At 52.8% G+C, this 112,222-nt stretch overlaps 4 protein-coding genes and 2 non-coding genes across 8 annotated transcripts in view; 2 read left to right on the forward strand and 4 right to left on the reverse strand.

Annotated features, from left to right (window-relative positions):
- The window catches only part of AGRP (agouti related neuropeptide), a 1,307-nt gene extending 1,232 nt beyond the window's left edge, over nt 1–75 (reverse strand). Inside the window, exon 1 of the mRNA XM_054389819.1 lies at nt 1–75. This exon is cut by the window's left edge and continues 106 nt beyond it. Within this exon, the coding sequence (XP_054245794.1) occupies nt 1–72 (72 nt within the window). The 5' untranslated portion in view covers nt 73–75.
- A 6,833-nt stretch (nt 76–6,908) lies between these two features.
- LOC128973372 (SNF-related serine/threonine-protein kinase-like) lies at nt 6,909–10,740 on the forward strand. The gene is made up of 5 exons (XM_054389668.1): nt 6,909–7,497; nt 8,724–8,865; nt 9,318–9,530; nt 9,617–9,754; nt 9,877–10,740. Exons 1-5 carry the CDS (start codon nt 6,909–6,911, stop codon nt 10,718–10,720), a joined length of 1,926 nt encoding a protein of 641 aa, XP_054245643.1. The 3' UTR covers nt 10,721–10,740.
- A 1,420-nt stretch (nt 10,741–12,160) lies between these two features.
- TRNAK-UUU (transfer RNA lysine (anticodon UUU)) lies at nt 12,161–12,233 on the reverse strand. Its single transcript has one exon. It is a non-coding gene; the product is annotated as a tRNA-Lys (tRNA).
- A 1,601-nt stretch (nt 12,234–13,834) lies between these two features.
- SETD6 (SET domain containing 6, protein lysine methyltransferase) lies at nt 13,835–18,460 on the forward strand. Its single transcript, XM_054389795.1, has 9 exons — nt 13,835–13,861; nt 14,038–14,136; nt 14,217–14,361; nt 15,120–15,261; nt 15,569–15,763; nt 15,899–16,022; nt 16,261–16,441; nt 17,020–17,162; nt 18,149–18,460. The coding sequence occupies exons 1-9, from the start codon at nt 13,835–13,837 to the stop codon at nt 18,458–18,460; spliced, it is 1,368 nt and encodes a 455-aa protein (XP_054245770.1).
- A 3,967-nt stretch (nt 18,461–22,427) lies between these two features.
- Nucleotides 22,428–105,596, reverse strand: CNOT1 (CCR4-NOT transcription complex subunit 1). Of its 3 annotated transcripts, none has more exons than XM_054389865.1 (48): nt 105,479–105,596; nt 100,409–100,516; nt 99,610–99,708; nt 97,043–97,111; nt 96,855–96,909; nt 96,255–96,458; nt 93,631–93,799; nt 92,215–92,341; nt 90,604–90,714; nt 88,273–88,443; nt 87,141–87,268; nt 83,989–84,229; nt 81,294–81,413; nt 80,251–80,373; nt 79,819–79,970; nt 76,358–76,508; nt 75,673–75,874; nt 73,910–74,041; nt 72,224–72,348; nt 69,255–69,541; nt 66,906–66,984; nt 65,542–65,772; nt 63,591–63,731; nt 62,266–62,445; nt 59,962–60,078; nt 58,859–58,969; nt 57,407–57,484; nt 56,090–56,267; nt 54,673–54,803; nt 51,307–51,603; nt 44,980–45,120; nt 44,775–44,879; nt 43,256–43,375; nt 42,507–42,698; nt 38,825–38,967; nt 38,224–38,332; nt 37,946–38,115; nt 35,650–35,881; nt 31,645–31,893; nt 30,557–30,720; nt 30,157–30,274; nt 29,105–29,206; nt 28,699–28,872; nt 27,806–27,955; nt 25,583–25,763; nt 24,433–24,565; nt 23,505–23,639; nt 22,428–22,681 (listed from the first exon to the last, which is right to left on the reverse strand). In XM_054389865.1, exons 1-48 carry the CDS (start codon nt 105,578–105,580, stop codon nt 22,603–22,605), a joined length of 7,116 nt encoding a protein of 2,371 aa, XP_054245840.1. In that variant the 5' UTR covers nt 105,581–105,596; the 3' UTR covers nt 22,428–22,602. The 3 variants fall into 3 exon arrangements, with proteins under 3 accessions (XP_054245840.1, XP_054245839.1, XP_054245838.1); XM_054389864.1 differs by having other exon boundaries at nt 73,895–74,041; XM_054389863.1 differs by having other exon boundaries at nt 35,629–35,881; nt 42,507–42,701; nt 73,895–74,041.
- Nucleotides 40,836–40,941, reverse strand: LOC128973564 (U6 spliceosomal RNA). The gene has a single exon (XR_008489288.1). It is a non-coding gene; the product is annotated as a U6 spliceosomal RNA (small nuclear RNA).
- Nucleotides 105,597–112,222: the final 6,626 nt, after the last annotated feature.

Genomic DNA, 112,222 nt, shown 5'->3' on the forward strand with positions numbered 1-112,222 from the left:
GCTGAGGTCGGCACTGAGGACAGCCTGGATCCCCTGCAGCAGCCCACAGCACAGCAGCAGCACATTCAGCATGGTCCTGGGGGACAACCTGCACAGAGTGGGGATGGCCAGTTGCAGCGGCAGCCTGGCTCTGCCTCTGCCATCATCACCTCCTGAGCAGTGCCACAGCAGATGGCTGCCAGGCTGGGCTGTGTGCTCTTGGACTTGAGAGCCTTTTTTGGGCCACCATACAGCCTGGGAGCTTCACCTGGCCCCTCCAGAGCTAACACAGGTGCTGTGGTGCCATGGGGCACCCCAAGTGTGGGCACGTTCATGATCTCACCGTAGGAGAGGGGTGAGCAGCAGAGGGTGGATTGAGAGAATCACAGAATTGTTTTGGCTGGAAGAGAACCTGAAGATCAAGTCCAACCATTAGCCCAGCACTGCCAGGGCACCACTAAACCATGATCCTCAGCACCACATCTACACAGCTTTGAAACCCTTCCAGGAATGGGGACTCCACCACTGCGCAGCCTGGGGCAGGCCTTGACAACCCCTTTTGGGAAGAAATTGTTCCTCATGCCCAACCTAAACCTCCTCTGGTACAACTTGAGGATATTTCCTCTCATCCTATCATTTGTTTCTTAGGAGAAGAGACCAACCTCCACCTGGCTCCAACCTCCTTTCAGGGTGTTGTAGAGTGAGAAGGTCTCCCTTGAGCCTTCTTTTCCCCAGGCTGAACACCCCCAAGTCCCGCAGCTGCTCCTCCCTAGCCCTGTTCTCCAGACCCTTCTCTGGACATGCTCCAGCACCCCAAAGTCCTTCTTGGGAGTGAGTGGCCCAGCACCTCCCAACCCTGATGTGATGCCTTCCTCTCCAGCTCTGCTTTCTCCACATCCCTCAGCCCCTGAGCCATGTTTCCTGTCCCAGCCTCATGGGCAGGTTTGCACCACAGCTAGCAGGAGCTCAGGGAAGGGGCAGGAGTGACATTAGGTGGCTGAACCACAAGAGATCTTCTGCATGTCTCAGGTGGAACAGAAAAATCTGCCTGGAAGTCTCTGAGAAATGACAAACTGCTTTTCTACCACTGCTCCTGCAAGCAAACCTCAGGGTTTGGGCTCAGCAAACAGAGGGGCTTTGAGAAGATCGAGTGTGGGTGCAGAGACTGGTGGAGAGAGCAGGCACAGATGTGATTAAAGACCACAGCAAGGAGCTGAATGTCACAGCCAAGGCCCTTCCAGGGGGCTCCAGCCCCTCTGTGCCACCCAGTTCCCTGAAACCCCCTGCTGACACTCAGCTGCATGGCTTCTGTGCCACAAGCACTGGGATGCAAAACCTTCTCTGCCTGGGGCATGGACAGTGCTACCAGAAGATTCCCCCCTGAGCTGGGCCAGCCTGGGGATTTCACCTGCTACCAGTTTGCTTCCTCCTCCCTGCTCGTGGGAGGACCAAGGAGAAGGAGGAAGGCAAAGATGAAGCATGGTGAGGAGAAGACGATGAGGCTGGGCTTGGGTGGGCTCTGTGGGGAGGAGGACCACACCAGGGGAAGGGCTGGGCGAGCTGGTGCTGCAGAGCTGGGCTCTGGGGATCTGAAAGCTGTAAGAAATCCAGGGGGCCTCTTAGGGAGCAAAATTAAAAAGGCCAGGAAGGAGAGGAGGACCACACCAGGGGAAGGGCTGGACAAGCCAGTACTGCAGAGTTAGGCTCTGGGGGACCTGAAAGCTGTGAAAAATCCAGGGGGGCTCTTAGGGAGCAAAAGAAAGGGGGCGAGGACCACACCAGGGGAAAGGCTGGGCAAGCTGGTGTTGCAGAGTTGGGCTCTGGGGTCCAGAAACCTGTAAGAAATCCAAGGGGGCTCTTAGGAAGCAAAAGAAAAGGGGCCAGGAAGGGGACCCCCAATCGCTGCTGGCAGCTGAGTCCCAGAAAACCCCAGCACCTGCTGGCTTGGGGCTCCAGCAGCCCAGAGCCGTGCTGGCTCCTCCACACCTTCCCAGCCCCACAAACCCACCCAGCCCGGGAGAGACCCGTTCCACAGCCTGGGGAGCCCCAGGACCGTGGGTATCAACCCTCGGGCACCCCCGCCCGTTCCCGTTGAGCAGCACTGACCTCTCCCGAGTGGAGAGGGCGCCTGCCGCTCGCCGCTCCGCCGAGCCCGCCGGGAGCACCGCTGCCGCGCTCTGCCCCAGTGGCCTCCTCCCCACAGCCTCCCTGGGCTTTATAGCAGCTCTTTATTAATTAAGTGCTCCAGCCACATGACTCTGCTAACGAGCAGGTAGGTGGGCTGCTCTGGAACCGGCCTTTGTCTGCGCGGAGCGGCAGAGCGGGGAGGGAGGACTCCTGCCCTGCACCCCACACATCCGCGGGGAGGAACAAATCCCCACCGGCTCCAACCGATGTCCTGGGAGCCATCCCCACCACCCTCGCAGGCCTTGCACCTTTCCTCAGCAGCACCCAGGCTGCAGCCTGAGGGCATTTCATAAGGAACTTCTCCTGAGGGTGTCTAGGGACAGGACAAGGGGGGAACGGTTTGAAGCTGAGGGAGAGCAGGGTTAGACTGGAGTTGAGGAAGAAGTTCTTCAGTGTGAGGGTGGTGAGACTCTGGAATGAGTTGCCCAAGGGTGTTCAAGGCAAGGTTGGATGAGGCCTTGAGCAGCCAAAACTAGTAGAGAGGTGTCCCTGCCCATGGTGGGGAGCTTGGAGTAGAAGATCTCTGAGGTCCCTTCCAACCTGAGCCAAGCTGTGATTCTGTGACATCCAGTTCCTGACTAGAGAAGTCTCAGGGCTGCAGGCTGCTCACCAAACGCAGGCCAAGCTCTCCACTGGTTTTCAAAGGGAATGTTGCCCACCCATAGCTCTTGGTAGGCACCTAGCCAGAGCCTCCAGAAGTCCTCCAAATCCCGACCACTTGCCATCTCTGGATTCTTCAAGCTCCCACCTCTGCTAACTCCATCCTCTCATTCCTGTATCCATTAGAATCACAGGTTTGGGTGGGAAAGGTCATTCTGTCCAAACCCCACCTGCAACTAGAGCAGGTTGCTCACAGCCTCAAACAACCTCACCTGGAATGGTTCCAGCCATGGGGCATCTCCCACCTCTCTGGGCAGCCTGGGCCAGGCTCTCCCCACCCTCAGTGTCAAACATTTCTCCCTTCTCTCCACTCTCAATCTCCCTCTTTCACTTCAAACCATCACCCCTTGGCCTGGCACAACAGGCCCTGCTCCAAACTCTGTCCCCAGCTTTCTCAGAGTCTCTTTCACCACTGACAGCCCACCAGAAGGTGTCCCTGGAGCCTTTTCCAGACTGCCCAAGCCCAACTCTCTCAGCCTGGCCTCACAGCAGAGTGCTTGCAGCCCTGCCAGCATTGCTGTGACCTCCTCTGGCCCTGCTCCAACAGGTCCCTGTCTGTGCTGAGGACTCCAGAGCTGCCCCAGCACTGCAGGGGTGGGTCTCAGCAGCGTTGCCTGGGTGAAGACTCAAAAGGTGTCAGGGGCAGGTTTGGCAGCCCCTCTCTTTCTTTCCATTCTCAACCCCGAAGTCTGTGTGGGTGCTGAGTGCTCCATCCAGCTCCATTTCTCTGGCAGGAGCTTGCTCCTCCAGCCCCAGCCCAGGGGGGTCTCAGGTCCCCAAACCCAAGCTGCCCCCGGCTGATGGCAGCCCCAGCCCAGCTCATTAGGGGCTGTTTGCGTCCTGCCGGGAAGGCATTAGCGGGGCCGGGGGCGGCAGCGCTGAGAGCTTTTCAATCTGCGGCAGCTCCGCAGCTCCTAACGAGCTTAAATGAGGCGGCCGGGCGCCTCCCGGGCCGCTTCCAGGAAAAGATGGCTCACGGCGAGCGGGGCCGGGGCTCTGCCCGCAGCCCGGTGCTGCTGCAGGGCCGGGAGTGGGCGAAGGAGCGGTCGCTGGCACGGCAGGGACGGCCGGGAGCCGGGACAGCAGGCTGGCGGCTCGGCCCAGAACGGGACCCTCGGAAGACAAGCCAGGGCAGGGGGCTCGTCCTCCCTTCCTGGAAGCGTGCGGGCTGCTCATTTAGCTGGTTACCAGCACCGTTACCGCCAGCGCAGTCCCCGCCGCCCCGAGCGGCCACTCACGGGCAGCGCTGAGAGCCCACAGTGGGGCTGCCGGGGGCCATGCTGCCGAGAGGTGTGATGAGCGTCGTCCCGGCCTCAGCCCTTGGGGAGGACGATGAGTATCACCGGGCCTCAGCCCGAGAACAGGGGATGTGTCTGACGAGCATCCCCCAGTTCTCAGCTCCGGAGGCGGTGGGGGTAAGGGGGGGGCATGGGGGCAATGTGATGAGGCTCGACCTGGCCTCAGACCCAGGGAGGGAGCAATGACCATCACCCTGATCCCAGCTCCATGGGGATATAATGAGCATCACCCAGGCCTCACCTCTGGGGGTGTGTGATGAGCATCCCCGTGCTCAGCTCTGGGGTGTGTGATGAGCATCCCCCGTGCTCAGCTCTGGGGTGTGTGATGAGCATCCCCCGTGCTCAGCTCTGGGGTGTGTGATGAGCATCCCCCGTGCTCAGTTCTAGGGGTGTGTGATGAGCATCCCCCGTGCTCAGCTCTGGGGTGTGTGATGAGCATCCCCCGTGCTCAGTTCTGGGGTGTGTGATGAACATCCCTTGTGCTTAGCTCTGGGGGGTTGTGATGAGCATCCCCTGTGCTCAGTTCTGGGGTGTGTGATGAGCATCCCCCGTGCTCAGCTCTGGGGTGTGTGATGAACATCCCTTGTGCTTAGCTCTGGGGTGTGTGATGAGCATCCCCTGTTCTCAGCTCTGGGGTGTGTGATGAGCATCCCCCGTGCTCAGTTCTAGGGGTGTGTGATGAGCATCCCCCGTGCTCAGCTCTGGGGTGTGTGATGAGCATCCCCCGTGCTCAGTTCTGGGGTGTGTGATGAGCATCCCCTGTGCTCAGTTCTGGGGTGTGTGACGAGCATCCCCCGTGCTCAGTTCTGGGGTGTGTGATGAACATCCCTTGTGCTTAGCTCTGGGGGTTGTGATGAGCATCCCTTGTGCTCAGCTCTGGGGTGTGTGATGAGCATCCCCCGTGCTCAGCTCTGGGGTGTGTGATGAGCATCCCTTGTGCTCAGCTCTGGGGTGTGTGATGAGCATCCCTTGTGCTCAGCTCTGGGGTGTGTGACGAGCATCCCCCGTGCTCAGTTCTGGGGTGTGTGATGAACATCCCTTGTGCTTAGCTCTGGGGGTTGTGATGAGCATCCCTTGTGCTCAGCTCTGGGGTGTGTGATGAGCATCCCCTGTTCTCAGCTCTGGGGTGTGTGACGAGCATCCCCCGTGCTCAGCTCTGGGGTGTGTGATGAACATCCCTTGTGCTTAGCTCTGGGGGGTTGTGATGAGCATCCCCTGTTCTCAGCTCTGGGGGGTTGTGATGAGCATCCCCCGTGCTCAGCTCTGGGGTGTGTGATGAGCATCCCTTGTGCTTAGCTCTGGGGGGTTGTGATGAGCATCCCCCGTGCTCAGCTCTGGGGTGTGTGATGAACATCCCTTGTGCTCAGCTCTGGGGTGTGTGATGAGCATCCCCCGTGCTCAGCTCTGGGGTGTGTGATGAGCATCCCCCGTGCTCAGCTCTGGGGGTGTGTGATGAACATCCCCCCCCGAACTCAGCGCCGTGGGAGGTGGACCAGGGCCCCTTTAAGGAGCGCTACCGGAGCCGCCCTGACGTCACGGGGCGGGCACACCCGGGCACCCGCAGCCCCGGCGGCCCAGCTGCGCTGCCCCGGTGAGCGCAGCTCCAGCCCCGGGGGTACCGGGCCTGGGCTGCTGCGAGGGCTCGGGGAACGAGGGTGTGGGGGTGCCTCGGGGCCTGGGGTATCGGGGTGCCTCGGGGGCTTGGGTATTGGGGGCTGGAGGTGGAGGTGCCCAGGGTGCTGGAGACCTGGGGATGGGTTTATGGGGGTGACAGGGGCGCTGGCAGTAGAGATGAGGGTATTGGGGTCCTCAGGGTGCAGTGGAGCTGCGGGTTGGTGATATGGAGGTACCAAGGGTACTGGAGGGGGGTATGGGGATGGTCAGCATGCTGGAGACCTGGGGGTTGCTGGTATGGGGGTGCTCAGGTTGCTGGGGGTTGGAGGTTGGAGTATGGGGGTGACAAAGGTCCTGGAGAGCAGGAGGTAGGGGCATCGGGGTGCCCAAGATGCTGGGGAGTGGAGGTAGGAGTATTGGGGTGCCCAGGGTGCTGGGAATCTGGAGGTAGTGGTATCAGGATGCCCTTGGTGTGCTGGAAAAGTGGAGGTGGGGGTATGGGAGTATTTGGGGTGCTGGGGACTGAAGATGAGGATATTGGGATGCACAGGATGCTGGTGACCTGGATGTGTGGGTACTGGTGTATCCTAGGGTGCTGAGGCATGGAGGTGGGAATATTGGGATATCCAGGGTTCTGGGGACTGTAGGTAGGGGTACAGATGAGTGTCCAGGTCCTGGGATGCTGGAGAGTGGGAGGTGGGGTGTGAGGAGTGCCCAGGGGGTTTTGGTGTCAAGGGGCTGGGGACTCTGATGCCCTGGGGGTCCTGATGTCAAGGGGCTGGGGAGTTTGATGCCCTGGGGGTTATGGTGTCAGGGGGCTGGGGAGTTTGATGCCCTGGGGGTCCTGATGTCAAGGGGCTGGGGAGTTTGATGCCCTGGGGGTTATGGTGTCAGGGGGCTGGGGAGTTTGATGTCCTGGGGGTTATGGTGTCAGGGGGCTGGGGAGTTTGATGTCCTGGGGGTTATGGTGTCAAGGGGCTGGGGAGTTTGATGCCCTGGGGGTTATGGTGTCAAGGGGCTGGGGAGTTTGATGTCCTGAGGATCCTGGTGTCAGGGAGCTGGGGAATTTGATGCCCTGGGGGTCCTGGTGTCCGTGGTGCTGGGGGTGACCTGTGCTGACATGTGCCCCATGGCCCAGCAGCTCGCCCATCGCCCCCTGGCGGCGGCAGCATGGCAGGGCCCGCGGGCGGCGGTGAGGGGCAGATCGCGGGGCTGTACGACCTGGAGCGGACGCTGGGCAAGGGGCACTTCGCGGTGGTGAAGCTGGCACGCCACGTCTTCACCGGGCAGCAGGTGGCCGTCAAGGTGATCGACAAGAGCAAGCTGGCCGGGGAGGCGGCGGGGCAGCTGCTGCAGGAGGTGCGCTGCATGAAGCTGGTCCAGCACCCCAACGTGGTGCGGCTCTACGAGGTCATCGACACCCACACCAAGCTCTACCTCATCCTGGAGCTGGGTGACGGGGGGGACATGTTCGACCACATCATGCGGCACGAGGGGGGCCTGGCGGAGCCACGGGCCAAGGACTACTTCGCCCAGATTGTCCACGCCATCTCCTACTGCCACAAGCTGCACGTGGTGCACCGGGACCTCAAGCCCGAGAACGTGGTCTTCTTCCGGGAGCAGGGGGTGGTCAAGCTCACCGACTTCGGCTTCAGCAACCGCTTCCAGCCTGGCAAGATGCTCACCACCAGCTGCGGCTCACTGGCCTACTCGGCCCCCGAGATCCTGCTGGGGGAGGAGTACGATGCCCCTGCCGTCGGTAAGGCTGCTGGGGATGCCCCCCGCGGGCCTGCCTCCCTCCTGGCCTTTGCTGCTGCCTGGGCACTGCTTTGCTTTATCACCCACACCCTGGTGGCGCTGGGAGCAATACTATCCCTTGGGTGTTTGGCTTCCCCTGGTGGTCCTGCCTGCAGGGGTGGGCCCTGCACGCACCCCAGAGCAGTGGTTCTTGCCGAGGAGGAGGAAAGGCCCTAGCCTGCTGTGGGCCTGGTGTGACATCCGCTGGGGAGGGGCAGTGCCGGAAGGAAACCTGCTCGGGATGCTGCTCTTTGGGTGGAGGAGCTCCGAAAGCTTCCTCTGCTCCATCCCCACCCTGAATGCTGCTTCCTCTCGGTGGCTGCCAGCACCTTTCCTCCTCTGGGCCCAGGAGGAGCACCCCCGGGCTGCAGGGCACTGGGGAGACCATCCCTGGATGTAGGGAGACACTGAGAGGCTGTGCTGGGGCAGAGGGGATGTGGGAGGGAAGTGGGACCTGAGCCAGCTCTGCTGGGATTTGGGGCAGGAAGATTTGAGCAAAACAAATCAGGAGCCTTGAACAGAAAAAGCTGAGGGAACGGCGGCTGCAGGGCCTGGGAGGTGGTGGGAGGTGATCTGGTGGCTCTGCAAGGGGAAGTGAGGAGAGGAAGGAGCTGAAGGTATTAACAGAGAGCCCTGGGGCATGTTCAGCATCCTCAGCCAGCCCTTCTGCTGTGCTCTGGTCAGGAGGAGCAGGTGGAGGTCTGTCCCTGTCCCTCTGGCTGGTGCCCACTCCTTCGGTAGGGGCAGGAGGCTCTAGGCAGTAGGACTCCACCTGTGAGCATCTGGAGAGCCTGGATCACTGATGTGTCCCTGTTCCACCACTGTGGTGCCCTCCTCTGGCACAGCCCAGTGGCAGGATGGTTGTGGTGGGGTCTGTTTGGGAACTGGGAAGCTGGGCAGTGACAGGAAACAGTGCCATGGGTGGGTGGTCAAGCGGACAGAGCTTGTGGCTGGGCCTCCCTGCCCCTGCCTGGGAAAGGAGCTAAGACCTCAACTGATCTGCTCAAGTTGCTTGAGATGTGGGGATGGGGCCCCAGGGGTGGGGCTGTGGGAGTCATTCCCTCCAAGGAGCAATCCCAGTGAGCACTGGTCTGTGCTGGATCAGCAGTGGGAGCTGCTGGCATGGCCACCCCTGGGGAGCTGGGGCTCTCTCCTGGGTGCAGCCTGAACTGCTGCTGCTTCTTGCAGACATCTGGAGCCTGGGGGTCATCCTCTACATGCTGGTGTGTGGCTACCCCCCCTTCCAGGAGGCCAACGACAGCGAGACCCTCACCATGATCATGGACTGCCGCTACACTGTGCCCCCCCATGTGTCAGCTCAGTGTGCTAAGTAAGCAGCTCTGCCCCTGCCCCTGGGCACCACAGCTGGGTGCCCCAGCACTGGGTGCCTCAGTCCTGGGGGATGTCTGGGGGCTAGGGTGGGAAACAAGGGTGAGGCAGCTGAGGTTGGGAGCTGGGGAGGGAAAGAGGGATAAAGCTGCTGAGTTTGGGAGCAAGGGTGGGAAATGAGGGTAAAAGTTGAACTTGGGAGCCAGGCAGCTGAGTTTGGGAGCTGGGGTGGGAAACAGTAAAGCTGAGTTGGGAGCTGGGGTGGGAAATGAGGGTAAAGTTGAACTTGGGAGCCAGGGTGGGAAACACAGATAAAGCAGCTGAGTTTGGGAGCTGGGGTGGGAAACAGCACAGCTGAGTTTGGGAGCTGGGGTAGGAGACAAGGGTGAAGCTGCTGAGTTTGGGGTTCAGCCGCTGCTGTGGGACTGCACTGTCACCCCCTTCCCCCTGCAGTCTCATCTCCAGGATGCTGCAGCGGGACCCAAAGCAGCGAGCGTCGCTGGAGCAGATCGAGGGCCACGCCTGGCTGCAGGGGGTGGATCCATCCCCCGCCAGCCGCTGCCTGCTGCCCCTCACCTCCCACAAGCGTGTGTCGGAGGAGGAGCACGAAATCATCCTGCAGGCCATGACCTGCGGGAACATCGCGGACCGGGACACCATCCAGGAGTGAGTGGCAGGGCAGGCGCCGCGGGGGCTCCCTTTCAGCAGGTCCCCTGGGTGCTGACCTGGGTCCTTCGGTCCCCCCTCCGCAGGGCGCTGGAGGCCGATCGCTACAACCACATCACGGCCACCTACTTCCTGCTGGCCGAGAGGATGCTGCGGGAGAAGCAGGAGAAGCAGGGCCACCGCCTCAGCCTCGTCTACAACCTGGCCAAGGAGGTGCAGAGCAGGTGAGTGCCCCTCCTGCCGCCACCCATCCCACACCACCTCGGGTTCCCGGTGCAGGGTCTCGGCGGGGTCCTTGCCACAGCCCCGGCTGGGTACCGACACCTCCATCCCTCCCTGTTCTCAGGACCAACCTATCGGACACGTTCGGCCCCGTGGGCAGTGCCAGCGGCCTCCTGCCCTTCAAAGAGGCTCCAGGTGGCCTCGCGACAGGCTCCCGCCTGCCCCCTCTGCCCGCTGGAGTGGACGATGGCGGCCGGCAGCCCCCCCGGACCCTGCTTAAGGTACCTGCTGTTGACACCACCATCACCAAGAGCACCCCGGCCCTGCAGCAGATCTGCGAGGAGGAAGAGGAGGAGGAGGATGAGGAGGAAGGGCGGCCCAGCGCCATGGAGAGGAAGAGCAGCTCCCTGAACCAGGAGCAGATGAGAGCCTTCCTGTGCTCCCGCCCCCTGCCTGCCCGCGGGGACGGGTGGGGGCCAGGGGCCGAGCTGGGGGCCCAGGATGGGCGCCCAGGGGCTGCCTGGGCTGGCAAGGCAGTGAGTGGGGGCTGGGGTCCCACGGCGCTGCGGAGGAACGGAGCAGAGTCCCCAAGGAAGGAGGAGGAGGACACAGAGCCTGAGGGCTCCTCAGCACAGCCCCCCAGGGAGAGAGGAGCCATCCCAGCACCCCCAAGCACCTCTGCTGGGGTCTCCCAAGTGCTGGGGGCAGAGACGAGCCCCGCAGACAAGTGCCCAGGGCGGGGGGCAGCCACCAGCCCGGGCTGCCGGTCAGGGGGGAGCTTGGGGGGCACCGAGGGGAGCGTGGAGAACGTGATCAAGCTGGACCCTGGCAAGGCCAAGGGGAGCAGCCTGCGGGACAGGCTCCTGCAGTTCCCTCTCTGCGAGAAGGCTTTAGCCTTCCGAATGCGGCCGGGCTCCAAGGAGAGCCTCCTCTCCCTGGGGCAGTTCAACTGCTGCCACGTCATCTAACCCCGGGCAGGGGGCCCTGCAGGGTGCCCCCTCCCCTGCCTTCATTCTGCTTGTGACCTGCAGAGCAGTGCCCGTGGGGCTGGGGGGTGTGCACTGTGCCCCTGCTTTGCCACCTAAGGTGGTGGCCGCCCTGCTAACACCACCACCTCCTCCCTGGCAGCACTAACACCCACCCCAGGCACCCCCTGAGACAGGATGGCGCTGCCCGGGGTGGGGGGCAGGATGAGGTGGGCTTGGGGTCTGTCCCCACAGGCTGCTGTGGCTGCCAGAGCAGCTCTCTTGGCCCTGCCAGGGCTGGATGGGCCACGATGGATTTTTTTTTTTTTTAACTACTAGAACTACTTTTCTAAATAGTCTATTTTAATGTAATTCAACAGAGATTGCTATAAAAACCTCCCCTCCCTAGACCCCTCGCGGGTCTGGTGGCTCCCCCCAGCCCCACAGTGTGCACAGCCCCCAGGGCCTACAGTGGCCATGGGGCACTCACTTGTCTTGCCTGCAGCCCCCCAACCCCCATCCTCGCTGTGTTGTTCCCCCCCCTCCCGCCTCGGCTTGGGCCTGGCACAGCCCTGCCCTGAGGCTCTCCCTGGGGCTCCCCCCTCATTCCCCTTGCAAATCAGTTTCCTATTTATTCTCTCTTTGTTTTCTTGCTGGCAAGAAATGAAATGAGGGCTGCGGCCCCCCAGCTGCGGAGTGTGGAACGGACAGGAGCCACGGGGAAGCAAAGTTCATGGGGCCAATAAAAATCAGCTGTGGGTGATGTGGGGACCACGTCTCCTTGTGAAAGCCCCGGAAAGATCTCGGCACGGGGTGGGCAGGGGGGAGGTCGGCACCGCGGTGGCTGGTTTGGGGGCTGTGCTGCGGGGGTGGGGCACAGCCCTGCCACCAGGGCTGGTTTGGTGCTGCTTTGGGTGCTGCGAGCCACGGCCCCTGTGCCTCGGGGGCGAATGGGGACAGCCTGGGTGAGGGACCCAAAACGAAGCTCTTGGGGTGCACAGAAGGGAATAAGGATGCAGGTGAGGGAGCACCCACGGGTGCCAGGATTGCCCTGGGGTGCTGGGAACCGGGGCATCAGGATGCTTTTAGTGTGCTAGGGGAATGGATGATGGGGAGGATGGGGGAGTGGAGGAGAGGATGTGGGAGTGGAAGGGAGGATGCGGGAGTGACCACGGTGCCGACAGGGAGGGTATGAGGAGTTCGGGCTGCTGGTCATATGCCACCTTTAAGCCTCCCGCAATTTCCACCCAGTTCTGGATTCCTTCCCTCCAAGCTCTGCTGTGTCCCTCCCCTCCCTCTCCTTTCCCCACCCATCCCCTTTCTCTCCTTGCCTTTCTTCTCACCCCTCCTCTCCCCACCAACCCCCTGTCAGCACCCCTGCCTTGGGAGCTGCAGCACAGGAGGAGCTGCTCCTGCCCGTAGGCTCCTAAAGGATAAAGCCTTCGCCTGAACAGGGGCTTGAACCCTGGACCCTCAGATTAAAAGTCTGATGCTCTCCCAACTGAGCTATCCAGGCTCATGCCTGAGGGCCTGTGGGGGACACTCTGGACAGGCCATGAGGACCCCACTTGACTGCAGCACCCATGGGGACAACATGGGGGGAAAGGGAGGGCTTGCTTTGAGCTCTTCCACCCCCACACCACCCCAGCAAGGCCACCACAGCAGAAGGCATCCTCCCAGGGGGAGGAGCACCACCGAGATTCCTACCTGCCCAGGAGCCTCTTCCTTGGGCAAGGATGGCGTCACTGGGATGGGAGATGATGCAGGAGCATCAGGTTCATCTTCCTGGGGACAGCCAAAAGGCGGAATGAGGAGGAGGAGGAGAAGGAGGAAAACCCCAGCAGGCTGCAAAAAGAATAACTCAGTGGCAGCAGTGGGCTTTGAACTGGCACTTCCAGCACCCAGCACTGGCTCCTCAGCCTGCTCAGCCACACTGCTAGCATGCACCAGGCTCAGCTTCAAGGGTCTGGGGAAGATTAAAGAGGGGTCCTGAGATCCTCTGCTCCTTGGGGGCCCAGCCTGCCAGCCTGGCCTGGCTCAGGGGGGCATGGAAAAGATTAAAGCCAGCCCCAAATGCTGATGGAGATCCCAGTCCCTTAGAGAACCTCCTGGGGGGGGCTCTTCAAACACCTCCTGTGCACTAATAAGCTTCATTAAGAACAGAGGAGTGACCACGTGCCTCAGGAAAGCTGTGAAAGGGGAGATCAGAGCTTGGCACTGTAAGGCTGGGAGCTTAATTACCCTGATTAATTAGAGCCCACTGCTTTTAACCTGGATCCAGGGGTGTGACTCTGCTGCTGGTGCACCAAAAGACAGCCCTGTGGCACCCACAGAGCCCACGCCCAAGCTGCAGCAAGACCTGGGTGGGGACACCCAAGTGTCAGGGAAGAGCCCCAGGGTGGGGCCAGACAGAAGCCTTGGGGTGCAGTGAGAGGCCCCCAGGCCCCACAGGCAATCACTGGGTGGTTTCCAGACCCCTCAGGGAGGTGCCTGGAGGCTCCTGGGCCCCACAGAGAGGCGCCGTGAGTCTACCGAAGCCTTTAGGGAGGCCCTAGGCGGTCTCCCGAACTCACAGGCAGGCAGTCGGTGGTCCCTGGATCTCAGCAATAGATGCTGGCAGTGCCCCAGCACCTCAGGCCCCCAGACCCTGCAGAAGCACACAGGGGGGAGCCCCAGACCCCTCAGGAAGGCCCTGTGAGACCCTGAGACCCCCAGAGAAAGGCACACAGAGACCCCCAACCCCCTCAGGAGGCCCCCCCAGACCCCACAGGGAAGCACAAAAAGTCCTCTAACCGCTCAGGGAGGCGCCCCCCAAGGCCTCTGCACTCCGCAGAGGAGCACACAGAGACCCCTCAGGGAGGCCCTAGCAGGCCCCGCAGAGAGCCACACTGCGCTGCCCAAACCCCTTACAGGACCCGCAGGCCTCTCAGAGGCGGCTGCAGGGCGGACGGGTCCGCCCCGGCCCGGCGCGTCTTCACGCTCTTGCCTTCTAATACTTTTTGTCCCTCGGCGGCCGCCGTCAGCCCGGGGCGGGCAGAGGGAGGAGCTCCCGCCAGGTGAGGATCACGTGACGAGACACGCGTGTCTCGATTGGTTCGGGACCACGTGCTCGGTGCCATGGCGTCCGCGCCCAAGAGGCCGAAGGTAGCGGTGGGGGAGGCGGCGGGACAGGGGCCGGGGGGGCTCCAGGTGTTCCGGGGGCTGAGTGCTGAGCTCAGCGCCCAGGGATCCGAAGGGGCTGCCGGCCCTCGGTCAGAGCTCTGGGTGGGGGCCCCCACCGCTGCTCCCCGCTCGACTCCCCTCGTGTTTCACATCCGCAGGTGGCTGCCGGCAGCAGCGTCCGGGGGAAGGGCAGCGCCGATCCCATCCGCAGCTTCCTGGCGTGGTGCGGGCGGGCCGGGGTGGAGCTCAGCCCGAAGGTGAGGCAGAAGGGGTTAGGCTGGGCCGTGCCCCACGCCGCTGCTCACCTCACCGCGGCCCGGCTGTCCTCTCGCCCCAGGTCCGCCTGAGCAGGGAGGGCGCCGTGGCTGGGTACGGCCTGCTGGCCGCCGAGGAGCTGGAGGGTGGAGAGGTTCTGTTCACTGTGCCCCGCACAGCGCTGCTGTCCCAGCACACCAGCTCCATTCGGCACCTCCTGCAGGAAGGTGAGCGCCACCTCGGGCGGCAGCTCTGCTCTGGCAGCCCCAGCTTTCACCATAAACCGGTCTGGGATAAGCACTGGTTGATGCTCCTGCCGGGTGAGGACTGGGGCAGCGCGGTGGGGTCTATGGCAGCAGCTCACAGCATCATGAATAGAATCAGAGAACTGTTTTGGTTGGAAACGACCTTGAAAACCATTGAGACCAAACCTTAACCCAGCAGTGCCAGAGCACCACTGAACCATGGCCCTCAGCACCACATCTCCACAGCTTTGAAATCCCTTCAGAGACTCTGTCAGCTCCCTAGGCAGCCTGGGCAAGGCCTTGACAACCCTCAAGGGGAAAAAAATTGTTCATTATGTCCACCCTAAACCTCCCCTGGTACAATTTGAAGCTGTTTTCTCTTGTCCTATCTTGTTTCCTGGGAGAACAGACCAATCCCACCTCACCACAGCCTCCTCTCAGGGAGCTGTAGAGAGCAATGAGGTCTCCCCTCAGCTGCCCCTCCCCAGCCCTCTTCTCCAGACCCTTCCCCAGCTTTGTTGCCCTTCTCTGGACCTGCTCCAGCTCCTCAGTGTCCTTCTGGGAGTGAGGAACTCAGAACTGAACCCAGGACTTAAGCTGTCACCTCCCCAGTGCCCAGCCCAGGGGGATGATCTCTGCTTTACTGCTGGCCACACCCTTGCTGATCCAGGATTTCAGTCTTGGAGGAAAAGACCAAAATTTCATCTGAGCTTTTTTCTCTGTCATCTCTGGTTCCTCAGCCCAGGAGTCCCTGCAGAGCCAGTCTGGCTGGGTGCCCCTCCTGCTGGCCCTGCTCCACGAGTACACAGCCAGCAGCTCCTGGTGGCAGCCTTATTTCTCCCTCTGGCAGGACTTCAGAAGCTTGGATCACCCAATGTTCTGGTAAAGGGAAGCCAAGTGGGGCTGTGGGGTGGCTGAGTGCAGCTGCAGTCCAGGGGCTGCTGAGCCCTGCAGTGGTGGGGCTGGATGTGGTCCTGCTGGGTGGTCCAGCCCTCTGGTCTTGCCCTGCACTGGCAGTGACCTAAGGGCTCTTCTCAGGCACTGCACTTGGGGCTGGAGCTAGCTTCAGGCATAACCAGAGATGTTGAATCTGGAGAGCAGCAGGAAGCTCAGAGGTGGAAGGAGGAAGGAGTTTCTTGCCCCTTCTCCCTGGGGCAGGTGGAGATAAGGCTGCTCTGCCCTGCAACAGGCCTGAAGAAGAGCGAGCAAGGCTGCTGCAGGGCACAAGCATCCCAGAAGCTGTGGACAAGGACCTGGCCAACATCCAGCTGGAGTACAGCTCCATCATCCTGCCTTTCATGGCGTCCCACCCCGACCTCTTTGACCCCAAGGTGCACACCCTGGAGCTGTACAAGCAGCTGGTGGCCTTCGTCATGGCCTACAGGTGAGCAGGGAAGGCTTTGCTCTGACAAGGAGCAAGGGCAGAGCAGAAGGCTCAGAGGTTGTGTTCCTTAGAGGCTGCAGTGGCACAAGGTGAAGCTGACCCTGTGCTGCAGGTTGCACAACTGCCTTGTCTCAGCTTCCAGGAGCCTTTGGAGGAGGAGGATGAAGATGAAAAGGGCCCCAATCCCCCGATGATGGTACCTGTGGCAGATATTTTGAACCACATGGCCAACCACAATGCCAACCTGGAATATACTCCTGTGAGTGCAAGGCAGCTGTGCCAGGCAGCAGCAGGGTCTGGTTCCTCCCTGCTCAGAGTGGTGGCAGGGCAAGGCTGGCTCTAACCCCTGCCAGGGCAGTGAGTTGGGCCTGGCTCTTGTCACTGCAAAGCTGCTCTGCTGTGCCTGGCTTTAGGCAGGAGGAGCTTAGGGGCACCTCAGCCCACATGTGTCTGGGCGCTGGCATCGCCACAGCTCTAAGCACCTCTCTTGCTCGCAGCAATGCTTGCAGATGGTTAGCACCCAGCCCATCAGCAAAGGCCAAGAGATCTTCAACACCTATGGGCAGATGGCCAACTGGCAGCTCCTGCACATGTATGGCTTTGCAGAGCCCTACCCTGGCAACACCAACGACACAGCTGACATCCAGATGGTGACGCTGCGCAGGGCAGCGCTGCAGCGTGAGTGGCACCCAGGGCAGCCTGGGCATGGCTGGCAGCACAGAGCCACCCTGGGGTGGGGGGAAGGGACCTCCAAAGCTCATCCAGTCCAACCTCCTCACAGTGACAGACAGCTGCAGCTAGAGCAGGTTGCTCACAGCCCCAAACAGCCTCAGCTGCAATGGTTCCAGCCAGGGGGCAGCTCCCACCTCTCTGGGCAGCCTGGGCCAGGCTCTCCCCACCCTCAGGGTCAAACATTTCTCCCTTCTCTCCACTCTCAATCTCCCTCTTTCACTTCAAACCATCACCCCTTGGCCTGGCACAAGTGGCCCTGCTCCCAAGTCTGTCCCCAGCTTTCTTAGAGGCCCTTTCAGCACTGAGAGGCCATCAGGAGGTCTCTCTCCCTGGAGCTTTCTCCAGCTCTCACTTTTGTCCAATGGTGATGTAAGGAAATGGGGATCAAGGGCAAGAGGGGCACCAAGCCTGTTCCACAGCATTACAGGTCCTGGGGCTCCTCCCAGGCCCCTTCTCCATGCATAGCCACCCCCCCTGCACTGCACTTCCAGCAGTGCTTGCAGCTCTGCTTGTCTCCCATCCAGGTGCCAAGAGTGAAGCAGAGCAGCAGCTGGTCAGAGAGCAGTGGGACTTCCTGTGCCAGCTGGAGATGGTGGGGGAGGAAGGGGCCTTTGTGCTTGGCTGGGATGAGGTGTTGACAGAGGAAGAGCTGTCCATGACCCTCAAGGTAAGCACTGCCACGTGGAAGGGCTCTACCATGAAGTGCACTGACCCAGAGCAGCCTGTCAAGAGGTTCAGCCAAGGAAGGCTGAACAAGCTGACAAGCAGAGGAAGGCATTTTGGCACTCCCAGGCCTGGGGCTGCCCATCCCCCAGGCTTCAGGAACTGCTCCTGTCTTCCTCTCCTGAACTAACCACCTACTTGTACTTTTGGGAACTGGCTTTGAATGGCTCTGTGGCTCCTGCTGGTCTAGAGAGCAGCTGCAGCATGGCAGGCAGCAGCCCAAGCTGTCCTTTAAGCCTGTTCCCAACACCCAGCTTTGCTTGTGTTCACCACAGGTCCCCTCTGGTACCTAAGGCAGCTTTACCCTGGCCCTTAGTGCCATTGAGGAGGAATTCCTGAGCTCCACAGTCTCCTGCAGAGCAGAAGGCCTGATATTGTGACCAGCTCTGGGCTCCCCAGCTGCAGAGGGACAGGGATCTGCTGGAGAGAGTCCAAGGGAGGCCTCCAAGGCTGCTGAAGGGACTGCAGCACTGCCTGGGGAGGAGAGGCTGAGAGCCCTGGGGGTGCTGAGTCTGCAGAGGAGAAGGCTGAGAGGGATCTGCTCAATGTCTATCCAGAGCTGAGGGCTGGGGGGCAGGAAGGAAGGGACAGGGACAGCCTCTGCTCACTGTGCCCTGGCATAGCACAAGAGGCAATGGATGGAAACTGCAGCACAGGAGGTTCCACCTCAGCAGGAGGAGGAACTTCTGCACTGGGAGGGGGACAGAGCCCTGGAGCAGGCTGCCCAGAGAGGTTGTGGAGTCTCCTGCTCTGGAGCCTTTCCAGCCCTGGCTGGATGTGTTTCTGTGTGACCTGTGCTGCATTCTCTGTCCTGCTCTGGCAGGGGGTTGGACTGGAAGAGCTTTGGAGGTCCCTTCCAACCCCTAACATCCTGTGAGCTTGTGATGCACTCACTGCCAGGGACTTGTCTCTCTGCCTGGGTCCTTGCAGGTGCTCTGCATGTCAGCAGAAGAATTCCAGGAGTACAAAGAACAGGAGGGTTGGGAGGATGACAGTGAGGAAGAGGAGAACTCCACCCTTTCCAACGAGGCTCTCTCCAGACTGAAAGCCCCTTGCAAGAAGCTGCTCTATGACAGTGTGCTGCTGACTCTGGAGTCCTACAGGTCAGACTTGAAGGCAGAGCAGGAGCTGCTGGATAAGAAGGAGGCCTTTGAGCAGCTGAGTCGGAGGGAGCAGCAGGCTCTGCACGTGCGTTATGGCCAGAAGAGGATCTTGCACCAGCTCCTGGAGCTGCTGGCTTAGAAACTGGCAGGGAACTGCCTGCAGCTGCTCAGGAAGGGAAGGTCACCTTTGGCCATCTCCCCTACAGCAGCAAGGTCAAAGGTGGCTCCCACTTTACCCTCATGGCAGCTGACTTTTTAGCTACCTCCACGTCAACAAAGCTGTGCCACAGCACAGAAGTGGCTTTGGGTGGCCTTACCTTACTGGGAGAGCTCTGAAGCACAACTCCCACACCTCCTTTAGGACTGAAGAGACCCCACAGCTCCCAGCTGGGGGAAGGCAGACATGCAGTGTCAGCACAGCAAGGGGGTTCCCTCATTCAGCATCAGCAACTGAAGGCAAGAGCTGCTCCTTGGCCAGATGAAGAGGGCAGAAACCCAGGGGGTAGCACTCAGAGGTTCAGAGTGGCAGGTGGAGATGCCAGGACTAAACTCTTCACTTCCACTCAGCTGATAGTGGGCATTTGAAGAGTCTAAGCCCATCCCCTCTGGTCTTTCTGGGGGCTCAGCAGAGGGAGGTGTTCCTTTCACCTCCAGAAAGTGTTTCTGCACAGACTTGAGACCCCTCTCAAAGCTCAGCAGCTGCTGGAGTCTCCACAGTGGATCCCCAAATCCAGCTGGCAGAGTTCTCCCCTGAACTAAGGTCTTGCCCTGCATTATGTTTAGCCCTGGTCCTGTTTTTTCCCTCAGCAGTTTCTGCATGCCAGGCAGGAGGGCTGCAGGCCAAGCTCTGCTCAATAAAGCTGAATGTTCCTCACCCAGCCAGTGGAATCTACTTCAGCAAGGAGCAAAGCCTCATGTGGGAGGGGGGATCTCTGCTGCTCCTGCAGTTTGAAGTGTTGCAAACTAGAACAGCTCAGGCTCCCCTGTTGTAGGTGAAGGTCAAGTACAGCCCTGCCTGCACTGTTGGGACCAGGGTGGTTTGACAGGACCTAAGGGTTGATGGTTTTGAACCTCTTTTCACAGCGGTGCCATGCAGTGGCTGTTCAGAGTCCAGCCTGCCATCCTGGTGCTTCTCTCCCTACAGCAGAGCAGATTTCAAAGTGTTATTAGCATCTTGGCCAAGTCTTGTCCACCTGCAAGCCCTTCTGAAAGCCTCAAGGGAAGCAGCCATGGAGAGCAGTGTTAGTACAGACCCAGATTTTGGAGCTCTGAGTCATGAGGAGCTGAGTGTGGTTTGCTGGAGTTAAAACAGCAGAAAGAAGTCCCCATGGCAGCTGGGATAGAATAAAAGCTGCTTGCTGATGATTCCCTGCATCCTAACTCAGTGCAGGAGGAAGATCAAGCTGGAGCTGTCACACCAGAGCCAAGCAATTCCAGCTTCACAAGGCTCAGTTTCAACACATGAAATGCCAGGGAATTGAAGAAGCTGACAGGAGATGACTCCTTGGCACAGAGGTGACTGAAAAACATTGTTTAGGAGAACAGGGGACAGAGAGAGTTCCCTTGGAGCTGCAGCCTGCTAGCAGAGTGGCCTCAGTGGGCCCCTGGAGGTGGTTTTTGCTCCCTGCAGCAAAAGCACAGCCAGGGCCACCATCCTTTAAGCCCCAGCAGGACATCCTGACCTCTCCACCCACACAAGAGCAGTCAATTAGCTTGAAGGTGTAAAGCTACCTAAGAAAGCAAGCAGTGAAGCTGCATTTCCTCCTCTCTGCTCTGCTGCAGGGCTCAAGCTAAAGGATTTTGCAGTATTGCCACCACTGAAGCCACCTGCCCTAATTACAGCCAGCAGCCTCCCACAGATCTCTCTGCCAAAGGGATTGGCACAGCAGGCTGCACTTAAAAGACATTGGAAGTGAAGCTGGTTCTTGCTTGATTCTCCTTCCTAGTGCAGCACAGCACTGGCAGAGCCAAACTCTGCTGCTGAACTCACACACAGAATGTTAGGAGTTGGAAAGGACCTCACCCACTGCCAGGGGATGGGAGTCCAGGACAAGGTCAGCCTGGGAGGAACAAAGGGAAAAACCAAAGCTCAGAGAGAGGAGGAGGAGAAGGCAGGGCCCAGGAGGAGGCAGAGCAGTGCCTGCTGCACTGACAGTGCTGGAAAGCAGCTCAGGACCTTCTTCACAGAGCACAGAACGTTAGGGGTGGGAAGGGACCTCTAGAGCTCACCCAGCCCAACCACCATGCCAGAGCAGCATCACCCAGGGCAGGGCACACAGAACACATCCAGGGAGGGTTGGAAGCTCTCCAGAGCAGGAGACTCCACAACCTCTCTGGGCAGCCTGCTCCAGGCTCTGGCACCCTCACAGGGACAAAGTTTTCCCTTCTGTTCCCCTGGCACCTCCTCTGCTCCAGCTTGCCCCCAGTGCCCCTTGTGCTGTCCTTGGCCATCCCTGAGCAGAGCCTGGCTCCAGCCCTGCACATCTTTATCCCCAGCCATGAGGGCAGCCCTCATGCTCCCAGCTCCAAGCCCCAGCACCCTCAGCCTGGCCTCACAGGAGATGTTCCACTGCCTGCAGCAGCTCTGGGGCTCTGTGCTGGACTCTTTCAAACAGCTTCCTGAGGTCCTTCTTGAACTGAGAGGCCCAGAACTGAATACAGTATTCCAGATGCAGCCTCACCAGGGCAGAGTAGAGGAGGAGGAGAACATCTCTTGACCTCACCATATCCCAGATACTTCCTGTCCTTTCCTCCTGCACCTGAAAGCAAAGCCCTCTCTAACTGCTCCCTTCTGCCAAACCAACTCATTTCCAACAGGCAGTGGCAAAAGGGCAGGTTTGGGATGGGTGGAACTCTTCAGAAGAGAGTTGAGAAGGCAAACTGTGGGCAGGCAGGATGGAGCTGGAGAGAAGAAGCAGAGTGGCAGGTGCTGCATGTCATGACTTTAATGTGTTAACTACAGTATGCATACATACAAGAAGTGGGAGAACTAAAAGGCCAAGAACTAGAAAGGCTACAAAATACAACACATGGACCAATACTTTACCAAAAAAAAAAAAAAAAAAGCAAAACCCCAAAAAACCCCAAAAAACATTCAAAATCTTTACAAAAACGGGGGCTGTATTGGTCCTTTGGGTTTATTTATCTTTCTTGTTGGGTTTGGTTTATTATTTTTTTCCTTCTTTTTTTTTTTTTTCTTTTCCCCCTCTCTTAAATATTTTTTTTTTGTTTTTTTTTTTTTTTTTTTTACAAATTTATACTATGTGGTCATAAGGTGAAGGGGAGGAGTTGGGAAAGGCTCTAAATTTAAACCCCTCACCCCTCTCCCTGTATACCTTCCAAAATTTACAAGTGTCCAAAAAAAACCAAAAACCCCAAAATACCCCTTCCTCCCCCCACAAAAAAATAATCTGAGGCCTGGTCTCTGCTTTCTTCCCTAAAACTGAACTGACCCTCTCCCAAAGGGCCTGAGGTGTATCTGCTCCAACAGCAAGATGGCTTCTCTCTGCCTGCTGCTCAGCATATGATGAGGAGAGGGGAAGGAGAGGGGGAGAACAAAAGAAAAAAAAAAAAAAAGCAGCAATGCTGAACCTCAACCTCTTCCACCTCACCTCTTTCCTGTACTCCACAGTATTCCCCCACCTTGGGTTGGATTTAAAGGTGTCCTCTCCCTCTCTTCCCCCCCTCAAACACCATCTCCACATGAAAGAAAAAAATAAGTTACATCATAGGAAAACTTGGCTTTGCAGTATTTCTTTGGGAGTCTGGGAATGTTGGGACAAGGAGGGTTGCCCCAGACAAGTGCTTGGCATCAGCAGCTGCCCCCTTTTTATTATCCCAAGCTGGACAGAGGCACCACTTCCCCCACCTGCCTTTTTTGTTTCCATTTTTTCTCTTTTTTTTTTTCTTTACACAATTTGCACAAACCCAAAAGTCCAGACAAGAAAAAAAAAATAAAAGAAAGAAAGAAAAAAAAAAGTTTCCTGTTTCCTTGTATTTACAACTTGTTTAAAATGATATTCACAGCATCTTCTGAATTTTGGCCAAAGTCAAAAAGAAAAAAAGAGAAAGAAAAAAACCCAACCAAACCCCCTCCTTCCTCCCCTTCACCCTCCCCCAAAACTGTTTCTCAACCTTTGGAACGTGCCAGCGTTAAGACTTTCACCCAGGGTCTGTTGTGTCTGCTCCATTTGAGGGGGCTGGGAAGATCAGGAGGAGCCTTACAGAGTCTTCTGTCAGTTGGTGGGATGAGGACCTCCTCCAACAGCTTTGCAGCTTCATCTAACTGGCACCAGTCCCTTCCATGACTTGCTGGGCCTGCTTCTGCCCCATGCAGCACTGTGCAACTGACTGGAACAACCTGGGCACAGAAGCAAAAGCAGGGTTAGGGGTGTGGAATGCATCATAGAATCAGAGAATTGTCAGGGTTGGAAGGGAGCTCAAGGCTCAGCCAGCTCCAACCCCCTGCCATGGGCAGGGACACCTCACACCACAGCAGGTTGCTCACAGCCACCTCCAGCCTGGCTGCAAAAACCTCCAGGCAGGAGGCTTCCACCACCTCCCTGGGCAACCTCTGCCAGGCTCTCACCACCCTCCTGGGCAAGAATTTCTTCCTCACATCCAATCTCAGTCTCCCCACTTCTACTTTTGCTCCATCCCCCCCAGTCCTATCACTCCCTCACACCCTCTAAAGTCCCTCCCCAGCTTTCTTGGAGCCCCCTTCAGATCCTGCAAGGCCACCAGAAGGTCTCCTGGGAGCCTTCTCCTCTCCAGCCTGCACAACCCCAACTCTCTCAGGCTCTTCTCAGAGCAGAGCAGCTCCAGCCCTCTGCTCCTCCTCCTGGCCCTTCTCTGGACAGCTTCCAGCCCCTCCAGAGCCTTCCTGGAACAGAGGCTCCAGAACTGGACCGAGAGCTCCAGGTGTGGTCTGAGCAGAGTGGAGCAGAGGGGCAGAATCCCCTCCCTGGCCCTGCTGGCCACACTTCCCTTGATACAGCCCAGGATGTGATTGGGTTTCCAAGCTGCAAGTGCTGACTGCTGGCTGATGTTGAGCTTCTCATCCCCCAGCACCCCAAATCCTTTTCTTTCACAAAAGCACCAAAGCCACTCAGGGTACACCTTGTGCCCTGCTTCAGAGGTGGTGTGGGAGTGATTTTTCTTTCTGGTGTTGAAGCTGTACTCACTTCTCAATCTCTGGAGCACAGTGAACGAATTCATGGTTCCAGAACTTAAAAGCTGGATTTTTGATCAGCTCAATGAAAGTAATGAGGAGACCCCAGGGATGAGGCCTATTTACAATCAATCGTTCCAAGAGAACCCTGAAATCCACAAATAAAAGGAAAGTTAGAGATCAAAAAAGAGCCAAAACCATGCAGAGAGGCAGGAACGGTGGAGGGTTGAAGGCTTAGAGAATCACAGAATGGTCCAGGCTGGAAGGGACCTCCAAAGCTCATCCATACCAACCCCCCCCCCACCTCTGCAGTCAGCAGGGACATCCCCAACTACATCAGGCTGCCCAGGGCCTCATCAAGCCTCACCTGAAATACCTTCAGGGATGGAGCCCCAGCCACCTCCCTGGGAAACCTGTTCCAGTGTCCCACCACCCTCAGACTAAAGAACTTCTTCCTGATATCTAAGCTAAATCTTCCCTTCTCTAGTTTGAAGCCATTGCCCCTGGTCCTGTCACTGCAGGCCTTTGGGAACAGTCTCTCTCCATCCTTCCTGTAGTCCCCCCCAGGTCCTGGCAGGTTGCTATTAGGTCTCCCTGGAGCCTTCTCTTCTCCAGGCTGAACACCCCCAGCTCCCTCAGCCTGTCCTCACAGCAGAGCTGCTCCAACCCCCCAAGCATTTTCATGACCTCCTCTGGCCCCTCTCCATCAGCTCCATGTCCTTCCTGTGCTGAGGGCTCCAGCCCTGCACACAGCACTGCAGGTGAGGTCTCAGCAGAGCAGAGCAAAGAGGCAGAATCACCTCTCTGGCAATGCTGCTTTGGATGCAGCCCAGGCTGTGCTTTGCCTTCTGTGCTGCCAGCTCCCCCTGCCTGCTCCTGTCCAGCTTCTCATCCCTCAGCACCCCCAAGTCCTTTTCCTCAGGGTTAAGGGCTTCCCTCACCTTGTGATCTGCTCCTGGATGGCCTCAGTGTTGGCCTCAGCAAACAGGTAGAGCATGGTGCAGCTGAAGTAGTGAGTGTGGCTGTTGGGGTAGCGCAGCTGGTTGGCGATGGCGTTCAGGAAGAGGTATCGGCCTGCAGGGCACAGCGAGCAGAGGGCTGCCTCAGCACAGCAAGGGGCCAGCAGCCAGCCAGCACTGCTCCAGCTCGGCTTGAGAGCACAACAGACAAACCCTGAAGCTGAAGAGAGGGCACCTCCCACTTCTCTGGGCAGCCTGGGCCAGGATCTCTCCTCCCTCAAACATTTCTCCCTTCTCTCCACTCTCCATCTCCCTCTTTCAGTTCAAACCATCCCCCCCTTGGCCTGGCACAACAGGTCCTGCTCCCAACTCTGTCCCCAGCTTTCTGAGAGATCCCTTGGAGAACTGAAAGGTGTCCCTCTTCTCCAGGCTGCCCAAGCCCAACTCTCTCAGCCTGGCCTCACAGCAGAGCCCTTCCAGCCCTGCCAGCACTGCTGTGGCCTCCTCTGGCACTGCTCCAACAGGTCCTTGTCTGTGCTGAGGGCTCCAGAGCTGCCCCAGCACTGCAGGGGAGGTCTGAGCAGAGCACAGCAGAGGAGCAGAATCCCCTCCCTGCCCCTGCTGCCCACACTGCTGGGGATCAGCACAGGACAGGCTGGGGCTGGGCTGGCAGTGCTTGGCGCCAGCTCATCTCCAGCTTTGCACCCCCAAGTCCTTCTCCTCAGGACTGGTACTGGGGGTTGCCCTAACCCAGGTGCAGGACACTGGACTTGGCCTTACTGAACCTCACAGGGTTAACATGGTCCCACTTCTCCAACTTGTCCAGGTCCCTCCGGATTAGTCCTGCCCCTGAGGTGCCTCAACTGCATCACTCAGTTTGGTGTCACCTGCAAGACTGCTGAGGGTGCACTTGATCCTGCTGGGTCATTGCTGAAGATACTGAACAGTCCCAGCCCAGACCCCTGAGGGCCTTCACTAATCACCTATCTCCACCTGGCAATCAATCTGTTGACAACTAGCATCACCCCCTCTGGTTGCAACCATCCAATCCTGTCTGAGGCGTGAGACACAGAAGGCACAACCCACTCTGAAATGTGACTATCACCTTCCCTAGAAGCATTTCCCAGCTCACCTTCAGTGTCCAGGTCTACTGCCAAATTCTGGAAGATGTCCATGTGGGCTGAGTGGGTGATGGTGCTCATGGAGGGTGTGCTGCCCTTGTTGTGGATGTGTGCAATGGCTTGAGTCCCCACGTAGAGCACCAAGGCGTTGATCAGTTGGATGTTGTAGCGGTTGCCAGGCTCGTTGGAGACCTAACAGCAAAGATCACAGCATGTTAGGGCTTGGAAGGGGACCTTCCAAGATCATCAAGTCCAACCCCCTGCCAGAGCAGGACCTTAGAATCCAGCACAGGTCACACAGGAACACATCCAGCCAGGGCTGGAAAGGCTCCAGAGCAGGAGACTCCACAACCTCTCTGGGCAGCCTGCTCCAGGGCTCTGTCCCCCTCCCAGTGCAGAAGTTCCTCCTCCTGCTGAGGTGGAACCTCCTGTGCTGCAGTTTCCATCCATTGCCTCTTGTGCTATGCCAGGGCACAGTGAGCAGAGGCTGTCCCTGTCCCTTCCTTCCTGCCCCCCAGCCCTCAGCTCTGGATAGACATTGAGCAGATCCCTCTCAGCCTTCTCCTCTGCAGACTCAGCACCCCCAGGGCTCTCAGCCTCTCCTCCCCAGGCAGTGCTGCAGTCCCTTCAGCAGCCTTGGAGCCCTCCCTTGGACTCTCTCCAGCAGATCCCTGTCCCTCTGCAGCTGGGGAGCCCAGAGCTGGATGCAATATTCCAGCTGTGGCCTCCCCAGGGCAGAGCAGAGCAGAGCAGAGGGGGAGGAGAACCTCCCTGGCCCTGCTGGCCACCCTCTGCTGAATGCCCCCCAGGACCCCCTTGGCCTTCTTGGCCCCCAGGGCACATTGCTGTGCCATGCAGAACTTGCTGCCCAGCAGCACTGCCAGCTCCTTCTCCTTGGGGCTGCTCTCCAGCAGATCCCCTCCCAACCTGTCCTGCTGCAGTTTCTTCTTCCTGCCCAGCTGCAGGGCTCTGCACTCATCCTTGTTGAACCTCCTTAGGTTCCTCTCTGCCCAGCTCTCCCTCTGTCCAGGTCTCAATGGCCACACAGCCTTCAGGCATCTCAGTCAAGCCTCCCAGTTTGGTATCTTCAGCAAACTTGCTGAGCAGACACTCAGACAGCCCAGAAGGCAGCAGCATTCACAGTCTGTACTCCTTCAGCCATCAAAGCTGCAACAGACTCATGCAGTGCTAGTGCTTGGAAGAGACCTTTAAAATCATCTGAGTCCAGCTGCCAGGGCACCACTAAACCATGGCCCTCAGCACCACACCTCCAAGGCTTTGAAACCTTTCCAGGGATGGGGACTCCACCACTGCCCTGGGCAGCCTGGTTCAGGGTTAGCCACTTTTTCAGTGAAGAAACTGTTCCTAAGGTCCAAACTAAACCTCCCCTTGCACAACTGGAGACTGTTTCCTCTCATCCTGTCACTTGTTCCTTGGGAGAAGGGATTGACCCCAAGCTGGCTTCAGCCTCCTCTAAGGGAAGGAGTGTGGAGAGCCAGAAGGTCTCCCTTGAGCCTCCTCTTCTCCAACCTCAGCTCCCTCAGCTGCTCCTCACCAGCCCTGTTCTCCAGCCCCTTCTTACCCAGCTTTGTTGCCCTTCTCTGGACCTGCTTTAATTCCACTCCAAAGGCATTTGCATGCAGACCCAGAGATTTCTAGAACAATGGATCCATTTGGTGTCAGAATTTTAATCAGAGTCTGAAAAGCCATAATCAAGCCCCCAAAAAAACCCCAGCCCTTGAATGTCAGACACTGGCTGGGTAAACAGCACTGGAGTCATGTGATGGAAGCCACAAGAGACTGTTCAGCACCCAGTGGGTGAGGACAAAAGAAAGCAAAGCTTGATGCAGTCAGCTCTGAGGACATTTTCTGCACAGGGATCTGCAGGGCTGTGTGCTAGAGACAGGCAAGCAGGAGGGGCAAAGATGTTTAGCATCACATTTGCACCACAAGCATTTGGCAGCTCATGTAGATAAAAGCCTTTAAAATGAGCTCAATTTTAAGGCCATGAAAGCAAATATTGCTCTTTCCTCAAGTTCCACCTGGCCCAAAGTTAGGTGGAAACATCCTGTTCTGGGGGAAAAGGCTCACAGAAACGAGCATTTTCCCAAAGGCTTTTCTACTGCCTGTGACACATGAGGGCTCCACAGGGAATTCCTGCAGGGAAAGGGAGAGTGACTCAGGCAGCAGGAAAGATGTTTTCAACCCACCAGGCTGGGAAAGGAGGCACTCACTTGGAGGTTGCTGCGTAAGTCAGACAGGAAGGTGACTGGAGAACGTGTCTTGAGATAGGAATCCAAGTCCTTCTTGAACTGAGGTGGCATCACTCCAGTGAAGTTTGTGAGGATCCGTGGAGCAATATTGATCTCACTCAACATGTCCACCTGTTGAGAGGAAAAACCCAACAGCTGTGAACCAGCAGCAGCCACAGAGCTGAAAGTGAGGTTCCATCAACTACCACCTTTCTGCCTAGCAGTTATGGAAAGGAAAAACTGAATTTGAAGAGCAGATTTCTTCTAAAAGCTGTGAAATCGCTGCTTCAAAGATTTGAGAGTAGCAGGGAGAGCAGCAGCAGAGGGTGGGAATTCTCCCCTCTGGCCTGCTGAGACCCCTCTTGCAGCACTGCCTCCAGCTCTGGGGCTCTCAGCACAAGAGGGACATGGAACTGTTGGAGAGGGTCCAGAGAAGGCCACCAAAATGATCAGAGGCTGCAGAACCTCCCCTGTGGGGACAGGCTGAGAGTTGGGGCTGTTCAGCATGGAGAAGAGAAGGCTCCAGGGAGACCTCAGAGCAGCCTTCCAGTACCTGAAGGGGCTCCAGGAGAGCTGGGGAGGGACTTGTGACAAGGGCTGGGAGTGCCAGGACGAGGGACAATGGCTTGGAGCTGGGAGAGGGGAGAGTGAGAGTGGAGAGGAGGAAGAAATTGTTGTCAGTGAGGGTGGGGAGGCACTGGCACAGGTTGCCCAGGGAGGCTGTGGCTGCCCCCTGGCTGGAGGTGTTCCAGGCCAGGCTGGATGAGGCCTTGAGCCACCTGGGCTGGTGGGAGGTGTCCCTGCCCATGGCAGGGGGTTAATGCTGGATGAGCTTTGAGGTCCCTTCCAAGCCAAACCATGACAGCAAGTCCTACCTTCAGGTTGGGGGTGAAAGGGTCTGGAAGCCTCATGTTCCGTGGGAAGGCACTCAGGATGAGATTCCTTAGCTGGATACAGTTGGGTGGGATCACATCACAGAACCCATAGTGGTAGTCACAGAGGAATTCTGGGAAGTCATGCAGCAAGACCAGCAACACACGCAGAGTGCCCTGGGAATTCCAAACAGGAGAGGTTCACTGCTGGGACCGCCCCAGAGCGGGCAGAGCAGAGCCAGCCTGACAGTGAAGATACTCATCTGTGCCACACCAGATCTGACTCCAAGCCACACTGCACTCCCAGATACTCATCACAAAAGAGCAGTAAATGCCATTTTGCTACCAGCCACAGCCCTGGGCTCTGGTTGGAAGCAGCAGCAGCTCTTGGTTGCCATTTCTGCCTTACCTTGTAGAGGATTTGCATAGGTTTGGTGAGTTCCACGTTTCGAAGGAAAGGAGCCAGGTACTTGAAGAGGTCAATCAGCAGCTGGGCATACATTGGCCAACCCTGCCAAGACAAAAAACAAGCTGGTGGAAAAAGGTGCAGTGAAGAGAAGTTGTCTTCATTGCAAGACTATGATTAGAATCATAGAATGATCCAGGCTGGACGGGACCTCCAAAGGTCAGCCAGTCCAACCCCCCTGCAGTCAGCAGGGATGTCCCCAACTAGATCAGGGTGCCCAGATCCCTCTGGAACCTCACCTGGAATATCTCCAGGGATGGGGCCTCAACCACCTCCCTGGGAAACCTGTTCCAGTGTTCTACCACCCTCATGGTGAAGAACTTCTTCCTGATACCCAATTTAAATCTGCTCTGCACTGGTTTGAAGCCACTGCCTCTTGTCCTGTCACCACAAGCCTTTGTAAACAGTCTCTCTCCATCCTTCCTGTAGGCCCCCCTTCAGGTACTGGAAAGGCTGCTATCAGGTTGAGCTTTGATTAAGCTTGGATTAAAGTTCTGTCCTGCTGCTTGTTCTAGCAGTGAGTGCAGCACAGCTCATTCCAAGTTCACAGATTGACAGAATGGATTGGGCTGGAAGGGACCTTAAGGATCACCCAGTTCCAACCCCCCTGCCACGAGCAGGGACACCCTCCCACTAGCCCAGGTTGCTCAAGGCCTCATCCACCCTGGCCTTGAACACCTCCAGGGAGGGATCATGTGCAATGGGTGTTTTCAGAACACTCCCTGTGCCACACTGAGTTGGCAGCTTTGGCTCTGGACTGCAGCTGTTCCAGACTTGGACAATATTAAGTTCAATTTGCCCTCTCTTTCCCACAGTTTATTGCCACAAAGACTCTCCTCCATGCAGTTAGGTTACTGTGAATATGGAAGACAACAACAAAACAGACCAGCCATGCTGCTAGTGCATTTGGGAGAGATGTGAAACAGCACCACACCAGATAAGCAATCTGTGTGAGCTTTTAATTAATTGAGAAGAGAGATAAACTGCAGCCACACCTTCTGCTGTGGTGTATGTGCCAGCATTCTTGCAATAAATATCCGATGGGAGATCAGTTCCAGCCAGGCATAAACAAAACCTGGAGCTTTGGTAGGCCTCAGGATGTGAAATGTGTTACTGAAAGAAAAGTTAGAGCAGGTTAGAAGGTGCACAGCAACAGGATTGCTTTTCTTAACATCCAAGGGAAAACATTCACAGCCCTACAAGCGAGGCATTGGAGCATCTTGGGCTTCACCACTCATCCTCCTTCCAACAAGCAAGTGGAAAGCCTCCAGCCCCAGTTATTCTGCAGGTGATTTAAGCCACCACAGAGGAACAGTCAAGACAGCCTGCAGGTGAACCATCTGGATCCTCTCAGAAGGAAAAGGAAGAGCGTTGTGGCCCATCTCAAACACGTACCAGAAAGCTGTGAGGGTCTGGAAGTTGATGGTCTCCAGGACGTGCTCAGGAGCATTTAATTCCAAGAGCAGCATGATGAAGATGCGATGGTAAGGGAGCTGCTGGAACTCGCTCTGCCGCACGTCGTGGTCCTGCAGCAGAACTCCCACCACAATGCCAAGGACCTGCAGAGATGCAGTTGAGTGTGGCAGTGGTGGCAGCAAGACAGCTGTGGTACCATGACAGTGAGGACAGCTGACTTTCATAGAGTGGTCTGGGTTGGAAGGGACCTCCAAAGGGCATCCAGTCCAACCCCCTCTGCAGTCAGCAGGGACATCCTTAACTAGATCAGGCTGCCCAGAGCCTTCTCCAGTCTCACTGTGAATGGCTCCAGGGATGGGGCCTCAACCACCTCCCTGGGAAATCTGTTCCAGCATCTCCCCACTCTCACTGTGCAGAACTTCCTCCTGATGTCCAGCCTAACTCTGCCCTGCTCCACTTTCAAACTGTTGCCCCATGGCCTATCCCCACAGCCCCTTCCAAATGGTCCCTCTCCAGCCTACCTGCAGCTCTCCTGCAGATACTGAACTGCAGCTCTAAGGTCTCCCTGGAGCCTTCTATTCTCCAGGCTCAACAGCCCCAATTCTTCCAGCCTGTCCCCACAGCAGAGGTTCTCCAGCCCTCTGAGCATCTTCATGGCCTTCTTTGGACCCACTCCAGCAGGTCCATGTCTTTGTGCTGGAGGTCCCAGGGCTGGACCCAGCACTGCAAGTGAGGTTTCAGCGGAGAGGCAGAATCCCCTGCTGATTTCCACTGCTGGCCACACTGCTTTGGATACAGCCCAGGCTACCCTTGGCCTTCTGTGTTGACAGTGCCCGCTGCTGGCTCCTGTCCAGCTTCTCCCCCACCAGCACCCCTCTAAGTAATTCTCTGCAGGGCTGCTCTCAGTCTCATTAACCCCCAGCCTAGATTAACATCAAAGGCTGCCCTGACTTAGGTGCGCTTCACCTTACTGAACCACCTGAGATTCTCCTCAGCCCACCCCTTCCATCCTCATCACCCAAGCCACAAACTCCACGGGCAAGGAGTACGCCGCGAGGCTTCCTGACCTTGTTGAGAAGGTTGATCTTGGTAACAGTATTGGTTGCCTCCCCAGAGTGCTTCACCAGCAGTGCAATCAGCCTCACAAAGGCATCCAGGTTGTGGTAGCACTTGGCTCGGATCATGGTGGGGTTGGCAGCAGGGTTGTGCTGCTGCTCGGCCTGGGCACGGTAGCTGATCTCCACGCACATCTCGGTGCACAGGCGGAAGAAGCGAGTGATCAGGTCGTCTGTCTTCAGGATTCCTTGCTGGTGCATCTGCCCAAGCAAAGGCAAAAAAACCTCAGAACTGTCACCACAGGTCAGTTGTCAGCTCATTTCATACAATCAGAGAATAGTCCAGGCTGGAAGGGACCTCCAAAGGTCAGCCAATCCGACCTCCCTGCAGTCAGCAGGGACATCCCCAACTAGATCAGGTTGCCCAAGGTGTCATTGAGCCTCACTTTAAATATCTCCAGGGATGGAGCCCCAACCACCTCCCTGGGAAACCTGTTCCAGTGTTCCACCACCCTCAGACTAAAGAACTTCTTCCTGATATCCAAGCTAAATCTTCCCTTCTCTAGTTTGAAACCATTGCCCCTGGTCCTGTCACTGCAGGCCTTTGGGATCAGTCTCTCTCCATCCTTCCTGTAGCCCCCTTCAGGTACTGGAAGGTTGCTATTAGGTCTCCCCAGAGCCTTCTCTTCTCCAGGCTGCACACCCTCAGCTCCCTCAGCCTGTCCTCAGAGCAGAGCTGCTCCAACCCCCTAAGCATTTTCATGACCTCCTCTGGACCCTCTCCATCAGCTCCATGCCCTTTATAGTGAGGGCTCCAGCCCTGCACACAGCACTGCAGGTGAGGTCCCAGCAGAGCAGAGCAAAGAGGCAGAATCACCTCTCTGGCAATGCTGCTTTGGATGCAGCCCAGGCTGTGCTTTGCCTTCTGTGCTGCCAGCTCCCCCTGCCTGCTCCTGGCCAGCTTCTCATCCCTCAGCACCCCCAAATCCTTTTCCACAGGGCTGCTTTCTATCCCCTCCTTCCCCAGCCTGTATTCATAGTGAGGATTTCTAACAGTACAGGCTTCACAAGCTACCCTGGGCACAACTAACTCTTACCACGCTCTCAAGAGATTGGCAGCAACCTTCCAGCATCTGAAGGGGACTATAAGAAAGCTGGGGAGGGACTTTTTAGGATATCAGGCAGTGACAGGACTAGAGGGAATGGAACAAAGCTGGAAGTGGAGAGATTCAGACTGGATGTGAGGAAGAAGTTCTCCCCCATGAGAGTGGTGAGAGCCTGGAATGGGTTGTCCAGGGAGGTGGTTGAGGCTCCATCCCTGGAGGTGTTTGCAGCCAGGCTGGATGAGGCTCTGGCCAGCCTGATCTGGTGTGAGGTGTCCCTGCCCATGGCAGGGGGGGTGGAACTGGCTGAGCCTTGAGCTCCCTTCCAACCCTGATTCTAATCTCTTGCCACTTTGCCCCAACAGGGGGATTTAAGGCCCCTCAAGGGTGGCAACCCAATTTTAGGAGACACATTTATTCCCAAGTAGTCTTTTTGATCCCACTTCTTTTTAAGCATCATTGGGGAGCGTATCAGTACTGCCACCAGCACTGGGGGACAGCAAGGGGTGGCAGTGGTTCAGCCTGTCTGGCTTTTAGGAGCCCACACAGGTTGGGGTCCAAGCTGTGGCAATGGAAGAGCTCAGCTCCTACCAGGTGTTAGGAAGAAATTCTTCACAGAGAAGGTGATTGGCCTTTGGAATGGGCTGCCCAAAATGGTGGTGGAGTCACTGTCCCTGGAAGTGTTTAGAAAGAGACTGGATGAGGCACTTAGTGCCATGGATTAGTTGATTGGATGGTTTTGGGTGATAGGTTGGACTGGATGATCTCAAAGGTCTTTTTCAACCTGGTTGATTCTGTGATTGAGCTCCTACCAGCACTGCTTTGCAGTAACACTTTTTGTAGAAGCAAACTGCTTTCGGACAGTGAATTTTTCTCACAGGAACACAACATGCAAAGACTTGGGGAGGGGTGTGTGTGTTTGGTGTTTGTTCTGCACTGGGGGGTGATATGTTGGTTTTAATGACATACAGATAAAAAAAAGATGATCCTTTGATTTGTTACACCCCCCTCCAGTATTAAAGGCATCAAAATCAAACAATCTGCAGGAAACTTTTGAGTTTTGAAGAAAGCTTTTGACTTCTGAGCTCCTACTGCACAGACATGAAGCTATGTAAGAAGTAGGATGATAGCCCAATAGTATTTCTAAAGGCACTTTGTGTCTTTCAAAAGGGAATTCATGTAGCTGCCTTCCAAAGTTCTGTGCTCTTTGTCCTGAAGACTGGAGGAAAGGAATCATAGAACTGTTTCAGTTGGAAGAGTCCAACCAGCAACCCAACCCCACCATAGCCATCAAACCATGGTCCCAAGGTTCTTGAACACTTCCAGGCATGGGCACTCTACCACCTCCCTTGGGCAGCCTGTTTCAATCCTTGACCATTCTTGCAGCAAAGAAATTTTTCCTCCTCTCCAACCTAAGCCTCCCCCCTGGCACAACTTCAGGCCAGTTCCTCTCACAGAATCACAGGAGGTGATGTGAGGAAGTGACAGTGAATTTAAGCAGGCAAAATTAGGGTCACCCAAGTTTAGTAATAAAACATTAATGCAGTTATCACTAAATACTCCTTTAAAAGACCATCAGTAAAACCTGGAAAGAAAACAACTCCATGAGAACACTGCATTTTGATGTGGGTTCAATTGCTGTTTCAAATCTGATCAAATAAGCACATCAGGTAAGCAAGGAAGTGTGGCAAGAGTGAAGCAGGCCACAAGTGCACTGAGTAGTGTGGATCCACTACACTGATGCACACTAGCAGCATACTTCAAGGTATACAAAGACTGAGGTGACATTAAACAGTCAGGAGATCCATTACAGCACTGCAAAAAGAGGCCATGCAGGAGGAATGACAGCAAGGAAAAGCTGGCTACAAGCTGTGGCATGAGGACACTGAAGTCACATGAAAAATGGTTGCATCAGTCAAGTTCTTTATGCACACTTCAGAGCTTCAACTGCTTTTTTTCATTGGTTGCTGCAAAACCTGTAGCATTCTGGTGGTGTTAGCACAGGAACTGCAACAGGAGACAATGCAAAGAGGCTGAGGCAGGGGCTTCCTTGGAGCTGCACTCAAGAAGGTGCCAGGAATACAGTCTCAGGGATCCCAGCATGGTGAGGGTTGGAAGGGACCTCTGGAACTCACCCAGTCCAACTCCCTTCTCAAGAAGGGCACCCACAGCACAATGCCCAGGAGTACAATGGCCAGGGAGGGTTGGAAGCTCTCCAGAGAAGGAGACTCCACAACCTCTCCAGGCCTGCTCCAGGCCTCCAGCACCCTCACATCAAATAAATTTCTCCTCCTCTTCACATGGAACCTCCTGGGTTCCAGTTTGTGCCCTCTGCCCCTTTTCCTGTCCCTTGGCACCACTGAGCAGAGCCTGACCCCAGCCTCTTGCCTCCCACAGCTCCTTTAGCTCTTGCTGAGCATTGCTCAGCTCCCCTCTGGGGCTGTTCTTCTGCAGGCTCTCAGCCCCAGGGCTCTCAGCCTTTGCTCCAGGCCCCTCAGCAGCTTTGCAGCCTCCCCTGGACTCTTTCCAGCAGTTCCCTACTTGGCCATAGGCCAGTGTCAAGCCATCTTCCCACTGCCCCTTGTCCTTTTGCTGGGCAACACAGAAAAATAGACTGGGCTCAATGCTCCCAGCAGCCATCTCAGCTGAAGCCCCCTTCCCCCCAGAGGTGTCCCAAACCTCCTGGTTTGAATGGACAGCTTGGTGCTACAGGAAGTGAAGAACATGGTTTAGTGAAGAGCAGAAGTTTCGACAGAGCTTCGCCATAAAAACCAGATGCAACTGGGACAGCCAAGTGCCACACACCTGCAAGTTTCAAAAGGCTGCCTAAGATAGGTTAGAAGTGCTTGAAAATGGGGGGCACGAGCCCTTACTGATGTTGAATAAAAAGCACCTTTCTTTCCAAAAGCTCTACCTGTCCAACAAACGCCGAGAACGCTTTGGTACTGTCGCGGCCAGCTGCAGCTGAATGGTAGAGGTTCACCCACTCCCTCAGCAGGTACTCTGCCTTCTCCCTCAGACCAGGTGGATCATCATACTCAGAGGCTTGGGATATTCCTGAATGCATCATGAAGTTAGGACCTCCATGAGCACGGTCAATCATTGCCTCATAGTTTGAGCGGACCACTTCCATCAGCTGGGGTAACCTAATGGGAGAGAGCAGAGCAAAAGAGCTGGGTTAATGTTTCTCCTCCCTCAAGAAGATGCAGGAACTGAAAGTTCAAGTCCTAGAGAGTTGGAAGAAAGCAAATTGTTTCTTATACTAAATCTCTGTACTTCCAGTCCTCACTGGAAGAGCAGAACTAAGTCCTTAGAGCAGATACATTTATGGGGAAAGAAGGAATACTGAAGGTCAGACCAGCTTGGAAGCTCTCCTCCAATTCACCCAGCAGAGCACCACAGGGATGAGAAACAGCTTCACTCTTCATCAACTCAGAATGGGTTGGGCTGCAAAGGACCTTAAGGATCATCTAGTTTCAACTCCACTGCTGTGGGCAGGGACACCTCCTACTAGACCAGATTGCTCCAGGCCCCATCCAACCTGGCTTTGAGCATTGCCACGGTGGGAGCCTCCACAACTTCTCTGGGCAACCTGTGCCATTGTCTCACCACCCTCAAGGGGAAGAATTTCCTGCTAATGTCTCACCTAAACCTAGCTTCTACCAGTTTGAAGCCATCACCCCACATGCCTTTGTAGTAAGTCCCTCTCCAGCTCTCCTGGAGGTCCCCTTTAAGTACTGAAAAGCTGTAAGAAGGTCTCTCTAAAGCCTTCTCTTCTCCAGGCTGAACAACCTCAACTCTCTCTTTTGCAGATTCTGGAAGCCCAAAAGCCTGTAGCTGAGAGGTGTCCCCACCACATGGCAGGGATGTTGGAAGAGATGATCTCTGAGGTCCCTTCCAACCTAAGCCATTCTATGATTCTGTGACTAAGATGTCCCATGATGGGCTTTGTTTGGGGACCCCGACTAGCAACAGCCAATGCTGCCACCACCACCAGCTGCTGGCTCCTCTCAAAGCAACCCAGAGTTCTCCAAGCTCCACTCAAGTGTCCTTCAGAAACCCATCAGTGACTGCTTCCACCTTAGCAACAGGAGGTCTGCAAGTCCCACAGGGCTTTCCAGAGGCTGTGGCAATGTTTGCTACCCAATGATCAGCACATGAAAGGCCACATGAGGTTGGTGGATGATTGCTTCTTGTGCAGTTTGATGACTTGCTTGTGATGAACAAATTAACACCTAGCTACTTCCGATTTAAACAGGTATGGATACTGCCTGGACTTGAGACAAAGCAGGACTCCAAGCAAGTTTCTCACAGCACCATGGGACCTTGGAGCACAGTGCACAGCAAGGATTTTGGCTTCAAGAATTCACAGAGTTACAGAATTGTCAGGGTGGGAAGGGACCTTAAAGATCATCTAGTTCCAACCCCACTGCCATAGGCAGGGACACCTCACATTGGATCAGGTTGCTCAGAGCCACATCCAGCCTGGCTTTAAAAACCTCCAGGGATGAGGCTTCCACCATCTCCCTGGTGTCTGCCAGTGTCTCACCACCCTCATGGGGAAGAACTTCTTCCTGATGTCTAATCTAAAATCTCCCCTTCTCTAGCTTAGATCCCTTCCCCCTAGTCCTATCACTGCCCAACACCCTAAAAATCCTTCCCCAGCTTTCTTGTAGGCCCCCTTCAGATATTGGAAGGCCACAATAAGACCTCCTCAGAGCCTTCTCCATTTGATGTGATGCTGCAGCTGCCTCTATTTTGACATAAAATCAGCACGTTTACCTAAAAGTGACAACTTAAGCTAAGAGAGGACTGCAGCCCTAGAGAAAGGTTAAAACTGTGGGACTCAATCACAGAATCATAAAGACTGGAGATCTTTAAGATAGAGTTCAGCTGCAACCCAAGTACCATGACCACTAGACCACTAGACCATGGCCCTAACAGCCACAGCTTTCTGGAACACTTCCAGGCATGGGGACTCCACCACCTCCCTGGGCAGCCTCTGCCAATCCCTGACCACTCTTGCAGCAACAAAATTTTTCCTCATCTCCAACCTAAGCCTCCCTTGGCACAACCTAAGCCCAGTTCCTCTCGTCCCTGTCCTGTGAGAAGCGACCACCAGCAACGATGCCGAGGACGAGCTACTGCCCATACAACATCCAGATCACAATGCAGGAGAGAGTTAACAGTGCCCAGAATTTCAGCCTCACCCTTCAGGGGCATTTCCTCTGGAATGAGCATTGATCCTCATGAGTGTCTCAATGGTGTGGAAAAGATCTGCCTCTGTCACGTGGGCAACACTCCTCTCATCCACCAGCAGGATCTTGACCAACTGCATGGCGAAAGCCACGGCCATGTAGTTCAGGCCATTCTCCATTGACTGTCAGTGTGAAGGAAAAAAGGAAAAAGGCAATTCAAGTTCAACCATCACCACCAAAGTGGCCCCACTCATCATCATTCTCCTCCAGAAGTGCCCAGCTGCCTTTACCTGAGCCAAGTGCAGGTCATACTGCTGCATGTTGACGAGGTGGTTGCGGATGAGCAGCTCCACGGCTTCCACGTTGTACTTGTACTCGTCTCTGCACTCAATCAGGCACCTGGAGGATTGCATTATTGCTTTTAAAGCACTCTACTTCAAACACAGCTTCAGGGAAGCAACTCAAATCTCACACTTGAGCAGCTCTGCCATACCCAGACTGAGCCTTCTCTAAGGTAATGTCTGAATTCACATGGCCAGCAGCCTCGAGGACTTGTGTTGCCCTTCATGAGTGGTCACAAGAGGCTTTCAAGAGCTTCAGTTTGTTCAGCAGCCTCTCTTGGGAGGACCAAGTGGCACATCTGCCTAGCTGAAGCACTCTTTTGTGACAGCACACAGAGACATTTGCTGTCAAGGAAGGATAAACACAACCCTTAATTCTCTGGAAGGTTCCCACCACGTTCTAAGCTGAAGCAGCACAATTCCAACCAAGTTATTTTGTCTGTCCAAGTGGCAGCCGTACAAAATACGAACATGCAAGTGGGTCAGAGTGGTAACAGCCAAAAGATGAAGGAAAGATGAAGACCACTGTCCCTGTTGGCTGGGAACTGACCTGGTAATTTGCTTGTTACACCAGGGGGATCCATAGGCACGGCCATCCTGCAGAGCCTTCAGCACCAGCAGGTGACACTCGCGATAGCGCAGCAGCAGGTCGGCGTCCGCCCCGCTGGTGGCATCCAGTAAGCCTTCTACAGCCTAGAACAGATGCAACCTGTTAGCAGAGGAAAAAACAAGTCCTCTTCCAAATCCTCCTCAGTGAAGGTTATCACTCCAAAGACTCAGCAGACATGCAAAAAACCCCCAATGTGGTTGTTGGCTGGAGGCCTTGGTCCGGCTGGGAGATGTTATCAGCTGCTCCAGCCATAGGCTAGTGTCAAGCCATCCTCCATACTCATCCCTGGGCAGCCCATTCTAGAGTCTCACCATCCTCCTACTGAAGGACTTCTTCCTCAGCTCCACTCTAACCCTGCTCTCCCTCAGCTTCAAACTATTCCCCCTTGGCCTGTCTCTAGACACCCTCAGCAAAAGTCCCTCTGCAGCCTTCCCAGAGGATCCCCTTCAGCTGCTGGAAGGCAGCTCTGAGATCCCCCTGGACTCTTCTATTCTCCAGGCTGCACACCCCCAGCTCCCTCAGCTTGTCCTCATAGCAGAGGTCCTCCAGCCCTTGGAGCATCTTTGTGGGCCTCCTCTAAACTCACTCCAACAGTTCCATGTCCTTCTTCTGATGTTGGAGACATCACAACAGGACATCTGGCCAGATGAAGTGAATTTTCTCCATGGCAGCCCATAGGGTGTTGTGCTTACAGTGGTGCTGTGCTGTCAATTCACAGAATCACAGAAGCTTTCAGGTTGTAAAAGACCCTCAGGCTCACCCAGTCCAACCCAGAACTCTACTCTGCAAGGTTCACCCCGAAACCACAGCCCCAAGCACCACATCCAAACCACCTTTAAAAACAGCCAGGATTGGTGACTCTACCACCTCCTTGGGCAGCACATTCACAGAATCAACCAGGTTTCAAAAGACCTCAGAGATCAAGTCCAACCTATTACCTAATACCTAACACCTCCTGACAACCAAACCCTGGCTCCCAGTGCCACAGCCAAGCTTTTTATGAACACCTCAGGGATGGTGCCTCCACCACCTCCCTGGGCAGCACATCCCATGGCCAATCTCTCTTTCTGTGAAGAACTTTCTCCTCACTTCAAGCCTAAACTTTCCCTGGGGCAGCTTGAGACTGTGTCCTCTTGTTCTGGTGCTGCTTGCCTAGGAGCAGAGCCCAACCCCCTCCTGGCTACAACCTCCCTGCAGGGAGTTGTGGAGAGCAATGAGGTCTGCCCTGAGCCTCCTCTTCTCCAGGCTGAACACCCCCAGCTCCCTCAGCCTCTCCTCACAGGGCTGTGCTCCAGCCCCCTCCCCAGCCTTGCGCTCCATCCCCCTCCCCAGCCCTTGTGCCCCAGTCCCCTCCCCAGCCCTGTGCCCCAGTCCCCTCCCCAGCCTTGCGCTCCAGACCCCTCCCCAGCCTTGTGCCCCAGCCCCCTCCCCAGCCTTGTGCCCCAGCCCCCTCCCCAGCCCTGTGCCCCAGACCCCTCCCCAGCCTCGTTGCCCTTCTCTGGACACCTTCCAGCCTCTCAATCTCCTTCTTAACCTGAGGAGCCCAGAGCTGGACACAGCACTCCAGGTGTGGCCTAACCAGTGCTGAGCACAGGGCAGGATGACTTCCCTGCCCCTGCTGGCCACACTCTTCCTGATGCAGGCCAGGATGCCATTGGCCTTCTTGGCCACCTGGGCACACTGCTGGCTCCTGTTCAGCTGCTGCCCACCAGCACCCCCAGGTCCCTCTCTGGCTGCTCTCAGCCACTCTGTCCCCAGCCTGTAGCTCTGCATGGGGTTGGTGTGACCAAAGTGCAGCACCTGGCACTTGGACTTGTTGAATGCCATCCTGTTGGGCTCTGCCCATCTGTCCAGCCTGCCAAGGTCCCTCTGCAGAGCCCTCCTAGGCTCCAACAGATCCACTCCTGCCACCAACTTGGTGTCATCTGCAAACTTGCTAATGGTGGAAAAAACCCATAAGGACTGCTTCAGGAATTAGAGTGTCATCCTGTGCAGGAGCCATGCTAATCTTCTCTGTATCATCCCAATTTTAGTGTATGTGCTGCTCAAGTGAGCACAATTCCAATCCCTGACCACTCTTGCTGGGAAGAATTTTTTTTTCCTATTGTCCAGCCTAAACTTATCCAGTTGTAGCTTGAGGCCATTCCTTCTTGTTCTATCACTAACCACCTGGGAGAAGAGACCAGCACCAACCTCTCTACAACCTCCTTTCAGGTTGTTGGAGAGAGCAATGAGGTCTCCTCTCAGCCTCCTCTTTTCCAAACTCACAGAATCAACCAGGTTGGAAGAGACCTCCAATTGCTGAGCACCAGCTGCCCAGCACCAAGGCTTTCTTTCTCCCACCTTGCCCATCCCACTGGGTGGGTAGGCTGGGGATGGGCAAGAAGCTGGGAAGCAGCAGAGCCAGGACAGCTGAGCCAGACTGACTAAAGGGATACTGCCCACCATAGGACATCATGCTCAGCAACAGCACTCAGGGAAAAGGAAGATGAAGGGAGGCATTCATGGTTCTGATGTTTGCCCTTTCCAAGCAGATGTGACCTGTGCTGAAGCCCTGCTTTCTGAGAAGCAGGCAGACATGGGCCTGCTGAGGTGAGGTGGGGCTTCTTGTTCTCTTTTGGTTTGTTTGTGCACACAGCAAAAAACTTTCCCTAGTGAACTGTCACAATCTGAATAAACAAGCCACCTCCCCTTCCCTTTCTCCCTCTCTTGCATGAGAGCAGAGAGAGCAAGCAGCTGGATGGACAAAAGCCCAGCATGGGGGGAGCTGGAAGGGACCTCTGGAGATCTTCCAGGTCCAACCCCCTGCTCCAGCAGAAGACCCACAGCAGCTTGCCCAGGAGCACAATGCCCAAGGGGGGTTGGAAGCTCTCCACACAAGGACACTCCACAACCTCTCTGGGCAGCCTGCTCCAGGCCTCCAGCACCCTCACACCAAACAACTTTCTCCTCCTGTTCAAGTGGAACCTCCTAGGGTCCAGCCTGTGCCCTCTGCCCCTTGTCCTGTCCCTGGGCACCACTCACAAGAGTCTAGCTCCAGCCTCTTGCCCCCCACAGGTCCTTTATCTCTTGCTGAGCATTGCTCAGCTCCCCTCTGGGGCTGCTCTTCTCCAGGCTCAACAGCCCCAGGGCTCTCAGCCTTTGCTCCTCACAGGCCCCTCAACATCTCCACAGCTTCTGGACCCTCTGCAGCAGTTCCCTGCTCAGCCATAGGCTGGTGTCAAGCCATCCTCCAGACTCAGTTACTGCAGACCAGAGTCCCCAGGTGTGCCTCTAAGTCCAGCACAAGATACCGTGCCTAGAAGGCTGGCTCAGACATTGTCTTCTGCTCCAAACCAACCTGAAATGAAAGGCTATGCTGGAGTGCAACAGCTCCCTCCTTGCCACAGGAACAAAACCTCCCCCAGAACCAAGACCCTGAACCTGGTCCTTCCCACAGAAGCCTGAGCTGTACAAGAAACCAAGGCACCACCACGGCCCCGTTCCAGTCTCATTCAGTGCATTTCCAAAGCACCATCCACCAAGCCAAGTCCCACAGGATGCATCAAGATACAGTCAGCAGCAAGACAACCCAGAAGGCAGGCAGAGGAGCTGCTGGAAGAGAAGAGTTGTCCTGACTCACCTTCTGCAGGAGCCCAAGAGCAGCAATGGCATCGCGAGAGTTCCGAGCCACCACCACCGCCTCCAGGAGACTGCGCAAGGCTTGGGCTTGAGGATTCATGGCCAGGGTGTGTGGAATGGACTGCAGGTGCTGCTCCAGTTCTGTCATACATTTGTCATAGATCTGGGCTACATCATCTGTAGCCCAAGCTTGCTGCTTAGGAGAAAGTGAGAATGAGTGATTTCTGTAAGGGGACTTGACTGTGAAATCCAACATTGATTGGCTTTGCTGCTTTGGAAAAAGACAGCAGCCAGAACTCAGAGCTCCACAGCCAGGGGCTTAGTTGCTAAAACCCACAAACAGGAGCAAATTAAGCTGTGGTAATAACTAGCAAGCAATTCTAGCAGTCCTTAAGACCAAGCTGGATACAAGGATCTGTTCTTTATTTCAAAATCCATGCCTGCCACCTGTGATCTTCCTCCCAAAGCAAAGGAGGACCTGAATGAAGTGTTCCACTGCTACTAAAACGCCAGGAACTACTCAGGACTTGCAGGTCTTGCCCCAATTTGGATTAAGCACCCCTAGGACTGGATCTAAGCTTTAGGCTGCTGTTAGTTTGACATTAAAACAACTGCATCTCCTGACTGCTCCCCAGCATTACAACTCTCTGATCCTCACCAGTCCTCCAGCTGGTGCAGCATTCACAGCTCACCATTCACAGACCAGCTCTGCAGCATTCACCAGAAGCAGATGAATTCCAAGATCCTTACCTTCATAGGCTGAGCCAAAAATCCTGTAGGCTGAGTTAAGTCATTGGTAGGCAGGAAGCCAGGGACATTACGTGCAAACTCTTCATAAACAGCCAGCTGTTTTGGGTCCACACCTCCAACCTTGGCAAGGAGAACAACATTTACCTCACTGCTACTCAGTAAGGAGTTTGTCTCACAGGTAGCTGCTCAGACATTTTTAAACAGAGGGGCCTAGACATCAGAAAGGATTCAGCAGCTCTCTGAAGTCCTACCTCTCCTGCCACACCTCCCAACAGGAGGATTTTGCTCTGCAACAGCAAGAGCAGAGCATTCCCAGAAGCAGGATTAAGTGAGTGCTGGCTTCACATGTCTCTGATGCACAAGAGAAATGCTCTGCCAGCTCATGGTATGGCCTTTAAGGGAAGCAATTATCAAGGAGACAAGACAGCAGAACAGACTAGTTACCAGTGGCTTCAAACTAGAGCAGAGCAGATTTAGACTGGATGTGAAGAACAAGTTCTGCACCACAAGGGTGGTGGAACACCGCAACAGGTTGCCCAGGGAGGTGGTTGAAGCTCCAGCCCTGGAGATATGCAAGGTGAGGCTGGACAGGGCTCTGGGCAACCTGATCTAGTAGAGGGTGTCCCTGCTGACTGCAGAGGGGTTGCACTGGATGAGCTTTGGAGGTCCTTTCCAACTCAGACCCTTCTGTGATTCTATGAATCATTCAGATTTCTATGATTCTATGAATCTTTCAGTTAAAGGCCAGCACAGAACATCCTGGAGGAAGTAAGGAAAATGCCACACTCATTTTGGAACAACATGTGTAGGCATTTCCTTTACTCATCAAGCCAATAGCAGCTGTACTGCTAGACAAGACCAACAATGCACAGCACTGCTCAGCTGAAGCTTTTTATAATGAGGGTGGTGAGACACTGGAACAGGTTGCCCAGAGATGCAGTTGAAGCCCCATCCCTGGAGACATTCAAGCTCAGCCTGGGCAGCCTGCTGTAGCTGGAGGTGGCCCTGATGCCAGCAGGGGATTTGGACAAGCTGCCCTTGGAGGTTCCCCTCCAACCCAATGCCATCTGTGAAGCTGTGGATTTGGGTTCACTGACTGGCCCACAGCTGCATTTCAGTGTCTGAAGGAGACCTACAAGAAGGCGGAAGAGGGACTGTTCAGAAAGGGCTGTGGGGACAGGCCCAGGGGCAATGGTTTGGAAGTGGAGCAGGGCAGAGTTAGGTTGGAGCTCAGGAGGAAGTTGTGCCCAGGGAGGCTGGGCAGACACTGGCACAGGTTGCCCAGGGAGGTGCTGGAGGCTCCATCCCTGGAGCCATTCAAGCTCAGCCTGGCTGTGTCCCTGGGCAGCCTGCTCCAGCTGGAGCTGTCCCTGCTGCCTGCAGGGGGGTTGGACAGGATGATCTTGGAGAGTCCCTTCCAACTCAATGCAATCTGTGAATGTATGAAGCTGCACCATCCACTTATTCTGAGAAGGTGCAAAAGAGCATCACCAGGACATAGCTCAGCTCAAACCCTCACCTTTAACCGGATCTGCTCCGGCATCCGCTCAGCCTGGTAAGTTAACACCACAGGATCACAGTAGCGCCGCCCCTCCTGTCTAGCATGTTTCCTGAGCTCAAATTCCTGGGAAAAAAAAAGGAGAAAAACCACCAGAGTGGAGCTTTGACAGTGAGTCTGGATGGGTAAGAGCAGGTAAGCTTGGAGAAGACAATGCCATACTCACAGTTGCCAGCCTCTTGTCCATCTCGGGGCCTGCCTTTTCCACTGCTGTCTTCTGGATGAAGCAGCAGGCCAGCTCACAGTTGTCCTGTGCCAGCTGGGCAGCTGCCTGCTCCATCATGTCTCTCTGCTGTGGGGAGGCTGCCTATTGGAAATCAGGACAATCAGTCAAGACTGCAAACAATCCCTGTATAGCCCTACCCTTAAAACCTGCCTCTCTGGCTGTACAGAACACCTGCACCAACAAAAATTAATCTCTCTGTGGTGGGTTGAAGTTCCCCTCCCAATTCCTAAAACCAGTTCACTCTTAGGAATGGATTCTGTCTTTGCAAGGAATGCACAAGTAAGCATCTTGGTTTGCATAGTTCTGAAGAAGACATCTCAGCTAGACACAGCTAAAACAGCAGACGGTCCTCCATCTCCTCCACCAACTTCTCTCCAGGGCATAACATCATAAAGCTCTGCTTCAAATGGATGCTAACACAGAAAAAAAAAAACAAAAAAAAAAACCCCACAAAACCCAACCAAAAAAAAAAAACCAAAACCAAAATCAAGCCCATACCACAGCCTGCAAGTTTTGCCACTTCCTAGCTCGTGAGCAAAGAGGTAAAGATGCACCACTAGCAATGTACCAAAACAGTTTCTTCTTCAGTGGGGTCCCTTTCTGATAGAGTTTCTTCATTCCTTCTTGTAAGAGAACCCTGAATGGATGGACTCCAGGGTGCAGAAGAGCAACTCCTGCTGGATGTGGAATACTCCAATCTGCTTGGATTTCCTTGTCCATTAACAACTCCCATATTACATTGACCATCTCTCCTATCAAGAGAGACTGAGAGACCTGGGGCTGTTTAGTCTGGAGAGAAGGCTGAGAGGGGATCAGTGCTGCAAGAGTGGTCAGGGATTGGCACAGGCTGCCCAGAGAGGTGGTGGAGTCCCCATGCCTGGAGGTGTTCAAGAACTGTGTGGCCATGGCGGGGTGGGGTTGCTCGTTGGACTGCATGATCTTGGAGGCCTTTTCCAACCTAAATCACTCTGCGATTCCCTAAGACCTCACAGTGTTGCAGGAGACCAACTACTCCTGTTTTCTGATGTGTTCCATAGCCTGCTTCTCTCCTGCCCTGAGAGCTAGTGAAAGTTAAAATGCTCTTGGAAGAGATCTCAGCATGCATTAACCATAAAGCCAAAACATTTAGAGCTGCTCAGAACCCCCAGAGATAAGGACAAAAGCTGCTTGTTTAAACAAGTAGAATTACAGAATTGTCAGGGTTGGAAGGGACCTCAAGGCTCAGCCAGCTCCAACCCCCCTGCCATGGGCAGGGACACCTCACACCACAGCAGGTTGCTCACAGCCACCTCCAGCCTGGCTGCAAAAACCTCCAGGGATGAGGCTTCCACCACCTCCCTGGGCAACCTCTGCCAGGCTCTCACCACCCTCATGAGGAAGAATTTCTTCCTAACATCCAATCTGAATCTCCCATTTCTATTTTTGTTCCATTCCCCCCCAGTTCTATCACTACCTGACACCCTAAAAAGTCCCTCCCCAGCTTTCTTGTAGCCCCTTCAGATACTGGAAGGCCACAAAGGCGGTCTCCTGAGAGCCTTCTCCTCTCCAGACTGAACAGCTCCAACTCCCTCAGTCTGTTTCCACAGCAGAGGAGCTCCAGCCCTCTGCTCATCCTTGTGATGTAGTTGGAAGCTCCAAGCAAAACTGCTGCCACTGTAATAAACCAAATAATCCTTTGGGCCTGGGAGGAAATGCCAACCTAGGCAGGAGCTTGGTACAAGAAGAAAATTCTGTCATTCTCTGTGGTAGTTTTAGGCTATGCCTTTAAAAATTTTCACAGATCTCAAACAGAAAGTGGCAGAATGTAAATAAATCACTATTGGGTGTAAAAAGGAAAATGATGATAATTCTAAACAATCCCATTGGAGAGGTATCTCCCATAAGATTTAGCTTGCAAAACAATCTCTCTCTCTTTTCCCTTGGGCTCTGGCTGATGCTTCTCCTGCCTTTACTGACCTCAGCTGCACTGCTTTTTTGTGGCTGGTATTAACAACGACTTCTCTGCTATTTTGTCTTCTCCCTTTTGTGGAGGGGGATAGGGAAAGAAGCAAAGCAAGGGGAGAAGCTGTTGCATGACTGCTGCTGCAACTATAAATGGTGATACAATTACAAACGGTGACCCCGAGGTGATTCCAACAGGCAGCCTACGACAACACAACTGCTACAATTACAAACGGTGACCCCGAGGTGATTCCAACAGGCAGCCTACGACAACACAACTGCTACAATTACAAACGGCGACCCCGAGGTGATTCCAACAGGCAGCCTACGACAACACAACTGCTACAATTACAAACGGCGACCCCGAGGTGATTCCAACAGGCAGCCTACGACAACACAACTGCTACAATTACAAACGGCGACCCCGAGGTGATTCCAACAGGCAGCCTACGACAACACAACTGCTACAATTACAAACGGCGACCCCGAGGTGATTCCAACAGGCAGCCTACGACAACACAACTGCTACAATTACAAACGGCGACCCCGAGGTGATTCCAACAGGCAGCCTACGACAACACAACTGCTACAATTACAAACGGCGACCCCGAGGTGATTCCAACAGGCAGCCTACGACAACACAACTGCTACAATTACAAACGGCGACCCCGAGGTGATTCCAACAGGCAGCCTACGACAACACAACTGCTACAATTACAAACGGCGACCCCGAGGTGATTCCAACAGGCAGCCTACGACAACACAACTGCTACAATTACAAACGGCGACCCCGAGGTGATTCCAACAGGCAGCCTACGACAACACAACTGCTACAATTACAAACGGCGACCCCGAGGTGATTCCAACAGGCAGCCTACGACAACACAACTGCTACAATTACAAACGGCGACCCCGAGGTGATTCCAACAGGCAGCCTACGACAACACAACTGCTACAATTACAAACGGCGACCCCGAGGTGATTCCAACAGGCAGCCTACGACAACACAACTGCTACAATTACAAACGGCGACCCCGAGGTGATTCCAACAGGCAGCCTACGACAACACAACTGCTACAATTACAAACGGCGACCCCGAGGTGATTCCAACAGGCAGCCTACGACAACACAACTGCTACAATTACAAACGGCGACCCCGAGGTGATTCCAACAGGCAGCCTACGACAACACAACTGCTACAATTACAAACGGCGACCCCGAGGTGATTCCAACAGGCAGCCTACGACAACACAACTGCTACAATTACAAACGGCGACCCCGAGGTGATTCCAACAGGCAGCCTACGACAACACAACTGCTACAATTACAAACGGCGACCCCGAGGTGATTCCAACAGGCAGCCTACGACAACACAACTGCTACAATTACAAACGGCGACCCCGAGGTGATTCCAACAGGCAGCCTACGACAACACAACTGCTACAATTACAAACGGCGACCCCGAGGTGATTCCAACAGGCAGCCTACGACAACACAACTGCTACAATTACAAACGGCGACCCCGAGGTGATTCCAACAGGCAGCCTACGACAACACAACTGCTACAATTACAAACGGCGACCCCGAGGTGATTCCAACAGGCAGCCTACGACAACACAACTGCTACAATTACAAACGGCGACCCCGAGGTGATTCCAACAGGCAGCCTACGACAACACAACTGCTACAATTACAAACGGCGACCCCGAGGTGATTCCAACAGGCAGCCTACGACAACACAACTGCTACAATTACAAACGGCGACCCCGAGGTGATTCCAACAGGCAGCCTACGACAACACAACTGCTACAATTACAAACGGCGACCCCGAGGTGATTCCAACAGGCAGCCTACGACAACACAACTGCTACAATTACAAACGGCGACCCGAGTGATCCAACAGGCCACACTGCTCACGGACCCGAGGTGATTCCAACAGGCAGCCTACGACAACACAACTGCTACAATTACAAACGGCGACCCCGAGGTGATTCCAACAGGCAGCCTACGACAACACAACTGCTACAATTACAAACGGCGACCCCGAGGTGATTCCAACAGGCAGCCTACGACAACACAACTGCTACAATTACAAACGGCGACCCCGAGGTGATTCCAACAGGCAGCCTACGACAACACAACTGCTACAATTACAAACGGCGACCCCGAGGTGATTCCAACAGGCAGCCTACGACAACACAACTGCTACAATTACAAACGGCGACCCCGAGGTGATTCCAACAGGCAGCCTACGACAACACAACTGCTACAATTACAAACGGCGACCCCGAGGTGATTCCAACAGGCAGCCTACGACAACACAACTGCTACAATTACAAACGGCGACCCCGAGGTGATTCCAACAGGCAGCCTACGACAACACAACTGCTACAATTACAAACGGCGACCCCGAGGTGATTCCAACAGGCAGCCTACGACAACACAACTGCTACAATTACAAACGGCGACCCCGAGGTGATTCCAACAGGCAGCCTACGACAACACAACTGCTACAATTACAAACGGCGACCCCGAGGTGATTCCAACAGGCAGCCTACGACAACACAACTGCTACAATTACAAACGGCGACCCCGAGGTGATTCCAACAGGCAGCCTACGACAACACAACTGCTACAATTACAAACGGCGACCCCGAGGTGATTCCAACAGGCAGCCTACGACAACACAACTGCTACAATTACAAACGGCGACCCCGAGGTGATTCCAACAGGCAGCCTACGACAACACAACTGCTACAATTACAAACGGCGACCCCGAGGTGATTCCAACAGGCAGCCTACGACAACACAACTGCTACAATTACAAACGGCGACCCCGAGGTGATTCCAACAGGCAGCCTACGACAACACAACTGCTACAATTACAAACGGCGACCCCGAGGTGATTCCAACAGGCAGCCTACGACAACACAACTGCTACAATTACAAACGGCGACCCCGAGGTGATTCCAACAGGCAGCCTACGACAACACAACTGCTACAATTACAAACGGCGACCCCGAGGTGATTCCAACAGGCAGCCTACGACAACACAACTGCTACAATTACAAACGGCGACCCCGAGGTGATTCCAACAGGCAGCCTACGACAACACAACTGCTACAATTACAAACGGCGACCCCGAGGTGATTCCAACAGGCAGCCTACGACAACACAACTGCTACAATTACAAACGGCGACCCCGAGGTGATTCCAACAGGCAGCCTACGACAACACAACTGCTACAATTACAAACGGCGACCCCGAGGTGATTCCAACAGGCAGCCTACGACAACACAACTGCTACAATTACAAACGGCGACCCCGAGGTGATTCCAACAGGCAGCCTACGACAACACAACTGCTACAATTACAAACGGCGACCCCGAGGTGATTCCAACAGGCAGCCTACGACAACACAACTGCTACAATTACAAACGGCGACCCCGAGGTGATTCCAACAGGCAGCCTACGACAACACAACTGCTACAATTACAAACGGCGACCCCGAGGTGATTCCAACAGGCAGCCTACGACAACACAACTGCTACAATTACAAACGGCGACCCCGAGGTGATTCCAACAGGCAGCCTACGACAACACAACTGCTACAATTACAAACGGCGACCCCGAGGTGATTCCAACAGGCAGCCTACGACAACACAACTGCTACAATTACAAACGGTGACCCCGAGGTGATTCCAACAGGCAGCCTACGACAACACAACTGCTACAATTACAAACGGTGACCCCGAGGTGATTCCAACAGGCAGCCTACGACAACACAACTGCTACAATTACAAACGGTGACCCCGAGGTGATTCCAACAGGCAGCCTACGACAACACAACTGCTACAATTACAAACGGTGACCCCGAGGTGATTCCAACAGGCAGCCTACGACAACACAACTGCTACAATTACAAACGGTGACCCCGAGGTGATTCCAACAGGCAGCCTACGACAACACAACTGCTACAATTACAAACGGTGACCCCGAGGTGATTCCAACAGGCAGCCTACGACAACACAACTGCTACAATTACAAACGGTGACCCCGAGGTGATTCCAACAGGCAGCCTACGACAACACAACTGCTACAATTACAAACGGCGACCCCGAGGTGATTCCAACACACAGCCTACGACAACACAACTGCTACAATTACAAACGGCGACCCCGAGGTGATTCCAACAGGCAGCCTACGACAACACAACTGCTACAATTATAAACAGCGACCCCGACGTGATTCGAACCCACAGCCTTCTGATTTTCTAGAGCTGGATGTTTAGAGAGCCCCGAGCAGCCAGAAGGACACGACCCTTACCCTCAGCGCGGTGGCGAAGCTGTTCTTCAGGTTGGTGGCGATGCTCATCAGCAAAGGCTCCCTGCAGGTGATCATGGCCATGCCGGCCGTCAGGTTCCTCATCATGTGGTGGGCAGCCACCCGCATCCGAGACTCCTCGGAGTCCAGGGCGAAGTCCTTGCGGACGATCTGCTCGCAGGTAGTCATGGCGATCTTGATGGAGCGATCCACCACGGGGTGCACCAGCTCCTGCACTGCCCGCTCGATGGCCTGCCGCACGCACTGCTTCAGCTGAGGGTGTGCTTGGAACAGGGGGATCTGCACAAAGGGCACGCAAGGTCAGTGAGAACGAATGAAAAGCGGAGTCCCACCTGCTTCAGATGCACCCCAGGAAGTTCAGTAAGGACATGTGCAGGGGGTCCTGCATCTGGGGAGGGATAACAGCGTGTCCTGGTTTCAGGGCTGCTGTCTTCGGATGTGTGCTCATTTTTAGGTGAGACACAATACTTGATAGTTTTCAGTGATGGCAGGGAGACAAAGGAGACAGCAAGCCACATAGCAGCACAGCTGTCCGACATCTGGAGAGCCCTTCCAGTCATTTGTACCTTTGGCATGACCTTACTCTTAGCTTCTTGGTTCTCCCCTATAATGAATTTTGACCTCCAAATCGTTGTATGAGGTTCAGAAAGACTCTGAAGTACTCAAACAACATCAATGGGAAATTTGGATGTTAGGAAGAAGTTTGGATATTAGAAGTTCTTTTCTGTGAGGCTGGTGGAACACTAGAGCAGGTTGTCCAGGGAGGTGGTGGAGGCCCCATCCCTGGAGACATTTGGGGTCAGGCTTGGAAGGGCTCTGAGAAGCCTGATGTAGTTAGCAATGTCTTTGCTTGCTGCGGGGGGATTGGACTAGATGACCTTTGGAGATCCTTTCTAACCCCATGCATTTTATGATCCTATGATCCTAAAGCCGGACAGATCCTCTCTTGCCCCGAGAGGGACAAAAGAATGACACACACAAATGGATTGGAAAGTGATGGGAAGTTTAAATGGAAAAAAGCAGTTAGGGTTTTACAGAAACTACAAAGCATAGTGGCAAGAATATTCCACAGTGTACAGAGTCCCTTACACCACACCAAAAGGCCTCCCAACACTTCCTTTCTCCCCACCTGAGGTTATACCTAAAAACCCTCAAGGCTCCTTCTTCCCCTGACACTGCTAGGCTCAGGCTGGCCAGGTCTGAGACTGCCCACTCCCCCCCCCCCCCCACCTCTTTCTCCTCCTGGCATTATGCCTAGACAGGCCCAAGAGGCCTTTAGATACTCCCCATGACCCAATAGGGAGCATCTCCCATGGGAGCAGAGAAGGAAGAAAGAGAAAGATAATGACTTTGCAGATGAATTTATAGGGTGCAAGATTTATGGGCAGAAACACGCTGTTTCCTGTGTCCACCTCCTGGGCTGGACACTCGGGACACTGGAGCTGTAGCTTATGTGGCAGCAACAGGAGGCACTCAGCCTAAACTGCCACACAGCAGGCACCAGGGCAGGCTAGGGGCTGCCCTGCTGGGAAGCAGCTCCATGGAGAAAGGCCTTGGAGTGTTGGTGGACAGCAAGTTCTGCATGGGACAGCAATGTGCCCTTGGGGCCAAGAGAAACAATGGGATCCTGGAGTGCATCAAGAAAAGTGTGGCCAGCAGGGCTAGGGAAGTTCTTCTACCTCTCTACTCTGCCCTGGGAAGGCCACACATGGAACACTGTGTCCAGTTTTGATCTCCCCAGTTCAAGAGAGAAAATTGCTAGAGAGGATCCAACAGAGAGCCATGAAGATGCTTAGGGGACTTGAGCATCTCCCCTATGAAGGGAGACTGAGAGCCCTGGGGCTGTTTAGTCTTGAGAAGAGAAGACTGAGAGGGGATCTCATCAATGTGTATAAATATCTGAAGGGTGGGTGTCAAGTGCAGGGGACCAAGTTCTTTTTGGTTGTGCACAGTAATAAGCCAAGAAACAATAGTTTCCAACTTGAACACAGAAGATTTCAGCTCAACATGAGGATAAACTTCTTTACAGCGAGGGTGACAAAGCCCTGGAGCAGGCTCCACCACAGGGAGGTTGTGGAGTCTCCTTCTCTGGAGACTTTTAAAACGTGCCTGGATGCATTCCTGTGCAGACTGCCCTAAGTGATCCTGCTCTGGCAGGGGGGTTGGACTTGATGATCTCTGGAGGTCCCTTCCAACCTCCGATACACTGTGAGACTGTATAGCAGGTGTGATTAACCTTGTAAGCACCTGTGAAAGAGCAAACCTGGAAACTTCCTGGGGCCCAGATAAACATGTAGCACATGTGATTAACTTTGTGACACACTGAACTGTGTGTGTGTCCCTGGCCATGTTTGGATATGCTCCATCCTATAGGTCCAGTTATCAGGGTTCTGTGTTACCAAGGGCATTAATTGTCTTTGGACAGTATTTAAACCAGACAAGTTAGACACCTCAGCCTTGTTCTCACCCAGACAGCAAGAGCCAAATGCTGCCAGAGGAGCAGCTGAAGAACCTGTCCTAACAGGCAACAACTACACCCAGGCCTTGCACCTGGACCAAGGCAGAAAGGGGAAAAGCTCCAAGAGAATTGAACCCCAGAAGAGGCTACAGCCCAGCAAGGGAGCACACAGGGAGGCCTCCCAGCCCTCTCTGAGCCAAGGACTGCTCAAATTATAGCCACAACATCTGGGAAGATACAGGACAGAGGAGCAAGTCATGAGTCCCAGGCTAAACTGCCACAGGATCCCATTGGTGGGAAAACCACAGAACCTTTATTTCCAATTCGAATTGCTGTATTGGAAATGTTAGATCTGTGCTTGAATCATTTAACTGCCTTTATATGTGGAATGTAATACCCACAACCAAATAATTGACACTGTAAATACACTTTTCTTCCCCCAAAAAGGGTTGTCAAGGCCTGGCCCAGGCTGGCCAGGGCAGTGGTGGAGTCTCCCTCCCCGGAGGGGTTTTCAAAGCTATGTAGATGGGGTGTTGAAGGACCGATTTTCTTCCAAAGCTGCAGCTGAGTGTAATGCAAAGCCCAACTCAGGAGCCAAGTCACACTTCAAGGAGCACAGCAGCTCTTTAGAAGCTTAAATCCTGACAGCAACTATCCCAGCTGCCAGAAATAAACTGGGTAATGCCACAGCAGCAGATCATTTGAACATGTGAAACTGTTCATGTAAACACTACCTATCCCTGAAGGTCTCCACCTGCAGTGCTTACCCTCCCCATTACTTTTCAGAGGTGACTCCTCTCCCAACCACCTCAACTTGCAAAGTGGGATCTGTGGCAATGCTGGTGGTGGTAAGAACACTGGTAGCAAACCAAAGCAGCTCTAAAACTCACCGTTGGATTTAAGGTGATGTGTGGAGCCAAGCCTCCTAAAGAATAGACATTGATGTCGTGGTAGCTGTACTGGGGCTGGGGAGGAACAGTGGCTGTACAGGTGGTGCTGGTAGCTGGAGTTGTAGAAGTAGCTGTAAAACACAAGGAGGTTTGGATTGAACCATTTCTGAAAAGGAAATGCTTCTGAAGGCAGCATTGAACCTTATCTCAACCAGCACATGACCAACATTAACACATGGATGAGGCTTCATGATCTGCAGAACTTCTGTTTAGGGTATCACTGATAGGACTGGGGGGAATGGAGCAAAACTAGAAGGAGGTAGATTAAGATTGGATGTTAGGAAGAAATTCTTCCTCATGAGGGTGGTGAGACACTGGAACAGGTTGCCCAGGGAAGTGGTGGAAGCCACGTCCAGGCTGGATGTGGCTGTGAGCAACCTGCTCTAGTGTGAGGTGTCCCTGCCGGTGGCAGGGAGGTTGGAACTGGCTGAGCCTTGAGGTCCCTTCCAAGCCTGACAATTCTATGATTCTGTTCTGCAGTTTTATCATGAAGCCTCAAGTTCATCTAGCAATATTGTTCTCCACCTTCCAGACAATTAGCACCAAACTAGCTCCAGCACATTTCAACAAAGCTGTTTGTGTGACACATTTAGCCCTTCATGGCTAGTTAATAGCTGACCCTGCTTCCCTCCCTCCTAAGGAGTAGGTACACAGAGTGCACATACAATTAGTCCTCAGGATGCCTTTCACAGGCTTCCTGTATTCAACTTTGCAAACCTGCTTCTGTGAATACTTCTACTAATGGATCTGGAGTACTGGGCTGGGCTCCTGGAACTACTGGAGAGAGTCCAGTAGAAGATACAAAGCTGTTGAAGGGCTTGGAGCAGCTCTGTGAGGAGCAAAGACTGAGAGCCCCTGGGCCTGAGAGCCTGCAGAAGAGCAGCCCCAGAGGGCATCTTAGCAAGAGATAAAAGCCCTGTGGGGGGCAAGAGGCTGGGGCCAGACTCTGCTCACTGGTGCCCAGGGACAGGACAAGGGGCAAGGGGCACAAACTGGACCCCAAGAGGTTCCATCCGAACAGGAGAAGAAACTTCTTTGGTGGGAGGGTGCTGGAGGCCTGGTGCAGGCTGCTCAGAGAGGTTGTGGAGTCTCCTTGAGTGGAGAGCTTCTAACCCCCCCTGGGTATTGTGCTCCTGGGCAAGCTGCTGTTGCTGGCCTGATTTAGCAGGTGGCTTGGACTGGATGATCTCCAGAAGTCCCTTCCAAGCCCACCATGCTGGGATTCTGGGATGACAGAACCAACCAAGGTATCTACCCACACCCAGCAATCCTCTAACAGCTTGGGGAGCTTCATGTTTGTCTGGGAAATGGCACAACCTGCCTTGAGCTTCTCAAGCACTCTATGAAATGCACTTACTGGTTGTTGTGATGGGTGGTAGCTCTTCGGGCTGCTTCACATCCTTCTTTGGAGCAGACAGCTGCTCATCCAGGTTTTTCAGGCGATCCTTATCTTTCAGCAGATTTCCAGGTTTCAGCTCATTGATGTCTAGTGCAAGATTCTTGCAGAGCACCTCGATCTCAAACTTCAGATTCAACTGCACAACAATTCCAGTTTAGGTTATGTCAGAAGGGAAAAAAAACCCCAGACCCCAAAAACTTTACTGGGCAACTCCCAACCTTCCCATTCTAACCCAAAGCCTTACTGAGGCTTTAATAGCCACTGAGGATTAGACAAATATCTTGCATGCTGCTTTGAGAGGAGAAGAGACTTTCATAGAATCAATCATAGAATCAGTCAAGACTGGAAAGGACCACAAGGATCAGCCAGTTCCAACCCCCCTGCCATGGGCAGGGACACCTCACACTACATCAGGCTGGCCAGAGCCTCATCCAGCCTGGCTGCAAACACCTCCAGGGATGGGGTCTCAACCACCTCCCTGGACAACCCATTCCAGGCTCTCACCACTCTCATGAGGAAGAATTTCTTCCTCACATCCAATCTCAATCTCCCCACTTCCAGCTTTGTTCCATTCCCCCCACTCCTATCACTCCCTCACACCCTCCAAAGTCCCTCCCCAGCTTTCTTGGAGCCCCCTTCAGATTCTGGAAGGCCACAAGAAGATCACCTCAGAGCCTTCTTTTCTCCAGACTGAACAGCCCCAACTCTTTCAGTCTGTCCTCATAGGAGAGCAGCTCCAGCCCTCTGCTCATCCTGGTGGCCCTCCTCTGGACATGTTCCAGCACCTCCAGATCCCTCTTGTAACAGAGGCTCCAGAACTGGACCCAGAGCTCCAGCTGTGGTCTGAGCAGAGTGGAGCAGAGGGGCAGAATCCCTTCCCTGGCCCTGCTGGCCACACTTCTGCTGCAGCCCAGGCTCTGCTTGGCTCTCTGGGCTGCAAGTGCACATTGACAGCTCCTGTTGAGCTTCTTGTCCACCAGCACCCCCCAGTCCCTCTCCTCAGGGCTACTCTCCAGCCAGTCCACTGGTATTGGAGCTTGGGATTGCCTCGACCCAGGACCTTGCCCTTGGTCTTGTTGAACCTCATGAGGCTGGCTTGTGCCCACCTCTCCAGCCTGTCCAGGTCCCTCTGGATGGCATCCCTTCCAAACTCTACTAAATTAAGCAATGCCCAATTCTCCCCATGTTAAAGATGTCAAAACATCTTCTGCTCGACTGCTATGATCAAGCAAACCTCCCACTGAGTAGTTACAGAAAAGCAAAGCAGAAGTTTACCTTTAAATCGTGCTCTTGATGTAGCTCAGCTAAAACATTCATAATTGCCATTGTCCAGGGATTTGGAGGCCTGAAGACCTGCAAGAGAGAGGAGAGAGGAATTACACAGACTTCTTGCATGATTTAATTTACAACTGGTAAGGTTTGAAATGTTGTGTGGATACAGCATCACAGAATGAGTTAGGTTGGAATGGACCTCAGAGATCATCTACCCAAACCCCCTTGCCTGTAGGACAGGGACACCTCTTGACTTAGTTGCTCAGGGCCTCATCCAGCCTGGCCTTCAACACCTCCTGGGAGGGGCAGCCACAGCCTCCCTGGGCAACCTGTGCCAGTCTCTCCTCAGCCTCACTGACAACAATTTCTTCTTCCTCTCCATTCTCACTCTCCCCTCTCTCAGCTCCAAGCCATTGTCCCTTGTCCTGTCACTCCCAGCCCTTGGCCAAAGTCCCTCCCCAGCTCTCCTGGAGCCCCTTCAGGTACTGGAAAGCTGCTCTAAGGTCTCCCAGGACACTTCTCCAGGCTGAACAGCCCCATCTCTCTCAGCCTACCTGCATAGGGGAGGTTCTCCAGCCCTCTGGAAGAGTTTGTACAGCTGCAGTAGGGTTGAATTAAGTAATGTTTGACTGCAACTAGATTATAAAATCTAAGCTGAGCTTTAAACAGGGGTGATGGAACACAATGACCTGGTCCTTCTGAGAAATCCCTTCTGTGTCAAGCAGAACTCATGAGAATTGCTCAGGGTCAAACTAAGGTAGGGGAATTAAAATAACATCAAACAGTAAGTCAATTCTAGAAGCCCTTTAATGGCATCTTTCCAACAGTGCAGCTAAGGGCACTGATCCAGACTGCAAAGAGGATACAAGAGAACCATAGAATGGTTTGGGTTGGAAGGGACCTCCAAAGCTCATCCAGTCCAGCTGCCCTGGGAGTCAGCAGGGACATCCTCCACTAGATCAGGTTGCTCAGAGCCTTCTCAAGCCTGACCATGAATATCTCCAGGGACGGAGCCTCAACTCTCTCCCTTAGCAACCTGTTGCAGTGTTCCAGCAGCCCCATGGTGCAGGACTTGTTCCTCACACCCAAACTCAGTCTGCTCTGCTCTCATTTCAAGCCAATGCCCCTGGGTCCTGCCACTGCAAGCCTTTGGGAACAGTCCCTCTGCAGCCTTCTTGTAGCCCCTTCAGGTCCTGGAAGGCTGCTTGGAGGCCTCCTCAAGTCTTCTCCAGGCTGCACAGCCCCAGCTCCCTCAGCCTGTCCTCATAGCAGAGGTGCTCCAGCAGGTCATTTATTGTCCCTCAAAAGAGAGTTTCCCCACCTGAAGCCCTTTACAGCCCTTTCATTCTCTCCATGAAATTCTATCAGTTTTTTTCACTTTTGGAGCTAAATTACTTCTTGCAGTATTTCTTTTGCCACTCCAGCACTAAAGTCTGGCAGCACAAAGCCACTTACCACGCTCCTGACGCTGGATTCTAAGACTTTGGCAACAAATGGCACTACATAAAGCAGTTCCTGCTGGCCCTTCACGTATGCCTCCAGCAGCAGAGACTTCACATCCAAATCCTGGAAAACACCAGCAAGGAGTGACAAGGGGGAAACAGCAAACACTGCCAAAATTCCACTTTCAAGCTATTTCCATCTGGAACACACTGAGGTGAGGTTGAGCCAAGCTCGGCCTTCCCTTTCAGATCACTAAGCAGTAATTACTTTTTGGACAGACATTTACAGAAATACATTTTCCCCATGGGATTAATTGATTTATTTTGGGGAAGAGCCATAGAATGGTAAGATTGGAAGGGACCTCCAGAGTTTGAGTCCAACCCCCTTGTCAAAGCAGGGTCAGCCAGGGTAGGTCAGACAGGAGCACATCCAGGTAGGTAGGAAAGTCTCCAGACAAGGAGACTCCACAACCTCTCTGGGCAGCCTGCTCCAGGGCTCCAGCACCCTCCCATCAAAGAAGTTTCTCCTCATGTTGAGGTGGAGCCTCCTGGGCTCCAGCTTGTACCTGTTGGTCCTTGTCGGGTCACTGGACACCACCTGAAGAGCCTGGCACCTTCACCCTTATGCCCACCCCTCAGATATTGATAGGCATTGATCAGATCCCCTCTGAGCCTTCTCTTCTCCAGACTAACCACCCCCAGGGCTCTCAGCCTTTCTCCACAGCAGATATTTCAGTCCATCATCCTTGTAAGCCTCCACTGGACTATCTCCAGCAGGCCTCTGTCTCTCAAACTGGGGAGGCCAAAACTGAACACAGTATTCCAGGTGTGGTTTCACCAGGGCAGAGTAGAAGGGGAAGAGAACCTCCCTAGACTTGTTGGCCACAACCTTCTTGATGAAGCTCAGAATATCATTAAGCAGAACTTAACTACTAACTTCCCTGACACACAAAACTAGTTAGAAGTCTTAAAATGACCAACTCCGGAATAATATTTTGTTCTTAGCATGCCAAAGGGAGGCACCAGGAAGGTGAGATCAAATTCCCCACAGCCTGTGCTACTGCCCAGCAGTGTGCCAAGTGCTGCCAAAACAAGTGTGCCAAGGCAGAGGCTGACCGTGTGCAGGATGGGTTTATTTTTAGCCAGTGTGATCATGCCCAGCCAGTGCCCCAGGTTCTTCAGCAAGGAACGGTCTGAGAAGTTGGCTGCAGCTTTATCTGATGTCAGGAGCACCTGAGGGAAAGAAAGAACCAAAACCAAAACTCTTAGCAACCAGTGGAAGGTCACCAGACTCAAAGCCATATCCAGCAGCTGGTGTGACTTCAGTTACATGCTGAGCTTGGGTGACCCAGGAGATACTCCAAGTAGCCTTCACTTGAGGGCAGCAGCTCAGAAATGTGCCCTGGAAAGGATTTCAAAGCTCCTTTCTTTCAAGAGGATCAGGAAGAGATTTCCCCTGACTCTAGAAGGATCCTCTGCCCCCAGGGGGAGGGATCCTCTGCCCCCAGGGGGAGGGATCCTCTGCCCCCAGGGGGAGGGATCCTCTGCCCCCAGGGGGAGGGATCCTCTGCCCCCAGGGGGAGGGATCCTCTGCCCCCAGGGGGAGGGATCCTCTGCCCCCAGGGGGAGGGATCCTCTGCCCCCAGGGGGAGGGATCCTCTGCCCCCAGGGGGAGGGATCCTCTGCCCCCAGGGGGAGGGATCCTCTGCCCAAGTCCCCACCATATACTCTCAAGACTGTTACACCTCTTCACCTGGAAAAGGAGAACTTAAGGAAACATCTCATCTTAACACTTCATCACAGACCTGCAGGCTGCAATTTGCTCTTCTGGGCAAACCACTTAATTCTCATTTCAAGACCTGCATCGTGTCACAGAATGGTAGAGGGTGGAAGGGACCTCTAGAGATCGAGTCCAACCCCTAAGCCAGAGCAGGGTCACCTAGGGCAGGTCACACAGGAAGGCAGTCAGCTAGGTTTTGAAAGTTTCCAGAGCAGGAGACTCCACAACCTCTCTGGGGAGCCACAAGTGTTCTGCTGTTAGTTGTGTTCCTTAGCCTCAGAGGAGCAACAGCTGCACAGGGGTAGCTCAGCCATGCTCTGAAGGAGGCAGGAGATTCTGTTGCACCATAGCGTAACCTGCGGCGGTCAGGAATTCCACCAACAGGTTTAAAAATAGTGCTGCTCTGACAGGCTTGGGGCACCTGCTGCTTCCTCCTCCCCTTCAGGGTACCTCAGCCCTCCACTGAATTTGGGTTGTTACACCCCCGCTTTCTAACACAGCTTCACAGATTGCACTTGGTTGGAAGGGACTCTCCAAGGGCATCCTGTCCAACCCCCTGCAGGCAGCAGGGACACCTCCAGCTGGAGCAGGCTGCCCAGGGACACAGCCAGGCTGAGCTTGAATGGCTCCAGGGATGGAGCCTCCAGCACCTCCCTGGGCAACCTGTGCCAGTGTCTGCCCAGCCTCCCTGGGCACAACTTCCTCCTGAGCTCCAACCTAACTCTGCCCTGCTCCACTTCCAAACCATTGCCCCTGGGCCTATCCCCACAGCCCCTTCTGAACAGTCCCTCCCCAGCCTGCCTGCAGCTCCCCTGCAGAGCTTCAGCTGCAGCTCTCCCTGCAGCCTTCTCTTCTGCAGGCTGCACAGCCCCAACTCTCCCAGCCTGGCCCCACAGCAGAGGTTCTGCAGCCTCTGATCATCTCTGTGGCCTCCTCTGGACCCCTTCCATCAGCTTCAGGTCTTCCTCATGTTGGAGGCCCCAGAGCTGGACCCAGCACTGTAGGTGAGGTCTCACCAGCTCAGAGGGGCAGAATGCCCTCTTTCCACCTGCTGGTCTTTCCCCTTTTCTTCTTCTTTAACCAAAACAGCAGAGTGATTTTCTTATCTGTGTACTCTCCATGCACAAAAGAACTAAACCAGAAATGCTTCTCCCCTGGGTTATGATGTGCAAGCCTCACAGCCAACCCGGATAAATGAATTCCGGCACGGATTTGCCCTCTCAGTCCATCTGAGTTAAGTCTGAGTTCCTGACTGAGACCTCATTCCTGGAGACATTCAAGATCAGACTCCATGTGGCCCTGAGCAGCCTGCTCTAGGTAGATGTCCCCCTGCTGACTGCAGGTGGACAGGATAAGATCATGGAATGGTCTGGGTTGGAAGGGACCTTTGAAGGTCATCCAATCCAACCCCCTCTGCAGTCAAGCAGGGACATCCTCAAATAGGTGACCTTTGAGGGTCACTTCCAACCCAATGCAAGCTGTGAATCTCAGCGTTCAGAGGTTCCCTGCTAGATTCAGTAGTTAGCAGGTGGATATTGGAATGACCTTTGCTATTTGAAGGTCAGTCCCACAGTGAGCAAACAGCCTGAGAACAGCACCCAGCTGCATCTTTCATCCAGCAGAAAGCTTGCACCACTCACCTTGATATTCCTGTAGGTTTCATTCAGAACCATTTTATTGAACTCTGGATTCTTCAGAGTGTCCAGGAAGTTTGAATAGAGGCTGTGAAAATTGGGCTCAATACTGACTCTCTTCATCACAAGGTACTGGGATACCCAAGGCATAAACTCTTCTTTCACTGTTTCCTTCAGTTCTTCAACCTGTCTCCATAGAGAAGGAAAAAACAAGACAAAAAACACATCACAGAAGATATAAGAAGATGATCATCAACTTCTGAGGTCAGCTGTGTCATGGTTAACTGAATTCCTGTTAACATTAAGGTGGTTTTAAGTCAGTGGTGTCTCACTGTTAAAGAATGGTGGGGGCTGGAAGGGGCCTCTGGACATAATGTGATCCAAACCCCTTGCTGAAGATGGTTTGCTTCAAAGATGTGCTCAACTCAGCAGCTAATCAGCAAGTTTGGATTGTTTATCTCTCTCTCCCACCTCTCAGATTTGAGCAGATCATTGCAAAATAATTGCTGACAGCATCTTAGCTTAAAGCCACCAGGCCAGGTGGCAGCAGTACTGCAGAGCACTGCTAGCTCAAAAGATTACCTAAATTTTAGCCCCAAATCCCTCCAGGCCAAAGACCTCCAGCCCCCAAAATCCCTCCAGGCAAGAGCCCTCCAGCCCCCAAAATCCCTCCAGCCCCCCCAAATCCCACAAGAATTTCAGCTTTAAATGCAAGAATCCATCAGCTTAACCTTGCAGTCTTCCATGGTACCCAGCCTCTGTCTGATGAGAATGTTTGTTTGACCTTCATTTTAATTTATTTAATTTTATAGAGTCATCGTTTCATTTATTTTTAATTGAAAAGCTAATATTGGGTTTTATTTTAATTATTTTTAAATCTATTTAATTTTTTAATGTATTTTCAGACCATTTAGGGTGTTTGGTTTTTTTTCATCTCTTTCCAAGGACAGTAACACCACAAAGGACTAATCCTGGGCACCTAGCAGAAGCTCTTTCCTGAAAAGCAAAGCACTGCTGACATCACTGACTTAATACAAAGGGTCTGGCTTTCCAGAAATGAGGAAAATGGGAGGAGAAAGCAAGGATAAGAGCAATTATCTCTTCCACATCCCTCCTTTCCCTGAAACATTCTACCTCCAGCACCTGTTCAAGCAGCAGGGTTAGTTAATATTGGTACTAATAGCTGCTAACTCTAATTTCTTTACAGTGTGCTCCCCCTTAAATTGTTCCAAGCTGGAATTTGGAAGGAACATCATCCCTCCCCCCTCCCTCAAGCACTTCAGAATGGATTTCCAGCAAGGTCTTAACAATGGAGTTGTTTCCACACTTGCCTTCTGTGTCATGTTGGACTGAGACAGATTGTTGAAGATGAAAGCAATCTTTTCCTGGACGTTCTCTGGAGGTTCCACAATTCTCTCAGTTTGATCTGTTGCTACCAGCAGGGTATCAATGTTGGTGGTATTGATGGAAGGCTGCAGGGAGAGCAAGAAATTAGCAAGAGACAATACCCAGAGGTGACAGCAAAAAAAAAAAACAAACCTTTGGCTGTGTTCTTCCAAGTAAAAAATAATGGAATTGAGCCCTGGCAGGTTACATTTACTGCCTGGAATTCACTTGAAGCAGCACTGAAAGGAGCCAAGTGAGGGTCTGAGTTTTTTTTTTTATTCTACAAACAAACATCAACACTCAGCTGGACAAAAAAAAAAAAAAAACCTCCAGAACTGAGATTCCTATAGAACAGTTGGCAATGGCACCCATCAGGCTAACAGAAAAGGCAGTCCCAAGCACAATCCAGTCTGGGAGCAGTTCAGTGCTGGGATGGGAAGGAAAAAACCCAGGAGTGTTTCTGAGAACAGCCAAATGTAAGTCAACAATGTGCCCCCCATGGCCCTGCAGCTGAGGCCAAGGGCAATGCCACTTCTTAAGATTAACAGTGTGCCCCCAATGGCCCTAGAGCTGCAGGACTGAACCCTAGGGCAATGCCACTTCTTAAATGCAACAGTTCCCCCCATGGCCCTACTGCTGAGGCCAAGGGCAATGCCACTTCTTAAGGTCAAGAGTGTGCCCCCCATGGCCCTAGAGCTGCAGGGTTGTAGCCACATCACCTCCTAACTGCAATCAAGGTGAAAAAAGAGTTTTGAATATCTACCAGAACGGGACTTCAAAACTGGGCATTACAAATATTGCAAGCCAATCACCTAAATGACAACCAGGTGTGAAAAAAATTTGATAGCTACAATAGGAAGTGTCCCCAGAAGCTTATTTTTATCTTTCACAGAATGGTTTTGACCTCTAAGATCATCAAGTCCAACCATTAACCCAGCACTGCCAGGGCAGCACTAGACCATGGCCCTCAGCACCATATCTACAGGGCTTTGAAAACCTTCCAGGGAGATGGGGACTCTACCACCTCCATGGGCAGCCTGGGCCAGGTCTTTGCAACCCTTTTAAGGAAGAAATTGTTCCTCATGTTCAACCTAAACCTCCCCTAGCACAATCTGAGGCCATTTCCTCTCCTCCTATCACCTGATACTAGAGAGACCAAACCCCATCTCACTGCAACTTCCTTTCAGGGAGTTGTAGAGAGCAGTGAGGTCTCTCCCCAGCCTCCTCTTCTCCAGGCTAAACAACCCCAGGTCCCTCAGAGGGACAAGACTTGTGCTCTAGACCCTTCCCCAGCTTTGCTGGCCTTCTCTGGACCTGCTCCAGCCCCTCAATGTCTTTCTTGGAGAAAAGAGATCTCAGCTACCTTTGGCTGTTGCCTCCTTTAATTTGAGGAGTTTAAAAGAACTCCAGAAAGCAGTGCCAGGAACCAAAACAAGATTGACTTTAGAGTTGATTATAAAGCTCTAAGCACCCTCAGCACACAGGTGGGATCCCCACCTGAATCATAGAATGGTCCAGGCCAGAAGGGACCTCCAAAGGTCATCCAGTCCGACCTCCTCACAGTCAGCAGGGACATCCCCAGAGCCCTCTGGAACCTCACCTTGAGTCATCTCCAGGGATGGAGCCTCAACCACCTCCCTGGGCAACCTGTTCCAGTGTTCCATCACCCTCATGGTGCAGAACTTGCTCCTCACATCCAATCTCAGTCTGCTCTGCTCTAGTTTGAAGCCATTGCCCCTGGTCCTGTCCCTGCAGGACTCTGCAAACAGTCTCTCTCCCCCCTTCTTCTCTCCCCCCTGTAGGCCCTCTCCAGGTACTGGCAGGCTGCTATTAGGTCTCCCCAGAGCCTTCTCCAGGCAGGAGGCCCCCAGCTCCCTCAGATTCCCGGGTGCTTACCGGCACATCCTTCTTGAAGCTGACTCCGGTCGGCCTGGTGATTGTAATGGTTTTTGCCACAGTGGTGGTGGTTGAGGTGGTTACTATAGTGCTGACTTGGCCAGCAAGAGGAGGTTTTGCTGGAACTTGGGCCTGGGCCTGAGCCTGGGCAAGTGCAATGCTTCCAGGGGTGGTGATTGAACCCTGCATCTTCACAGGAGGATCTCTGGATTGCTGTCCATATTCTATGTACTGAAACAAGGGGGAAGAGAAACTGAGTTTTAGCTTAAGCAGGACAAAAAAAGTTTGCCACTGATCCTTAAAAATACTTCACACTGCCAGCATGAAGGCAATCTGCAAGATACAACTGAAGACCCTTCTAAAGTACATCTCATTATTTACTGTCTCACTGGAAAAGAGCCTCAAGCTCTACCTCTGACCTCAGCAGGTTGATGCCAAGTGTCAGGAGACTCACACTGTACAGAGTACTCAAACCCCCACCCCTGCAGGCCTGGGGTAATAGAATAAAAGAGGAGCAAGAGTGTACAATAAAGGTGTGAGTATCAAGAAGCTAGCTACAAAACAGGGAAAAATTCTCTCCCAAGGACTCCTAACAGCTCCATAGAAACAGGCAAGCCTGAAGGTCACAATAAGCAAACCCACACTCCTGATGTGTCCAAGTCAGCTTTTACATCCTCCTAAGGAGTTCCCTGGGAGAAAGTAAGTTTCTTCCCCACTGGAACACATCTCCACAGCAGACAACAGAGTATCATTTAAAGGAGACAGTCTGAAATCTCAGTACAACACATTGCTGCTGGACTTGGCACCTCCCCCTTCATGGTAGAGCTAAATGTTTTTCCTCCCTTGGATGGTGCTTTCAAGCTCTGCCACTGGCAGAGGAAAACACCAAGGAAAGCACCCCCAAAGCACGCAGCACGTGGCCAGCACTGCTTTTGGTCCTTGGACTACAGTCTGCTTCCACTACTCTGTCTACACCTTCAGGAATGAAGTTTTCCTCATCTTCATCTGGATTCCTTTCACAGCTCTGAGGATGAAGCTGCAGAAACCTAGCTGAATGTGCTCTGTTTTCAGAGGAAAACTGCAAATCCTTCAGGAAGTGGAATCTGAATCCACTGAAGGCCCTTCCCAACCTTTTAGCACAGCACAGATGTACTGGTTGCTCATGCAGCTCGTTTCAACATAGGCAACCCAAAGAGGTGGATGGAAATAAAGGGGTACCAGATACCCACCACCACCTGCCCACCCCATTCCAAGAAGAACACCTTTGGGAAGAGGCTCTGGGGCTGTACACAGCCAACCTACAGCCCATTTTCCCAGAGGCCTACAGAAATCTGGTCACTTGAGAAGGTACTGAAGACACTCACCTCCTGTAAGTGATGTGGGAACTGGATAAAGTGACTAATAGAAGCCAAGTGCTGACAATACTGGGGATAGTCCTTCAGTCTGCCAGACAAAACACACAGTCAGAAACATAAGCCCAGATCAACCCCACAAACAGAAAACACAACACTGCTGTCACACATTCACTGCTGGGCTGCTCACAGCAGCTGTGCTCTAAACAAAGCACCCTCCACAAAGAGCTTCTTGTGAAACCCCTTGGAGATGAAGCCATTTCACAGCCAAACACAAAGTTTGTTCACAGCAGCTCCTCTAATCTGGGCTCACAACTGCACTGAGACTCAACAGCTGCAGTGAGGTTACAAACCAGTGCCCCTACCAGCCAGGACAGAAGCTTCACCCATGCACACCTCTTACTGTAACTCTACTTGTGAATGCTACACACTGCTGCTACTCACAGAATCAACCAGGTTGGAAAAGACCTTGGAGATCATCCAGTCCAACCTATCCCCCAGCACCACCCAATCAACTAACCCATGGCACAGAGTGCCTCATCCAGGCTGGTTTTAAACACTTCAGGGATGGTGACTCCACCACCTCCCTGGGCAGCACATCCCAATGGCCAATCTTCCTAACATCCAGGCCAATCCTCCCCTGGTGCAGCTTGAGACTCAGCCTCTCCTCACAGGGCTGTGCCCCAGCCCCCTCCCCAGCCTCGTTGCCCTTCTCTGGACACCTTCCAGCCTCTCAATCTCCTTCTTAACCTGAGGAGCCCAGAACTGGACACAGCACTCCAGGTGTGGCCTAACCAGTGCTGAGCACAGGGCAGGATGACTTCCCTGCCCCTGCTGGCCACACTCTTCCTGATGCAGGCCAGGATGCCATTGGCCTTCTTGGCCACCTGGGCACACTGCTGGCTCCTGTTCAGCTGCTGTCCACCAGCACCCCCAGGTCCCTCTCACAGCCTGGCTGCTCTCAGCCACTCTGTCCCCAGCCTGGAGCTCTGCATGGGGTTGTTGTGGCTCACTGAGTAACATCCTTAGGTGCTGCTTAAAGTGGTTCTTAAGACTGTGACTGTGAAATGTGTCAGCCTTCAGTATCTGTCTTCAGTTCTGTTCAGCTAACTCCACAACCCAGCATCCAACCATGAGTGCAGCTTTTATTAGATGAAATACTGTAGGGCAGATGGACTAGAAAAAGGAAATAAGGACAGAAGGCAAAGTGCTCCTTATTTTTGACTCCCTACTTCAACCACACACACTTCCAGTCATTAAATAACTCCAGCAAGCTTACTAAAAACTTTAGTACAAGGTAAGAGAGAGCTGGGGCTGTTCAGTCTGGAGAAGGCTCCAGAAAGACCTTAGAGCTGCAGTTCAGTATCTGCAGAGACTTAAAGAAGGGGGAGCTGCAGGCAGGCTGGGGAGGGACTGTTCAGAAGGGCCTGTGAGGACAGGGGCAATGGTTTGACAGTGGAGCAGGGCAGAGTTAGGTTGGAGCTCAGGAGGAAGTTCTGCACAGTGACGGTGGGGAGACACTGAAACAGGTTTGCCCAGGGAGGTGGTTGAGGCCCCATCCCTAGAGATACTCAAGCTCAGCCTTGCTGTGTCCCTGGGCAGCCTGCTCCAGCTGGAGATGCCTAGCAACAGGCCAAAGGGGAATGGTTTGATGCTGAGGGAAAAGCAGGGTTAGGCTGGAGCTTAAGAAGAATTTCTTCAGTAAAAGGGTAGTGAGACTCTGAAATAAGTTGCCCAGAAAGGCTGTGGATCCCCCCTTCCTGGAGATGTTGAAGGCCAGGCTGGATGAGGCCCAATTGAGAGGCATCCCTGCCCATGACAGAGGGCTTGGAGCAGATGATCTCTAAAGATCCCTTCCGACCTGAGCTGTTCTACAAAGTTTCTAAGTGATCCTGAAGTTGAGATGGGTAACTGCCTACCCTCCTGCAGCACAGGAGCTACTGTCACAAGCACTGTGACAGTACAAGGGGCTGTTCAGTCTGGAGAAAAGAAGGCTCTGAGGTGACCTTATTGTGGCCTTCCAGTATCTGAAGGGGGGCCTACAAGAAAGCTGGGGAGGGATATCCGAGGGGAATGGAATAGGGGGAATGGAATAAAGCTGGAAGTGGGGAGAATCAGACTGGATGTAAGGAGGAAGTTCTTCCCCATGAGAGTGGTGAGAGCCTGGAATGGGTTGTCCAGGGAGGTGGTTGAGGCTCCATCCCTGGAAGTGTTTAAGGCCAGGCTGGATGAGGCTCTGGCCAGCCTGATCCAGTGTGAGGTGTCCCTGCCCATGGCAGGGGGGTTGGCACTGGCTGAGCCTTGTGGTCCCTTCCAACCCTGACTGATTCTATGATTCAGTGCCACCCAAGCCACACTCACCTATTTTTAAACCTATCTAGTGCAGCGATCCCAAAATAGTACATTTTGGATGCAAAAGGCTTGCGTAAGGCTTCGAGAACATAGCGCAGGGCCAGGCCCAGGGCCATGTAGGTAACCAGTCCTTTCTCTATGATGCCACCAAAGAGGCAGGCTGTGATGTGCAGCTCCTTGTCTGGGTACTGTGGGAAGAAGCGATACTCCTCAAACAAGTTCCTCAGCATGCAGTTGAAGACTTCTCGTTCCCGTTTGATGTTGGAGTCCTTGAACCTCTGCAGCATCTCCAGCACCTGTGAAGAAGGAAGTGAAAGATTGTTGGCCCACAGGTTCTGTGCAATCAGAGAATTGGCTTTGGGTTGGAAGACACCTTGAAGATCATCCTGTCCAACCCGTAATGCCAGCACTGCCAGGGTACCACTAAACCATGGCCCTCAGCACCACAGTTTGGAAACCCCTCCAGGGATGGAGACTCCACCACTGACAAGGCCAGCCAGACCCTGACAACCCTTTGGGGGAAGAAATTGTTCCTGATCTCCACCTAAACCTGCCCTGGTACAACCTGAGGCCATTTCCTCTTGTCATAGAATCACAGAGATGTCAGGGTTGGAAGGGACCTCAAGGATCATCCAGTTCCAACGCCCCTGCCATGGGCAGGGACACCTCACACCACAGCAGGTTGCTCAGAGCCATATCCAGTCTGGCCTTAAAAAACCTCCAGGGATGAGGCTTCCACCACCTCCCTGGGCAACCTGTACTAGTCTCTCACCACCCTCATGGGGAAGAATTTCTAACATCCAATCTGAATCTATCCATTTCTATTTTTTTCCCATTCTCCCCAGTCCTATCACTTGTTACTAGGGAGAAGAGACCAACCCCCCCCGGCTCCAGCCTCCTTTCAGGGAGTTGTAGAGATCCAGAAGGTCTCTCCTCAGCCTCATTTCTTCCACCCTGAACAACCCCAGGACCTTCAACTGCTCCTCACAAGACCCTTGGCCAGCTTCACTACACTTCTCTGAACATGCTCCAGCCCCTCAATGTTCTTCTTGGAGTGAGGGGCCCAAAACTGACCCCAGGATACAAGGTGTAGCCTCAGCAGTGCTGTGTAAAGGGGGACAGCCCCTGCCCTACTCCTCCTGGCCACACCATTGCTGATTGAGGCCAGGATACCAGATCTGCTTTAGTTCAACCCTTGAGCATCTTCAGGTTTCAAGAAGTGCTTGCAGATACTGAAGGAAATTGCCCTACCACAAACTAGACTGCAAAACTGCTTCAAGAAAACCTCTTTTTAGCCAGCAGACACCAAATCACCACAATGAGCTTGCTCTTCAGGCTTTAGTCTTCTCCCCTCCCTTGGCGCCAAGCTTTCCTCACCCACTGCTTCAAAACTAGAGACCTGAGAACTCATGTTTACTGTCATCCATAATTTAGAACCCCACAAATGTAAATCTGAAGTACTTCAAAGAGCCAGGCCATCAGACTTAGTAATTACTCTCAGAGAGCCCAAACAAAGTAATTATCAGAAAGCAGAGCTCAGGACACCTTTAAATTATTTTGAAGTTGCAGCCAGTTTTAGGTACTTGAAAATGACATTCAAGTGAAGAATCATGGATACAGAGTGCTTCAAGGCAGGCTTCAGCACTCATCTGAGCACATCAGCTTCTACTCCATGCTGAGTATTTCCCACTTGACATCATTTTAGGAATGTTAGTTAGGTATCTAACATCTGCAAGTCCACAGAAGTCACAGCTGAATGTAATGAAGAGCTGCAAGTCTCCTCTGAAAGCATGCTGGATTATTAGAAAAAGACCTTTTGAAGCAAGGCAAAGAACAATCCTTGAGAGCCTGACACTGGAAGAGACCTTTCTAAGTCATCCAGCCTGACCCCCCTGCAATCAGCAGGGACATCTGCAACGAAGAGCAGGTTAACCTCATAACCCCAAACAACCTCACCAGGAATGGTTCCAGGCATGGAGAATCTTCTATCTCTCTGAACAACCTGGGCCAGGCTCTCCCCACCCCCAGTGTCAAGCATTTCTCCCTTCTCTACACTGAATCTCCCTCTTTCAGTTCAAACTTCTGGGGATCAGCCCAGGACAGGGCTGGGCTTGGTGCCAGCTCATCTCCAGCTTTGCACCCCGCAGCACCCCTAAGTCCTTCTCCACAATGCTGCCCTCCAGCCCTTCATCACCAGTCTGGACTGACTCCAGGAGCTGCCTCACCCCAGTTCAGGAGGGACAGGGATCTGCTGGAGAGAGTCCAAGGGAGGGCTATAAGGATGCTGAAGGGACTGCAGCACTGCCTGGGGAGGAGAGGCTGAGAGCCCTGGGGCTGTTCAGTCTGAAGAGGAGACTGAGAGGAGATTTAATAAATGTTTGTAAATATCTGAGGGCTGGGGGTCAGGAAGGAAGGGACAGGGACAGCCTCTGCTCAGTTGCACCCTGGGTAGCACAAGAGGGAATGAATGGAAACTGTAGCACAGGAGGTTCCACCTCAACACAAAGGGGAACTTCTTGACTGTAAGGGTCACAGAGCCCTGGAGCAGGCTGCCCAGAGAGGTTGTGGGGCCTCCTTCTCTGGAGCCTTTCCAGCCCTGTCTGGATGTGTTCCTGTGCCACCTGTGCTGGATTCTCTGCTCCTGCTCTGGCAGAGGGGGTTGAACTCGATGGTCTTTGAAGGTCCCTTCCAACCCTTAACATCCTGTGAGTCTGTGAACCCGAGTGCAGGACCTCACACTTGGCCTTGCTGAACCTCACGAAGCTCACACCACCTCACTTCTCCAGCATGTCCAGGTCCCTCTGGATGGATCCCATCTCTCAGATGCATCAGCTGCACACTCAGTTTGCTGTGCAAGCATCTACCACTGACCACCCTTTCTTATTTTCCATCAAAACTAACAGCTGAAGCAGTAACTGCTCCTGGCTTTGCAGCAGGTCCTTGTGCAGGGGATGGAGCTGCTGCAGCAGAGGACTCACCTCGTCCACAGACATGGTGGGATGTGGGGGGTGGTTGTAGATCCTCTGGAAGTAGCTGTTTGCCTCATCATCGATTTCTTTGCTAAAGTGCTGGTTAGCCTCTGGCCACACCTGAGATAAGTCAGCTGGGAAGAGAGAGGGAACAAAGCAGGGTGCTCAGAACCCACTGCAGGCAGGCAGGACTTCAGCAAGTCCTTCCAGCCTGTACTGAGCCTGCTAAAGCAGGACATTCAGGCTCCAGCAGAGAGTTTTCTATCTAAGTGCTGAACCCTCAGACAGAATTAACCTCCTAGTGTGGGATTCCCAGCCCCCACAGCATCCCCAGCTACCCATCACTGACACCTGAGCTCCATGACCAACAAACCAGACCAGAAGAAGGCATGCTCCACAACACTGACATGCAGACAAACTCTCACACAAGCTTTCAGGCCAGCAGTCAGCTTCAAGCAAGTTTCTTCTGCAGGTTCAAGCTCAACATAGATAACCCAAGGGACACAGAATAGTTTGGGTTGGAAGGGACCTTTTAAAGATCATCTAGTTCCAGCATCTGGACCTGGCACCCTTCCATGAGCAGGGACACCAAGATCTGTCACTTTCTGGAGGAGCTAATAAAGGAGACGTGAAGCAACAGCAGCATGGAAGGTTTAGCACATGGCTACGATTCCTCAAGGCTAAAACAGATTCCTGGAATGGGTTGGAAGGGACCTTAGAGGATCATCCAGTTCCAACCACCCCCCTGCCACGGGCAGGGACACCTCCCACCAGCACAGCTTGCTCAGGGCCTCATCCAGCCTGGCCTGGAACACCTCCAGGGAGGGAACAGCCACAGCCTCCCTGGGCAATCTGTTCCAGTGTCTGCCCACCCCCACTGGCAACAATTTCTTCCTAATCTCCAGTCTAACATTTCCTTGTGAGCACACTTTAGAGGGCATTAGTAAGGATAACAGCTCTGTGTCAGGAACCACAGTAGCCCTTGTGCAAACCACTCTCTCACCAACTTTTGTTGGTCTTATTTGTACCTAAATACAGTCAGATCAGTTCCTTGCAGTCTAACTCACTGCTTCTCCCAGCTGCCCACAGCAACAGGCCTTACCCAGGTAGAATCATAGGATGGCAGGGATTGAAAGGGACTTCTGGAGCTCACCTAGTCCAATCCCCTGCTAAAGCAGGGCACCCACAGCAGCTTGCCCTAGATCACAATGGCCAGGGGGGTTTGGAAGCTCTCCAGAGAAGGAGACTCCAAACCTCTCTGGCCAGCCTGTTGCAGAGCTCCAGCACCCTCACATCAAACAAACTCCTCTTTAAGTTCAAGCGCAACAAGGCAGATTTGGTTAACCTCCTTACAAAGACAGCACAAAACATCTCTTCCCAGATGCACAAAAAGAGCAGGACACCACTTTTGTTCCAAAGACAGCACGCCAAGGAAGGGCACAAACACACTGTCCATGCAAATCCTTAAGCTGCTGTAATTTGATGTTAAGAGCTCTTCATCCTCCCCAAGCCACCTGGCAAGCTTCTGGCAGCAAAGTTCAGAAGCAGCTTTTTCAGCCTATAAGGGCCCAAAGAAGCCACACTTATCCCAGCTACAGATGCAAGCCTCCCCTGAAAGCAAAGCAGACAAACTGCAGCCCACAGTCACACTCCACAGCCACAGACAACACTACCACTTACAAGGTTTCATCTTACTCTGCTGGAATGTAGGCTGGTTCAGTCCAGATGTGCTCAGCTTCCTTTGCACAAAGGGGTCGTTGTTCACTGCAGGCAGGCCCAGGGCTCCAGTTCCTATGCCAGTCAGGCTACCCGTAGTGAGACCACCTACTGGAAAGCAAACAGCTGCTCACCTCTGCTGCACCTGGCACTCCCAGCAACCCAGGGGCTGTGCCACACCACACAACCGTAGCACTGCTCAGGTTGGAAGAGACCTTGAAGGTCATTGAGTTCAACTGGCTGCCCAGAGAGGTTGTGGAGTCTCCTTCTCTGGAGACTTTCAAACCCTGTCTGGATGTGTTCCTGTGGGACCTGTGCTGGACTCTGTGGTCCTGCTCTGGCAGGGGGGTTGGATTCAATGATCTTCAGAGGTCTCTTCCAGCCCCTGACATCCTGTGAGCCTGTGAGTTGTTAATCCAGCACTGCCAAATCCACCACTCAACTGGGGCTCCTTCTGAGAGGAGAAGGCTGAGAGGGATCTGCTCAATGTCTATCCAGAGCTGAGGGCTGGGGGGCAGGAAGGAAGGGACAGGGACAGCCTCTGCTCACTGTGCCCTGGCATAGCACAAGAGGCAATGGATGGAAACTGCAGCACAGGAGGTTCCACCTCAGCAGGAGGAGGAACTTCTGCACTGGGAGGGGGACAGAGCCCTGGAGCAGGCTGCCCAGAGAGGTTGTGGAGTCTCCTGCTCTGGAGCCTTTCCAGCCCTGGCTGGATGTGTTCCTGTCTGACCTGTGCTGGATTCTATGGTCCTGCTCTGGCAGGGGGGCTTTGACTAGATGATCTCCAGAGGTCCTTTACAACCTCTAACCTCCTGTGATCTCCATCTTTTAAATCCCTCCAGGGCTGGTGACTCCACCACTTCCCTGGACACTGATCCAGTGCTTGACAACCATTTTGGTGAAGGAGTTTTTCCTCCGACTTCAATTTCCCCTGGCAGAATTTAAGGCTGTGACTTCTTGTCCTATGTGTCTGCTATCAGGAGGTTTTACCTTAAGCAATTCATAGAATGACAGAATTGTTATGGTTGGAATAGACCTTTAAGACCATCAAGTCCAACCATGAAGCCAGTACTGCCAGGTCACCACACAACCAGAGAATCCTAAGAGTGGTTTGGGATGGAAGAGACCTTGGACATCATCTAGTTCCAACCCTCCCAGCTTGCTCAAGGCCCCATCCAACCTGGCTTTGAACCCCATCCAACCTGGCTTTGAACACTTCCAGGCTTGGAGCCTCCACAACTTCCCTGGGCAACCTGTGCCAGGGGAAGAATTTCCTCCTAATGTCTCATCTAAACCCAGCTTCTTCCAGTTTGAAAACTTTACCCCTTGCCCTATCCCTACATGCCTTTGTCAAAAGTCTCTCCTAGAGACCCTTTCAAACACTGGAAGGCTGCTAGAAAATGTTCCCAGAGTCTTCTCCTCTCTAGGCTGAGCTCCAGCTCTCTCTGCCTGTCCACAGAGCAGAGGTGCTCCAGCTCTTTGACCATCTTTGTGGCTTCCTTTAGACTTTGCAGCCTCCTCCCTTCCTCCAGAGCTGCGGTCTCATGAGAGCAGAGGGGCAGAATCCCCTCCCTGCCCCTGCTGCTGGGGTTCAGCCCAGGACACAGCTCTCTTTTGGGCTGCAAGTGCACACTGCACCCCCAAGTCCTCCTCCTCAGGACTGCTCTCTATCCATTCTCCAACCACATCCCTCAGCAGCACATCCCAAACCAGAAGCCACTGCACCCAGCCAGCGGTACCTGGGAGCTGTGAAGAGAGTCCTCCGATGCCACTGAAACCTGTTGTCTGGTTTTGGGTGGAAAGAGGAGGGAAGGCTTTTGCTGGTGACTGAGGAGTACTGAAGGCAGAGCCCAAGTTTGGAGGGAAGCCTTGCATGCTCTGGGTGTGAGGAGCAGCTGAGCCTCCTAAGCTAAGAGATGCCATTCCTGCAAGGGAGTCGATCTGAATGAAGAGAGGAAGATGAGACAGACATCCATGAAGCACAAGCAAGCTGAGTTTGTACAAAGACAGTGACCTAGCAAAACATTCTTGAGAAGAGCTTCTCTGCCTGGGTGCTTTGGAGTCATCCAGATCACCCCAAAAAGATCTGGATGGGACTTGACTCTTCTGCAGTGCCATAAAATCCTGTTCAAAAGCAGTGCTTAACTCCCCAAGTTCAGTCAATTTTAACAATTCAGCAATTTTAGCCTCAGTTGTTTTAACTGTGCCCCTACCCTGCTGTGCTTTACTTCTCACAGACACCTGTGCAGAGTTCTCAACCCCATCCCCTCAGGTGTTACTCTGCAGTCAGAAGCTCTTGAGGCCTGCAAGCACAGACCTAAGGGAGCCAGGTGACCTATGCCTCATTCCTGCTCCAGCAGTGCAGCAGGACCAATGCAACATCAGCACCATCCCCCTCAACACCACAGCACCTTCTTCACCTACCTGCACAGGGGAGATGGCATCCAAGCTGCTAGCACTGGGTGGGCGTCCTTTGGGCATGACTCCAGGTGGGGGCTGCCTGGCCTTGTTCATGACATTGCTGCAGTTAGCTACCATGGTGAGAATGGTCTCTGACAGCTCCTGAGAAACACTCCTGCAACACACAAGTAGGACAGTGAGATGTGCAGCAGGACATGCAGGGTGTCCAGAGAAGGGCAACCAAGCTGGGGAAGGGTCTGGAGGACAGGGCTGGGGAGGAGCAGCTGAGGGAGCTGGGGGTGTTTAGCCCGGAGAAGAGGAAGCTGAAGGGAGACCTCATTGCTCTGTACAGCTCCCTGAAAAGAGGTTTGAGACAGGTGGGGGTTGGTTTCTTCTCCCTAGTGACAGGTGGCAGGAGAGGAAACAGCCTGAAATTGTGCCAGGGGAGGCTTAGGTTGGAGAGGAGGAAATATTTCTTTGCTGAAAGAGTGGTCAGGGATTGGCACAGGCTGCCCAGGGAGGTGGTGGAGTCTCCATGCCTGGAAGTGTTCCAGAACCTGTGGCCATGGCACTTGGGACCCGTGGTTTGGTGGCCATGGTGGCATCAAGTTGATGGCTGGACTTGATGACCTTAAGAGAGCTTTTCCAACCCAAAGCATTCTGTGATTCTAGGATTCACAAAACCAAGGTCCTCATCTTATTTGGGTTTCCTAGAGTAGAAGCTGCAAAGCAACCACAGCAGCAGTTCTGCTTCATCATCTATACAACATCTTGGTTGGAGCACATCCCTAGAGAAGCTATATTGAAACAGACAAGCTTCAACTGTAGATCCCAAAATTCATCTCCCAGAGAATATTCCTTCCTTTTCAATCATTCCAACACTGCTTTACAGTCACACCATCAACAGAATCACAGAAGGGCTCAGATTAGAAGGGACCTCAGAGATCATCTCCGCCGATCCCCCTGCCAGGGGCAGGGACACCTCCCACCAGCCCAGGTTGCTCCAGGCCTCATCCAGCCTGGCCTTGAACACTTCCACATCAGAGGCAGCCACAGCCTCCCTGGGCAGCCTGTGCCAGAGTCTCACCTCCCTCACACTGAACAACTTCTTCCTCAGCTCCAGCCTGACCCTGCTCTCCTTCAGCTCCAAACCATTCCCCCTTGGCCTGGCTCCAGACCCCCTCAGCAAAAGTTCCTCTGCAGCCTTCCTGCAGGATCCCTTCAGGTCCTGGCAGGCAGCTCTGAGGTCCCCCTGGAGCCTTCTCCTCTGCAGGCTGCACACCCCCAGCTCCCTCAGCCTGGCCTCCCAGCAGAGCTGCTCCAGCCCTTGGAGCATCTTTGTGGTCCCCTCTGGAGATCACTAGAGCCACCTGCTCTAGTTGCAGATGTTCCTGCTCACACTAGATGACCTTTAAAGGTCCCTTCCAATCCAAACTATTCTTCTATGCAAGGCCTTTAATTCTCTTAGGCACAGGCAGTCAGAAACCTCTTCCCTTCCTGAAGCAGCGGCTGAGAAGGAAGGACCATTCCCCATGCTGATGGCTCTTGCACTGTGCACAACTGCATGGAAGGGGCACTGCTGCCCCTCTCAACCCACTGCAGCTGCTGAAGGGGAGGACCAAACCATCCAGTCAAGTCAACCTGCAGTGCCTGCAAGCACCCTGCCTTCCTTCAACCACAACCCAGTGCTCCTCTTCATCACTGAGGGGGTTTGAGAAGCCTCAGTGCTACATGATCCCACATCTGCAGTGCTCAGCAGGGACAAACAAGCTGTCCCCAAAGTAAAGTCCCAGAACAAGCAAGGTCCTGGTAGCTGAAAGTGACTCCCTGGACATAAAACAGGACAAGAAACAACTGCACCCTAATTAAAGAGCAGGCTCCTAAATGGATCTATTTAAGAGATGGTCAACTTCAGCTGGTGAAATGGAATTAGCCTCCCAGAGGGATTGCAGATTTACTGTGATTTTCATCTCCTTACCATGCCTGCTTCCACTGGTGACTGAAACTTGAGCTTAAAGCATGAAAGAAAGGCAAGCATTTCCCTCTCAAAGATCAAGAAGAATAACTAATGGAACATGACTGCAAGTAGGTCACATTCTTGCACAAAAGGGAATACAAGTGGCTATAAAAAGAAGCCAGTAACTGAGGGAATTGTGCCAGTGGAGAAGTAGTGGCTCTTGAAATTGAGTAAGACTTGATAACACATTAAGCTTCAGAACATGGTGAGGTCACATCTGGAATATTGTGTCCAGTTCTGGGCCCCTCAGTTCAAGAAGCAGCTCAGGGAGAGAGTCCAGCATAGAGCCACAGAGCTGCTGCAGGCAGTGGAACATCTCCCTGTGAGGCCAGGCTGAGGGAGCTGGGGCTTGGAGCCTGAGGGCTGCCCTCATTGCTGGTGATAAAGATGTGCAGGGCAGTGTGGGGAGGACAGAGCCAGGCTCTGCTCAGGAATGTCCAAGGACAGCACAAGGGGCACTGGTGGCAAGCTGGAGCAGAGGAGGTGCCAGGGGAAGAGGAGGAGAAACTTTTTTCCCTGTGAGGGTGCAGGAGGCCTGGAGCAGGCTGCCCAGAGAGGTTGTGGAGTCTCCTGCTCTGGAGACTTTCCAAACCCATCTGGGTGTGTTCCTGAATGACCTGCTGTGGGTGATCCTGGCAGGGGGTTGGACTTGATGATCTCCAGAGGTCCCTTCCAAGTCCTAACATTCTGTGATAAGCTGTAAGTCAGGGCTACAGTTAACTACTTAGTCTCTCACATCTGGACAGGGCAGCACACAAAATGAGTGTGAAGTTATTTGGGGGCAGGCTCAGAAGATGAGCTTTCAGTTGAAAGAAGTAGCAGGCATCTTCTCAGTCTGAAAGGTGCCTTTCAGAAACATTTCCACAGCACACTGAAGGTCAACTGCTCTGGTCCCAGTAGAAATTAAGAGAATCACAGGCTGGTTTGGGTTGGAAGGGACCTCAATGCTCATCCAGCTCCAACCTCCTGCCATGGGCAGGGACCCCTCCCACCAGCACAGCCTGCTCAAGGCCTCATCCAGCCTGGCCTGGAACACCTCCAGGCAGGGGACAGCCACAGCCTCCCTGGGCAACCTGTGCCAGTGTCTCCCCACCCTCACTGACAATTTCTTTCTCCTCTCCACTCTCACTCTCCCTTCCCCCAGCTCAAAACCATTGTCCCTCGTCCTGTTACTCCCAGCCCTTGTCAAAAGACCCTCCCCAGCTCTCCTGTGGCCCCTTCAAGTCCTGGAAGGCTGCTCTAAGGTCTCCCTGGAGCCTTCTCTTCTCCAGGCTGAACAGCCTCAACTCTCTCACCCTGTCCCCACAGGGGAGGTTCTGCATTCCTTTCATCATCTCTCTGCACCCTCAGTTTAAATGCTCTCATGAAGTTCATTCTCTACATGAAACTCCAAGCCAGCTGTGAGCATTTGCCAGCACACAAGCTACCAACAGGTTCCACATTCAGTGCCAATTGTTATCATCCTTACCCAGCACAGGCCTGCAGACATGCCAACATAGTTGCCAAGGTTTCTGGAGGAAGCTGAGCACTTTTGGGCTGATCTTTTTCTGGAGCAAGGCCACCCAGGATAGACGGACATCTTCTCTTTAAGAAAGTCATACAGGCCTGGATGAAGGGCTCCTGAGGAAAAAAAAAAAATATACCCAAAACACCAAAATAAACAATTGTTAAATCTTCCCAAAGAGCACCCAAGCCACTATTTCCAACTTGGCAACTGCACTATGCAAAGAACTGCACTAAGCTATTACAGTGCAGCGAAAAGGTTCAACTAGCAAGAAGCACAGAGGCTTTCCACAGCTTTACAGCTACTCAGAACAGTCTTAAAAGTGACTTGGAGTCACTACTAAGAGTGCAGAAATAAAGAGAAAAAAAAATAAGGCCAAGAAAACTCCTGCTTTACCCCATGCTCCCGAATTTTATCTGTGAGCCACTTGTCAAGTTTGAGGTATTCCCGTCGAGAGGCAAGTGCAGCAAGGTCAATAACAAAGGCAAATGGAGTACCATTTAGCAGCATTGACAAGGCCTAGAGAACAGAAAAAAAAATAAGTCAGAAGACTACTAGTGAAGACACAAGGACATCCCATTCTGGTTTTTTTAATCCCTAATCCCCATATAGTTGAGTCAAGCCTGCTGTGCTTTCTTGGGCAACAGAACATTGGTACCCTGGGCTTTCCTCCCAGCTCACTCAGCAGACCATCAAGAGCTTTCAGTTCAAACCACACCTTTAAGATCAAGGCCAACCAATGAAGACTTTCTGCTAAGTTTTCAACTCCCCTATGTGAACATCCACCAGCAAGTGGCTAAGAGGTACTGAGCTGATCCTGCCCCAAAACTCATCTCTCCACAGCCCCTTCAGAGCTGCTTTGAATGCAGCAAGGGCTGCAGGAGACAAGCAGCAGCTGCTGCTCTTCTGCTCTGAGACACCTCATGGTTTGGCATCTAATTTTAGGATGGCCTCAAAAGAAGGCAGTCACAACTTCTAATCTCTTGTGACTGAGTGAACCAACAGAGAAGTTGTAGCATTGTGAAGGAATTCCTTTGTGGGTGCCACCCACAGAAAGGCCTCAGGGTGTTGTCTGTATTCCCATCTCAATGGTAGGCAAGGTTCAAAGAAAGCTCTCTCTGGGTTTATTTATGCTCTGTTCACTGTGTGTTAAGTCACTTGTCAGCTAACCCGTGATAACCAACCCCAAGTCTTGGGTTCACAACTGGGCAGACTGGAAAGCCAGCCTGTAGCCAGACAGCACAGCTCAGTGCTTCCAGGCACATGAATGCAGGCTGCAACTCACTGATTTTAAAGGTGAGGCAGAGCAGCAACAACTGAACTCAGACATGCTTAACCTTCCTAAACTAGTCACATCTAAGCTAAGCTTAGCCTTTAAGATGTGAGAGCCTGCAGAAAGCACCAGACAGCAAATCCTGGCAGTGCTCTGCCCAACTCACCTTCAAGTCTTGTGCCACGTCAAGGATGCGTGAGAGCTTGGCCTGGTCGTACTGCTCCCCTCTCATGTACCACTCTGCCATGGCATGCATGATGAGCTGGCGAATTGAGGGAGACTGACCCTAAGGAGAAGGAAACCAGGGCTGCACTTCATGCTTCTAGCAGAAAGGATCAGCCAAGGGCACAGGAAGGACCTGATTTTTACCTCTAAAGCTTAGCATGCAAACCGTTATCTGCTCTTTGCTTCAGAACTTCAATAAACTACCCTGGAGCCACAACTAAAGGATGCAGAATGACTATGAGTGTCAGGAGGTAAAGCTCCATCTCCTTCCCACCACTGCACAGCTCTAAATTCCTCTCAATATGCAAATAAAGAGCACAGATGTTATGCCTGAATTGCAATCTCACACCTTTGTGAGTGCAAAATGCTGTCTAGCTCTTGGCTCACACATAGGTAATTTAAAGCTACACCCCAGGTTGAGAGAGGCAATCCTGCCCCTCTGTTCTTGCTGAGGCCTCACCTGCAGGGCTGTACCCAGCTCTGGGGGACCTAAAACATAAGAACGACATGGACCTGATGGAGAGGGTCCAGAGGAAGCCACAAACATGATCAGAAGGCTGCAGAACCTCCCCTGTGGGGCCAGGCTGGGAGAGTTGGGGCTGTGCAGCCTGCAGAAGAGAAGGCTGCAGGGAGAGCTGAGAGCTGCAGCTGAAGCTCTGCAGGGGAGCTGCAGGCAGGCTGGGGAGGGACTGTTCAGAAGGGGCTGTGGGGATAGGCCCAGGGGCAATGGTTTGGAAGTGGAGCAGGGCAGAGTTAGGTTGGAGCTCAGGAGGAAGTTGTGCCCAGGGAGGCTGGGCAGACACTGGCACAGGTTGCCCAGGGAGGTGCTGGAGGCTCCATCCCTGGAGCCAGTCAAGCTCAGCCTGGCTGTGTCCCTGGGCAGCCTGCTCCAGCTGGAGGTGTCCCTGCTGCCTGCAGGGGGTTTGGACAGGATAACCTTTGAAGGCCCTTCCAACCCAGTGCAAGCTGTGAAACTGAGGTTGTGATGGAAGGCAGGGTTTTGCTTAAATATTCCCTTCATCTGGAGACAATTTGCTGGACTGTGTGAAGAGAGGAAGCCTCAACTTGTGGCATGGCACTCACCTGTGCCACGTCACATGGCAGCCACCACTTTGTATTTTGTTCTGAAGTCTACCCTGAAGGAAAATTGCATATTCTGCCCCTTTAAGATTGTATTCAGAAGCTCATCACTTGTATCCTTCCTGCCCACTCTTCAGTTTGCTGACTTCTATCAGGAAAAATCTGCAAGTTCACAGCTCTGCAGCCAGCAAACAGCCAGCACTTTGCAGTGACTGTGGACCAGGACCTCAGAGATCCAGTTTCTTAGCATTCATTTTTACTTGCATAGGGCAAAATGCTTCCTGATGCAGATTCCTTCCCACCCCAGGGGCTTCCTCTGCCTTAACTTTCTTCTTAGGACTCCTGTTTGCTTAGCTGCCACAATGCTGAAGGTCACTCCAAAAGGCAAATCCCTGAAAGGCTGCTTGTTTGCCCACGCAGAGCAGGGGATTTGCATGGTTACCTCTTCTCCATGAGGGAAGCTCTCTGTGGAAGAGGCCAGCAGGCAGCTCAAAGCTTTCAGGAAACACCTCCCACTTACTAATCAGCTCCAAGCAGTGGGTCTACAACAGTTTCATTCTATCAAGCAAAGCCTGCACACCTTTTAACAGGTACAGTGGAGAACATTTTGGTTTAAAACTCCTCACCTCTCACTGCTGCAAGTTTCTAAACTTGAAACATGTGAGACCAAGAGCCTGGGGGTTGGGAGAGTTGTCATTGCTGGGAAAATTTTTCTGTTCTTTTGTTTAAAGATGCAAGGTTAAAAGAAGTGAAACCTAACTTTCTTCTCTGCTTCTCCAGGAATGTTCTCTCAGTGGCTACTGTTTCTTTCCTCCAAACACATTTCCCCAAAGAAAAAACAATTTGTCAATGTGACTTTGCATATCCCACTGATAATTTAGCATGGTTTTAAGCCATGCAAGCTCACAAACCAGTACAAATCCTGTCCTTCTAACTGTTCCATTCATTTCACAACCTTTCAGCCACATTCAGACAGAGGAAGGTTCTCCTCCCGCTCTGCTCTGGTGAGGCCCCACCTGGAATACTGCGTCCAGTTCTGGGTTCCCCAGTTCCAGAGGGACAGGGATCTGCTGGAGAGATCAACTGAGGGCTACAAGGATGCTGAAGGCACTGAAGCACTGCCTGGGGAGGAGAAGCTGAGAGCCCTGGGGGTGCTGAGTCTGCAGAGGAGAAGGCTGAGAGGGATCTGCTCAATGTCTATCCAGAGCTGAGGGCTGGGGGGCAGGAAGGAAGGGACAGGGACAGCCTCTGCTCAGTTGGCCCCTGGGATAGGACAAGGGCCAGTGGATAGAAATTCCAGCACAGGAGGTTCCACCTCAGCAGGAGGAGGAACTTCTGCACTGGGAGGGGGACAGAGCCCTGGAGCAGGCTGCCCAGAGAGGTTGTGGAGTCTCCTGCTCTGGAGCCTTTCCAGCCCCATCTGGCTGTGTTCCTGTGTGACCTGTGCTGGATTCCATGGTCCTGCTCTGGCAGGGGGTTGGACTGGAAGACCTTTGGAGGACCCTTCCAACCCCTACCATCCTGTGATCAGCAAAGCCCAGGTGGGCTCCACTTACCTGTCCATGCCATGCGTAGTGCAAAATGATGGCAGAGTTGGGATGGTTGCCAAGGAAGATTGGCATCAGCGTGGAGATGAGCTCGTGGCGCAGGGTGTGCCAGGAGGTGTTGATCTGCAGTAAGGCCAATACCAACATATCTGGGCAATGCTTGATAGGAAAACTGAAGAGCTGCTTCACCTGCTCATACTGCCCCACTTCTGCCAGGCGTAACAGAGACTCAATCAAATCCAGGCTCTTCCTAACGAAAGAATAGAACAGAACAGACAGCCCCCCCCACACAAGTTGAAGTTGCTTGCTTCCACCAGCCTGGGGGAAAGCAGTTTGCAGCAGCAACCATAAAAACCCCCCAAAGCAACCTCAGACTGCAGCTCTTCTCACACACCAGCCTACAGAGCCAGTCCTGACCATGAAAAACATCCCTTGCTCCTGTCAACAAAGGAGTTTATGAGCTTCTGATTCTGTTCGGGAAGAGAGAGAACTGAAAGATGATCCACAGAATGGGTTGGGTTGGAAAGGACCTCAAAGATCATCCACATCCAACCCCCTGCCATGGGCAGGGACACCTCCCACCAGCACAGGGTGCTCAGGGCCTCATCCAGCCTGGCCTGGAACACCTCCAGCCAGGGGACAGCCACAGCCTCCCTGGCCTGGGCAACCTGTGCCAGTGTCTCCCACCCTCATGGTCAACAATTTCTTCCTCATCTCCAGTATCAGTCTCCCCTCTCCCAGCTCCAAGCCATTGTCCTTTGTCCTGGCACTCCCAGCCCTTGTCCAAAGTCCCTCTCCAGCTCTCCTGTCCTGGAAGGCTGCTCTAAGGTCTTCCTGGAGGCTTCTCTTCTCCAGGCTCAACAGCCCCAACTCTCCTAGCCTGATGTTAAAAAAATATTGAGCTGAAGGTGGATCATTGGGAGAGCTGGAAACACTTCCCAAACTGGAGTATACTCTTTCAGGCACCTCCAAGTCCCCACCTGTGAGACTTGGTGAAGAAATTCTACTTAGAATCATGGAATTGTTTTGGTTGCAGTCATAGAATGGTAGAGGCTGAATGGGACCTCTGATGATTGAGTCCAACCCTGCTCCAGCAGGGCACTCACTGCAGCTTGCCCAGCAGCACAATGTCCAGGGAGGGCTGGAAGCTCTCCAGAGAAGGAGACTCCACAACCTCTCTGGGCAGCCTGGGACAGGCCTCCAGCACCCTCACACCAAACAACTTTCTCCTCCTGATCAGATGGAACCCCCCTGGGTTCCAGTTTGTATCCATTGCCCCTTGACCACTGACCAGAGCCTGACCCCTTCTTTACACCCACCCCTCAGATATTTAGACACTGATCAGATCCCCTCTGAGCCTTCTCCAGACTAAACAGCCCCCGGGCTCTCAGCCTTTCTCCATAGCAGAGAAGTCCCAAGTCCCTTCAGCATCCTCATGGCCTCTGTTGGACCCTCTCTAGTCTATCCCTGTCTTTCCCGAAATGAGGAGCCCAGAACTGGACACAATACTCCAGATGTGGTCTCACCAGGGCAGAGTGGAGGGGGAGGAGAACCTCCCTTGAGCTGCTTGGTCACACTTTTCTTAATGCACCCCAGGATTCCATTGGCCACAAGGGCACATTGTTGTGCCATGCAGAACTTCTTGTCTGCCAGGACTCCCAGGTTCTCCTCCTCAGAGCTGCTTTCCAGCAGATCACCTCCCACCTGTACTGGTGCTGGATTGTTCCTCCCCAAGGGCAGGACCCTACACTGACTCTTGTTGAACTTTATGAGGTTCCAGCTATCCAGCCTGGCCAGGTCTCACTCAATGGCAGCACAACCTGAGGGGGTCTCAGCCACTCCTCCCAGTTTGGTAGAATCAAGCTGGCTGAGGGTCCACTCTGCCCCTTCATCCAATTGTAGATAAAGATGTTGAGTAAGGTTGGACCCAGTCCTGACCCCTGGGGACCCACACTTCCTCAGCTTACCCATAGGGATGTTAGGGAAGACTGCATCAAAAGCCTTGCTGAAGTCAAGGCAGACAACACCCACTGCTGTCCCCTCAGCTACCCATGCAGTTCACCCCATCAAAGGATTGGTCAAACATTATTCTCCCTTGGTGGTAAACCCATGCTGGCCACCCCTGATAACTTTAGTTTCTTCCATGTGCTTAGAGATGACCTCCAGAAGGAGCTTTCCAAGGATGGAGGTGAGGCTGGCTGCTCTGTAATTTCCTGGATGTTCCTTCTCACCTCTTCTGAAAGCTGCTGCCTTTCCTCCAGTCCTCAGCCACCTCTCCCATTCTCCACAACCCTTCAAAGATGGAGAGTGGCTCAGCAACAGCATCTGCCAACTCCCTCTGCACTCATGGATGCATCCCAGTAGGGCCATGGATCTGTGGGTGTTCAGCTTGCCTAAATAATCTCTAGCTCCATCTCAGTGGCTTCTTCAAGCAAAGCGAGTTGCTCTTTGGTGTCTCTAAATGTCTTTGGATGACAGTAAAGTCCCAATTCCCCTATCCCCTATCTGCCAAAATGCATCAGCAGAGCCCTTCAGACTCCAGCAAGAGTCTGCCAGCTTGTTTTCAGGTAGTCTGGAAATTCTGCCAGTTGAGAGCTTCCACTCAAACACTGAAGTTTGAGGAGAGGAATTTGAGACTGGAGATGAGGAAGAAATTCTTACCAGTGAGGGTAGGGAGACACTGACCCAGGTTGCCCAGGGAAGTTGTAGCTGCCCCCTCCCTGGAGGTGTTCCAGGCCAGGCTGGATGAGGCCTTGAGCAAGCTGTGCTGGTGGGAGGTGTCCCTGTCCATGGCAGGGGGTTGGAGCTGGATAATCTTTGAGGTCCCTTCCAAGCCAACCCATTCCATGAATCCATGCTGTGTGGTAATTCACAGCTTCACAGGTAACATTGGGTTGGAAGGGACTTTCAAAGGTCACAGTGCCAGGGACGCCTTCAGCTAGAGGAGGGTTGGATCTGGATGAGTTCTGAGATCCTTTCCAACCCAACCCATGCTATGATTCTATATAAAATATTTAATGGCTGATCTATTGGGACACCCAGAGAGCTAGAAATCAATCTGGATGCATGAAGACAAAGCCACATTTGCCCAGCCAAGTGATTTGGTTTTTTTTCCTCTCTACTCTAGGTATGAACAAAGAAGCAGTGGAGAGCAGGTTTACCATGTGGCGATTTCTCGATTGTCATCCTCTGGTGGTGCTTTCAGGATGTCTGTGGCAACAGTATGACAAGGATAGTCAGCAAAACAAAAGATGTCAGGGTTTATGAGGGAATGTTGAATGAAGGAGAGCTGGAATAAAAAGACATCAGAAAAGGAGTTTAGCTGTTAAAAAAAACCAAAAAGAAAGAGTTTCCAGGTTCCTTCCACTTTCCTGAGAGCAATACCAAGCTGCTTTGGTAGCCTTAAAGAGTGAACCTCACACTCCTCCCAGGGTTTCAGATAGAGAGAGCTGGGACCAGATAAAACCTCAGAGCACAGAATCAACCAGGTTGGAAGAGACCTCCAAGATCATCAAATCCAACTGATCACCCAACCCTATCTAATCAACCAGACCATGCACTAAGTGCCTCATCCAGGCTCTTCTTAAACACCTCCAGGGATGTGGACCCCCCCACTACCTCCCTGGGCAGCACATTCAAAGGGCAATGTTTCTGTCTGTGAAGAGCTGCTTTCAAGCCTGAACTTCCCCCTGCACAGCTGGAGACTGTCTTCTTGTTCTGCCACTGCTTGCTTGGGAGAAGAGCCCAACCCCCACCTGGCTACAACCTCTTTTCAGGTAGTGGTACAGAGCCATAAGGTCTCCCCTGAGCCTCCTCTTCTCCAGGTTAAACACCCCCAGCTCCCTCAGCCTCTCCTCACAGGGCTGTGCTCCAGCCCCCTCCCCAGCCTTGTTGCCCTTCTCTGGACACGTTCCAGCACCTCAACATTTTTCTTCAACTGAGGGGGCCCAGCACTGAACACAGTACTCAAAGCGTGGCCTAACCAGTGCTGAGCACATCCATGCAACAAGAGTTCTGCACTTCAGAACTCTGCTAGAACCAAAGCAAGTGACCATCTCCACCCAAACACTGCTCAGGGATGACCTTTGGAGGTCCCTTCCAGCCCAGCCCATTCTATGATTCCATGATTCAGCTACCAGCTTGCACTCCAAGCACACAGCTGAGGCCTGTGCCTCACAAGCCCAGCTTTCTGTGTAAAAAAGGCTCATTAGCAATCCACAGCTGCCACTCAAGGCATTCAAGGACTTCACAAGTGGAGTTGTATTGACAGAGAAGCAGCCTTGCTGAGCATACCTGGCCCTCTGCATGCTTCCAAGGTCTGTATATGGCATTAACAGGAAAAACTTCCATGCCCAGGCCCCTCTGGATGCCAAACACCACAATGTGCAGGCCCTTGCTGTCACGGATCTGAAACCCTGGGTGGTCCAACTCATAGGTTACTACTTTGAAGTCCAGGCTTGGATTCTGCAAGCAGAAAAACAAGAGAGCAGTTAGCTTTGACCAGCACACCACCTCAGCACTGTCTGGGAAGAAGCCCTCTTCATCAGCAAGATATCCATGGCAGGGTGGGGGTAGAACCAGCTCATCTTTAAGGTCCCTTCCAACACACCTAGTCTGTGATTGTTTTATCCACCTGAATTTTAGATGAAAACAATGTTTTTGTTTTAAGTAGTACAGCTAGGAGACCCTGATGCAAAGTTAATGTTTGAATCAAGCCTGTGAGACTACACTTAGCCCAGTACCAGAGACAGCAGCTGCCAGTGCTTCAAAACACTTCATTAAGGAGCCCTCAAAACAGCCTGCCCCAGCCCCAAACACCCAGCTCCTCCCTTAGTGTGCTCATTCATTCCTTTTGGAGGCTCCAGCAGGCACTCTAATCAAAGGAAGAAGAGTTCGACCTAGGGGCAAGCAGAATTCCTTTTGCTTTTCAAAGATGTACCCTGCAAGTACTTGCAAAGCACCTGTTAGGATTTCACACCATTGCTTAAAGCCCTAAGGGGGAAGAGATCTTCTGGAAGACATTCAGAAGAGTGTGGCCAGCAGGTCAACATGGGTGCTCCCTCTCTCTCTACTCTTACCTAGCAAGGTGACAGTTGGGTCCAGTTCTGGGCTCCCTAGTTCTGGAGAGTCCAGCAAAGGCTCCAAAGCTGCTGAGGGGCCTGGAGCAGCTCTGTGAGGAGCAAAGGCTGAGAGCCCTGGGGCTGAGAGCCTGCAGAAGAGCAGCCCCAGAGGGGAGCTGAGCAATGCTCAGCAAGAGCTGAAGGAGCTGTGGGGGGCAAGAGGCTGGGGCCAGACTCTGCTCAGTGGTGCCCAGGGACAGGCCAAGGGGCAGAGGGCACAGACTGGCAGCCAGGAGGCTCCAGCTGAGCAGGAAGAGAAAGTTGCTTGTTGTGAGGGTGCTGGAGGCCTGGAGCAGGCTGCCCAGAGAGGCTGTGAAGTCTCCTTCCCTGGAGAGCTTCCAACCTCCCCTGGGCACTGTGCTCCTGGGCAAGCTGCTGTGGATGCCCTGCTGGAGCAGGGGATTGGACTGGGTTTGCTCCAAAGGTCCCTTCAACCCCAGCATGCTGGGATTCTGTGAAAAGAGTGACTCTTGTATAGATCAGAGGGAACATACTGAAAAAACATCACCCAATATAAAACAGGCAGAGGAAATGGTGCTCACATTTCAAGGATGAATGACAAAAAACACTGCTTAGAACATGGTGGGGAAAAAAATTGTTTCATTTGCACCATTAATGCCTATTGTAAGAAGAGTTTCAAAAGAAGATGCCTGACACAAAAAGAACTTTCTACTGTCAGAACTAGATTCAAACACAAAAGTCCTTAGAGAACAAATGCTGGAGTATGTGGGAGCACTGGGGAGTAAATTTCAAGCTGCAGAGTCACAGAGTGCCAGACTGGAAGGGCCCCCAAGGACTATTTGGGCCAATCTTTCTAAGTGATGGAGTTGCAATGAGCTGGCCCAGCACCCTGGCAAGCTGAGTGTGAAACCTGCCCAATGCAGGGAACTCCACTGCTGCCCCTGAGAGGTGATCCCAGTGTCTGGCTATGCTCAGGGGCAAACCTTTCCTTCTGGAGCCCAATGGGAATCTCCCCAGCATGAACTTGTGCCCAGCACCCCTTGTCTTCTCTTGGGGACTCCTTGTACAAAGGGAGTCTCCTTTCTTGTAGCCACCCTTTATGCACTGCTCCATGGCAATAAAGTTTCCCCTAAGGCTTTTCTTCTCTAGGCTGAACAAAATCACCTCTCTCAGCATTTCCTCATGTGGCAGAGGGCTGCCAGTCACATTGCTGGTACCAGTCTGCTTTTTACTACCATAATTCCCAAACTCTTTTCACTGTGCTGGGGGTGAGGCTGCATGTGAAAGCAACCCCAGGGTGGTGGTGGTGGGGAGTCAAAGCTGCACCCAAGTTCACTATTCAGGCAGCTTTCCCATAGTTCCTCAAAATATTCATGTTCATGAGGAATAAACCCAGCAATCGTTGAAGTCCAGCAGCCCACTCTTAAATGAGATCCAAAGCCTTTCAGACTACTGGGAGCTTAAAAAGCTTCACAGTCACATTCAGACCTGCCCTTCCTTCAGGTATTCATCAGAAAAGACCAAGCTGCTGAAAGGAACTTACCAGCTCTTTCAGCACATCAATTAAGACCTCCACATTCCAGGTATGGGCTTGTGCTCCATCACTTTTATCTTTCCCATCACTCCAAATCCCACTGCCAGGAGCTGAAATCGACTGCAAATAAAATATACTCAAGTCAAACAACAGCCAAAGCTACAGAGTCTCAAAAGCCATCAGGTACAGAACTCCCTGCACTGAGGCAAGAAGTAACACCAGGAGGGACTCTATCATTCAAGACACTTAGAGCAGAGCACTGAGAAGTGGTGAAAAAAAAGCAATTCCTGCATTAGGTTGGCATTTGAAGTGCCCATTCTGTGCTGATCAAAATGGATTTAATTTCTGTAGATATGGATTTGAGGAGTGGACTCCTTGGGGATAAAAGGATTGGCTGGAGGAGAGGAGTGGTCAATGGCTCCATGGCCAGATGGAGATGGCTAGCAAGTGGTGTCCCTCAAGGGTCTGTACTGGGACTAGTGCTGTTCAATACCATCATATAGACAGTGAGACTGAGGGCACCCTCAGCAACTTTGCTGGTGATACCAAGCTGAGTGGTGTGGTTGATAAGGCTGCAGGATAGGATCCATCCAGAGGGACCTGGACAGGCTGGAGGGTGGGCTGAGGAGAGTCTCATGAGGTTAAATAAGGTGAAGTGCAAGGTCCTGAACCTCAGCCAGGGCAACCCTTGATATCAATTCCAATCTGGGGGTGATTAGATTAAGAGCAGCCCTGCAGAGAAGGAGCTGAGGGTGCTGGGGGTGGGGGAGAAGCTGGCCAGGAGCCAGCAATGGGCACTGGCAGCACAGAAGGCCAAGGGCAGCCTGGGCTGCATCCAAAGCAGTGTGGCCAGAGCTGGAGAGAGAGGATCCTGCCCCTCTGCTCTGCTCTGGGGAGACCTCACCTGCAGGGTGGGGCCAGCTGTGGGGCACCCAGCATGAGAAGGACCTGGAGCTGATGGAGAGGGTCCAGAAGATGCCATGAAACTGACCAGAGGACTGGAGCACCTCTGCTACGGGGACAGGCTGGGAGAGCTGGGGCTTTTCAGCCTGGAGAAGAGAAAGCTCCAGGGAGACCTCAGAGCAGCCTTCCACTGCCTGAAGGAAACTACAGGAGAGCTGGGGAGGGACTGTTCAGAAGGGGCTGTGGGGATAGGCCCAGGGGCAATGGTTTGGAAGTGGAGCAGGGCAGAGTTAGCTTGGAGCTCAGGAGGAAGTTGTGCCCAGGGAGGCTGGGCAGACACTGGCACAGGTTGCCCAGGGAGGTGCTGGAGGCTCCATCCCTGGAGCCATTCAAGCTCAGCCTGGCTGTGTCCCTGGGCAGCCTGCTGCAGCTGGAAGTGTCCCTGCTGCCTGCAGGGGGTTGGACAGGATGCCCTTGGAGGGTCCCTTCCAAACCCAAAGCAATCTGGGGCTGCTCAGCCTGGAGAAGAGAAAGCTCCAGGGAGACCTTAGAGCTGCAGTTCAGTATCTGCAGGGAGACTGCGGAGGGCCTGTTCGGAAGGGCCTCTGAGCAACCTGATCTAGTTGAGGGATTACAGGGATGCAGGGATGGGATTCAGTGGGCTCTAGAAGTGCCTTGCAAGGCAGTGCCTTGGCCCAGGCTGAGCAGGTGACTCACTTGCAGCGGGATGCCATCGGCCAGCCCCGAGTGGGTCCGTGCCATCATGCCCAGCACCCTGGCGACCTGGGCAGCGGTCACCTCCCGCACGCCGAACTGCACGATGATGTTGCGGCATTCCTCCACGCTTGAGAGGGGACAGAACAGGACAGCTTGGTGTCACTGAGCAAACAGAAAACAACCACCACCACCACCCACCCACCACCACCCACACGGCTGGCACAGCCAGATGACCGCCGGCCGAACGTTCAGTTAGGGACAGGCAAAGGTAACAGTTCCGGAAGCAAGGAGAGAAATGGAGGAGGAAGAGGATTCCATGAAATACACAGTGCCAGGGACTCAGTTCACAGCTAGGTCTGCTGAAGAGGTGATTCATACACAGGCTGTGCTCTGTGAAGAGGAGCAAAGGATGAGAGCCCCAGGGAGCCTGGAGAAGAGCAGCCCCGGAGCAGGGCTCCTGGAGTGCATTCAGAAGAGTGTGGCCAGCAGGGCAACAGAGGTTCTCTCTCCTCTAACTTAGCAAGGTCATGACCGGGTCCAGTTCTGGGCTCCCCAGTTCCAGAGAGACAGGGAGCTGCTGGAGAGAGTCCAGGGGAGGCTACAAAGCTGCTGAGGGGCCTGGAGCAGCTCTGTGAGGAGCAAAGGCTGAGAGCCCTGGGGGCTGAGAGCCTGCAGAAGAGCAGCCCCAGAGGGGAGCTGAGCAATGCTCAGCAAGAGCTGAAGGAGCTGTGGGGGGCAAGAGGCTGGGGCCAGGCTCTGCTCAGTGGTGCCCAGGGACAGGCCAAGGGGCAGAGGGCACAAACTGGAACCCAGGAGGTTCCATCTGAGCAGGAGGAGAAAGTTGTTTGGTGTGAGGGTGCTGGAGGCCTGGAGCAGGCTGCCCAGAGAGGTTGTGGAGTCTCCTTCTCTGGAGAGCTTCCAACCCCCCCTGGGCATTGTGCTCCTGGGCAAGCTGCTGGGGGTGCCCTGCTGGAGCAGGGGGCTTGGACTGGGTGAGCTCCAGAGCTCCCTTCCAACCCCAACCATGTAAGGATTCTGTGACAGTGAGTTAACAGGAACCTGTCACAAGAGATTCTAGAGATCTAGTAGGGTCTAGTTGGATTTTATGCCTGTCTAGCTACTTGTGTTTTAACTTCAATCCAAGGGTTAACAGTCAAATGGTTCTGGAACCTTCACAAGGAATTCAAATACTTTTCCTAGCACTTTTTACCTACACAACCTGAACTAGGACAGGCTACACACATTACAAGGAAGCAAAATAGGAATTCAAACAGATGACCTTATCATACTTAATGAGGTTCTAGTTCTTTCTGTTCAAGTGTTCTTTACTTTTCTTGTCTCAAGAAACAAACCCACCCCCACCCAATGTGCTTTAAAAAAAAAAAAAAAAACAAAACATGGGATTTGCCTACAAACCTTGCACAAAAGCCATAGCCAACTTCTTGCATGAAATCTGCCAGAGAACTCTCCATCATGGTTTTGGCTATCCCTCCAGAATCAGGCAGGATCCTGTCCATGAGAATGTCCCGTTTTTCAGGGTATAAAAGTGGTGCAAGCACCACAGGGCAACGCTCCTGGGGAAAATCTGGAAGCAAGAATAACAACAAAGGCATTAAAAAAAAAAAACAAAAAAACAGAAGCTGTGTGCAAGTGACCGTTTGAAATAACTTGATCCTGTGGTAGTTCCCTGCTGCTGCTGCAATCCAGGGTACTCATGCAGCATCCTGTCACCCAGTTCTCTACTAGCACTTGGATGTTCCTCCAGAACATCTTGGGATGCATTCAGCAGATTGAGGGAGGTTACCCTCCCCCTGGAAAAGGACCTCGGAGCCCTGGGGGACAACAAGTTCTGCATGGCACAGCAATGTGCCCTGGGGGCCAAGAATGTCAATGGGGTCCCTGGGGGGCATTCAGCAGAGGGTGGCCAGCAGGGCCAGGGAGGTTCTCCTCCCCCTCTGCTCTGCTCTGCCCTGGGGAGGCCACAGCTGGAATATTGCATCCAGCTCTGGGCTCCCCAGTTCCAGAGGGACAGGGATCTGCTGGAGAGAGTCCAAGGGAGGGCTCCAAGGCTGCTGAAGGGACTGCAGCACTGCCTGGGGAGGAGAGGCTGAGAGCCCTGGGGGTGCTGAGTCTGCAGAGGAGAAGGCTGAGAGGGATCTGCTCAATGTCTATCCAGAGCTGAGGGCTGGGGGGCAGGAAGGAAGGGACAGGGACAGCCTCTGCTCACTGTGCCCTGGCATAGCACAAGAGGCAATGGATGGAAACTGCAGCACAGGAGGTTCCACCTCAGCAGGAGGAGGAACTTCTGCACTGGGAGGGGGACAGAGCCCTGGAGCAGGCTGCCCAGAGAGGTTGTGGAGTCTCCTGCTCTGGAGCCTTTCCAGCCCTGGCTGGATGTGTTCCTGTGTGACCTGTGCTGGATTCCATGGTCCTGCTCTGGCAGTGGGGTAGGACTGGAAGCTCTCCAGAGGTCCCTTTCAACTCCTAACATCCTGTGAGTCTGAACAAGACTTGGGTTGATGCAGGTTCACTGCAGCTGCCCAAAAGGGCTGATAGCTGCACTGATGGCAACTTTAGATCTAGACTGTCACAAACAGCAGCCATCTAAACAAAGCAGGGAGAGCAGGAAACAATTCAGCAGCAAGCCTCTCCTCCAGCTCAGGAAGTATCAGGAAAGAAAGGATCTGCTCCTGAGATTAAGCAGTACAGCAAATGTAAACCAAGCACTTGGGCATGGAAAGGAAGAATGCTCCCTTCTTCCTCCTAGGGAAGCAAATGTAGACATAGAGGATCAGATATGTGGGATGGGGGTTCTGCTCCCAGGGGAAAGCAGAAGGACACTTCACAGATGAGCCTTCCTGAGCCAGCATTATCTTTATCTTAATGCATAATGTCTCCCAACCATTTAGAGAAGATGTCCCAATTTCCCCAAACAAAGTGAGGGGAATTGAGGAAGCTAACTCATCAATCTTTGGTAGAGGATAAACAAATATTTTGCTCTTGTATAAAGGGTGCTTTCCTCTAGGTCTGAGTGGAACCCAGGAGCGGGTTGAGTTCAATTCAGTTAAGTTTGTTGAGTGCAAACTCTTTATTGTAAGAGTTTAACAGCAAACACTGTTGTTTTGGAAAGGAAGAGACTCCCACATTAATAACATCCCCTGCTGTCATGCAGGGCCCATGGCAGCTTCCAGGTAGCCCTTCCCTCACAGATTTGCCTCCAAAATAAACCAACCCAGTACTTAAACCCTCCCTGTTCCAGGTGGTCATTTATGATCCTTACACTGTGAGGAGTCCCAGGTTTCTCAGCCACAGTACATTGCCTTGCTTTAGGTAAGTAGTAAGGACAGACAGAGAGTTGGGGTTGTTCAGGCTGGAGAAGAGAAGGCTCCAAGGAGACCTTCTTGTGGCCTTCCAAGATCTGAAGGGGGCTACAAGAAAGTTGGGGAGGGACTTTTGAGGGTGTCAGGGAGTGATAGGACTGCGGGGGATGGATCCAAGCTAGAGCAGGGGAGATTTAGATTACATATTAGGAAGAAATTCTTCCCCATGAGCGTGGTGAGACACTGGAGCAGGCTGCCCAGGGAGCTGGTGGCTGCCTGATCCCTGGAGGTTTTTAAGGCCAGGCTGGATGTGGCTCTGAGCAACCTGATCTAGTGTGAGGTCCCTGGCCCATGGCAGGGGGGTTGGAACTGGATGAGCCTTGAAGTCCCTTCCAACCCTGACAATTCTGTGAAGTCCACAGGTAGCAGCCAAGCAAACACAGCTCCAACATCCTTCTACTTCATGCTTACACATCACAAGCTCTTCAAAACAACCAAGTACTGCTCACTGAAACAAAAAAACACTTTGGGGCCCTGTGGTTATCTTTCTGTTAGTTGGGAGTGAAGAAGGTCTCCTGACCATGCCTTCACCAAAAAACAGGTCTCCTGACTGCGACTTCAACAGGCCCCCAAGTATTTCAGCAGCAGTCTCACCAGCCTGCAAACTACACAACTGCCCTGAGCCAGGTTTCCCCAACACCTCCCCCCCCACACACTTACCTCTACGTAATGTTTTGAGGAAAGCGTCAATTTGTTCCTGTCCTACCCCAAAGGCTCCCTTCTGCCCAAAAAGGAGATGGGAGAGGAGAAGGTGCAGGACTTCTATTGCAATATCTTGGAAGCCACCTTCTTGATTTCCACTGACGTCGGCGTCGATGTAGGAGCGCAAGAGATCTGGCAGTTTCTGTTTGATAAACTGGGCAGCTTTGAAGACAAAGAGGGCAAGAGTCAAAACCTGACCTTTCTTTTTATACTATAAAGGATCTTTTAAGTTAGGTCATGTTCTCTTCATCTGAATTTGGTTACCCCTGGAGCACAGATTTAAGCAGAAGTCTCACCGCCCTACCTCAGAACTCAATTACTGATGGCCAAGGGGAGGCATCAGAGCATCTCAGTTTGATTCATTATCTAGCAAGGGACTTTCAGAAAGAACTAAACTGTGCCCCTTCAATTCCATTTGAGACAGGATTATTGCCCTTTAAACTTCACTGGCCCCACAAACTGCAAGGTCCTGCATTGCTCAGGTTACACAAGCACACATTCATCCATCTAGAAAGCAAGAAGATGTCCTTGCTGCAGCACTCTGGAAGCTTCACTTACCAAAACCTCGTAGATCTGAGCTGAAAGAGTTCAGTAGAGCGAGACCAAAAATCACCTACAAACAAAAAAAGATCAAACATGATAAAGGGACAGCATCCTTTCTGACAAGCTCAACAAAAAAAACCACCAAACCCCCAAAACACCCCATCAAGCATTAAAATACTTGTTGAAAGAAAGTGTTCACCTACCTCTTGAACCTTACTTAATTTGATGACTTTACTCAACTGGGCAAACAAATGGGGTGAAGGCTTCAGACTCTGAAAAGAGTAAGGAGAGTTAATTGGAAGCTGAAATGAGAGTAAGTCTCCTTCCTAATTCCAGACATTTGCAGATCTGGGGATTAATAACTGTTCTGCTGGAAGTTAACAACAAAAGCTTGTATGGCTGAACAAACATCTCCAATGCACCCTCCTTAAGTTTGCAGATGACAATGAGCTGGCTGGGAGCATCTGGAGGCTCTACAGAGGGACCTGGCCAGGCTGGATCAAAGGGCTAAGGTCAGTGGGATGAAGTTCAACAAGGCCAAGTGCTGGGTCCTGTATTTGGGTCACAACAACCCCACGAATGCTCCAAGCTTGGGGCAGAGTAGTTGGGAACTGCCCAGTAGAAAAGGACCTGGGGGTACTGGCTGCCAGCAGCTGAAGATGAGCCAGTGGTGTCCTCAGGTAGGCAAGAAGGCCACCAGCATCCTGGCCTGGATCAGCAAAGGTGTGGCCAGCAGGACTAGGACTGGGCACTGGTAAGGCCACACCTCAAATCCGGAGTTCAGTTTTGGGCCCCTCACTCCTAGAAGGACACTGAGGGGCTGGAACAGGTCCAGAGAAGGGCATCAAAGCTGGGGAAGGGTCTGGAGAAGAGGGCTGGGGAGGAGCAGCTGAGGGACCTGGGGTTCTTCAGCCTGGAGAAAAGAAGGCTGAGGGGAGACACTGTGGCTCTCTGCAATTCCCTTCAAGGTGGTTGGAGCCAGGTGGGGGTTGGTCTCTTCTCCTCAGGTAAACAAGTGACAGGACAAAAGGAACTGGCCTCATGTTGTACCAGGGGAAGTTTAAGTTGGACATTAGAAGAAACTTGTTCAGTGAAAGGGTTCTCAAACACTGGAGCAGGCTGCCCAGGGAGGTGATTGATTCCCAACCCCTGGAGGTGTTTAAAAGAAGCAGAGATGTGGTGCTGAAAGCCATGGTTTAGTATCAGTTGGCAGAGTCAGGTGATGATTTGACTTGATCTTAAAGGTCTTTTCCAACCAAAACAATTCTGTGATTCTAATCTTTTGAGCTGTTTTTATACACTTAAACTAGAAGTTTCTTCTGCACAGCTCACTCTCCCACTATCCAATCACTGTCATGGCTTTCATAAGGAAATCAACAGGAGCATTGATGATTTCTTTTACTTCTGGCTGCCATAAGCCATGAAGTGCTCCTGTTCTATTACCTTTTAAATTTAGCCTGAAGTCACTCTGTGTGATTCAGGAACTAGCTCAATTTAACAAAGTTAAAAACAAAAAACCCAACCAAAACAAACAAAACCACAAACACAAAATATGTAATTTGCTCAATTCAATCAGAAAAATCCCCAACCAACCCAACAGAGCCTGTCCAATTTGTGGGCAAAGCACAGTTTTGGAAGGCTTTATTACAACCAACCTTAGCCAGAAAAAAAGCCCCAGGAAAATGCCAAGCTGGTTTCCTACAGACCAGCTCGCTGCAGTTTCTGACATAGAATCACTAAGGTTGGAAAAGACCTTTAAGATCACCAAGATCATAACCCAACTACTATGATCACTAAACTATATCCTGAACCACATATGCAAGCACCACTTCTTCAACAACTTCAGGGATGGGGACTCCACCACAGAATCACAGAATTGGAAGGAACCCTCAAGGCTCAGCCAGTTGCAACCCCCCTGCCATGGTCCGGGGAACCTCACATCACAGCAGGTTGCTCACAGCCACCTCCAGCCTGGCTGCAAAAACCTCCAGGCAGGAGGCTTCCACCACCTCCCTGGGCAACCTCTGCCAGTCTCTCACCACCCTCATGGGGAACAATTTCTTCCTAATATGTAATCTAAATCTCCCCTCCTCTAGCTTGGATCTACTCCCCCCCAGTCCTATCACTCCCTCACACCCTCCAAAGTCCCTTCCCAGCTTTCTTGGAGCCCCCTTCAGATCCTGGAAGGCCACAAGAAGGTCTCCTGGGAGCCTTCTCTTCTCCAGACTGAACAGCCCTAACTTCCTCATCGTGTCCTCACAGGAGAGGAGTTTCTGCTCATCCTCATGGCCCTTCTCTGGACACCTTCCAGCACATCCAGATCTTTCTTGTAATAGAGGCTCCAGAACTGGACACAGAGCTCCAGGTGTGGTCTCAGAGTGGAGCAGAGGGGCAGAATCCCCTTCTGTGGACCTGCTGGCCACACTTCTCCTGATGCAGTCCAGGCTCTGCTTGGCTCTCTGGGCTGCAAGTGCTGACTGCTGGCTCCTGTTGAGCTTCTCACCCCCAGCACCCCCAAGTCCTTTCCTTCAGGGCTGTTCTCCATCCAGCCCCTGCCCAGCCTATATCAGTGCCTAGGATTGCCCCAACTCAGCTGCAGGACCTTGCCCTTGGCCTTGTTGAACCACATGAGGTTGGCACCACCTCCCTGGGCAGCCTGTTCCAATGCCTGTCCACTCCTGCAGCAAAGAAACTGTTGCTGACCTCCAAGCTAAACCTCCTGTGGCACAGTTTCAAGCCCCTGGGGATCCCCTTCATGAGAGGCACAAACCTTCTGATAGTGCAAGGGATTGTCAATGGCGTAGGACAGCGTCGAGATAAAGTTTGGTTTTGTGATCAGCGACGCACACTCCTGGATCAGAAACTGAGTCTGGAAAGAAGGAAACAATTTGAACATCCTTATCACTCTGTAACAGGACAACAGAAGTCTTCTGCTGCCCAGGGTGTGCAGGCAAAATTCAACAAACAGAAGGTCCTTAAGTCTGGTAAAGGGCCCAGATTCTCATTAGTTAGTTTCTTCTCCTTGTCTTTTCTTCGGGTTTAATTTGTTTGTTGTTTTAAGACTTCATCACATGTGCAACAAAGTGATTTAAACAGAAGGTGGTCAAACACTCCCTCACACCTGCAATGAAGTGATTAAACATTCTCCACTCCACAAGCCATGTTTCAGTTTCTCTAAGTATCCTCACACCCTGCAACAAACCATTGAAAAACATTTGATTTTGGAGCTGAAAAAGTCTGTGGCCGAATTGTTTCATGCTAAAAACCACTCCTGAGGATAGACATAGGCAGCACCAGAGCTGCCAATTGGTAGCTGTGGATAATGACATTTTAAAGGACAAAGCAAGGCTTTCAGAATAGAGCACTGCATGTGGTAGAAAGAGCAATTGTGAGAGTCAAGACAACAATTTGCTGTCTTCTGACCTAAGGACTGGCAAACAATCCTTGGGACTGAAAGGGCCACATAGGAGAAAAGAGCTTCTCTGAAGCTCCTACCTCCAACCTGCCTTTGTGCTTAAACTGGAGCAGATCCTACTGCAGCTTTTTAACAAGGAAAGCTCAAACTGTACCTGATGAAAATCTTTGCCACTGCTTTTACCATCGCCACTGAAATCCACGTGGGAGAATAGGCAGCGTAGTAAATGCCTGTCTGCCTCGGGACCGTGCCTGTTCACAATCTGCAGGAGAGAAGCCAAACAACACAACTTGGTACCAAACAGTCATCACACACAGCAAGATCTGGGTCTAGTACCATGGATACAGGGGTCACAGGCTCACAGGATGTTAGGGGTTGCAAGGTCTTCCAGTCCAACCCCCCGGCAAGAGCAGGACCACAGAATCCAGCACAGGTGGCACAGGAACACATCCAGACAGGGCTTGAAGTATCCAGAGAAGGAGACTCCATAACCTCTCTGGACAGCCTGTTCCAGGGCTCTGTGACCCTCAGTGTGAAGTTCTTCCTCCTGTTGAGGTGGGACCTCCTGTGCTGTAGTTTCCATCCATTACCCCTTATGCTATCACAGGGTGCAACTGAGCAGAAGCTGCCCCCCTTCTTCCTGACCCCCAGCCCTCAGCTATTGATAGACATTGAGCAGATCCCCTCTCAGTTTTCTCTTCTCCAGACTAAACAGCCTCAGGGCTCTCAGCCTCTCCTCCCCAGGCAGTGCTGCAGTCCCTTCAGCATCCTTGTAGCCCTCCCTTGGACTCTCTCCCGCAGATCCTTGTCCCTCCTGAACTGGGAAGCCCAGAACTGGATGCAATATTCTAGGTGGGGCCTCACTAGGGCAGAGTAGAAGGGGAGGAGAAGAAAGGTTCTTCTAGTGGTTAAGTCATTATAGTCTTAACAAAACTGCTAAGAGTATTGCCTTTTAATTAGTAACCTAGAAACCAAGCTCCTAACTATCTGAGAATGAGAAGTACAAATAAAGAGACAGAGGAGGAATCTAGACTCAAGTCACTGAGACAGAAGTCATGCATTTCATACTCAAAAAGCTAAATAAAAAGGGGTTTCAAGTCACCTAGAGGATGATTTCAAACTTCTCTGCCACAAAAGCAGCTCACAATTCCCATAGTGCCACAGCTTCACTGCTCTCCACAGCTGCCCAGGAATAGAGCCCTGAGACAGTCTGTAACTCTGTGCTGTGTCTGTGCAGGAGGAATCTACCCCACAGCATCAGGGATGATCTTCCAGGCAGCTTCTCTGTTGTCTACTGGTCAGGACTGACTTGCTTCACTACTCCAAAGTTGGAAGGGACCTCTCAAAGTCATCCAATCCAACCCCCGTGCAGTCAGCAGGGACATCTGCAACTAGAGCAGGTTGCTCAGAGCCCCAAACAATCTATCCTGGAGGTAGGTCTGGAAACCTCCACAGCTGGGCAATACTGGGGTGGTCCTGCTCTGTGCTCAGGCCCAGGGTGCTGCCAGCAGGAGGGATGCTCCAGGTACTCCTCAGCATGCCCCCCATGCACCTCCTGCTTGCCCACTGTGCAGGAGCACACTGCCTGCACCTGATGCTGGGCAGCTTTGGTTCCCCAGTCCTGATCTCCATAGAATCCCAGACTGGTTTGGCTGGGAAGGGACCTTTTCAGGGTCATCCAGTCCAACTCTCCTGCACTCAGCAGGGACACCTGCAACTAGAGCAGGTTGCTCACAGACCCAAACAATCTGATCTGCAACAGTTTCAGCCATGGGGCATCTCCCACCTCTCTGCACAGCCTGGGCCAGGAACTCACCAGCCTCAATGTCAAACATTTCTTCCTTCTATCTAGTCTGAATCTTCCTTCTTTTAGTGGAAGTGTCTCCTGCTCTCTAAAGAACCAAGTTCATCTCAAACTTACTCCTTAACAAGCTTTAACCCCAAATATAGGTCAATACCTGCAGCTGAGAGCTTCTACCCAGTCTGTCATTAGAGCTCATTCAACTGAACTCTGCACCTCAATCATGAACAGATGATCTGCACTGCTTCATTTGTAACACCCCTCACTCTTTACTACAACTCAACATCAGTTTTTGTTAGCAGCATCTCTCATTTGCCTCCAGTTTAACTCTTGCCTACATCAGCTTGTTGTGTGAACCACCTCCAGCCACTGATTATTCTTTTCACTAACCCCCAGCTACCTGCACAGCATCACTTGGTTTTAATAAAATCCATACTGGCAGAAGCTCCAAGTCACTTCATCACCTCCTCCACCCAAACAGCAGCAGCTACCAACAATCCTGGGCTGGAACAATCCTCTCTATCAATACAGCCTAAGGGGTGAGATGTTAGAAAGCAGCCCTGTGGAAAAGGACTTGGGGTGCTGATGGAGGAGGAGCTGGACAGGAGAAGGCAGTGTGAGCTTGCAGCCCAAAAAGCCAATCACATCCTGGCCTGCATCAAAAGCAGTGTTGCCAGCAGATCCAAAGAGGTGATTCTGCCTCTTTACTCTGGTGAGACCTCACCTGAAGTACTGTGTACAGGTCTGGAGCCTCAACACAGGAAAGACATGGACCTGATGGAGCAGGTCACAGAAGGTGACAAGAATGCTCAGGGGGTTGGAGCAGCTCTGCCACAAAGACAGGCTGAGGGAGCTGGGGGTGTTCAGCTTGGAGAAGAGAAAGCTCCAAGGAGACCTAATAGCAACCTTCCAGTACCTGAAGGGGACTACAAGAAGGCTGCAGAGAGACTGTTTGCAAAGGCCTGCAGGGACAGGACCAGGACCAATGGCTTCAAACTAGAAGAGCAGATTTAGAATGGATTTTAGGAACAAGTTCTGCACCATGAGGCTGCTGGAACACTGGAAGAGTTTGCCCAGGGAGGTGGTTAGGGTCCCATCCCTGGAGATATTCAAAGTGAGGCTGGACAGGGCTCTGGGAAGCCTGATCTAGTTGAGGATGTCCCTGCTGACTGCAGATGGGGTTGGACTGGACGCCCTTTGGAGGTCCCTTCCAACCCAGACCATTCCATGAGTCTAAATCCAACCTTCATCTACTGGCAAATGTTTTGCCATTGTTTCCCAGCTGCAGGACAGACAGGACATGTGCCAGTACAAACCAGCAGCTCTGCCTGCCACCACCAAATCCACTGCTTCAGCCCATCATAAACATCCCTGTCTGCTGGTAGCTTCTTTGTGCAAGAAGACAAACAGCATTGCTTCAGGCCCTGTCTGCTCCTGCTCTGCTGCTTCTGACTGTTCTCATCTCAGTTCTGCTGTTTTCTGACACTCAGCTTCCCTCTCCCTCACAGCCCACTTATTCCAGCAGCTGCCAAGTTTTGTTCTGCTGGAGAGACACATCCCAGTTGGACATAGATCTGCTTCTTGAGTAGAAGCTGGAACATATTTGCTTGTGAGACATCACTCCAGAGTAAATAGCCCACTCCAGCTATGGTGACAGCACTGTCTTGGAGGGCAGCCATCCCCACCAGGATCAAGTAGGAAGATGCTCAGATTGGTGCAAAAGGCAGCAAAATTGCACTGACCACAGGTCCTGTTGCTTAGCTCAAGCTTCAGAAAACAGGCAATTCATTTAGGCAACCCAAATTAACCAGGTGTAGACTTGCACCAGCCTGACAGGAAGCTGGATCTATCTTCTAGGGAGCTCCTTGGTGCTAATGACCAAGATGAAAAATAAAGCAATACAAGGAAGCTCAAAAAAATACAAAGGATGATGGAGAATTGAACAATTTAGTCCTGAAGTCCTACAACTATCTTAAACCAACCTTATCTTCTGCCAAAGCAAAGCCCAACCTTATCTTCTGCCAAAGCAAAGCCCAATGTCTGTTACCCTTTCTGTAGGTGATCTGTGAGTCATGCCTCAGTCACACTCTGCTCCAAGTAACATGTTGAGGCCACCAGTGATGGAAAGGCCATGTGTGACCTTAGAGGAACCCCCTGCAAGTACTGGACTTGCAGAACCATGGAACCTACAAAACTTACAAGAGCTGTATTCTATCTCCATGACTCATGAAATCCCTTTAAGCAGTGACTGTCATTTGAAGCAGTCAATGCTGCTGCAATCACCCCCTGTCACCTCAAGATAAGCAATGAATGCACTAAGGAGTCAGCTGTTAACAGAAACTCCCTCTCTTAAGACCTCTGCCCTCCTAATCTGATCCAAATCACTGCAGGACTGCTCTAGTGTAGAGAAAGAAAAATTTAACTGGCCCAGCTGTCTGCTGAGAACTGAACTAAACCAGTTTCTAAAACTGGCTCAGTAACATTCACTTCCTCAGCTGCAGGTAACACTTTTCAGTCCATCCTGCAAGTCAAAGGCTTTTGTTTCAAAGGGTCAGTTAAACCAGAATTCTTCCCCAAATCTTATCAATGTTGAGCAACCTGAGCTAATGGGAGGTGTCCCTGCCCATGGCAGGGCAGGGTGGAACTGGATGGTCTTTAAGGTCTCTTCCAAGCCAACCCATTCGATGAATCTATGGATTTGGCAGAATTCTCACCCAGATGTTAGGCAGCTGGGTTCCAATCTGCAGTTACTCTGCCTGCTTTCTGAAAAGGCAGGGCCAAGAAAGTTAGCTTGGCTTTACCACTACACTTCTTTGAATGAGATGAGGAGCTAAAAACTTCCATCAGAGATAAGTGAAAGCATTCAAATGTGGGAAGCACATACTCCTGCTTTCAGTGCAACAACTCTGGGCAGTAAATGAACAAATTTTCCCTCCTCTCCCAGTCAGCATCCTATGGAATGTCCAAAAGGTGAAGATTTCCCTTGAAGGGGTTAGGAAAGCTTTGCATAGGCCCCTACAAGAGTAGCAGTGCAGAGAGTCACAGAATGGTAGGGGTTGGAGAGGACCTTGAAAGATCTGAGTCCAACCCCACCCCATGCCAGAGCAGAATCACCTAGGGCAAGGTCACACAGGAGCACATCCAGGTGGCTTTTGACTGTCTCCAGAGAAGGAGTCTCCACAACCTCTCTCCTAGTAGCAATTAATCCTACTACTACAAGTAGTAATCCTACCACTCAGCTACCAAGTTCACAATGGTCTCAGCTCTGAGCTGCTGTACTCCATGACCCAAGCAGGAGGAACATCAGAGAGAGGAGCTGTGGCTGTCACGCCGCAGAGAGCAGCACACAGGAGCACCGCAGAGCACCTCCCCTTCCTCCTCTTTCCAAGATCTCTTCACAGCCCCCCCCAGGAATTTACTCACATGCTGTATTTCCTGCTGGCTGGCTCGGTAGTTTTTCTTGGTTAAATTGTCCACCAGGTAGCTGATTTGAGACAAGGCCAGCGAGAGCGAGTCAAGATTCATTGCTGGTTGGGGCGGAAGCAGGCGGCCGAGCCCGGCGCAAAATCACCATTATTCCCCTTTAGTCACCTCAGAGACAGGTTAATTGTTTGTCCCCCAATTAGCCTGTATCTGCTTCTGGGTTACTTTCTTCAGCTCTTCTTCCTCAGTTGTCTTCCTCTGGTCTGAAACATGGCACCTGAAAGAAGACAGACAGCAGATTTTAATTAGAGAATCACAGAATGGTCCAGGACAGAGGGGACCTCCAAAGGTCATCCAGTCTGAACTCCCCCCACAGTCAGCAGGGACATCCCCAACTGGATCAGGTTGCCCAGGGCCTTGTTGAGTCTTACCTTGAATATCTCCAGGGATGGAGGCACAACCACCTCCCTGGGAAACCTGTTGCAGTGTTCCACCACCCTCAGACTAAAGAACTTGCTCCTCACATCCAATCTCAATCTGCTCTGCTCTAGTTTGAAGCCATTGGCCCTGGTCCTGTCCCTGCAGGCCTTTGCAAACAGTCTCTCTGCAGCCTTCCTGCAGCCCCCTTCAGGTACTGGCAGGCTGCTATTAGGTCTCCCTGGAGTCTCCTCTTCTCCAGGCTGAACACCCCCAGCTCCCTCAGTCTGTCCTCACAACAGAGCTGCTCCAACCCCCTGAGCATTTTCGTGGCCTCCTCTGGCCCCTCTCCATCAGGTCCATGTCCTTCCTGTATTGAGGGCTCCAGACCTGCACACAGTGCTCCAAGTGAGGTCTCAGCAGAGCAAAGTGACAGAATCACCTCTCTGGCTCTGCTGGCAACACCACTTTTGATGCAGCTCAGGATGTGATTTGCCTTCTGGGCTGCAAGCTCACACTGTCTGCTCATGACCAGCTTCTTCCTGATACCCAACCTAAATCTGCCCTTTTCTAGTTTGAAACCATTGTCCCTGGTCCTGTCACCACAGTTCTGTAACCACTCCAGGGCCCTGTCTGAGGCACTGCTATCAACTCTCTATGAGCACCAGCCATTCGTTGAAAATAAGGTTTGGGGGGTGTTAGGTTTACTTTTTTTCTTGTAATTAAAAAAAAAAAAATTAATCTTTAAACTGAAGTCTGTGGAGTTAAGAGGCTTCTGCTCTCACCAGAACCCAACGGGGGGGGGGCAAAGTTAAATCCTGAAGGGATTTACCTCAGTTTTTTCTCCTTTTTCTTGGCTAAAATGGAAAGACACAAAACCCCCAATTTTAACAAGAAATTGCTAATACAGACAGGTTTGATAGTTTAACTTACATAAACCATTTGCCATAGAATCGTTTGAGCTGGAAAAGACCTTTAAGATTGTCAAGCCCAACCATTCTCTAACTGCCAAGCCTGCTGCCAAACCACCAGCACCACATCTCTGCCTCTTTGAAACACCTCCAGGGATGGGGATTCAACTACCTCCTTCAGAAGCCTTTTCCAGTGTTTGAAAACCCTTTCAGTGAAGAACTTTCTTCTAATATCCAACCTAAACCTTTCGTGGTGCAACTTGAAGCAATTTCCTCTTACCCTATTGATTGCTCCTTGAGAGAAGAGGCCAACCCCACCTCAATGCAACTTCCCTTCAGGGAGCTGTAAAGAGCAATGAGGTCTCCCCTCAGCCTCCTCTTCTCCAGGCTAAACACCCCCAGGTCTCTCAGCTGCTCCTCCCCAGCCCTGCTCTCCAGATCCTTCACCAGCTTGGCTGCCCTTCTCTGCACACTCTCCAGCCCCTCAATGCCTGCTAAAGCCTCCAGGAAAAAGCAGTGCTGCGAAGTCTTCCTACTTCCAGCTCAGCTGTTTTCACACTACCCAATCACATTCACTCATTCCTGTTTTGCCAGTCTGACAGAGGCAGCAAAACAGCTCTCTCAGGAGGAGGACTGTGAGGAAGAAGACAACAAGATGCTTAACATGAATTAGCTACCACACAGCAACAACGAGAGGTCAGCATCATTCAAAGCACCAATCACAAGTTTAAATAAACAAAAAAAAATCATTTTTTTTTTAACCATCTCTGCATATTTTGCCTCACTAGCACTGCTGCACTCAACCCTACACACCAAAACCAGCAACTGTGGCTGAGCAACACAAAGAAATGCAAACTAACCCCAACATTTGGCTCACCCCGAAGCAGCTTTCAGGGAGCAGAGCTTGCCAGCGTAATGGATCTTTTTATGACAACACCAAAATTTGGCACTTGACACCTCAGCTGTTGAATTACAGTTTGCTGATGGGATCAAATCTGATCCCAGGTAAGCCCTGGATAACCCAACAGCCTGAGGAGGAGTGGAGGAAACCACAGGCTGCCCCCAGAAGCAGCACCGTGGTTTATCAGAGGTAGAACCATGCTGGAGTGTCTGTTTTGAAGCTCTTCTGGATCAAAACATAAAGGTTACCAGGCTTCAGGCCAAGAGTGTGAAGAACCCTTCCTACAGAAGAAAATGTATTGCTTGACTGCCTTTGGCTACCCAGCCCAAACCACCAGCATGTGATTGCTGCCTCATCCTGGAGATGAATGGCAGAGGTGAGGTGTGGACTTGGCACACACAGGGCTTTGGGCAAAGCAGCTGAGGAGCCCTGCAGCAGCGTGGTTGGACGTGTCAGGCCATCCTTCCACAAGAAGACCAGGCTAGAAGGACTGGGTGCAACAGATCTTCCTCCCCTCTCCCTTTATACAAAGGTTTTCCCTGGCTCACACTTTGAACTACAGCTGGTTTAGTATCTGCCTACAGATATTAAATAAGAGAGAACAGCCCTGTGGAGAAGGACCTGAGAGCCCTGGTGGACAACAAGTTCTGCATGGCACAGCAATGTGCCCTGGGGGCCAAGAAGGCCAAGGGGGTCCTGGGGGGCATTCAGCAGAGGGTGGCCAGCAGGGCCAGGGAGGTTCTCCTCCCCCTCTGCTCTGCTCTGCCCTGGGGAGGCCACAGCTGGAATATTGCATCCAGCTCTGGGCTCCCCAGCTGCAGAGGGACAGGGATCTGCTGGAGAGAGTCCAAGGGAGGGCTCCAAGGCTGCTGAAGGGACTGCAGCACTGCCTGGGGAGGAGAGGCTGAGAGCCCTGGGGGTGCTGAGTCTGCAGAGGAGAAGGCTGAGAGGGATCTGCTCAATGTCTATCCAGAGCTGAGGGCTGGGGGGCAGGAAGGAAGGGACAGGGACAGCCTCTGCTCACTGTGCCCTGGCATAGCACAAGAGGCAATGGATGGAAACTGCAGCACAGGAGGTTCCACCTCAGCAGGAGGAGGAACTTCTGCACTGGGAGGGGGACAGAGCCCTGGAGCAGGCTGCCCAGAGAGGTTGTGGAGTCTCCTGCTCTGGAGCCTTTCCAGCCCTGGCTGGATGTGTTCCTGTGTGACCTGTGCTGGATTCCATGGTCCTGCTCTTGCAGGGGGTTGGACTGGAACATCTCCAGAGGTCCCTTCCAACCCTTTACATCCTGTGAGCCCATAAACTCAAAACATCAGGTGCAAAAAAAGCCATCAGCCCACCAAGTTGTTGTGTTCTTTAGAAAGGTTTTCTAATAACAGGTGGGTGAAGCACCTATTAAGGTGGTCAAACCCATCAGCTTCCAGCCTTTTTGTCCTGCCACAGACAACCCAGAAGCTATGTAAGGCCCTACTTGGGCAAACCCCCACCTCTCTCTTGACAAAGCCATTTTCAACCAGTAATGCTGAAGGCATTCATCAATGCCAAGGTTTTAATAGCTGGGCCTGATAACCTTAAAGGTATTTTCCAACCAAGATTATTCTAAAGGCAGTTGGGCTGTGAAATGCATTTCAGAGCATGTCTAAAACTGCAGCAAGCAGAATGAGAGAAAGCTGCCAGTTTTTCTTTGCTGTGCAGCTGACAAAGCTACAATTCATGACTGCTACACACTCAACCCCCCCGGACTGTGGAATAGTTTTGGAGGAAGGGGACTAGGCACAAAAGCAGCAGTAGCACAGTACCCAGCTAGTGTTTTAAGAGGTTTTAGCAACTCAGTTCTGTTTTTGGTGGAATCCAGCAAGTGTCACCAGGCACAGCAAGCAGACACTTTCCAACTTGTTCTTGCTGGCAAAGTTTTACCTACTGGGGCAAGACAAAGCCTCTGAGAAACGTTCAGGCAGTGCTTACAGCCACTCAAGGCACCCCCCACCAGCAGCTAGGGAGGGGAAATGAGCCTCTGGCAGAGCACCTCACTTCAGAAACCAGCCTGAAGAACTCAAGGGCTTGGTTGAACTCAGGACTCAAGAACAGAACCCAAACTTCAACTTGGTCATTTTTAAAGGCAGTTAAGAGAGCTCTTAGAAATTGCCTTGCAGGCCTCTAGGAGGGAAGGCCACACTTCTCTGGCTACTGTTCTCAAGACCAGTAAGAACAGCTCAGCAATCACACCTCCTCCACCCTGAGTCAAGCTTTTACAATCACAGAACTGGTTTGGTTCAGAAAGACCTTTAAAATCATCAAGTCCAACCATTAATCTCTCTCTACCAAGTCTGGTCCTAAACCATGTCCCTCAGCACCACATCTACACAGCTTTTAAACACCTCCAGGGATAGGGATTTGACCACCTCCCTGGGCAGCCTCTTACAGTCTGAGAATCTTTTCAGTGAACAAGTTTCTTCTAATGCCCAAACTAAACCTCCCTTGGTACAACTTGAGACTATTTCCTCCTGCCCTATTGCTTGTTTCTTGCGAGGAGAGATCGACCACCACCTGGCTCCAACCTTTCAGGGAGCTGTAGAGAGCAATGAGGTCTCCCCCTGGGACTCTTTTCTCCAGGCTAACCAACCCCAGTTCCCTTGGTTGCTCCTGCAGACCTGTTCTCCAGGCTCTTCATCAGCCTTACTGTCCTTCTATGGACCTTCTCCAGCACCTCAATGTACTTTTTGGAGGGAGGGACCCAAACAGTACTCAAGGTGTTGCCTCAGCAGTGCCCAGTATCAACCCTAGTCCTGCTGGCCACACTATGGCTGATCCAGGCCAGGATGGATCACCTCCAACCAACACACCCAGGTCTGCTCCTGCCAGACAATTTCCAGCCACTCTTCCCCAAGCCTGAAGTGTTCCTGGGGTTGGTAGGGTTGTTGTGACCCCCTGCTTTGCCTTTTAAACACTGAGCTCTTGAGTTGGGATCAGTCCTAAACCTGATTCTCCCTGCAGATCAGTGCCACTGACCATCCCATCACTGTCTTCTCCCAGGAACTGCCACCTGCATGAAAGCATAACAAGCTTTGCCACTTTCTAACCCCAAAACCTAACAGTGAGAACCCAAACTGGGGTCACAAGGAGATTTTTCCTTTTCAGGGGAAGCAGAACAAGAGCCAGAGCAGCCTCAAGGCCAGGAGACAATAGCTGAAGGAAGCAGCTTCCCATTTATGTTCTAAATACATGGTTTGCATGGAATGTATCCTGATAGACAGAAAAGAACCCAGCACCTCTCACCAGCACCAGGCTCAGAGCAGGTCAGAGGTTCAAGTGGTGCAACCTGAGAGTAGTATGTACAAAGCAGAGTAATTAAGGGAAGGCAGAAGCACAGGGGTACCTCCAGTCACCCATGCAAGGCTAAAATCCAATTTCTAGAGCACTGATTAAGAAAGCTATGAATGCTATGCAAAGCTGACTTTATTTTTAGAGGTACACATTCTCACTGGGAATGAATCTCCCTACATTGGCCTCAACAACTCAAGCAGCTTTCAGGCTCCAGGGCAAACCTGCTCTCTTCACAGGTGCAGACAAGTCAGGCCTCAGCTGGAAAGAGTTTATCAAAACAACTTCAATTTGCTGACAAGAATCAGCTGTTGCCACCGGCAGCTCCTATGATACACCACAGACTCAGCTGGCAGACACAGGGCTGGGGGAGCTCTTACAATATTCCCCATTTTAGAGCTGATTTTTTCCCCCCCCCCCAAGAGGGAGAAAAATATTTCCCCAGATCTAAGGTACTACATAGCCTGAAGATCAACAGCCCATCAACAAAACATTTAGCACTGAAATAGGTGCCAAGTGTTTTGCTGATAGGATCAAGATCTCCAGCAGCAAAGCACTTGGTACCTACTTCAGTGGTTCCTTCTCAACAGCTGGGTAATTAAAAGATAAAGATGATGCAATTTAAGGCAAGAACTCAAACATGACAAAAGAGAGAGGGTCAAAATGAAACTGAAAGTCAAGCATGACCAAAAAACCTCTACTAAGCAGAAGCAGATCACTAGAGGTAACTAAGCCTTGCTGCTGAAGATGATAAACCTCAAGTCTTCCACAAATTTGGTTACAGCCCCAAAGAAAGTTAATTTCTAAAGTACTTGCAGCCCACCTCTGGATTTGATTAGTATTTTGCAGAGGTTAACTAACTACTTCCACTGGGTTTCAACGTTTTGGGCCACACCTACTGCATGTGGAGGATAAAAGAGCTCAAGTGACACAAACAGCAACATGTTTGCTGATTAAGGTTCTGAATTCCTGCCAAAAAAAACATCAGAGGCAGTGTGGCCAGCAGATCTTGAAGTGATTCTGCCACTTTGCTCTGGTGAGACCTCACCTGCAGTACTGTGTCCAGCTCTGAACCCTCAACACAGGAGGGACATGGAACTGATGGAGCAGGTCCAGAGGAGGCCATGAAAATGCTCAGAGGGCTGGAGCAGCTCTGCTACAAGGACACCCTCATACTTGGTTACAATATCCTCA

Source organism: Indicator indicator, chromosome 19 (assembly GCF_027791375.1).
Source record: "Indicator indicator isolate 239-I01 chromosome 19, UM_Iind_1.1, whole genome shotgun sequence".
NCBI classification, from domain to species: domain Eukaryota; kingdom Metazoa; phylum Chordata; class Aves; order Piciformes; family Indicatoridae; genus Indicator; species Indicator indicator.

What these genes read in the sequence shown, in the direction of transcription:
- LOC128973372 (XM_054389668.1), top strand. Translation starts at nt 6,909, where the DNA reads ATGGCAGGGCCCGCGGGCGGCGGTGAGGGGCAGATCGCGGGGCTGTAC. An exon ending in GTACGATGCCCCTGCCGTCG is followed by an intron (nt 7,498 to 8,723) that starts GTAAGGCTGCTG and finishes TGCTTCTTGCAG; the next exon opens with ACATCTGGAGCCTGGGGGTC. An exon ending in GACCGGGACACCATCCAGGA is followed by an intron (nt 9,531 to 9,616) that starts GTGAGTGGCAGG and finishes CCCCCTCCGCAG; the next exon opens with GGCGCTGGAGGCCGATCGCT.
- SETD6 (XM_054389795.1), top strand. Translation starts at nt 13,835, where the DNA reads ATGGCGTCCGCGCCCAAGAGGCCGAAG. An exon ending in GCCTTCGTCATGGCCTACAG is followed by an intron (nt 15,764 to 15,898) that starts GTGAGCAGGGAA and finishes GCCTTGTCTCAG; the next exon opens with CTTCCAGGAGCCTTTGGAGG. An exon ending in GCGCAGGGCAGCGCTGCAGC is followed by an intron (nt 16,442 to 17,019) that starts GTGAGTGGCACC and finishes TCTCCCATCCAG; the next exon opens with GTGCCAAGAGTGAAGCAGAG.
- CNOT1 (XM_054389863.1), bottom strand. Translation starts at nt 105,580, where the DNA reads ATGAATCTTGACTCGCTCTCGCTGGCCTTGTCTCAAATCAGCTACCTG. An exon ending in ATCCCTTGCACTATCAGAAG is followed by an intron (nt 97,112 to 99,609) that starts GTTTGTGCCTCT and finishes TACTCTTTTCAG; the next exon opens with AGTCTGAAGCCTTCACCCCA. An exon ending in TAGAGCTTTTGGAAAGAAAG is followed by an intron (nt 31,894 to 35,628) that starts GTGCTTTTTATT and finishes TTGCTTGGGCAG; the next exon opens with ATGCACCAGCAAGGAATCCT.